Genomic DNA, 143251 nt, shown 5'->3' on the forward strand with positions numbered 1-143251 from the left:
CAAACAGCTCCCTCCTTTATCCCCCGCCAAGCAGCTCTTTGTCCTCAAGGACGGCCACTGGACTGACATCAGCCCAGCGTCAGTAAAAAGCAGCAGCAAAGACAGAGGAAGATGAAGGTGCTCTGAGTTGAAAGCAAGGCAGCATGCAGAGAGAGATACAAGAAAATGAAAGTCACAGTGAGAAGAGGAAAGCTGGCATCGAATAGATGGCAGACAGAGAAAGTGACAGTGTGGAGGAAAGAGGCAGAACAGGGTGGAGGTGGTGATGAAGGCCAAGGTAGCTCCTGTGTTTAGTGCTGTTTGAAGCAGTTTATTCAAACACTTTCATTCCTGTGATTCAGGGAGAAGTAAACAGGACGTATTAGTGGAGGTTGTTTCACAGTAACTGTGTTCCAAGTGGTTTATTTGAAATCTTAAGGATGTAGTCTTTAGGTCTTATTTATTAGGTCAAGTAATAAAACTTGAAATTTGATCACAACTTGCTCCAGACAACAGAACAAGTATCTGTCTTCCTCAATGTACACCCAAATCTCACCTCATCACCCAATACAAGCTAGATGCTTGTCCACTGATTGTGCCATAGATTTAAATCTGAATTCCAATAAGACAGATATGTTGCTTGTCGTTTTCCTAAATGTTTTAATCAATTTGAATGGCTGCACAATTTCACATTTTATTAACAGTCCAAAATTATCTTTAATAATGATAATAAGCTTTATTTGAATACCACCTTCCATACATGAAATGCTCAAGACAGACACACATTTCATACAAACAAACATTTAACATTAAAAAAAGTTTCCTTAAAATAGCAAGATTAAGGGTTTGTTTGGTTTTTTTTTTTACTTTAATCTTCCCTTGGATGGCAATTTACATGATTTAATAGCTTTTTAATTTCCAATGTGTGAATAGATTGTAACATAACTTTAAAAATGAGACCTTTCAAAACAGTTGCCTGTAACAACCTATGGACTGATTCTGTGTAAAGGACTCAGAACAAAGTTTCCAGGAAAATCCAAAGCATGTGATGTATACGGGGCTTTCTCATCAAGGACCTGGCTCTGGATCCAAGTATACCCCAAAGTCAGGTTTGTTTGATTAGTGTGAACACTGTACCGTTCCACTTACACGAATGTGACCAATGTTGGTGGAAAACCAGGGTCAATGTTGGCAGGGAATTTGATTCATGACAAGCTGATAATGATATCATACTTTATGTATCCTATTCCAGAAAAACATAACATTAGTCAAACTTTAGTGTTGCATAGCCAGACTCAGAAACAGGTGACAAATTGTGGAGTATGAGAATGATGAGAATCATATGCACAGTCACAGTCACTGGATCTCAACCCAGCTGAACACCAGAAGGAGATTTTGGTTTGACGTGTCAAACAGCACTCTCCACCACCATCATCAAAACACCAAATGAGGGAATATCTTTTGGAAGAATGGTCTTCATCCCTTCAGTTCAGTTCAGAGACTTGGAGAATCAATGCCAAGGAGAACTGAGGCAGTTCCAGAGGTTCACAGTGGAACAACACTGTGAAAAGTCTTCTCTTTTTCTTTATCTCTTGTTCTTTTTCAGTTTTATCATCAGGTTTTGTCTTTGTACTTGTCTGCTCTCTTGGTGTATTTACCCTCACTATATGGAGCCACAAAAGTGGCTCAAAACAGTGACTGTGCTACCTGCCGCTAGTGTCAAGCCCTAATAAAAATGTTCAAATGTAACAGACAAAAATTCAAGTGCAAAAGGCATGCTGCATTAAAGCTAACTACAAAGAAAATAATCATTAAGGTTGATCACACCTTAAATCACTGCCCATCAGGCCAGAGAGAGGGAAAGAGAAACAGGCGAGTGGGCAGATGTATCACATTCCATTCCCTTGTTGAAAGCTCTATTGAACAGGCTGGTCACATGGTGGAAAACCTCTAAAATTGTGCCAGGACCCCCTCATCCCCCTGAGATGAAGATGATGATGAGTGGGAGGAGGAAGAAGTCAGAGAGGCAAGGTGCCGGTGGCAATCCTTCAAGCTTCTAGTTTAAAGAAGAAAGACACTTCGATTTTCTGAGGAGTGGCGTCCTGACTGGTGGACTGAGTCACTCATGCACTGGAGAGAATAATAACACTTCTCCGAGAAGCAAGGTAACGATTCGCCACATGGTCTGGAGGGCCCTCAGAAACATGCAAGAATGAAGTGGGCGAGGAAAGTGTGTATGTGGAGCTCCATCTTTTCTCTGTGTTGATGGATTCTGATGGATCAAGTTAACAGAGGCAGGCTGTGTGGGCTACAGACATCAGAGGACCAGGGAGGGCTTCCACTCCACAGACAGCTGCTCTGCTCTGAGTTCCCTCAAAGCACTGCCAACCATCATGCTTGATTCCACTCAATAACCCACATTCATTTGTGATCTAAAGCAACAAAGACAAAAATATTTTTTCAAGCATTACATCCAGTTTTTGATTGAAGTTTTTTTTTAGTCCCCGTGGACTGACTGAAGTGATCACCTACAGTTCATCTAACAGCTACTATAGAAGAGCAGCAGAGCAGCAGAGCAGTCCAGCCTTCACTGCATTTCAACCACAGCAGTGACACACAGCATGTCCTGTAATACAGAGCTTATAAGGCATGTAACATGTAGCTACCAGTGATGCAAAAATGTGATCAAATAATGAATCAAAACATTATAGAGTTTGTTTTTTTTAGCAGTAAATCTATATTTATTACTTGTCTTACATACTTACTGTGCATATACACCATTCTGTTACAAAATTAAAACCAGTAATGGTTCGTGATCCGTGTTGACAGACAGACAGACAGATAGATAGATCACTCTACATATAGTTAATACATTTTCACACACATAATTCAGACACACTAAAGAAGAGAAACAGCGGATACTAAATGTGGTTGGTTTGGAGGTCTTTCTATGAAAGACAGAAACAGCCTCCACAGTACTGTGAAGGTCTGCTCCAAGATCATACGACTCCAGCAGAGAGACTTGTGCTCTCTCTGGGAGAAACACGTCGCCCAGAAAGCAAAAGGAATTATCAGACGATCTGATCACATCCTCTCTAGTGAATTCATCTTAATGCTCTCAAGGCAATGCTACATGGCACCCCTGAGAAAAACTAATTGCTACTTTCATTCTTTTATTCCTTCTGCTATCAGGCTGCTTAACATTGACTGTTCTCATTTTAAAGTGGGTCTTTATTTCTATTTATTTCTTATTTATTTCCTATTTTGTATTTCTTTCTTGTGCAACATATATTCTGAAATGTGCAATATATTACAATACAATACAATAATTTGTTACACCATTAAAATATAGAACCAGGCCAAACAGCTCTGAAGACTGGGAAGGACAATAGCAGTGAGGTGTTAATGTTCTTTTTAGTCTAAGCTTCTGGTAACAGCTACAGCTAGAAAAGTCAGGTTGTTGACTGGAAGGTAAAGAAAAGTTGATTCATTATAAAAAAAAAAATAAAAATGTTTTCTCAACACCTCTATTCACACACACTGTACAGACATTGGTCCTATGAGTAAAGGAGAATGTCAGAGTCAGAATCAGCTTTATTGTCATTATACAGAGTACAATGAAACTGTGTTGTTGTAAGTTCCAATAGATTCCTACATACAGCTTTATCATTCTAAAATTCAGCTTATTCAGTCGGTCAACCCAGCAACTAAAAGAAAGCTGCTGTTCCAGCTGGGTTCCATCTTAGGTTTTATTCTTGGAGCTCTGACCATTGGTCCAATCAGTGGTGATAAAACTGCCACAGAGGAGCAGTTACTGAGCGTTTGAGACACAGTAACATTGCTAATATAGCTACAATGTGGTGAGAAACCCATGCAATTAGATAATCACATCACTGAGGCAGTCATATTAGCAGCTCTGTGCAGGAAGCTCTAGATGTTCTGACCACTCAGATCAGATTCTCTCATTAGTTTACGTTCAGACAGATTAACATGAATAAACAAACACTCCAGTGACTGAATTCATGTAAATGACATGAGGGGAGCAAAGATTAGACATGATCACACAAAGCTTCACCATCTTATACACTTTCTGTCTGAGGTTAACTTGCAAGTTACAGAACTGATCTATATGAACTGATCTATACACACTTCACACAGTGGTGCTTTGAGCCTAATCCTAACTTGCTCACAATGACAATGCTAACATGCTGATGTTAGCAGGTATTTTATCTGCCATGTCCATCAACTTAGTTTAGTGTGTTAGCATGTTAACGACTTGCAAGCGTTATATGATTACAGAGTTGGTCTATTAAAATGTGCATGAATGAAGAACACCTTATCCACTACATCTGGGCTTGATTACACTGAATGATCATTTTCCCACTCGTAATCATGACATATATGTAACGTGAGCACTATTTACAAGTCAGGAAAAAAAAATCATTAGGATGACTCAGTTCCAACATAAACATTGCATGATGGGAACCATTGGTTTATTGGTTATTACAGTTCATCCAGAGAGGAACAACAATTTGTTTGGACTCAATTTAATCAGTTGGTAAGACCTACCTCATGTGAAAATGTCAATCTCATGATGATCAGCCAAGGCAGTAGATTGCATCCTCTTGGCTCCATCTGTGCAAAATGTCATGGCAGTCCTTCAAATGTTGATTATTTGCTGCACGTCTGTCTATTTAACAGACAGACAGAGACAGACAGGGCTGGTTGTTGCTGCCAGCAGCTGACTGTGCTGGTCTTTTTTTATGTTAAACATGTAAACACACCTAATTACCAGACACATCTGACAATCAGGTCTTGTGGAATTTGAATGTGCTTGTGACAGTTACGTGCAGTCTCCGTGCTTCTTATACTGCTTATCAGAATTCACAGGATATAATGTAGAAGACTGGTGGTTTGGAGCTTGAATTAAGTCTGCTGGTAGCAGCTGTACAGAACTTACAGCTTCTATTATGTGCAAAAAGGCTCCAATAATTTCCTTACATATATATTTAAATGGTAGTGTACAAGCCATTCTAAACACTGCCTGTATGAGTTCAGCACAGTCTAGTACAACAGCACCACTGAGGCCTACAAGATTACAGAAGAACCTCATCATCAGTGTCACCAAACACAAAGTTATGTCTGTGTAAAAGTGAGACCACAGAGCAGACTGACGCCCAGGAAGCTGTGATTCCACAGTACCAGCATGCTATCTAGAATCACACACTGGGGTGGCATTACATCGTTTGGTTCAGTGTAAACAAGGAAAGATGGTGTAATCAAAGTTCTTCTTAATGGCAATGTAGTGTGACCTCTGTGTATAAGACTAAACCTAAAAATAGCAGATAAAATTGACACTACATAATCTACAGTCTATTAAGCAATAATTAGGTAAATAAGTCAACCAATCCACAGCTGAACAACGGCTAAATATAACGTCGTAATGTGGTCAACAACAGCAAAAAGCCATCCTTTATCTGTTCACCTTTCAGTGTCTCCATATGCTGTTAAAAAGAGGAGTTTGTGTTGAATGAGCCCACTCAGCACACACCACACACCAACTGTGACTCCCTGTTTCAGGGGAATGTGTAGTTGTGTTTAAACTCCCAGTCCTGACTTTCCATTCCATTTAACTTGATCAGTTCATTAAGAAAATGAAGCGTGGGGCTTTAATGAGGTCTTGTTAACAAGGGAGACCAAATTGCCTCCATGAGCTCAGTGTTTAATAAAGAAGGGAGAGGAAACTGAGGAATAAAGAGGAATGAGGAGAGAGCAGGGAGATGAGGTTTGTTGTTCAAACACACGTCGCACACACATGCCATGGTTTGGATTTTTATAGATCAGTTCTGTAACTTGCAAGTTAACCTCAGACAGAAAGTGTATAAGATGGTGAAGCTTTGTGTGATCATGTCTAATCTTTGCTCCCCTCACGTCATTTACATGAATTCAGTCACTGGAGTGTTTGTTTATTCATGTTAATCTGTCTGAACGTAAACTAATGAGAGAATCTGATCTGAGTGGTCAGAACATCTAGAGCGAGACACTGCAGAGATCTGATTGGAATCACATTTCAAACTACCTGAGGGGCAGATTTCATCAGAGATGTTTAAGGAGACTTCTTGATAAATGTAGCAGATATATGGCAGAGTCCACCAGTTCTCTATGAAGGTACTTTATAAAAAACACTGGATCAAATACAACCTGCTCATGCTGCCAGAAAGACTAACAAAGAAAATGTAGGGCATATTTAGGCTTTTTGCTGTTCAGGCTTTCTTAAGCATCAGTCACAATCCAGATATAATCTGGATAAGCCATAAAGTGATTTGAGCTGGCAGTCTGAACAAGGCATAAGAAACAAAGCAATGTCTCAATCTTGATAAAGGTGTTCACAACAAATCATTTAGACAACACAGCCTTGCTGTGTGTTCAGGCTTAAAGGTATAAGGTGAATGGTTAGTGATAAATATCAAGTCGTGTACAACATTATAACAATTTCTCAGTCAGTCATGATTAAATGAATGCAGGTCCAGTTTTGGTTTGAAAATGCAGCATTGATTTTGTTCTCTGTAAGAATCACATTAGCAGTGTTGAGTGAAATGTCTGGAAAACTATTTGGATAGGGTTAGGTTGCAATTACAATTATTTTAAGGTTAGGGTTAGGGTTATTTTACAAAGGACTGATCATCTGTAGTTAATGTCTTTAACAATGGTTAAACCAACACAATGTAACTTTGTTGAGCTACAGCAGCCTCTGCAGTCTCGGGTGGTTTTTAATTCTGTTGAGCTTTACAGTGTATATTACCCATGATCCCTGGCTTCTGGAGCAGGAGGTGCTCAAACACACCAAACTGATTATAATTCTTGATATTTTCAAAGTTTCCTGTCTGGATGAACGTTTTTAATTTGAATTTTTCAGCATTACTCTTGAGCTCGCTGGGCCTGAGTCCAGCAGTTTAAGCTGCTGACTGGGAGATCATACCCACTCACAGAGTGGGAATGTCAGAGGCTCCATTCTCCCTATTACAAGTCAGCGAACCATCACAATGATCCTGAAGCTGTTATTATTGGGAGAGGAAAAGACAAAGTGTCTGCTGGAGGAGGATTTTCTACAATCTGCAACCTAACAATTGCTCTTATTATTCTATTATTCTTAGCTCATAACTGGTCTATGATGTATTAACCACTAATAAAGCCAATACAGCTCATGAACCCTAGTGACTTATAAGCAAGGGTATGGAATTGAGTTTGGACGGAGACAGGTCCCCACCAATATCCATGACTGAAAATGCTGTGCATTAGTGTGTAGTCAAGGTATTAGGTAAACAAAGTGTTAACAGCTCTTCTTCTCCACTACAAGTCCCTCCTCTTTAATCCAATATTGCTAATAGACTGGCTTTACTTGCTAAGGTGTGAGAGGCTGTAGGTTCACCTGACTGTAAGAAGCACCAAAGCTCCATCGACTGCAACAGCTGCATGTGGGCTGAGTGAGGAAGACTCCATCCTCCTCTCCTACTGAGAATTCTGTGCATGAAAATACAGGTTGTGTCTTGTGTTGACTCAGTAAGGAACAGTGCATTTTACTTTTCAATACAGGATGATCCCAAAGGGTGGCAGACCTAAACAATGGTGTGTGTGTGTGTGTGTGTGTGTGTGTGTGTGTGTGTGTGTGTGTGTGTGATATGTTCAGTCAGGATGGCAGCCAAAAAAAGAATAGGTCAAACTGTAAAAGGCAAAGCAACCACTGACATCTGAAGCAGAAATATTTTCTCAGTTGCTAATGTGAAGAGTCAACAATAAAGGTGATGAAAATACTCAAATAAGCCATGCTTTCTTCACTGGTTATATGGCTGCATCACTGTGTTATTTTGTCAGGTGACTATCATAATAATAATAATAATAATAATAATAATAATAATAATAATGACTTTGTGATGTGTGATGTGTGTTGTGACAAAAGCTCAGTGGTTCATAGCTCAAACATTTGCACATTTCTCTACTTTGCTTGCATGTTTAGAAAAAAAGATGTGAGCACTGCAGCATTCACACATTGCAGCACATACATTAATGATTTCAATTACTTTGATTTCTGAATATGTTATGTGTTATATATATGTTTTTTGTCAATGCTGTTCTGGGAAGATTTAGTCGCACCTTACAGTATATTAATGTTGTTTTATGAAGGTGTGATACATACATGGTGTTTTTATAGCCCCTGTAAACACCTTTAGATAACAAGTCATAACTCAGAAACATGGTAGAAGACAGGCTAATTTGCTGCTATTCAGTGTATTCACATGGCATCAGGGAGATCAAACAGGTAGTAGGCTCGAGGAGGAGTAGAAAGGACAGAGCACAAAAACACAGATGACTTCAGCCAAGGACAGATCTGTTTCTGAGTCTGAAGAGCAGAAAAACACAGGAAGAAAAAGCTGTCAGAGGGATCAACTAAAGGATAACTTTTCAACCTGAGCCTTCTTTTACTATGTTTTGGGTGTAACTGATTGGCAGGGAGAAAAAGCTTTAGAATGGGTGCAGTGTTGATCAAGAACAGTGTGCTCAGCCACCACCGTCAACTGCTGCAGTGTAATCCAACTGACAGTTGTCCATGTCAAAGTATGTCTGTACTATGCAAAGAGTCTGACATTACTTAACATATAGACAGATATTTTGTCTGATTAGAAGCATTGCTATATATTGTTACCAGACTCCATGGACAAGATAAATAAATAAAAATAAAGATTAGCTAGCACATCTGGTCATTAGCTAGCACATCTGGACCCATGGAGGAAAGGTCGCTGGCCCTGGGTACATCCCCACCTCTCTATACTGCAGGGCAAAGACAGTTCTGGGTGTGCAATGGCTGCCAATGACATATTGAAATAACCTGAAACGATAAATATCTTCTTAGCAAGCTAGGCTAACTAGCTTCCTCTTTCCAACCTGGAAACATGCTGTGCAGCACAATGGGTCCTCCCAAAGGCTGAACACTGTGACTTTTATGGTGAATGGCTGATAGCTAATGCTATGTGAAAAGGGAATAAATGCTAAAACATAAAGCACAGTCAGTAGTGCACCACACACAACTGTCTTGGTTGTTGGTCCCAGGTTCTGAATCTCATCTGACCTTTTCACATACAGTGCAAGGCAAACAAGAAGTGTGAAATACTTGACTGTGAATATCCAGGGGCTGAAGCTCCACCATGGCGGACATATGTCAGGTCATTGTCATTGTGGTGCATTTTAACGCAGTGTGAAAGCTCAGGAAAATCGACCTCCATCCAGAAAATTACGTTGCTTTTTCTGATGCGTGATAGTTGTGTTCTGTGTGAAAGTATGAACAACAGTTTGAAAAAAAAAAAAAAGGACAAAATGCAACTGAACATTAGTTTAACCACATGACCAAAGGACTGTACGTTTCAGAGCTGAGGCAACGTGCTTGGTGTGCGTTCTCTGTGTCTGCATATCACTACAGCTGTGGAGAGGATTCAGCTTGTTCTATTAGTGAGATTCACAGGAATAATTAAGTCGTGGGAGAACTTTGTGTTGTTCTTGTACAGTGCAATCCATCTTTCTTTCTTTATTTTTTATTTTTACTTCTTCCTGTTTTTTCCAACTGGCTGGTTTGATAAACAGCCTTTTATGCAAAGGCTGAGGAGAGAGGGAGGGGAGGAATGAAAAAGCAGAAGAAAACCACACACACGCATGAGCAGAAAGCGAGCGAGTTCGCATCTGTTAAACAAGAATAATTTTGAAGGCTCATATTTCATTAAGTCCTTATTATGAGGCTCTGTTGTCGGCCCTGCAACCTGCTATAATCTGTAAGCCATTACCAGCGTCTAAAAATAACCGAGTTATCTCGCACAGCTGCCGAGCCAACCGGCAAAATTTTAATAAACGTCATGTAACCGCCATAACAATCAAATTTAATGGGCCTGAACCACAGCAACAATGCTGTGCCCCACAGCACAGTTTGCATAAAGGAAATGACAAGCAAATCCAATAACAGCAGAATATTCTGTTTCTTTTACATATTTAATTCATAAGGTGGTGTTGTGTTTATTGTACTTTACATTTTGCTCAGTATCCCTGAATGTTCTGCTGGGAGGCATCAGGGAGCGAGCCTAACAGTGAGGGGTGAGGAAAGGTTGATGTTAGAAGAAAGAGGAGGAGAAGGTACAGGAAAGGTACAGAAGGCCAGAGTGGCCAAATCAAGCCCCCAGGAACAGTGGACTGTGTAGCATTGTGGTCACAGTCAGAAGTGCAGGTCACATGACGACCAGTGGTCAGCTACTTTTCTCACAGACAATAAGGAATACATTTTTCTGAACTTCACAATCAAACAGTATTTTCACCTCAGTTGTCTACAAGCCTCTGCACTGACCAGTCCTCTCAGCCTGACCCAGCTGTGACCACTCGACTTGCTCTTGGACACGCCTCCTCTGACAAGTGACTTTTAGATCATGAGCCTCTATGGAAAACTGTGTTCTTCAAAGGCTGTGAAAAAATACAAAATAAACAACAATATTAGATGCTTCAAAAACAAACCCATACTTATACCATCCTTATCTAAGCGTATGAAGCGAGACATGACGTGTCTCGACTTCATATTCTTACTAACATAATGGGTGAATGAAGATCTCTTGCCTCTCAAACAGATCCCAGACTTTACAGTTTCACTTTGGCTTTCTAAATTCCTCCTGGTGACATATACACAAGGAGCTCTGCATCCAGAGCTCTGTCTTAAATCGGCTGGACTGTGAAGGGTGACTGTTTCCCTCCGGTGTGAAAAAGACAGGGACCCTCTGTTTTTTTTATTTTTTTTTTATTTATTTTTTTTATTGGTGAAGGAAGATCATATACTACACAGATAAAAAGACATATACAGACAATACAAAACATCATATACATACAAACACGTGGACATACAGAGGACAGAACCAAGACAACCTTTTTTGTACCTTGTGGTTTTGTAAATAAGAGAGACAAAATGAAGGAGATATAAAGGAGAGAGAAACTTTGTTGGTTTTTTCTTTTTTTTTTCCTTTTCTTCTCTGTATTTCTGTACCTGACTTTACCTTGATCTGTACAGCTCTGAACCAGTGCTGTTCTGTTGCATAAGTACAATATTAGAGTGTTTTTTTTCCTGAATATGCACTGTGTGTGTGTGTGTGTGTGTGTGTTAGCGTGTGTCTATAGTAAGCATGTTTTGGCCTGCACTTGTAAAATAATCAGCAGCTACTTGTGAAGGCCAAACAGCTTGGGATGTTATTCTCAGGGGGAATCTAAGTGTTAAACAGCAACACAACCTTGGATGATTGCATTCACCTTCCTCAACCCCCCCCCCCACACCACACACACACACACATACAGGCTATTACTACCATCCCTTGACACTACCTGACAGCGCGCTGCCCCCACTTCTTCTCCAACACAAAGGAATCACTCATAGCGCCTTAAAAAGTATCTTCAAAGCTAATCCACTCCACACATTGATTAGAGCTGGTTTTGCTCTCGCCAGCCTTCATGGCCCTCTGCAGCAGAGGCCACGGGCGGCAGGAGAGGAGGAGGAAACAGAGGGAGAAAGCAACAGCACAGGAAATAAATCAGAAGATAAATCAAGAGATTTGAAGGGTTGTAAGGTGATGGGTTGAGTTCTGCCAGCACCAGCGTCACAGCGGAGTGAACAGCCCGTTGAACATGGAGGAAAACATGTGAATCTTACCAGGGGGGACGAGAGGAAAAAAAAAAAAAAAAGCTAGAGAGCAGCGACGCTCAAGTTCACCCCCCCCCCCCCCCCCTCGTGACTTCCATCCACTGCTTTTAATGGAGCTAAACCTTTAGCCTGTAGATGTCAAGCAGAAAACACCCAGCAATTATAAATGCTTATCAGGGGCTGAGAAAGCAGATCCATCACTGGGTTTGTCACAGGGAGACATGGAGTCACAACAGGTCTTCAGAAAAACATACAGGAGGCTACTGTACTCTTTCACAAGTCCACTGTAGTCACCAGCCTCCATCTGCAGAGGAGAGTGCAGTAGAGAGAAAGATCCCCTCCTGTACATTATCAGTAGGTTTCAATTAAACTCATTTAATTTCACATTTTAGAGGGACAGAGAGAGATCTTACAACACTGTTTTATTGTGGGTGGGTGACACTGACTGGCCAGTATCTGCTGTTTCATTGTTGTGACAATAAAGACCTGTTCTATCTGATTTTGATTTAATGGCCAATATCCTCAAACCGGCATGTTGCTGTAACACGGTGATCCAGGCTCACATTCTGTACAACATGTATTAAAAGAAGGGCAAAAACCTCAGTCTCGGGTCAGTTAGCTCCCTGAGGCAAACCTTCAGCAAAACCCAATCAGCTGCTTACACTTGTGCCCTTTTTGCTAAAAACAGAAGTTATTCTGTCAGTAAAAACCAGGTTACCTGGTCTAACCTCATTCTAGAGAAGAAACGACTGTATCCATCACTACCACCTGTCTCTTAAGCTTTTCCAACTCCTTTACCATCTGAATGGTGGAAAGGTAACAGACCCCAGACAGAGGAGACAGGGGGTCTGTTTAAATCCTCGTGCAGGTCAGGGCCACCTCACAGCTCCAGGCAGAGTCAGGAGAGCAGGCACCATTACTTTCTGCTTTCCTCTCTCTTTTTCACAGGTTTTCTGGCCTTTCCTTTTGCCCTACCCTTTTTTCTTCCTTTTTCACTTTTTTCCACTCCCTTAGGCAGCACCTTCAGTCCATCAACACCTCCTCTTCACAGAGAGAGGGAATCGATAGCACTCGGGTCTGAGCAGTGGAGGAGACATTGATTGCTTGGTCCCACTGACTGCCCTTTCTCTGTCTGTTCCCTAAGCTGGAGGGCAGGAAGTTTTAGGGCTGTTTCCATAAGAGGCATACATTTATGTAATTTTGGACCTGCAGAGATGCAGCTGAGGCAACGTTGCACACTCTTTTTTCAATGCTGAACCGAGGACCAATGACAGACACTGGCCTCAGAAAGCAGCAGTAATTCACCCTGGTGAAACTTATCTAAATAAGGAAACACTGGAAATGCCAATTCCCCAGAATCTCCTGCTGCTAGTAATCACCGGATTGTTCCTGTAATTACTGAGGTGCAGCTTCGGAATGAAAAAAATCACCAGGGATCATGAAAATGTGTAAAGCAGCAGGTTGGCTGTAATTTAAGGTAGCTGGAGAAATGAGTGATGCCATTAGGAAAACTGATGGAGGTCCTTTTGATTTAGGTAGATAAATACCATCATCACATGTACCCTGCAGACAAAAAATAAATAATAATAATAAATGTGGAAATGTAGCACATTAAAATGCAGATGTGAAGATTGGACAATGTAGATGGTTAAATATTCTTCAACACCATGAATAATAAACCGCTGTTTGCCCATGGCTTGTAAACAGAACTTTGCTTAACTTTGGTGTGATTCAAGAAAGTTCTCATGTTCTTAAATCAAATGTCTGCTGCTTATTGGTTTTGGTTAGTCAGTCAACCACTTTGGGACAGACTAAAATTCTGTATCTTAACAACTGATGGATGGATCCCATGAAGCTTTGTACTGACACTCATGGTCCCCAGATGTTGACACCTTGACTTTTCTTCTAATGCTAAATTTCAAACTGATATCCATGGTGCCCAGAGGATAAATCCAAAAGGTGGTGGTGACATTTACTCTAGCACCACCAATAATTTAAAGTGTTTTTCTTATCCATTGAAATAGCTCAATATCTACTGGTGAAACAGAGGCAAGCCTGGACGTAACATCCTGACTCCTCTCTGCAAGTGCTTTTCCCTTGTAGAGAAAAGCAGACCATCTTACACATAACTCATATGACAGTTACTGAATGGTAGACATGCTCATAAATCACTCTTATGCACCAATTAAGAATTAATCTGTTCTGTTCTGTTGTTCAGTCTGTTCTGAATCTGTTGTTCTATCATGTGGCCCATTGTCCATCTGTGCTCCTGTTGGCTCAAGGAAAAGGAATAAATTCTTCTTTCTTTCTGATATATCCCCAGAGACTTTATTCTTCCTTTCAGTATTTAAAAATCATACTGTACTGACTACTAAAAAGAATTACTGTGTCTATATTTACAGTACAATTCCAGATTATTACATCTTGGACCTTATTTTTGTCTATTTGGACTAAACTAACAAGTGGTTTGACAGGGCAGCAAACACAAGAACTCTGTTGCAGTCAGCTTTCTCCAGTGAGCTGATTCCTTATACGTCATTTAAACAAAAAAACTTATTGTCCATACTCAGTTTAGGGGCTTAAAGAAACCTGCTGCCTTGCCTTTGAGTTCTTACAAGAACATGTGTATAACAAAAGACTGCAGACAGGCAGAGACAAACTGCCTGTCTGGGTGATGTGCATGTCTCCACACCAGCAGCATGTCTGCTGTGGTGCTGCTACTGCCAGCCCTATTTTTCTACCCTGAGTTTGCCTTTGATAATGATCATCAATAACAGACTGTTTGATTTCATTTTATTATAAATTCAGTACCCATGTTCAGAGTGAGAAAGAGAGACAGACAAAAAGAGAGTCAGAGAGAGTCAGAGGAAGAGATACAACTACTGCCCCTCACCTTCAGTGACAGTGAGAGCTGTCTGTTTTCTGTAGTGTTCCTGGCATGATGTCAGTATTACCATCAACAGATCTTTTCCCTGTCTATTTTGCTGGGAACTACACATCTCAGGTGTGAAAAATTGGTAAGATGCCAAAACTCTAGATGATGTGCTACATGTCTCACACAGGCTGTGTGACCACTCTAACCTGTTAACATGTGAAATGAAAACCAAGATGTTCTGCAACCACCACAGACATGCCACACAGGCGATGGGGCCCTAACAGACGTCTCAACTCAGACCTTTTCATAACTGTGTCTGTATTTATTCATAGTAACAGAGCCAAACAGGAAAACACAACATTACCACATAACATTTAAAAAAATGTCATTCTTCCACACCTCTCTATAGACTTTTTGGAGAAGAACTTTAGAAAAACAATCCTTTTTATTATTGTAGGAGTGTTTATACTGGAACATTGTTTAAGACAAGTAGTTTGAGGAATACATGCATTAGGGTTAGTTTAATACAGTTGCAAGTTGCTAAAGAAATAAGGTATGTATCCAAGTGAAGAGTTAAAGGTGGGAGATTCTTGTATCAACAATAATTCATCCAAACTCAGAGTTAACTGAAACTAACACAAATTATCTTCTAGAGGTCTAAATAACTCTGTTTCTACCACTGAACATTTGGCTCCCAGTGTTAGGAAAAGCTTCACTCTGTCTGTTTGAAGCAGCATCTTCTATCACTAACACCATTATTAGAAGTAAGCCATGCTTACAAAATAAGGTGGGGGTGCAGGAAGAAATCAGATTACTGACTTGCTGCATGTATAAACAGATTTATAGTAGCCAGGTTACTAGAATACATGTAAACCCGTTCACTGATTATCTGTGTAACCTTGTTTCTCTGAGTGCATGTAAAGGCACTGATTGTAGAATTATTATATATTTTTTTTCAAAAATCCATTATTGGTGAGATCATTTTGAGTTTTCCATCCAGTTTAAGTTTATAACTTGTCTGATCATCTGACTGTGATTGTTGTGATTGTCAGACTTCAGCAGTTACTGTGATGAGTGAATCATCAGTGACTAAATAAAAAAGAAATAATGTGATGAAAAATGAGACCTAGGCATCTACCCACCCTCATCACATTCTACAGCAGGAGCATCCTGCCCACCTGCATCACTGTCTGATATGGGAACTAAACTAAACTGCTGACCATAAACCCTTACAGTGAACACTGAACACAGTCAAGAAGATCATCAATGCTTCTCTACCCTCCATTAAACAAATCCATGAAGCATGGGGCACCCACAAGGCCCTCAGCATTCTGAAAAGACCCCACCCACCTGGGCCACAGCCTCTTCAATCTTTTACCATTTGACCAGAAGGACCAAGGCTCCTCCCTCAGGCTGTAAGAACACTCAGTAGCTTAAGGAAGGAGACAAAAATACCACAAGCCACAATATTTAACAAAAAACTTGAAGTTGAAATTTGTTCTTCCTTCACAGAAAACAGCTGTTAGTTTGAATTCAGTTACAATAGATTCCAAAACATCCAGAGAAATTTCTCAAACCTCCAGCAGCATGAGTAGCTTATCTGCTGTCCTTCAGTGGGCTCAGTATGTTCATCTCCTGCACATAATTGTACCCAAAAAAAAAAGGCCTATACACTGCTTCTGCTTCCAGCTCACACTATGAGCTGCTGGTTATAAACAACTCACCCTGAATCTCATTCAGAGCAACATCTGGTGTTTCACACACTTACAGCATTCAACATCTGGATTATACCAGCGCTACATAACCATGGGTGGCTAAAGAAGCTTCTCTCCTAACAGAGATAGGAAGCCTCTTTAAGTTTCACTTGTTTTGCTGTTCTTCTGCATTACGCTGGGATGACATGACCCTGGGATTACTGCTGTCCTCAGGAGATTATAAACTGGCTGAATGGCTGAAATGACTCACTTGCATGGAAAAATTTTTAACATGGTATTGACATTTGTACCTAGAGCTCCACCAGCCTCTTGCAGCTTTGAATCTGAAGTTCAACATTCATGTGTCATCAAATAGCAAAAAATGCTAGAATATGATGGGGGAGACTGCATTTGTTGGAAAAAAGAACATCTCATAGCTTTAGTGTGAACAAAGTGATGCAGGCTGTGTAGTTTTAGTAGGCTCAGTATTGTCTCATGCGGTTTCAGCATGGAGCTTTGGTGTCACCTGGTGTCCACACAGAAGTAGGACACCTGAAACACACACTACTAATACTCAAGGCCAAAATATGCTCCCACCTCTTAAATCTTTACATAATAAGCAGGACTGGAGAGCATCATTACGGTATCAAAGTGATTTTCATTGCAGTTGCCTTTCAAAATAAAATTGAGTTTTTATACATGTGGGATTTTGTTTTGCTGTTATTCAGATGAGGGGCTAAATTCTCCTGTGTAATCCTTCTTAGCCAACATTAGAACACAAGTCCAAGCTCTAAGTGTATGCATGAAGAGACACAGCTTAGATCCCCACTTAAACTACATTAAGGAGGATAAAAGCCCTGCTCTGGGTAATAACCCAGAAATATTACTGAGACTGGACAAGTCAGTCCCTCACTGAAACTACACACACACACATACAGGGGGGTACACACATGCACAAACATTTAACACACTTGCTTTTGCTTTCTCAGCAAGACTTTGTCAAATGAGGTACAAAACTGCTGAGGAAATGGTGTGCTGTGTTTCAGGTCTTATCATGGCTCATACATTATATGTCGATGGAAGCACAAGTCATAACCTTTCCTTCTCACATCTCCATATACTGCGGTATCAGCACTGAGCAGCAACTTCTATTTCTGTTCTGCTTCACTGAGGGACTTTTGTGCAGCTCTCTGTAAAACCTCTGCATTTACACATTATCGACTCACAATGAAGATTAATTACACGACCCTGCTTTCCTTCCTATTCTCGGCGGACAAATTCAAGTTTAGTGTGGAGACAGGCTTTTCTCAGCTGCTGAAGAATGTTACATTTTTTCTCAATACACAGATTGAACCATATGCTCCTGGTTTATTCACTGTGAGACTGGACCAACAAATTAACAATTCCAAAGGCAGCAAGACATGTCAACAATGTATTCTAAAGGTGTCCTATTTTATGAAGATAACATATCTCTCAATCTGATCTTAAAGGAGCAGTGTGTAGGATTTAGTGGCATCTAGTGGTGAGAATGCTAATTACCTGTCCCCTGAACTCTCCCTCAACTCCTGCAAGTTTGTTTATTATTATCAACTATTATACAACCACGCCATAACAGTCACCGTATGGGAAACACTGTATATTTAGATATTTGTATGTAGTTGTTAATCTGTAAAACTGTGACAGGCTGTGGCATCAACGTAAAAACACAAACGGCCCCTGTAAAAAGCTACTGTTTGGTTCAGTTTGTCCGTTCATGTAGATATAAACTGCTCATTCTAAGTGAACAAAAACACATTGATGATTAGTTTTAAGTGATTATACACTAATGAAAACATATAATTGTATATTATATTCCATTTCTGACAATAGATCCCCATAAATGTTATACACTGGACCTTTAGCCTGCAAAGTATTACTACAGCTGTCAACAAGTGTAGTGGACTGAATGAAATGATAAAATGACTGAATAGCCAATTTGATTTCACTCAGTTGTCTGATGGTGTCATATCTTTCTAATTATTTTTACCTTGTATTAACCAATGATCAATACACTGTAAACCAGAAATAATAACAAAAAACTTATTGTGGCTTATCAAATACCCTCTACTAAATAACAAAAAAAAAACTCAAATAATGAACAACAAATAACATTTAGTTGGTTGATCAAGCTGAAGTCACCACTTTCACCTGCAGCACTCATGTCACTTCCCATATGTAGCTGATGTGTGTGTGTGTGTGTGTGTGTGTGTGTGACAATATTCACTGTTGGTTTGATATGAGACGCAGCTTCACACAACCGACAGATGTCACCTAACAATAAAACGTAACCATGAGTCGTAACATGCTGCCTGCACTAAGGAATCATGAGGTTGTTTTTGTATAAGGGGAAGGTCTTTAACAGGGACATGGATCACCCCTTGCTCTTTTTTTAAAAAATAGTTTAGCATGTTGAGAAACATGCTCACTCACCTTCTGGTGGAGAGTTAGATGAAAAGACTGAAAGCATTCTCATAATAAATATAATAAGTTTTATAATAAGTGTAAATATGAAGCTACAGCCAGCAGCTGGTTAGCTTAGCTTAGCACAAAGTCTGGAAACAGGAGAAACAGTTTCTCATCTATCTCTTGGCAGAACAGAGAGCAAATACCTCCGTCAGTCATCTTGGTTTTGAGAAATTAGAGTTAGACTTACATTGACTGGCCAATGGTTGGCAGTGTATGGAACAACACTCTAGTGTCCAATGTGGTGGCTGATGTGCAATTTTACCATCAAAATCCATGCATATACAAGGAAACAGCTTTTTAATAGCTGGTCACTGTAGTGACCACCATGTGTGAAAGGATTAAGTGCCATGTACCTTTTGCCACATCCCTCCCAAATTCACCATTAATACAGCTTCAACATCCTTTGCACAAAGTATTTGAAATCTTGAAGTCAAGAGATTCAAAGAAAATCAAAGAAACTGGTGGTAAAAGTAAAAGTAAAAAAAAGGCAAGGCAAAGGCAAGTACTGGTTAAAAGATCTTACAGCCCCAGTCAAAGACATATGTTGCAAGACCTTAAGGTTTGTTCTACATTACCTTTGATGTCTTCATATTTGCCTCTAGTGTATTATAAGTGACAAGATGATGTGCCTATTGATGTTTTTAAAAAAAACATAATTATTTTACTGAGGATTTGAAACTGGTGGATTTGTTCTGTAAGGTTTAGATTGTTCTTTTTTAAGAAACCTAACAATAGATGCCAGTCTTCAAAGTACAGAAATGCTTAAATGTAACTCTACACTCTAGACTGATATCAAAGTCAGAGTGCATATTTGTATGCTTTCTCTGGATAATTTCTGTGATTTATGAAATTTTGTCTGAAGAACTTCACGCTTACATCACAATGAAAAAATTCTAAAGTGATGACAAGATGGAATGTAATATATTAATTGAAAACTACTGCTGACAATCTCCTCGCTGATCCTTACCCTGAAACATCTAGTAGGTCCAGTAACATTGTTTTGCCTCAGTTAGATAGCAGGTTCGATTATAGGATCAGAGACTCCCTTTCCCTCTCAAGGCCTTCTCTGCTGGCCTAAACACTGTCACAATCACTGAATCATATTTTTACATTTTTACTTTTTTTCCACTAATACTATATATATTGTTCCCAATAGTCTATTCTCCAGCTTTCCTCTTGGTTCCTGCTTCCAGTACAGTCTGTTTATCTTGGAGCTTTTATCCAATCAGGTTTCAGCCCTGTGTTGCCAAGGTAATAGAAATCTGCCTTGAGGCCTTCAGAATGAACAGTGCAGGCCCCTGTAATTTAACATGAATGATGATGAAACTGTTGCCTGGTGGATCCTTTAACCAATCACATTTTGAGTTGGCGAGGCCAGGGCCATCTAGCTGGCCTACCATGACGTCATTTGATTGGATGGTCAGAGAGCGTACTGGTCAGAGCTAGCAAACCGCATCTATAGCTACTAGCACAAGCTAAAACATGTCAGTATAGATTTAATAGCTGTTTTTTCAACCTACGATGGCTGAAGGAGGAGGAAGGGTTCAGTCACTGAAGGGTTCTGTGAGTCTCAGGTCCAACAGTAAGTCCTATTCTATCACTATGGAGGCTAATGCTCAAAGTCGAGTCTGCCCAGTCGTATTTCTTGCAAAAGTTGTTGCTTTAGGGTAAAGAATGTCCACTTGACAGGAGCAGTTTTTTAATTTGTCTACAAATAACCAGCAGTTTCAGTAAAATGTGTTTTACCTTTTGTTGTTTACGTCTTTGTCATTTTATGACTTAATACTGATACTGCTGGAGATGATGTGTGTGGCGCAGCTGTGGCTGCAGTGTTTGGAGACCTGTTGAATTGTGTTAATTGGGTTTTTATAGCATTGCTTTAGCAATAGCACTTGTTCTGACCACATGACATGCCTGTCTGTGCAAAGTTCTGTTATACTGCTTTTCTGTATATTGTTGATGGTTTCTACAGCCGTGACATCATGACAGTACACAGTCATATGACATGGATTCTGACTTGTATATACACAAAATTCAGTGTATAGTCTTTAAGGACTGAGATACACAATTGTATTATAAATGGGCAAGATCAGTAAAAAAAAATGGCCTCCCTCAACCAAAGAGCTTTGCAAAGGGCAGGGCTTAGAAGGAAATTGATAGCTTAAATTGCCTTTGAACAATCCCAATTAAACTCAATGGGAAAATCTTGCACTATGTCCTGAATATACACACCAATACACTTAATAATGGAGTTGTTCACTTGAGAAAACAACAATAAATCAGCCACACAATGCAGCCTGAATCAGCTATAGCTGAAACAGGTATAGTATCATGATGGCACCTTCCCCTGCATTACCATTGCATTTTCCTTTTAATAAGCCTGTCATTAACTCCAGTCAAAGTAGTTTAAAGTTCTTTTTGGAGGAAAACATTAATAAACAGCACTGAAGTACTTTTTCTCATCACTGAGCTCCACAATTATTTAATTGAATCTAAAATGTCATTTTTCTCGTGTATACATTGTGATGATGAAACTAGTAAGTGTACTCTGATACCTGTTTGTTTCTGCTCACAGCTTTCACTTCAGCTGATTGAGCTGCCTCCTCCTGCTGAGTGCAGAAAGGTCAGAATCTGTTAATTGCCTCTTGCAGCTAAAAGTATTATCATCATTACAGGCTTATTAAGATGTGAGCAACAATTGACTTTTAACTTTAACATTATAATTGTAACTACATTATGTACTGCTGGGTAATTTTATCTGATGATACATGATGCATGATATTTCATCTAAAATCTGCGAGAGTAGAAACACAAACTAACAGAAGTAATTACCAAATGTAAGAAACATGAGAAATAAGTGAGGTACTTTCATGTCAGAGAAACACAGGAAACACCAGGTAACTGATTGCCTCCATGGCAACCATTAACCTCCTTAACTTCATTTTTAAAACTTATTTCACAAAAGCAGCAGTGACAGAAAAACAGCAGTGTTGTGTGTGTCAACAGAAGATAAAGGAATTTGGAGCAACAGATCAAAACACTGTTAACTCTTGCAGCAGAGGATCCAGCCCATGGATTTCCATCTAATAACCACCTGATGGCAGCAGAGAGACAGGAATAGAGGACAGTCAACCTACAACACAACTGTGAAATCCCTGATAGCTTCACACTAGAAGCTGCTGTGTGAACATTAGTAGCTCATTAGTATTATTATCAAAACACTGACACATATACTGTTTTAACAAACAGCTCCAAATGTGTTTTCCATGCTAAAATGTACATGTGACCATTAGATCGTGAAATACTTTGGCAGATATAATAGATCATACAGTGAAAAAATGTACATTGATGTGGAGAGAGTATCTTCACTGGCACACCAGTTAAAGCATTTAAGTTGAAGCATGAGCTGTTCAACAATTTATTATTTTTTTCCAAAACTTTCCACTTCTGTAGTTGTTTGACTGTTACAGGTGATTTAATAGCAGCCTCTAATAAATATAATCAAATGCCTGTTTTTACTACTGTCCAATTTTTTTCAATTCAGTTTTATTTATATAGCGCTATATCATTGAATAGTGAGAGAAGAACATAGCATAACACAGGTTCCATATAAAATGTAAGATGAGGCCAGTAATACAGCAGTAGTAATGATAGTAGTGATAATTAAAGTATTAACTGCTAACACAGCAATACAACTAATAGCAGTGTAAGTAATTTCTAATTCTAGCAGCAGGTGTTGAGTGGAGTTGTAGGAGCAGCAGGAAGCTTGTCATCACAGATCAGACTCTACAGCTCCAGAGGCAGAAATACCTGCAGAAAGAGACAGAAGAGGAGAGAGAGACAGAAGAGCACAATACTACAGGAGAGGTAAGATACTGAGTTAGTAACATGTATTTATGGGATATGAATCCATATTGAGTGGAGAGAGAGAGAGAGAGAGAGAGAGAGAGGGAGCGAGAGAGAGAGAGAGAGAAAGGAGCTCAGTGCATCATGGGAGATCTCCCAGCAGTCTAGGCCTATAGCAGCATAACTAAGGGATGGTCCAAGTCTGAGCCAAAACTATAAGCTTTATCAAAGAGGAAAGTTTTAAGCCGACTCTTAAAGGTACAGAGGGTGTCTGCCTCCCAGACCCAAACTGGGAGAAGGTTCCACAGTAGAGGAGCCTGATAACTGAAGGCTCTGCCTCCCATTCTACTCTTGGAAACTCTGGGAACCACCAGTAAACCAGCATTCTGGGAGCGCAGAGTCCTGGTGGGATTGTAGGGGACTATGAGATCTTTAAGATAAGACGGAGCCTGACCATTAAGGGCTTTGTAAGTGAGGAGGAGGATTTTGAGTTCTACTCTGAATTTGACTGGGAGCCAATGTAGAGAGGTTAACACAGGTGAAATATGGTCTCTTTTCCTAGTTCCTGTCAGTAGTCGTGCTGCAGCATTTTGAATCAGCTGCAGAGTCTTTAGAGACTTGTTGTGGCAGCCTGGTAATAATGAATTACAATAATCCAGCCTGGAAGTAACGAATGCATGGACTAGTTTTTCTGCATCTTTTTGAGACAGAAAACGTCTCATTTTGGTGATATTACGCAGGTGAAAGAAGGCAGTCCTAGAGGTTTGTTTTATGTGGGAGCTAAAGGACATATCCTGATCAAAGATGACTCCAAGGTTCTTTACTGTGGAGCTGGAGGCCAGGGCAATGCCATCTAATGTAACTACGTCATTAGAAAATGTATTTCCAATTATATCCAATTATAATGACTTCAGTTTTACCTGAGTTCAGTAGTAAAAAACTGCTTGTGATCCAAGTTTTAATGTCCCTAAGACAAGCTTGGAGTTTGGCTAGCTGATTGGTTTCGTTAGGCTCCATTGACAGATAAAGCTGTGTATCATCTGCATAACAATGGAAATTTATGGAGTGTTTCCTGATAATATTGCCCAAGGGAAGCTTGACTACTGAACAAAGAAACAGCAACTTAGCCTAGCAAGTAACTTACTCAAATAATGCACCTGATACAGTCAACATCAGGAGATATAACATCAGGCAATATCACGTTCAGATCAACATGATGCAGCAACAGAGGGAGAGACGGAGCAGGGTCTGATCCGGACAGCAGCTCAGGTGAGAGACTAAACCCTGCCTTCCTGGGACTGGACAGGACATAGTGTTTTCAACATACTTAAAACGATCTGTTTTCCAGTGTCATGACGCAGGCTATAGCAGTGACTTTGCATAAAACATATCATGTGACCTTTGAAGCACTGTTTTGTGCTGGAGCTGATGAATAATTAACAGAGAAATAGTCCTGGACCTGGACACTACTGACCCTTCATCTTGTTATGTAATGGCTCTTTTTTTTTTTTTTTGCAGGTACAGTGCAAAGATGTGCTTAATGGTATTTTTTGCAACCAACTGCTCTGAATTATTGGGTGTCACTCCCTTCCATTTTCTTTTTGATCTGTTTCAGTAGAGTTAGTTGAGGCCAAACTAATGCTCTATAGCATATAGAAACAGTTTTCTCTTCAGGTTTGATTTGGTAACTGTGATGAATGACTTTTTTCTCTGTATGATAATGATTCAAAAATGAAGAGCACAATGACAATCTATGACAAAAACGGACATCTACCAAAAACCAAATAAAACTTCTGTAATTAAAAAAAGAAAGAAAGAGAGAGAGAGAGAGGATGGTGAATTGATCCTGGACCGGTTGTCAGCTTATTGACTCATCTGGAGCAAGCTGTTTTCAACAAGGATGGTTTTCAGGATAAAGCTACAATCTGTGAAGATCACTGCGTAGATAGCATAAGAAACGTGACGTGGAGGAACGTGTTATTTACGTCATTCCCCCCAGGCCTGTCTAATGGACACATTGAACGGTGATTGGCTTATTTATGAAAAGTTAACGCCCTCTTCTCGCTAGTTCCCGCCTCTTCTGTACAAGTGTCGCTGCGGCTCGAACCACTAGTGACATTAGGGGGGACAGCTTTATGTCGCTTTTTTACATTTAGGCTTTTATCCGTTTGCGACGGAACGTAAAACAGTCACATACATTTGGCATGAACTATTAGCACTTTGTATATGTTATAGTTAATTATACCGTATTAGGTGCCCTCTTGAAAACGTCACGGACTAGTCCATCTATAACCAACCGCTCAGTAGCCGGTGTTCCGTGACTCACCAGAAAGCATGATGTAACTTTTGCCGGTATTCTCTTTCCTTCAAAAGTATAAAGAGAAAGGAAGCGTATCTAGGTAAACCGCGTGTTGGCGGAACATTCCCCAGTTCTTTGCTGAGTAAATGGCATAGTTTGGTTGGTGTAGGTGAAAGGACAGCGGAACACTCTCACAGTTCTCTCTCTTTGTTGGACTCAGTACCGTAAAGAATGAATCCAGCCCGTCGCTGTTCGGCGTTATTGAATCAGTTGTGCGTGTCTTCCCGGGGTGGACCGACAGCCCGGAGACCGTTTTCACCGGCGGAACGCTCTTCCTCGGCGGGACCACGGTACTCCGGTGTCGGAGGAAGAGGAGTGGGAGTCAAAGGGACCTGTCCCCAGGGGAAGCTGAGTGGAGCATCCATCGCTGGGGCAGCACTAGGTATTGTACACTCAATTACACCGTTCGTTATGATTTGGGGCCTTGAAATAGTAGTATGACTTCCTGTCAGTCTTAGTCAAATTCGTCTCGCGATACGGCCCAGGAAGCTGTTTTTATCTCTATAACATTTCACAACATTCCATTCCTTTTCATGATACAGCTTTAAAACTTCCGTAACTTGAGTTTATGATAAAACAGTGTACTCCTACCTCATCGCTTTTACCATACTGAAGCACTAATGATTCAGAAGAATTGAAGTTGAGTTTTTTTGACAGTGACATTGTTTTGATTAAGCTCAACATACAAATATTTTCATATTGAGAGAAACAGGTCTCATCCTCATACATGTATAATATGCCTTAAATGTAGTGCTCATGGCTGTATGTTGAACTTTCCACCATATGTACAAAATGTAAAAAAAAAAAAAGTCAGACACACGTGAAAACCATGTTCCATATCATGTGAAGCTGATTATATAACAGCCACAGCCCCTCAGGATTATTGCCCCTCCACAGAGAGCCCCACTGACCTCTGCCCCGTTCACACTGGTTTGACTGAAACAACCACCAGTCGGAGGAAATTAGCTCAAATGGCTTTAAACTGATGTGTTACAATCAAATACTGCCGATACAACCAGGAAATGTTACAAATGGCCAGTTCCAGGACATATTAGACAGTTATAACATGTTTCCTTAAATTACATTTCTCTGTCTACACAAAACGGCATCAATCAAACAAGGAAATAAGATGAAACACGTCGCTGTGATGTATGTATTTCTTTTTATGTTTGCATTCACTTAATTCTTAATTAAATGAGCACAAAGCACATGATAACAGACAGTTATATTTGTCTTTAATAACTGTAATTCTTTTTGAAGTGTTTTAAATCTGCCACATCAACCAACAGTACAAATCTCAAAGATATTTAATTTATTATCATGCAAGGAAGCTTTGGCATATTTGTGTGGGAAGTGTTTAAAAGGATTTCTCAGTTATATCCACTAATCATACCTCACATTAAACAACTGGGCTTTATATAACATTACCCTCTTGACCTGTCAACCAATCAGTGTATTTGTCTGAGCTTCTATAGGTGGCACTCTTTTCCATAGCTCATCAGCCACAGAGGCTAACACTGCTCCTGCTAAGTAACCAGTCCTCTTAATTCCCTCTCTAAAACTGCGATACAGGATGTTCTTGATGGCCTCTTTTGCGGGTCTTAGACAGATTCTCTTGTCAAGTAATCTGTTCAAGCAGCCTCTGGTTTCCTGCCACTGCAAACCATGACGCTGCACTTCTTTTCTCACAGCATTGGTGCTACACCTAACTAGCTGACAAACAGGCTCATAGGTCTGTGTGGAGAGCAAGAGCTCAGCCCGGCGCTGAGATGTTAATACACAAGATTCTCTTGGCATCTCTAAACGTAAGGACAGAATGCTGCAGATCAGATCAGACCAACATGCCTTATAAAGGCATTATTTCAAACAAGGAAAAGAGAATTTTGTTGTTTCTGAAACAGCAGCGTGAAATTATGTTTCTAAAGGAGTATCTGATTCAACATACAGTCAGACAATTATGAGGGTTAAACTTATATAATAGTTTGGCTTTATATTTTTCCAAGGATTTAGGTGTGGTTTAGTTTCATTCAAGCTAAATCCACCATCAGACCCACTTATCCAATACAGATCCTTTCGACTCCTTCATTGAATCTAATAATCAGGTAAAAGGCTGGTGTTTACTTTTACAGGTAACTGAAACCATTAAGATAAAACTCAGGTCTGTACTGGTTGATAAGACAGACAGACAGTGGTAACTCTAGCTGATGTTGATATTGTGATAATATATTTGACCACATCAGCCAGCCATAAGCATGACCTGTGGTTACAATGAACAGCAGAAGATATGAAATTCTGATTTAAGGTATCACATTGACACTGAAATAACAGATGTAGCCTATTTACATGCATGCATAGTTGAAGTGTAGTTTAAAATGTAGCTGTATAAAAGTTTACAACTCTTGAAATTTGTGTGAAACAGTCAGCAGAATCGTTTTTTCTAATAATGCCAGTATTTTCTTGACTAAATTCACATACACCGTCAGCCACTACTAAAGCTAAAACACCTCTGACCTGTCAGGGCCCTGTCAGGGCATGGAAACAGGACCTCTGAGGGTGTCCTGTGGTGTTGGGCATTGGGATATTGGCAGCGGATCCTTTTGGTCCTGTGGGTTGCAGGGTGGGGCCTCCAGCATCTAGCTTGTTCTGGTGCATCCCACAGATGTTCAGTCAGATTTGGATCTGGGGGATTTGGAGGCCAGGTCAACACCTTGGGCTCTTTGTCGTGTTCCTTCAAACATTCCTGAGCAGTTTTTGACCACTGTCCTGCTGGGGGGAGTGCGTTTGGCATGGGGAGGTGTGCTTGGTCTACAACAATGTTACATTGGCTGGCATGTATCAAAGTAACATCCAGATGAATGTCAGGCCCCAAGGTCTCCCAGCAGAACTTTGTTTTGTAAAGAGATGATTCATGTCATTACTTCACCTGTCAGTGGTTTTAATATTGTGGCTGATCTGTGTACAGTATTAACTGTAAAACTGATACATGGTATTATATGACTATCTGGAGGAAAGCCTGATCTTATAGAAAGACTAGCCTCATACTGGTTACGTGTGAGCCAGTCAGCAACCAGCATCTGGGTCAGAATGTTTAAGCCGTTCTCACCAGGTTTTAAAGTTTGTCTATTTTAGGTATTGCCACAAGGAAATGGGTTAGGTCTCTAGTTTCATGCCTGTGATCAGGTCACACCCCCACCCAAACACGCATCTACATACTCATGCACATTCCCTCATGGCCGGGGTCAGCTCTAAAACGGTGCCTTAAATTAGCTGCTTTAATGGTTTCTGTGTTTGAGTCCTCTGGAGGCTAACACTTAATCTGTCTCCATACAGATCTTTACTGGCCTCCATATGTAATGGGATTGTAACTGAGTTACATAACCATCCATTAAAGACAACATGGGTCAGGAGAGAGTGCACACTAGGGTTAAATGAGTCAGTCAGGCTCATATTAGCCTCCATTTAAGGAGTTAAATGTCTTGAGTTAGCTTAATATTATAGGATTCAGGTCAGTTATATGTGTTACACACAGATATTATTATCTTTGTAATCAGTAAAAAAGCAGCTTTCAACTCCTACAGTGGTTGTCAGTATCATCTTCTCTAAGTGTTGTTCTTTCAGTGGAATTCAGCAGTTTCAGACAGCTCAGTGTCTGATTAATGTCACATTTACACAGGACAAATCCTTCATTCATTTTTCACCCTGTACCCTTAATCTAATATGTGGCTCTGGTAGTTCAGTTGGTAGGTATGTGGCTCCACACAACAGAGGGAGAGATGTCCTGGAATTTGATCTCTGTCTGTGTAACCAGCACCACAGTCTGGCTTATTATTCAACAGCAGCTTCACCTGGTCCTGGACTCCTGCCACCACCAGCTCTTTTCTTTGGCACAGAAAAAAACAGTTTGAGTGAGGACATGGAGCAGGTGTTACTCACAGTGGCACTAGTCTGATTGGAGGGTTTTCAGCTCAATAAAGTCTGTATTTAGTATATTTTGTACTGGGTTGGAAACAACACAGTCTTTCTTTAGTCTTACTGTGGTGTGTGTGCCATTGGTGAGTTGTCTCTGAAACAGGGACATATGAGACAACAGGCCTCTCTCAGTCAGACACTGTCTCTCTGTACTTGTGTTCTCATTTAACCAAGTATGCTTCAGATAAGTGTTGTTGCTCCTGCCAGGTTATTCTGATGATCTGGACGCTGACTCTGACTGTTTGTCGGGCCGTGTGTGAAATTATACATTCTAACATCTTTTTGGACCATTCTCAAACAGTAGTCATGAAGACACAACACAGGTTGTTTCTCACAGTACACTCAGACATTATGAAGCAAAATGAAACAAATATGCTCAGTGATGAAGTGAACACACTGTCCTTGGCATTTAGGGAGTGATCACGCTGTTTGCCAAACAAAATAACACTGGTAAAATGAGACCTTTTGTGAACAGCCCAAACCAATGCAACACTCTGTACAATTTAGGTGTTGCACAAACACACTTAGACCCGTGCCTGACTCTTATAATGAAAGAAAAAAAACAAACTGCATTACAGTTTGTAAATCAGCTGTGTTGAGGTGTAATCGGCAGATCCCAGCTGAGCTGGTGATGAACGCTGTGTTCATAGTTGCAACTTAAGCATTCTGTCTCTGCATTCTACTGTTTCTGGACTCACTAACTAACTGGGAGGTTGGTGAGGTTTGGAGTTGGGGCCGTGTTATGCACAGGGCACTGACTGAATGGCAGTTTAGCTGTCTTCAGTTATTGCTGTCTGATCAGTTGGTGCTGAAAAAGCAACGTCAATTCTTAAATCATATTTGAGAACTAGACCTGAAAACCTTACTTGCCTTCTGACCCGGTGGTGTATGTTAACCATGGGACAATATGGAACACACATACACAATCAATCTGCCTGTCTAACAGTTCATTGTTCATTGACATTCCAGTTTACTGAGATTCCTCTCTGGATTGCCTACACTGCACAGCTCTGTGCACTGTGTGTGTGTGTGTGAGAGAGGGAGAGAGAGAGGGAGAGAGAAAGGGAGGCAGAGCATTCTTGAATGGGCCAGTCAGTCTCAGAGTCACTCCTCCATCTGACTGCCACAGCAGCATTCACTGGGACAGTCTCATGAGAGTCACACTCTCCCTCCATACCCACATCCAGCAGACTGCCTGCTCCCACTCAGTCCAGCTCAAAGGAGGAAGAGTGAGGGATCGCTGAGGCTCGAAAGAGAGAAGAATGTTAACTGGATAACCTTCACACAGCTAAAAAAACTGCGTGTTTATGTGTGTGTGCTTTGCTCATCGCTAAAGTTCTATGTAAGTATATATTGGTGTTCATGTATGCAGGAGGCTAAGAGTAGAGATCATGGTCCTTTTTTATTGAATTAACTCTGCTGACCAGACTTATCAGATGAACCTTTGGTAGCTCATATCACAGCTGTTTTGCATTGTGTTGTGTTGAGAGGTTTGTACCTGTGTCAGTGGTGTGGCAGTTTGGGATGACAGTGGGAGCTGATCAGCTGGTTGGTTGGACCATGTGATGGGCTTGGCATGGTTCATGGGATGTAAAATGAAAAACTGTGGTGTTCCCTTAACTTTTCATCTGGTGCTATCATCAGGTCAAAATCTCCTCCACTATGTTGTACGATAGTAGTCGTCCAGTACTTTGGATTTCAATAAAATACCTTCAGAACTAACGACATTCCCATCATCCTCAGCTGTACTGTGTGTGAAGTGCTAATTACCAAATGCTAACCAGTTAACACACTAAACTAAGAAGCTGCATGTGGTGAAGTGCTCATTATCTAAACGTTAATATTGTCATTGTCAACATTTTGTTGAGGGAACAAGGACAAGAAGAAATGTGATGGACAGCTAGTGAGTGGATCCTACTCCTACTTCCTGAGATCAGGCATGACATTCCATGACAGTGTGCAGGTGTAGCTAATAAACTGACCACACAGTGTGCTGTCAACAGCATAGATGCTGGGACTGGCAGGTAAGCTGTCATTTCATTGGATGGGTCACAACATGCTAACCGTGTTTACACATACCTGGTCAAACCTAAAAATATGAATAGAGGATAATAAGTTCATAGATGAGCAGTCGGGTATCATCATCTTGTTTGACCTGAAAATGTAAAAGTAGTCAGCACTGACCCAAAATCAGATTAGTGAACTAACCAGGTTAAGTCAGTGTCCATGTAAATCATGTAAATGTGCCACTGACAAAGAGAACAACCCACACTCTGTCCTTCTGCTCCCTCCTCTGTCCACAGTTAACTACAGAACACATGTCCTTTGTGTGTGTGTGTGTGTGTGTGCGCGTGCCCACAGTGGATAGTCCTGCCATCCCCACCTGTTGGACAACGTGCCCATTCTTATCAAGCCCCCACTTACTTCCTCCAGTTCTTTCTTTCTCCTCTTTTTCTCTCCCCCTTTTCTCTGTAAGACACTTCCTGTTCCTGTTCACAATCAGCATCTCTCATCACTATGGTGAAGAAATCTCCCAGCTCTCTGTCTCCCTCTCTTCCATGTCTGAGACAGGCTTACTATGTCTCCCCCTCTCTGTAGAGGTCATTCTGTCACCCGGTGAGGGTGAGAGGGGGAGGAGGGTGAGGTGGGAACTGATGACTCAGAGAGAGAGGGAGACGGATGTACTGGAGGATGAGACAGATAAAGGATGAGTCACAGCGTAGACAGTGTGTGAGAGAGAGAGAGAGAGAGAATAAACAGAGACAGAGAGGTGGACTGTGCTGGTCTTTAGACCGAGGAGGGACAGGGAGGGAAGCGTTTGAGCTGACATGGAGGCCATGGGTAAGACACTGCTACAGTCACACACTGATTCATGGCTCTGTGGGTTTGGTGTTTGTGCAGTGATGTACTTTGATTCATCAACTGTTTCATTTAGTGGAGCAAACACACACACACACACACATTCTGCTTATTCATGCTTATTCTCCCAAGTGAAGTTCATTCAGCATCGTTTCCATCCATGCTCTGATAGATTAAAAGCCAGTTTCTTTTCTGATGCAGAGGCCAGAGGTATAAACACAGGTCACATCATGTAAATATTAACTTTAGATGTTTTTTTTTAGCAAAGCTTGAGTATGGTTGTTTTTGTTTGTTTGTTTTTTTTTTTAGAAAAGCAGCAAAAGCAGGCTCATCAGTCTTGACGTTGACGTTGTCTGTCTCTTCCTGTATCTTCTCAGTCTGCATGGGCTTCATTCAGTCAGATTCTGGCCGCTGTGGGTTTGTCATGGTGTTTGAATTGACTTTAAATCCAGCTACAGGATCTGATAGCTGACACCCTGCAGTGGAGAGTGAGGGCTTTTGTCTGTGGAGATTCTCAGTCATCCAAATCAAATAGCAGTAATTAGCCAGTCCACTGCTTAATGAGTGAATATTTCAGTAGTAATGGAATCTACTGATGCTGTACAGTCTTTGAGTTTGGACAGTTTGAAGATTAAACTGTCAGTAAGCCATTGATGTGGGGGATCATGTGAGTTTGCTGAAAGCACACATGTAAGAATGATAACAGTCTAATAATGAGCTGAATGTCCAGTCTGTCTCTGCTCTGTGTGTGTGTGTGTGTGTGTGTGTGTGTGTGTGTGTGTGTGTGTGTGGACTGTTGGACTATATGTTCTTCCTATGATCAGCACTTCAGTGAGTGGTCTGAGTAAATGATTAGTTGATTAGTCAGTATGTTCTGAAACTTCTAAAGGCCTAAAGATCAACAGGAGCATTGTCCTGTCTGCAGGAGTGTTGCAGTGAGGCTGACAGTCTGTCAGTCCAGTGGTTTTCATGCTGCTCTTTGTCCTGCCTGTTGGCACAGCAGAGGAAAGCCACACTGCTTCCTTTTACTGACAAAGGTCATCCGTTACTCTTTACCAACTGGCTTTGCAAAAAAAAACAAAACTGGCATTGTCAGGAGTGACTCCAATCAAAAGTAGGGTCTCCACAAAGTCTGGAGTTATAGGAGGCCATGATTCAGACTCATACCTTATTTTAAGGAACAGAAGCTCTGGAGCTCAGAGCACTTGTTATAGAGTACTTTCTTGGCCTGATGACCAGGAGCTTATACTGGCTAATGTTAGCAAAAACTGCAAGGAACAAGGCAAGTGTAATGAAGATGATTAATGAACATGTTTCTCTCTTGTTTCCTCAATCAGTTTGTCCAATGGGTGGCAGCAGCAGCAGCAGCAGCAGCAGCAGCAGCAGCAGCAGCAGGTTGTTTGGTACCTTGTCCCAGTCACTGAACAGCTCCCCCCTGGCCCAGCCGGACCTGTACGCAGAGGAGAGCCCAGACCAGGACCTGGCCGAGGTAGACCCGGACCAGCTGCTCAGAGAGTGTGAGGATGTCCTGCAGAGGCGACCGGCCCGGCCGCACCGGGATCTGGTCTATCCCAGCGGCACGGCACCCTGCCACCACAAGCACAACCCATCCATACGGATCATGCAGTGGAACATACTGGCACAAGGTAGAGATCTGTGGATCTGTGGAGGACTACAGTGACTAATGTGGACTCCTGTGTTTTACAGGCTCACCGAGCCATTAGCATGTCTGTAAGCTCATGTCCACTCTTGAAAATCTTGCATGAAAATCAACCTGTGTGTCTCTGTTTGCAGCTCTGGGTGAAGGTAAAGACGGGTTTATCCGCTGTCCACTGGAAGCTCTCAACTGGCAGGAAAGGAAGTACTTGATCTTGGAGGAGATCCTCACCTACCGACCCGACATCCTGTGTCTACAGGAAGTGGACCACTACTATGACACTTTCCAGCCAATCATGGCCAGCCTGGGTTACCATGGCAGCTTCCTGGCAAAACCCTGGTCTCCTTGTCTGGATGTAGAGCAGAATAACGGTCCTGACGGCTGCGCTCTGTTTTTTCGCCGCTCACGCTTCTCCCTCCAGGCCACGGCTCACCTGCGGCTGTCGGCCATGATGCTGCCCACCAACCAGGTAGCCATTGTTCAGACACTACACTGCCGAGTAACCGGGCAGCGGCTGTGCGTGGCCGTCACCCACCTGAAAGCTCGCAGTGGGTGGGAGAGGCTGCGGAGCGCGCAGGGCGCCGACCTCCTGCAGAGTTTACGCAGCATCACATCCAGGGGCGGCGGCCAGAGCGAGGCGCCGTCAGCCGTCCTCCCTTTAGTCGTATGTGGGGACTTTAACGCAGAACCCTCAGAGGACGTTTACAGGCGCTTCAGCTCCTCCCCCCTCGGCCTGGACTCTGCGTACAAGCTGCTGAGCTCTGACAGACAGACGGAGCCAGCCTATACCACATGGAAGATCCGCCCCTCTGGGGAGAGCTGCAGCACGCTGGACTATATCTGGTACACCCATGATGCTTTGAGTGTGGACTGCCTGCTGGACATTCCCACTGAGGAGCAGATCGGCCCAGGCCGCCTCCCCTCCTACCACTACCCCTCTGACCATTTATCACTGCTCTGTGACGTCAGCTTCAGGGATGAACCCCATAGGCTGATGTAGGTTTCCAGGACCAACAAGACTGAGAGGAGACTGTTCATCCACAATCAATAATGATTTCATAGTGTAAGTCTGAGTGAAGAGTGTTTCGAATCTTGGAGTGGAGTCATGGTGAAGCAAGTGAAACCTGATCTGAGTGTGAATAATCTGCTGCCATGAAGCTCACACACAAACCCATGTAAGCATGTGTCACTTTCTGTTCTCTTGCTATTATTTTAAAGATAATCATGATTAGAGGTTAACCAGACAGTCTCGACAAGTTGGAGTTTGAGTCACAGCAGAGCAAGTCGAGTCTCTAGAGTTTCTGAGCCCTCGAACAAAATGTTGTGTTCCTTTAACTGAACTTCAACTGACACAGCAGGAGTTCACCTGCTGAAGTCTGAACACTGGACTGCAGTTATTTATTGTTTGCTACATGCACATAAGACAAATGTATAACTTGATTTTATTAAATTATTCTTTTTATTCTCTATCAGTTAGTTTTACTCTAATAAGCAGATATTCTAGTAGTTACTTTAAATTATTTTCTACTTAAGTAACCCTCAGTTCTTCAGTTTGACACTGGTGATCAGGATCATGGTGATCATGAGGAGAAATCTTCTATGTAAAATATAAATAAAGACATTTTTACTCATATTGTTGCCTGGACAATACAGTTTACTGCTGGTTTGTTGTGACATGTTCTTTTGTCTAAGCACACACGCACACACACACACACACACACACAAACACACACAGCCTCTCACTTTTAGCAACAAGCATTTGAAAATGTCAGCTGGGTTCTTCCTGTTTCATTTGCTCATTTTCTGTGTCAACAGACTGAAGTACTGTGCTGAAATACTCTGTCTGTTAAATGACTACTGTCTACAAGTTTGTGCTTTTGCAAAGCTAATACCTCTGTCACAGTAAGAATCATTACCCAGCACACAGCTGGACTCACACAGAGGGTCTGACACTTCACTACTGTCACACAGAAGTGAACTGAGGCCTGCAGCACAGCGCCTCTCTGTGGCCTGACTAGCACAGTTTACTGTGTTCACACCAGTCTAACATTTCATTTCTCAGACAGCTGAATAAAACAACTTCACACTTTTCATTCACATTTGTCTTTTTTATAATACATATTTCAGTAAAATCTACTTCAATACACTGATAGTACAAGAAAAAAATAGTATATCATACTTCAAATGTGGAGCACACCATTTATGTCATTTATCTCAACGCAGACGTCCTTTTACTCCCTTTTTATGAACAGTACAAAAAGACGGCGGGCGCTCGGAGAAGGTGACAGTGCTGTGGAGTAACAACTCGGCAGACAAACCATTAAAGACTGAAACAGAGGAAGAAACAAAGAGATGAATTCCAACTACGTCTGTACTGATACATACGGGCTGAGTATCAAAAAATGCTTTTTACATTTCTGTTTACAACAAAGTTTTGTCAGGCTTTTTATATTAGGTTTGATTACAAAAAGGAGTTTTTTAATGTACAATCTAAGGCTGCCCATGTCTTCTGAGCTCTGAAGGATCTGTGTGTGTGTGTGTGTGTGTGTGTGTGTGTGTGTGTTTGTGTGTGTGTGTCTGTGTGTGTACAACAGTCCCTTTAATCCTTTGTGGGGCTTCAGTCTCCCTGGAGAGAAACATTAGGCTGACAGTCTGAGCCAATAAGAGAGCACCTCTGCTCTGAGGCAGGGGAGGTGTGGGATGTGTCCTGCACTTCCTCAGCAGTGTCCACAGTCACTTCCTGTACCCCCTCCCACTCCCCCTCAGTGGCCCTGGCTCAGGGCAGGGTTCTCAGGATGACAGGGTCTCTGCTGATGCTGCTGGTGGGCTGGATGGGGGTGGAGCCTCTGCTGCTACTTCTGATTGTGCTGCCTCGGGCTGACAGTTGGAGGGCTTCGGGGGCTGGGTGGGGATTTTGGGCAGGGTGGGGTGAGGCTGGCTCACCTGGAGCTGAGGCAGTGGCTGAGCCACTGCCGCCGGTTTCGCCAGGATGAGCTGCGGCGCCGTCCGGCCTGTCGTTAGCTGAACCGTGGGCGCGGTCCCAGCCGCGGGTTTAGCGGCGGCCGGTGCCAGCTGCGTAGCGACGGGCTTGGCCTGGATGAGCTGCGTGACCTGGCCAGTCGAGTTGGCCTGCATGAGCGTGGCCAGCTGGTTGGCTGGGATGGTGATGATGGTGATCTTCTCTCCTGCTTTGGAGCCGGCAGGCAGCACGGTGGGCAGAGCCTGGATCACCAGTTTGGGGGGAGCGCCGGCGGAGGCGTTCGCTACCGTTACAGGGACTCCTGTGGTGGTGGTGAGAATGGACGAGGAGTTTAACGTCACCTGACCTAGTGAGTTGGTCATGACCACCGGCATGGCTCGGATGGGCCTGCAGGAAAAGGCAGAGAGGATGTTAGACAGCATTCCAGTATGAGAAATAGATTAACTGTCTGCAGGGTGAGGTCAGCTGCTCCCTCTGAACTAAGCTAAATGTCCTCTGGCTCTTCCTTTGTATTTGGCCTGGAAATTATGAGAATGGTACAGTGATAGAAACACAGGTCCAACCTGAAGCAGAAGAGGCTCAGGCACTTTATTCTGACATTTACATAACGAGGTTAGTCAGAGGGACTGAGACTGTTCAGGGTGAACCCAGGACATCAGTTCTTTTATGGTACAAAATACTGATGTTGTTTTCATTTTTGATGACAACATGAGTTATGGAGAAATTGTTATGTGATGGTTTGATGAAATTATCACAACTTAATTGTTGTTAATTGTTAATTAAATATATACACATGATGAATCAGGGTATTAAAACATCTCTTTGGTGTGTCCCTGTAACATCCACAACAGAATTCAAAGTCTTCTCCTCACACACAAATACTTTTTCTTCTGTGTGGATGAAAATTACAGTTTATTAAGAATAATTGTTATTCCTCCTCTGCTTCTAAACTGAAGTGGTTTTTAATCACCATATTACACAACATTTGGTTAAAAGAACCATATTTGACAAGTATTTCTTCTCTGACAGCCACAATGGGGAAAAGCCTGTCCTATGCTAACAGCTAGCAGCAGGAGAGCTGCTTCCTGCCATCAACACTGACATTTTGATGGGACTTCCAGACGTCTGTCTGGTTTAGAGGGATTTATAACACTTGTTGGAGCTTTTACTGCAGTTTACATAACCAGCTGTCAACCTGTTTCTTCTGTCCTCCACACACACACACACACACACACACACAGAGAGAGAGAGAGAAACAGAAAGCAGGGGAGAGCACGACCGGAAACAACTGCAACACACAGCAGAGACTCACACTGAGCTGAAATGAAACAAGTGCAATAAATGAGGTAAATGACATGAATAAAAAATGTTGGGTTTTTTTAGTTTAAACAAGATTTTTTCATTGGTGTCGAGTTATGTTCAGAGACTTGACACTGTTTTTATACCAGATTTCACTCAGTGACCAAACAGCTTGTCCTTTTCCTTTATTACAGCAGATTAAACTAATCTTCAGTTAGATAATTACACCCGTCCCATCAGTTTCATCATTATGGGCATTAGTTATTAACATAAGGCATTAGGTTTATACCCCGACTGCCTCTCTGGTCTTTGTCTCAGCCCTGGACAATCTCACTGCAGGTCACAGACTACTAAGAAACAGCATCTCCTCCATCAGCACAGGCCTGCAGACTGGTTCCACCTGACTAACTCTCTGAACAGTCTGTGTGGCCATTTTATTCATTTAGACAGTTAATATTCCTTTTGACTGCTAAGCAGTTTTTATTTTCCTCTGTTTAAAGAACACACATGAAATGTTAAATGAGACTCAGACCTGGTGGCGGCATTGCTGGGGATGACGGTGACATAGGTCTGCTGAGGCTGGGTGGCGGCGGGGGAGTTGGTGCCAAGGCTGGCAGGGCCCTGCTGGTGAGCCGGGTGCTGGCCGGACACCATGCCCTCTGCGTCTTCCACATCCTCGCCCTCCTCCTCCTCCTCGATCACACGAATGTTCTTGGGCATGTCTTTGAACTGGTAGGCCAGACGCTGACCCTCCACCTTGGCCAGGATGCCACGCTGGTAGTAATACCTGTACACACAGGGACCATCAGAGCTGTGTTATTTTGAGTGACAGAGACAGACACTGTTCAGGACTGTCAGGCAAAGAAGACTGGGTGACCTCAGGGCTCGGCCCATGGTCTCGTAGTTCATGTCGGGCTTGTTCTTGTGTTTCCCCCACAGTTTGGACACGGCCTTGGAGTCGACAAGTTTGAAGATGCCTTTCTCTCTCTGCATCCACTTGATGTAGCGGGGACAGGTGTTCTTATCCTGCAGCAGCTCCAGCAAGAACTCCCACAGATAGGTGGTGTTGCCTGGAGGACACACAGTACAACAGCATGAAATCCTCAAGCTCCATATCACCATTTTACAATGATGGATCGACACACTGGCTGCTGGGGGAAAACACTGCACATAGGACAGTTAGGGTGAGTGTATCATAAAACCCCAAACTATAAAAGACTATCTGCTGCAATTGATTCTCACTGAGACCATCAGTCAAAGGCAAACCCATGGTCATGGGGAAGGTGGAGCTGATCCCAGCTGACACTGGGTGAGCGGTGGTGGAATATTTTCCCAAATGTTAATTCATCCGTTACTGATATCCAGATTTTCTCACATATTCTTTTATTTCTTACTCCATTTTTAGAAAGCAGACCTCTGTAGATAGAACTGAAGTGATAGAATCTAGCTGATACAAACCTTTGCCCTCCCTCTGTCTCTTCTTGATCCCCAAGTCAAAGGAACCATTGGAGGCAGGTTGGTGTGACTTTGGCTTCCGTCCACCTGCACTCAAACACACAAACACAAACACAAACACACACACAACAGGTGACGATCATTCAGAAAGACACATGAATTTTTAAGGTCAAGAGGGCCTTGTCACATCCCGTGAAGAACTGCAACACTAAACAGGTTTGACTGCAGTCACATACTCTGCACAGTGTCTGCATCATTCTCAAACATGTTCAGTATTTTAGTTGTTAGTCTCAATGTATATTTTCCTATTTCCTGGACTCATCTTTTGCACCATCAAGACGTGTTTATGGGAAACTGACCTCCTCTCTTCTTCTTGGCAGCAGGTTCACATTCAGGAGGGATAGGGAAGGACTCCTCCTCTATGGGTCCACACTCTGTAGACACCTCCACCACTGTCTCCATCATCACATCCTCTGCTGAGGTCAAACAAAGCACAACATTCAGACTATCTTGAGCTGAAACAGACATTTGTTTCTAATCTTTGATTAATAATTTGATTCGATAACTAATTAATAAAATAACAGACAAATTCAATCTAAATCTTGTGGAGTACAGCTGTTAGCCTTAAATGTGTTGTTTCAGGAAGCACGGAGTCCAACACCCAGCAGTGATGGAAGGACAGCTGAGAAGCGGACATTTCCCTGGCTGTGAGTGTGGTGTTGGCCATTTATTACATTTACAATGTTGCTGGAGAAAACAGGGCTAGCTTTTATACGTTGAGTGTACATGACAGTCAAGTAAACAAAGATGTTGGATTCTATTATAACATCACTGTGAGGATCTGAGACCTCTGGGATTCTTCTGTCCTGTCAGTCTGTGAAGTTAATGCTAGCTTAAGCAACTACAGTGTGTTGAACAAGATAACTGTATGATTAAGATTAGTATAGAACTGTTTTGTTAAATATTATGTAAACACCAAAAAAGGTCTGGAGTTTTAATTATAGAAAATAAAATCTATTTAAAGCACAATCATGATATCAGTAAGAAAACTCTGATCCTTTAAATGTTCGGCCCTGCCCCTCCAAAGTCCCAACACAGTAACACTTTTACCTCTCACATTATATTTATGGGTATTTGCAGAAGTAACCCAATTAAAATGTCCTCAGGACGAGGTGAGCAGAGTTGTTTTTCTACAGTAAATATGTTCAGGTTTCCAACAGTTTAAAAGCTGCTGACATGAAAAATATCTTTAGAAAGCGAAACATTAACCTTCAGGGTAAAGGGGGAATAATGTACCATTCCACACAGTAAGTGAAACATATTATAATGAGAATAGCTATTGTTTATGACATCACCTACTAAGTGAATACACCAGGATCGGAGGAGAATATCATCTTGCCAAACAATGTGTTGTCCCAAACCCTGATGTATTCAAACTGAGTCATCAGTGTACAACAAAGCCTGAACCAGATCTGAGTTCATCTACCTGTCCAATCCTCATTCTCCAAAAGCATCTCCAGCCAGTATGATAAAAACAGCCACTGACTGCTGTACCCACTACCTTACATGCACAGATAGCAGATATTGATGGTGAGCTATCTAACAAAGAAGGACGTATTAGCAGTGTGTTTACCTGTGTTGCGTTCACTGTGCAGTCCTCCAGGAGACTCCATGTGGAGAAGAGCTTCGGCTGCTTCAAATGTTTTGTCAAAACACACCATGTCGTGACCCGACATTTCCACTAAGAAGAGGAACAGACAAAACTCTTGTCAGTACACAGACCTCTGCAAACAAAGCATGCTCACTGAGGAGACAGTAAGACCAGACCTGCAACATCAAATAACAAGACAAAGAACCTGTTTCTGGTGAGAAAAGGTTACATTCACAGCAGTGCAGCACTGCAACCTCAGCTATTTTGAAATGTTAACTTCCTTGTTTGAGGTTTATAGTGGCAGGCTGTTACTCCCTTCCTGTTTCCGGTAATCTGGTTTAAGCAGTTAGACACTGTTCCTGCCAGCAGAGGGCAGTCTACTGCTGTCATACATCAGCAACAACAACTACAGCTCAAGCATAAGGACATAACTTCTCCATAATGAGAAGGTACCAGTAAGTGTGAAAGAAATTGTAGACCACTGTGAGAGACACTAAGCTTGTGCAGATTTCAGAAAGTCATATGCAATTTATTTTTAGACCGCCTGGTCAGTTTAACAACTAAAATGAATGAAACCAGGCTGATTCCAGACCTTCAGGCTAACGCAGTGTGCCACTTACACTTCTATGATCTGGATTTTACCATCTGGATTCATAAAAACCTTGATTATTGGCAACATATCATATGGTGACAAGTCTATACAAGATCCTCCAAGAACTGAATTTAAAGTTGGTGTTTTCCACACACTGCCACAGCCAAACACAAAATCAGAAATAATTCAAATCCAATATGAACGTTTTTCACCTGTGTATTCTCCAACATAATTATTAAATAAATATGTCTGACTCCTCAGACGTCCACCTGACTGTCTTATAATCAGACATTGTGTTTGTTGTGTTGTATTTTTTTTTTTAAATTGACTTACTTTATGTTGTATTCACTCCAAACGGTCTCTACCAGCATCAGATATGTGTCAGAGAAAATACAAACACTCAATAACAGTTCTTACAGTGCCCACGTGGCATCTGCACAGCTGCTGGGGCTGTGATCAATGACTGGAGAGGGAGGGAAAATTAAATATGCACTGGAAGTAGAATTACTGAATAGTATCTGTAATATGAAAATCACCTTCACCTCAAGTTATATAGAGAAGTTAAGAACCCCACAGCAGACCAGACCTTTTTCAAAATAACCACAATTATCCACCATTTAGAAGACAAATTTCACGTTCAGAGAATTCAGCCTCACCAGTCTCAGCCACTTCAGTGACCACCTCCTGCTCCTCAGCCACGTCCTGCATTAGATATGTCTCATCATCGTAGACCAGGACCTGGGCAGAATAACACTCCTCCACCTGAGCGCTGGGCACCTCCTCCACAATTACAGCTGGACAGCCCTCCTCCTGCAGTACCACGCCCTCCTCCTCTTCCACATCTTCCTCCACCTCTTCGCCGCCCTCAATGACCACTGCCTCTACCTCCTGCTGGACCACCTCCTCTTCCTCCTCCTCCTCCTCAGCAGGATGCTGCTCACACTGCACAGTTTGGTAACATTAGAAAAAGTGAGATTTACAGTGATGTCACTGCATCCCCAATGTGAGGTCTCCCTGATATGAAACATACACACAAAACTAGAATTACTGCTTCACTGTTGTATGCTATGCTAACAGTCCACTTGCAGATAAATAGTGTGTGAATTCTTGCATTATGGTGAAAAGCGTGCTTTGTGAGGTCACAGTAATCTTAACCTTTGATCATAATATTGAATCAGTTCATCTTTGTGCCAAATTTGAAGAAATCTTTTTCAAACAATCTTGAGATACTGTTTTTGTGAGAATGGGACAGACAGACAACCCAATCACAGAAAGCCTCTGACCATGGCTCTTGCTGGCATGAAGGCATGACAGCATGTGCACTGTATACAGGCAGCTGAATGCTGTATTAGTGCCACTAAGATCTTATTCTTGCTCTGTCCCGGCAGCTGGACTTGCAGACTTTCGATCTTATCCATCTCTACTGTTTCTGCTGATTTCATGCTTATTGTATTTTTGTGGTCACGGGGGCTTGTGTGGGTTCAGTGCTTCCTTCCACTCTTGGCTGCTTTGGGTCAACATTTTCTACTGCATCAACCAAGACTCCCTTAAACCACCTCTGTTGAAAAAAGCTACATGAAGGGAAACTTCCCTTTCATTTTGAATTCCACAGGTAATTTATGAGATTTAAAGACAGAGTCTAACATTAACATCTGTGTCACCTTCTGTATCCATCAGTAATTATTCTAAGGCCTATTCAGGGTAAACATGTGGCTCTTGGTCTAACTCTGGGTCCCATTAAATTCTGACAGTGCTGTGTGTGTTGTGTGTACTGCCTGAGTGTTACTATATCTAAAAGGACTTGAAAAAATTCTCATCAAATCCATCTGTAAGTGTGATAGAAAAGAACAGAATCCTGCTTGACACCAGAAGGCTTTTCCTCAGATATACATCATTAAAAGTATCTATAATCAACGACCAGAAAAAGATCAGAATGTTTTCCATGGTTACTGTGTTAGAGATATTGAGCTTTTTGTTTTGCAATACTGCTATATGTCTAGTTTATACTAGGTCCTGATTTAATAGTAAAATCAAAAAATAAGTGTCAGATGAATCTGTTAGTTGCAGCCCTACACAAAATCTAAAAAGCTTACAGTATATTATATACAAATACCAGGTTTTCTGTGCTACATTTCAGGGAAACATTTTTAGGGAAAGCACTGGCAATTAAACTTCACTTCACTACTTTATTAAAGGGCTAGAAGGCTATTCTGTTGAATATAGCCTACTGTGTATATCTACAGCCTATAAGAGGCTTAATATTGACAAGACCCAACAGTGGACTACATATTTTGAAAAGTTTACCTGAAAAACAGTAAGCTGAATGATACGTTGTGTACCCTTTGTTTTAGTGCATTAGACAAACACCTGAACAGTAGTACGTCAATGAACAAAGCTGAACCAACTGGACTATCATCTCCTGATGCTGGCCTTTACCATTAGCACAACCTCTCAAATCATTTTTTACCTTTTCTCTCACTGACTCTCCTGTCAGCAGCTGTAGGGACATACAGGCTTACCTGCTGGGGTTCCTCCACCACAGTGACATACTCCACAATGTTCCCTCCACCGTCTGACACTACCACAGAAGTCATCACTCATTCCTACCAAAACAAAAGCACAGCAGGTCAGGCGATGGCAGTGCTAAGAAAACACAGCTGACAGATTAACAGTATAAGTGTGATTTTGTAATCTCATTTATACACAAGTTTGGAGCGTGTTTGTGTGTTTTATTGTTGTGCAGGGGCTTGGCTGGGGTCATGTGAAAGGCCCATGGGCGCTGCTGTCCTCATGACTTCCCAATGAGTCCCAGTAATGTTGTGGTCTTCGTTGCGAAGAAAGAACACTGTGCAACATTCAGTCAAAAAATTATCTGGCAACTAACAGCAACAGTCTTTTGCTGCATTTAGCATATAAGTCATCTAACAAAAGGCAACACTGTCACTAAATGTATTGAGAATGCAACTTATTGGTGACAGGCCTTCAACAAGCATCAAACTCAAAGACAATAAGACCATCAATAATTGACTCAAACAACAACAACAAAAACTATAATAATAATAATAATAATAATAACAATAATAATAATAATCTCTTGTATACAGCTAACAGTGTGTGAGAATTCCTTACGCACTTTTGAATGGCTGCAGATTTGCCTAACCCTAATATTCCAATAACATTAAACCTTATACATTGCTTCACAGTGTTTGTAATTGCCTTTGTGATGTACTATGTTGGGCTAAGACTGGGCATGATAGTTCATAATGTCAGCTCATCAGTATATGATATGAAAGACTACTGTTAAACAGTGGCTCATAGGTTTGCTGTGCAGTATAATATTATATTTATATCCACAAGTTCAATTCAGCTGATATTTTGGAAGGGAGTGTCCTGACAGCTCAGCCTTTACCGTTAACAAGCAGAGTATCTTGAAAACAAACAGCTCAGGATGCACAGAAGTAAACTGTACCGCTGGCTAAATGCCAGCACGACTTCCCAAAAACGGGAAGAGTGACTGGAGACACTGTCATACCAAACATGAATGGTTTGCTGAGAGATGAAGAGATGACAGGCGCTGACCCCGCTCATCACACAGGCTAATGTTTACTTTCTGAACGTCTGTGCTCACCGAATCTGCAGCTCCAAACTACAGCTAACTAGTTAGCTACCGCTTCTGCTAAACACTCAGATTTAAGCAACTTACTTACTGCATTATGCACTCTGTTAAGTAACGTCACATAATCAGTATGATAAAAAAAATAATGGATAAGTCTTAGCCTTTAAAGAAGAGATTCTCCACATCTCAATAACTTAGCAATAGCTGTCGTTAAGGTTAGTTACTGAGCTTGAAACAGTTAGCAGGCAGCTAGCGAACATACACACCGTATTTTATTAAGTACATCATGACTGACTAGCCAAATGAGCAAATTACGGTATCTGTATTGACAGCTGAGGTCTATCGGAGCCTGCTGGTATGTTAATGCAGCGAGTTTCCTCCCCTTACCTTGTTTTGCTTTTGCTAGCGAAAAGTAAGCTCCAAGGCTAGCACTAGCTGGGCCTAACGTAGGCTAATGTTAGCCAAGTTGACGAGGCCAAAACGCTTACTTCGCTCGCATAAACAAGTGTTTGCACGTCCTCCGTCCCTCGGGAGTCACCTTGCAGACACTTATGGACGTCCTGCGTTGGATTCTAAAGGGTGAAGGCGTTACAGGCCCTGAAGCTGTGTTTTGATCACTGCTAGTTTAATGCTATCCTGTAGCTTTCCGGCGCGCCGCCTCTTCGCTACAACCGATCCAGCGGGTCACAGCACAGACCGCCGTGACGTCACGAGGACAAACCCCAACGATAATAAGCAGCGTCGTATGAGGCTCAGGCTGTTTGAAGGCTGCTTATCCCGCTCTGTCAGTGTTTGTCCCAGACTCAACATCCGGGAAAATCAACAACATACTTTCTGATTTGGTTTGGGAAAACAGAAATCCACCCCAAAAAATGAAATACTGTCAGGGTCCAGAAAATAAAGTGGATTTGAATTATTACATTTTATTGATTTTAATAATACATCAAAAGTACAGTGGATTAAGGAAAGCTCTTGATTTTATTTGATATTTAATTCCAAACATTGTTTTCAAAACATGTTGTCTTTAAACTTAGTTACTTGGAATGTTAACATTACTTACTAATTAATTATTATTATATATGTAAATGATGTCTTTAACGTCACTGGCTTATTAATGATTCTTTTTTGTTAAATCCTTTCCGGTAACAAGCAGAGGATTTAATGCTGTAATGAAAGCTGTTGCTTATGATCCTTCCCATTTAATGAAAAGTCAACTTTTATATCAAAAAGCACTGAGGATGTCTCTAGGGGTGCACATCTCTGAGGACCACATCACTGTGTGATATGGAGGCTGCACGGCCGAAAGACTCTGCAACACATTGTGAAAACAGCCAGCAAGATCATTGCACACCCTCCACAGCTGCCTCACCTGCAGAGCCATCAGCATTGCTGGTGACACCTCCCACCCCGCACACTCTCTCTTCAGTCTTCTACCCTCAGGGAAAAGGTACTGGAGTCTCTGGGCCTGCTCCACCAGGCTGCCTGGATACTGAACTCTACCTCCCTCTGCCCCCTGCCCCTGGACTGTAACACACCCATTCCACAAGGACTCTACCTCAGCTGTTTCTTTCTGCACATTTAATACTCAGACTCTCATTGTCTGCTCCATAACGTTACAATCCACAATCTGTCTTGCACTTTACTGCACCATTTGCACAACTATCCAACAAGGCTGCTACTATATTGCACTACCGCCACTGTTGTACATAGGTTGAGTTATATATTGAGTTCTCTTTATTCTACTTTATATATGTTATATATTTTGTTAGGTTTTTACTAAGGAGAGAAACATTTTTTTGGTTCTTCTGTATGATTATATATATAATCTTGAATCTTGAAATCTTGAAGATGGAACACCTCTTGTTGATAAATGGTATTGACCTTATATAATAAATGCTAAATACAACACCAAGCATGTATACATTCAGTGAAAGAAGGAAAATTCCTCTTAGAGGAAAAACTTCTTGGGACAACATTTCTATAGGTATGGACTGGCAGAGAGCTGGGCTATTACCATATAAACTCTGTATTATCAATTAGATTAGAGTTGTACACTAAAATTACACACACAAAATTTTTACACTATATAATTCCAAAAAATGCATACTTCTCCAAAGTTTGAGATATTGGTTGGTTGGTCACTTACCTTTGCTTCTGATCTTACTCTTCTGCCCAAAGGCCTGAAGCCTGGGAAAGATGGTCTTTGTCATTGAGTGGAATGGCATCCCTGATCTGAACCTGAGTGCAGCTTTGTCATTCGACTTCTGTGTTAGTCACATATTGGCTATAACAAGCACCATGTGTGAGCATAAGGTGGTTCATAAGTGTACTTGGTACCAGAACACCTTAGGCCAAAGATTGATGATCAACTTTGTGGTTGTATCATCAGATCTACGGCCTTACATCTTGGACACTGGGGTGAAGAGAGGAGCAGAGCTGTCATCAGATCAACACCTGGTGGTGAGTTGGATCAGATGTCGGGGAAGACCCCTGTCCAGGAGGTCTTCAACTCCCACCAAAGGAAGAATTTCTTGTGCATCCTGAGGGAGATTGGGGACATGGAGTCTGAGTGGGCCATGTTCAACGCCATCACAACAATGTCTAATGGTTAAACCACAAATTCTTTTCTTACTTGTGTTCATGTGGGATTCTATCAACCAGGAGCTAACTGAAAAAAACACATGCCACTGGTCAAACTACTGGTAGCTGACTGTGCTGAACTGAGCAAGGCTGTGTTTTAACATTTTTCAATTATGCTTATTTGAGAAGTTACATAGGGGTTTACTTTAGTTTAGTTTTTGTGACAGCTGTGTCAGAGGTGATACACTGTACTAAGTCGAAAAGTGTTCCTGGGAAAAAATGACAATGGACAAAATCATATATTTAATCCCTCTTTATTTTTAACAGGAAAACAGTGATGTTTCACAGTCACAGTTGCTTCCCCTTCACTCAATCAAAGGTATCCACTCACTACCTTTCATAGAAACCTGCCGGCGAGCACTGAGGACAGACCAAGTGTACTTTTCTGAATCTAATTTCCATTTTTAAAAATATATACTAATTTCACTTCTTCCTTCAGTGATCCCAGATCTGTTTCAAATGCAGTATGGCAAGCTAAGAAAGCAAGAAACTCAATAGTTGAGATGAGAAAATCCAAGAAGAGAGAACTACAACAGAGCTGTCAAAGCATTTCACATTGGAGACTTTTCTTCAGACATACTGCAACACATCCTACACACACAAATGTCATGTCACATCAGTATCATGACTGTTCATACTTGCTGGAAGACCTTAAATTACACATCCACACAGGTCGGACTGCTACAAACAAAAAGCTCTTAGAAAGGACAGAAAAGAGAGGACTGACAGAACATGATGCTGTCCATTAATTCCCTTACCAAACATCCTGACAAACTTCCTCACCGAACCATGGCGCTGAGCTAAACTTAAACGTACATTAAAAAAATATTCAGTACACTGATTATCAATCTATGTAAAAGCCAGTATCCCTTATCGAGATTCTGAAATCTACATCAATAGCTGAGCTGAAAGTGTATGTGGGTAAAGCGGACATGAGAAGAACTTTTTGACATGAGTGAATATGGATAACAACAGGAGGATGTCCTCAACATGTTGAATATTCACTGTATACTCAAATTATATACGAAAAATAATTAGGAACAAACTCTCCCTTAAAGGTAACCCACTGCTGAATGTAAAGAAAAATCACCTGCTGTGTCTCTATGGGTTGAAATTTTCAACATTTGTTTCATTTCTGGGTACACCCCAATTACTGATGTCCAAAATACCTGCTGTGACAACACCAACTGGGGTGCAGCCATAAGTGAATCATGCTTGAGAGTTTCAATCCAACAAGAGCCGTGCAGCAGTTTCTGTGTGTTTCAGTATTAAATTACACTTTCAAAAGGAGGAGGATGTGCTTATTGAAGACAGTGGCTTTGGAACTGTTAACACTGTGATAGCATCAAAAAGAGGTCTGAAGTGTCATCTCAAAGACTGAAAACTTGAGGAAAACTGAGGTAGCAAAGTAGCCCCTGCACACATGTTCAGTGTTTCTTTGTACATTAACTACAGCAAGTGTTTCCAACTGTTCATGTTCACACAAAGAGAAGTGTAAAGAATGCTGGTGAATCAAAACACCCCTTGCTTGAAGAGATAACACTGTAGGTATAGGTAGGTGGCTGGGCAGTGATTAGGCTAACAGGAAGTGGCAGTGAGTATTAAGGTGACCATGGAGTGGTTTTTGAGGCAGTAAACTGTAACAGTAAGAAGAAAGGGTGACTGAATGGCTCAGTTTTGTCCACATCTGTAAACAGATTGCAATTCACAGAAGTTACAAGAAAAGTTATTGAAACTACTAAAAGATAAACTTCAGAGGTTTATCTGGGACTATAAAGTCTGCATTGAGAGCATTGATCTTAACACTGTATGCGTGTGTGAGTGTGTCTGTGTGCCTTCACAGTGAAACTACATATTAGTCCAATGTGTTTTGGGGTAAAAGAAGGAAGGGAAAGTGGTGGAGAAAGGCACATCCTCTTCTTCCGCAGGACAGAAAGTCATCATTCAGGAGCTGTTTACTGTGATGGAGGACAGAAAAACAAAAGTCAATAGTACTGTACAATGTGCCTATATTAATACATCCCAATGTGTTTTCTGCATCCCTAGTGTGTATTTAAACCTGAAGCATAGCAATGTGGACGTGAAGGGTAGGAATGTTAAATTGATTAAATTTTAATCATTGTGGCCACAGCATACTCTTCCATGGTAGAAATAGTCAAAGGCTCAGTACCTTAGTTGGAACTACTGCATTTGCATCCTAAGAAGACGTCGTTTACCCTGAGTAGCAAAATTTTAAAAATCCATGTTAGAGTGATTTTTTTTCAGACCAGGGGAAACAATTTTTATTACATATCTAGTTGTACTGAAGCATCCTGATAATTAAAATTGTTTCTTCAACTGTTATGTTGTACAAGTAAGGCTGTGAAATGTAAGAATTGTGCCACTTATATACTAATAAACATCTGGACGGATTCTTTAAATCAGCCTCAGTGATGAGTCTAATAACAAAGTTATCTGGTACCTCAGAAACTGGGACATCATCATCATCTGGAGCTGGGATGATTCTGCCAGTCATGGGCCCCACTCCTAGCACCTTCGGCCTCTTTTCTGCTTTAGCTGTTCCCTCCAAAACAACTACAATGTACTCTTTGTTGGGATCTTCTGCCAAGGATTCCACAGGAGCTGCAGCTGCTGCCTCCACCACAGGGCTGGCTACTTCTGCTGTAAGGGCTGCTGTAACTTCTTCCACAGCTGTGGTGGTGGTTGGTTCCTCAGCTAGAGCTGTGGTGACTACCGGGGTGAGTGGCTCTTGTGTCACTGGTGTAGGGGTTTCTTCAACCACAGGGGAAGCCTCTACTGGCGCAGTGGCCTCTTCAACCACTGGTGCAACCTCCACTGGCGCAGTGGCCTCTTCAACCACTGGTGCAACCTCCACTGGCGCGGGAGCCTCTTCAACCACTGGTGCAACCTCCACTGGTGCGGGAGCCTCTTCAACCACTGGTGCAACCTCCACTGGTGCGGGAGCCTCTTCAACCACTGGTGCAACCTCCACTGGTGCAGGGGTCGCCTCAACCACTGGCGTAACCTCCACTGGCGCAGTGGCCTCTTCAACCACTGGCACGGAGGCCTCTTCAACCACTGGTGCAACCTCCACTGGCGCAGCGGCCTCTTCAACCACTGGTGCAACCTCCACTGGCGCAGCGGCCTCTTCAACCACTGGTGCAACCTCCACTGGCACAGCAGCCTCTTCAACCACTGGCGCAACCTCCACTGGCGCAGCGGGCTCTTCAACCAGTGGTGCAACCTCAACTGGTGCAGGGGTCTCCTCAACCAGTGGTGCAACCTCCACTGGCACAGAGGCCTCTTCAAAAACTGGTGCAACCTCCACTGGTGCGGGGGCCTCTTCAACCAGTGGTGCAACCTCAACTGGTGCAGGGGTCTCCTCAACCACTGGTGCAACCTCCACTGGTGCGGGGGCCTCTTCAACCACTGGTGCAACCTCCACTGGTGCAGGAGTTTCTTCTAGAGGTGCAGGGGCCTCAACTGTAGCAATTTCTTCAACAGGCTTTGATTCTACTGGTGCTAGGGTCTCTCCCTCTGGTGCAACCTTAACGTCACCAGGTGTCAAGTCTTCCTTTACTTCAGCTGTCTTCGGTATCTCTAGAGTAGAGGCAGCTGCCAGCAGCACTGCAACACAAAATCCAGCCATCCAAACATCACTGATGCTCACTTTATATTTTTCCACATTTAGCTCATAAAACTTGAGGTGATTAGCCAAAATAACTTGTTGGGCATTTGCAAAACCCTTCTAGTGCTAGAGGATTTAGAGCCATCAAGTATATCTTGGGGATTGTGAATACATGCAGGTGCAAGATCAACCTACAGAAGTGGAAGAGGCTGATCAAAAACAAAACTGGTACCAGGAAAGTCACCAGGGCCACAGACACCGTGCCACAAGCCAAATAGTGTTATTGTCATACAAGTGTAGAAAAAATATAAAGCTTCCCACAGAAAAGAGCAGACAGGACAGACTGCAAACCTATTAATAATAGGTACTTTAAAGTGGTGTTTGGATATATTGCTGTGAACTCTTTGAAACTGAATAAATTAGTAAATCTGAGGAGAATCTTGTTGTAAGGATACAGCATGTACTGGTTTGGACATTTTATAGTTGAAAGAAAAAAAATGGTAAAAAAAAAAAAATAATAATCTCTGATTAGTGTTCTCTGGTGGAACTAAACTATGCAATAACTACAGAGTTTCTAGGTTACATCGCACATCTTTGGCATTTCAGAACTGCAAATTGACACTAGCAAATTCAGATGCAGAAAGTGGTGGGAAGGAAATGCAATAGAGTCTCATTAAAATGCTCGCTTAATAAATACATGAATAGAGCAAGACTGTAACTATGTTAACTTATGACTTAAATACATGTGGTATGAGAGGGTAAAGCAAGTCATTTTGGTCATGTGAGGAAAATGAGAAAAAAAAGGGAGCTGAAAATGAAATTGTTAAATTGGAATGAACAAATAGAAAGACCATGACTCAAAAGCCCAAATAAAAATTACTTTAAAAAGACCAAGTCAGACAAATTGAAGACGGCAGTAAACCTTTCCAGTTTGATAAAAGCTTTATTGTATGGCTCGATGTATTACTGTAAACTGTTCACAGTGCTCATTATCCAGTTATAAGCAAAATAAAAATATGATCACATATGGTCTGAATCACTTGATAATCTAATGAGTTGTGTCAACAGTTTCTCTGACCTTATGACTTCTGACAGTTTCACATTACACTTAAGGAACAGAACACACTGCAGCACTTACAAAAAATTGCACAGACTCAGAGCCATCTCATCTTGCTGTGAGATATAAGCAACTGTATGTCAGCTTAAGGATAAACAGGTGTGTACCTGCTCTGTGATACCTGGCAAAGCAGTACAACATTACAGAGGTTTATGTTAAAGAAATACAATGTTTTGTCAAATCTCATTAAATAGCATTAGGAGCTTCGTAACAAAGATACCGCTGAGATCACATCTGAATGGTGTTCCTGCTTGTTATTTAGTTGTATGTGGTTGGTGTAACCTGATATAAAGCTTGTGGTAGGGTAAGGTAAACCTGAGCCAATTTGCATGTATGTTCACAGAGTGATCACATTTATTTCACCCATAACTGCAAATGAGCGTCGCATAAAGACCTCACTACCACTTTGGAATAGTCTTACTGTGGTGTGCAGCTGTAAATCACAGGACCTGCTGCAAAGATGGCCTTGCTGGTTTTTAGCATCTCTAGGCCACATGATAATATAGACATATATAGTGATCTACGCTGCACACCAGAAAAATCTCAAGGTATCCTTCTGTGAAGAAACGCTTTGTTTGCACACAGTGCTGCCTTTTACACACACTCCAATAAATACAAGAGGAAATATACATTTTCAGGAAGACAACAGAGAACGGTCAATGAGAGGTGAACCCAAGCACCTGAGGAGAAGCAGCTAACCTCTAGTGGTTCTAAAGCCAGTGACTGTAAGTTACAGTTTTTTTTGTTCCCAGTGTTGTGAGAGAGGAAAAAGACCTGCTGTCAGGGACTCTTTGATTAAAGTGGTTTAGATATAGTCAAGTGTGTGTCTGGTAGAGAGTGTCTCCCCCTGTAGTGAATGTGCTGAACCTCAGGCCTCAGAGGCAGCTGCCTCCTCCTCAGATGAAGAAGTCGTACCGTTGCTTTCGGAGTCCTCTGCGTCAGTGGTGGCTAGCTCTGCGACAGCCTGGGCAGCTTCCTCGACAGTTTCGGCCACTTGGGCTACTTCCTCTGCAACCTTCTCCACTTCCTGCGCAGCCTCCGCGACACCCTCAGCCACCTCTGCGACGGCTTCAGCGGCCTCTGCGACTACCTCGGCCACTTCCTCCACAACGGCCTCTGGCTCGCTGTCAGCAGCAGCTGCCTCCTCCTCCCCGGCCTCTGCCTCTCCACTGGCAGCCTCCTCCTCTTCACCTGGAATACAAGGACCAGAGGAAGACACAGCATTGGTTTGATTCACAGACCTGACACATTCTGTTATCTACTACTAACCAACAGTCTTGACGTCCACTCTACAGCCCTGCAGCCACTCACCCTCAGCAGTATCTATCAGTGGTGCAGCCAGTCTACAGACTCATGCAGTTTGAAATGCTGCATATATAAACGATACACCAAGCAAAACATCACTCTTTTCATATGTGAGATATCTTGATTAATATCTAAAAAGCCACACTGGGCAGGATAATTCATTATCAGCAGCTGGGTTTCCATCCAGGGTGTGTTGCAACTACACAACAGAAACAAATTGATTAATTTGTTTTCTTAATGCAGACTCAAATGTAGCAGGGCTGTGGTGTTTTATTCAAAATTCAAACCATTACAACCTGAGAAAACTTATTTAATATTTGACTGTTAATCTAACTCAATTGACAATTCAATGCATTAAAATAGAATTCAGCACAGACTCACACTTGTTTGACCTGGTGAAGGTTTACTGACCAAAATGAAACTGTTCCCATCATACACCATCATTTGACATATCAAAGTCTCTGGTGTGACCCTGAACTTGGAAGGTCAGACTCAAGTTTATGTGAGAAACAGATGGACAGTTGGATGGAAACACAGCTACTAACAGCCAATTATGTTTTCCAGAGTTTTTTTTTTTTTTTGGCATGCCACTCAAAACCTTACCACTGCCTTAGTAAATACTTCATCTGAAAATACTCAGAGGCGACACAGTCACGACACAAACTGCATGCAAACTGAAAGACAGGGAGGAGCACGACAAAGATGAGAGGGAGGGGAGAGGAAGGGGTGGGGGGGTAAGGAGAGGGGTGGGGGTTCAGGTGCAGGGGAGAGGGGGTGAAGTTGAATCTTGGTTCTTACCATCCAATTAACAAGCTATGACTTATCTGGAGCTCTGAAAGTGAGTCTGACAGTGAGACAGACACTCAAACAGCCTGGGTAGATTATGCATCTTTAATCTTAAACCGAGAGATCCCATCACCATTTGTTCCACATTTAACCACTAACACACACGCTGAGCTGTGAGGCGCTGGCACAAGAATCAACTTTGACTCTGGTGCACTCGAGCACTGACTGCTGTGAGTGATATCAATCTCCATGTTGGTGCATTGGTATTTTAGAAGAGGCTGAGTGAAAACACTTATTGCAGATGCTATGACTCTGTTGAATTCCAATGCTTTTCAACATGAAAACACAGGAGTGCCCTGGATAAAGTAACAACGCTGTCTATAGGTTTAAGTTATGTCCATCAATTTGAATTATTCCTGATGTAGATCAAAAAAAAAAAAAAAAAAAAAACTGCCAGGCTTATTTCTACTTTCCCCATGCACAGATGAACACTGTAGTTAGTAAAGTACATCAGAAATCATGTTTCAAAAGGAGGCAGCTTTCTGCCATTTAATCTGCCGTCTGATAATCTTGTCATCTAGCTTGATGCCATTTTATCTACATCTTCACACTCAAACGGCACTGCTCTGAAAACTTAGCTAATATTCAAAGTCTCAGTGAACACTGATGTGTTGAAAAGCCTCTTAGGCTCCACAGTAGATGTATATCACAGACCACTGGATAAATATGGACATTCATTTTGGATAATGCTAATGAAGTGCTATCACTCACAACAGTGCATTCCTGTGTGTTAGCCTGGATGGCCTTGCTCAACAGCTAAGTGATTAACTGGCTAATGTCCCACAAAGACAAAGTGATTTTTTTAACATTCAGAAGCAGAGTAGTGTTAACAATGATTTAGTCCATTTACAAACAAAAAAAAACCTGTCCAAACTGGTTTGTGGATACTTCTGTCAAGTCATTTATTTTCTTCACAGATCTACACATTAACATTTAGCAACACAAGGTAAAACAAGGAAGAAAGAGCGCAGCATGAATATCCTTCACTGTACTGTCCAGAGGTTTTAGGCCGAGCAGAGGATTCTTAGTAGTACAGGAGAAGAGGAAAGGAGGAGAGGGGGGTATGTTTTCTTGTTCAGATCCAAAGAGTCCAGTTCTAGGACGAAAATCCATGCGGCCACAGAGGACCTTAGCTTTACCATTACACTGAAAAGAGTAAAGACACAAAGAGTTAGAGGAATAGAAGAAGAAATTTTGCCTTTTAAAAAGCCAAATTCAATGTACACAACGTCACCATCAATCTCAAATCAGCCACAGAGACTCTGCATGTGAATTTGTGGAAAATGGATACAAGCTGCTAGCACAGTGATCTATGAGAAGAAGCCTTTAGGCCAAATTCATTGTTTCTTGCTGTCAGGAGATCCTCATCATATTTTCTAGTGTACATGCGTGGAGCATATCTGCATATGTATACACCCTATTGTAGAATGAACAGCAGCGTGTCTGTTGGTCTGAGGGCAAGCAGAACCACCAACCATCCTTTAGAGATCAGGCAGTCAGGCTTGTCTCCATTGGAGCACAAAGTTCTTCATATGACTTCAGTTTGGAAGAAAATGCCAGAGTTTGTTTTTACTTGAAGTTAAAGCACTAATCTACTTCTAACGAGTTTTGAGGAACACAGTGGAGTGAGAGGGACAGAAAACAGGGATTGAGTGGGATCAGAGGAGGGATCTGGTTCAGTGACCAGGCCTTTAGGCCAGTAGGATAAAATCAGGAGAGGTGAGGACAGATTTGTTGAAACCACAAAATGCTGCATGTATTTGTATAATCAAGCTCTATGAAGATTAACATGCATAATATGTGTATACACATATTCCTAAACCAGCATTGCTGCAGATTCACTTACAGAGGAGAAGGATGAATTGCCTCTATGGAAATGTAACTAAAGGCAAATCTTAGCTGGTCACACAGGGTTAGGAATCAAAATTATTTATAACATTCTCCCAATTTATTAGTCAGAAGTAAACATTTACATGTGCATGATTGATCTTTAAATCTATGCATTCTGATCATTCTTTATCTTTAAATTTGAAAGAAAAGCTTTGATTTTTTTCAGAGAACCCAATCATTTCAAGCTCACAGTTGAGGTTTTGACATTCAGGACAACTCAGTAGATTTTTCTCCTTTTCAATGTTTATTTATTTATTTATTTTGACTTTTTTAACTATTAAATGCTGAGGACATCTTGTAACCAGGAGAGGATCCCCAGGAATTATTATGGTGTAAGCACATTTCTAAACATAGAAAATGTCTCCTGTCCTCTGCATGGCCCTTCATTAGTCTGCTTCTATATTACATTTTTAGCCAGCATATGAGAAAAGCTAACTACCAAAGTCAAATACTAACCATTCAGTGTGCATCACTAAGGGAAGTCAAAACAGGCCAATGACCATGATTACCATTACAGTAAACAGGGATTTTGAGTATTCATAGATGCTCCCTGTTGATTCTGAACAGTGCTCTACCCTACCCTACCCTCATCAGGACTGAGGAAAGACAGATCCCTTACCCCTGTCCTGGTCTTTTCATCAAAATGAGTTCCCTCTTAATCAACAGACCTGGAGACAAGCCAGAGAAAACTGCTTACACTGTCCAGGACTGCTTATACGGCTCAAACATTTCTTCATCCACACCTGCTTCTGGTATACTTCTGTGGATTTCTCCATCATGAATTTTCAATCTGTACTCCTGCTCCATTTGTTCAGTTTCATCTTTCACTTTTATACATTTGAGTGTGTCCTAGCATGCATCAACAGGTGTTACACCACGATTTTTAAGCTTTCTTCAGTGACACTGAAGGCTTCACTATCATTTGTTTAAGGGTTAAGATCTGGTTTAATGGCTCAGGTTAGAGTCCGTTTGACATTCAGCTGTGATGGTTGAGGTAAAAGGAATACATTATGTCAATGCGTGTTCTCACAAAGAAAGAAGTACAGGTGTGTGTGTGTGTGTTCTTTTTTTCTCCTGCTGACTGTGAGGTTGTGAAACTATGGCTGATAAAAACAGTGATTACTGTGATCATGAGCTCTCATTGTAACAAACGTCAGAATCAGGATAGTGAAGTTAGAGGAACAGTCGAGCCCATGCTGTCATTTCCTTAAACCCACATCAACACTTCAGTGAGCATTCAGAGTTCTCAGGCAGTGATAGTGAATGAAAGCAAAAATATCTGACGTCATAACTTACCCTCTTCTTCATCTTTGCCTGCAAGCAAACACAAACACCACTGTTAGTTTCACATAGAGAGAATGGCTTCGTTTCCTCAGATTCCTAAAGTACATTTTGTATTTACTATTATTACATGGCACATACGATTTACTTACAGTTAAAAAGGATCAGGTAAAGTTGTGGCATGTTATGTTATATATACACACGCACTGCTAAACTATCAGTAACAGTCTAACACAGAAACTTCATTTCCCAGTTCATTTATGGTCTGCCAAATCATCATTTGATTACTCTCAAAGATTATCATCAGGAAAATTGAGATTTCATTTGAAAATCCAACAATATCTGCTTCAAACACACCAGGTCTAAGTTCAGCTCTGCCTATTTGATTGTTACGATGTAAAAATGAAACACATGGCCTGATGGTGGTCAAAGAATTCCTCCAAAACAAAACATACCACAGAAAAACCCAGTAGATTTAATCCTCAGCCTACATGTGACTGGTGATGAAAACTACTTCAATGGCTCACCTTGATAACAGCAGTGAGCATGTGAGCATGACTCTGTAGAAGTCAAACAGTTTACAGTGGATTTATTTATCTTCATGCATTGGTGAGTGTACACAGTGATTGTGCTGCTGTCTGTGGTGTAAGTACAGTGTTGACTGCTCTATTCATACTCAAATAAACTATCTACAGTAGGAAGGCAGTTAAGTATACGGTGGAGACTGATGGAGCAGTTTGACATAACCAGTCCATTCACTGGTTTGGATCCAAGATGGAGATGAAAACAAACTTTGCTGTAGCTTTACCAGAGCTCTCAGCCACATCTCTGCTCATTCAGTTATCACACAGCTGGTTTCTTTGTCACCATCATCATGAACCCAATTATGTTTTCTGGACTGTAGCCAAAAAATTATTTTAATTACAGATTCATCTGTTGATTATTTTGTGATTTTATATAAATCACAAAATAACCAATTAATCATTTGGTTGACACAATGTCAGAAAGATGCCATCAGTTTCCCACAGCCCAGGCTGACGTGTTTAATCTACTTATTTTGGCCAATTCAATAATATTCAGTTTAAGAGCAACAGCAAACATTCACAGCTGTGAGGATTACTTTGTGCTCATTTTTGCACACCAATGTATTTTAGAACAGAATCTATTCCATTCTAAAAAAACATGCAGTCAAATGGCAACACAAAAACACTCTACCCCACTGTATTACTTTTGATTAAAATATGTGGTCTACAGCTGTGCCTATGACAGTGCATCAGAATATACCAGTAGGGCAGCAGGTACTGAGGAGCTGTATGTGTTTAATACTCCGTTCAGGCTCAGGGTCTTTTTTATGAATCAATGAGCATCAGCCGACCCTCTGCTTCACCAGGGTTGGAAACGCGTTGGACATAGCCTGGCTGTGGTGATCTGACTTTCCCACCAAGAATGGAAATTTAACTGAATGATAGTGGTATGAGCCACTGAGGCAACAGTATGGCCTACAGCAACAGAGTGGTCAGCCTGAGCATTCTGAGAACACTGCAATAAGCAGGGGATAATCTCAGATTGTCTCATAATCCTTTGCTTGAGGTGAATGCAGTCGTTTTGCTCCTGGTGAGGCAGAGCAGCTCACAAACAAACATCTGACTAAATGGGAAAAGAAAAAGAAAGAAAACTACATTTTTGATCCATGCTCTGCTGGGCAACTTGGCCCTTAAATGATTCAAGGGCAGGAATGAAAAGCATGCATGTCCTCCCTGTGTCTATAGCTTTATTCAGTATATACCATCTACTGCTAAGTCAGGTGTCAGCTATTGGGATCATTTCAAACACTGTTCACTGGGAGTGCTGAGGCCAGAAGTGCCTTCTATCATTTGGACCAATGCTCATTTCTCTTATAACAACAATACAATCTTGTCATAGTTACAGGTTTGTGACTCTGTTAAATAATACTGATGATTTGCATAAATCTGCTGTCTAAGTCAAAGAGATGTTAGATGTCATTTTACTTGGCTGTAGATGTACAATCTCAGTGCTAGATGGTTTAGTAACAGCAGTTCTGCATCAGACTAACCATCACCTGGCAGTCCAATGGGCTACTAATGAGTGAAGACACACGGTTGATATTGAGGAATGGTCACAATTAATTAGCACAGGTCTCTTAATTCAAAGCAACCCTTCTCATCTGACATCCTGATAGGTTTGTCACTGTATCTCCATTCTCCACATGCCAGCTACCACTGCTCACTCTAGCCAAGGCTGGATTACCAACCAGGCAAAGAGGTCAACTGACCATGGGTTCCTGTCCAGGGGCCCCAAAAGCCCCGGGTGATGATTTGATATATTGCAAGTTTGTCTTGAATCACTGCTAGTTTTACAGTGCAGCAGCAGAAAAATACAAGTGAGAAATACTTACTCTTAGGTGGCCATGGTTTAGGTACCCACTCTGTCTTGGGTCTGGCTCTGATTTCTGAGAGACGTTCATTGTACCTGGCATTGTCGGAGGTCACAGTGATGTACGCCTGTGGAGACAGAAAGTCTTTATCAGATATTTCTCACATTAAGAGTGAATCTGTTGGCCTTGGGTAGCTGAAATGATAAAATTATCAAAACAATACAACTTACATAGGACACACCACCAACGAAGGCTCCACCACACAGCAAGGCGTAGACTATGTTCTCACCAGAACCACCAGGAAGTGAGGACATCGGCCGTCGCTGCACAACTGGAACAGGTTAAAGGTCACATGTTAGATCCTTCTGAAACCAGTTACTGATTATTTGATGGCTCAGATATGATTTTACATCATGGAGCCTATATGTGTTCTCACTTTGATCCCCAAAAGTATCAGGAGGTTTTCTAAGAATATGATGATTGTAGAGGATTCATAAATCCACAACAACTGTGTCCCCACCATTGATGACCCTGGACAGATCTTAATTGCTTTGAAGAGTTCCTACAGGATAGGAGGAAAGTGCTGCAGAAGGCCATAACTTCAGCTCTCAGTGTAAAAGGGATTGGCGACACAGCACCCTGAGGCGTGCTGCTGGCTCATGATGCCTCCCACTCTGATTGGATTTAACGCAATAGATTTAGATTGCCAAAAATATGCCTGTCAACACTTGTTTGATGCCTGCATGCTGATGCTCACTTCTCCACACCCTTGGAGAGAAAGGGTACAGTTCAGGTTTGGCCTAATATTCTGTTTGTTTTAAACATGTATTGCGCAGAGGAAACTAGTGCTGGAGCAGACATCAAACTCACGGTTCCACTTGACTAAGCAAAACATGTGTTATACATTCTGATGGAACATTTAGTGATCCAAAAAAAAATAAAGAAACAAAAATGTGGGCAAGCAGGGTTTGTTAATTATAAAAAAAAATCTGGTTGGATCAGAGCCAACAGCTCTTACCAATACTTATAAATCATGCAGAACTTGTTTGGAAACAAAAGCAGTGCATGTACACTGCATATAACCCTAGAAACTAAAAAGACATGGAGCAAACCTGAATGCTGCAGTGCATAAACCAAATACAATGGGAGGAAAAACAAACAGAATACACGACAGTTTTACATTGAACATTACAACAAATGTGTATGTGAATTAATTCTACATGCAGAAACTCCTACAGCACCCAAATGAATTCATTTGCTGAAACTAAAAGGACAGAATAAACAAACGCCTTACAACAGTTTTAATGGACTTACTGTCCTCTATGAGGCCAACACTGTCAATTATTAAACATGTGTTCTTGTGGGACTGAATTCCACTCTGACTGTTGTCACCCAGAAAGTATTAAACTCTTCATATTCACAGGAACTAATTCAGTTTCCAGGTGTCTGACTAAACTTCTAACAAGATATTTATACTGGCTAATCAGCTCAAGACTAAAAAGGTATAAGTTGGGGGGATGAAGTGGTGAAAATCCAGGATCACTGAAGGGAGAGCATGTGAAGAAGTCAGAGGATTAGACCATGATACCCTCCTCTGGTTAAGTGGAGAGGAGAGGGGCTACAATCTCTGGGTCTGCTGTCCACCACATTTCATCTCTCCCCTGAATGAATGTGGACATTACTGTAATGTAATCTGCTACAGGTGTCCAGTGGTGCCTGGCAGCAAGACAACAGGAAAGCCCTTGAGGGCAGACATGTCATCTTATTGTAGACTCTGGCTTTTAGTCAGAGAACAGAAGCCACGGGGGGTCAGCCCGGAGGTTACACAGGGAGGTCAGCGTCAGCACCTACACCCAGATTTAGTTATGGCTACTTAAAGGGAGCACTTAAGGTTCTTATCTAGCTAACACACCTTCGACCAACCATGACTTTCTGAGCACAGAACTCAAGGTCCACTTCCAGAAAAAAGTTTGTAAGTGGACCTTTTGTTTGTTTCCGTCCTGTCCGTTTCATATTTCGCGCTAAACGCTGTCCGCTCGGACGGAAACTCAAGGTGCGAATATCAGAACCCGGCCGCCGACAGAGCAGGACAAGTGATTTTTTGGGGTCCAAAGGCCAGACGGACTGGTCCTCCTCACCGTTCTGTTCCGACGCTTTCCAACGTTTCCTTCTCCTCTCCTCGGTTGTGTAACGTTAAAAGAGGAGGAGGAGAGAGCAGCTGCGGACACCGACCGGCTCGTGGCGCACGCCTACAACAACTGTGGAGGTATAGCTCGTGCCTCTGCTCTACCACCGTCACACGCGAACACCACGTGACAACAGCGGCAACCATGTTTCCACGCTACCTACAGACCAATGAAGGTCACATAGAATATACTGTATACGCAATACATTCCGGTTAAAACCAGTAAGGACATTTATGAGCAGAGCCCCACAAAAGATGAAACTGTGTCCTTCACTGGTGTTAATGGTTGGGCCCTGGTTACACTGGTTTGTTTGAACACATACAATATAAAAAGCAGAGAAACAGACAGGCAAACAGCGGGTAACAGATCTGATGTGACAGGCTGCTGCTCGGCCTAATACCCCGGCAGAGGATACACAAGTGTTTGTTTAGTGACATTGTGAAATGCTCCAACAAGAGCTCAAAAATTAACCAAATTCTCTGGAAGAAACACTTGTGTGCGGAATAACAAACCACACAACCTAAACATGAAGGACACAAACGCAACACAAAAACCTTTGAGCAAAACAGCAGCCAAAATCCACATTGACCTTCATGTACCGTGGACAGGCACTGACTGGCATTCTCCATTTCGGGGATGCAGCTATGGAGAGAAATTCACACGAGGACAAGGTGTACTCTTCCACCGGTCACAGTCAGCGGAGGACGTGGGACAGACAGCAGAGAGAAAGCGGTACGTTCAAGTACAGGAATTACGTTAAAACCCAAACTATTCACTTCGTGTTCCGTTTTAATGTCTTTTGGCTGGCTGATGAAACTCACCATCCCGGGGCAACCTGTAAGCTGCTCTCCGTGCCAAAGGCCCACACCTTTGCCAGGCCGCTCTACAGGAAAACATTGCTGCACTCCAAAGGATACGGAGGGAATGCTGCAGCTTCAGCAAACGCTAAATGAATGGCTGGTCCAGTCTGGTCAGAGAAACGTGTGAGGAGGAGGCGGAGGACGGACCTGCCCTCTCTTGCGCAATTTAGGTAGTGCTACGGCTCTGTATGAGGTGTAGTTAGTGCCACGAGGCAGCCATGGATGATGACATGGATAATGACGTGTATGAGGAGTGGTCAACACCCCGGAAGAGAAAGAGGTAGACATATGTGGGTAGAAGTTAATTTAGATTTGATTTAGATCTTTCAAGGGTTGCAACACAGAGACACGCAAACAGGTAGAGAATAAGAGTTGTTGTGCTCTGAATCCCTGACATACAAAGCAATCATCAACCTTACAGAAGTCCCTGCATATTATACTGTAACTTACAGAGAGACTAAAATACCCTCTTGTGTCCGTGTGACATTATTTGTTAAAGGCAGAGGCAGACTCGAGCTGGTAAGGTGAAGTGATGCTACACGTTAAACACTGTGTTTGTGCATGGTGAGCAGAGGCTTACACAACAGCCAGAACCTTTGTGTTTGCAAGGTGACATTAAGAAGGAGTTCAGTGAGCATCCAGTGTGTTGTGGAGCTGAGGAGAGAAACACTGAGGGGAGAGAATGAACTTTCTTTTAGTTTTTGAAGACATTACAATAATGTTTTTTACAAATACAGGGGGAGGACACAAATTTCTATTTCTCATTTCATTTCCTGCTCCCTCTGTCTATTACTCACTTGTATTTGTGTTTGCAGGTAAATGTGACCATCTGCTCTTCACACGATAGAGTGTGGTTTAAAATAAAGCCATTTGACTGGCTGTATGGAAACAAGTTCTCCATTTAGGAAGACAGTAAACTCATGATATTGTGATGTGTGTTACTGCAAAGATATGGTGTATGTATGCTGCAACATCTCCCTCTCTCACACACACACTTTCCTGTTCAATAACTAGTAAAATACTATTATAACTATCTGAAAATAATATGCTTTTACACCAAAAGTAGTGTGTATATGCAGGTTTTTTTAAATGTGGTTATAAACTGTGCCCATAAACTGTAAAATAACAATAAATATTCCTAAGTTCCGTGTTCTAAAGGGGCAAAAATGAGCATGTCAAAGCTGGAGCCATTAAATACTGATGACTACTGCTGACTTATCTGATGCAAGAATAAATGCTCTTCATACTGTTTCCCACTGGCGACAAAAGCCAGATGCTAGTGGGTCTTTGTCCAGTGTGAAGGAAGCTTTAGAAACACCTAAATGCATTTTACAAACTTACACCTGCTGTGTCCGAGTTTTATTCACTGCGTACTTGTCTGGTTAAACGCATGCCATTTCATGACACTCTCTCTCCTGGCTCTCCTCTGCAGTGGCACTGATCACCCTCCATATTGGACCATTGGAAAGGGTGACTTTCAGCGCCACCATCACTCCACCCATTTCACTGGAAGAGTCATGTTTAGCAGAATGTCAAAGACAACATGTGGCCAAAATGTCACCTTCCTTCATTTAAACTTTTTTTATTTTCACATTTTAATCCCCCTGAAAACTCTTAACTACAGCTCACTATACTGTCTTTAGTTAAAACCCTTTGTCCTTGGACGTTTATAAACTAACTAGAGCGGTTTGCCTCCATCAACCAGTCAAATGGCAGGAAATACAGTCACAGCGTCCTCTTGTGTTTCTGAGTTATGGTGCTGAATAATTTTTGCAGAACATTGTGATGATGAGTGAAGTTGACCTTTTGAATATAAAATGACTTATCATTTTATTACATCATCATTTTATCCTATTGGACATTTGTGTGAAATGTTTGTCCTAATTGTTCTCAAGTTATGGTCATCTTTGGCCAACAAACTGTAATCTCTAATCTCTCTGAATCCAAGTGAATTTTGTGCTGCATTTGAAGAAATTCCCTCAAGATGTTCCTGAGTTATCGCATTTACAAGAATGGGACGTATGGATGGATGTAAAGATAACGCCTCCGCCCATGGCTGTCACCGGTGCAGAGGCAGATAAATGCACAGCTGAAACGGCACAGAGGACAGTTTGGAGATACAGGGCAGTAGTTTTTTCTCTCCATCAGAGAGCTTTCTATGAGCAAAAATATTGTAACAAAAACATCATCTACCCTGAGAAAATTAACAACTCATCCAGCTTGACACCTTTTAATTCTCAGGTTGGGACCCTTTTGCTCTATGTAAGCACTGGCTTACATGAAGTGGATTGAAGACTGTAAATTGGCCTTTGGTGTGAACATGTTTGTGTATTCCACAGTGTCTGTCCAAAATTAACACAGTATACACAATAAAAATGGCCAGTAAGCTGTGTAGATTTTACCTTGTACCAGGAGACCAGTGACAGTGATGTCATCTGAAGTCTACACTGACAGCAAGTGATCCTCCTGCTAAAAATGTGATCTAACCCATATTCATATATATACTGATATGTATCTAACACATTTGGTTCATTAATAAAGAAGTATAAATCAAACATCTATAATATTATCATCTGTGAATTTATGTGAACAAAATGATCATGACTCATGTCTATTTCACATGATATATTTTTATTTTACACAGAATACAGAGGAATCAGGAACAGTGGAAATAGAAACAAATGGAGAAACAGGTGCATCCCATAGAAAGAACCAGATGACCCCCTGAAAAGGACAAGAATGACAGAGTACCATGTTTTATTTGTTCATCCAGTCATACATTTTAGGCTGTGTCTTCACAATGGATGACAGAATACCAATAATAACTACATGGCAATATAGGTATCAGATCACAGAATAATGAAATACTTCCATTCTACACAGTGTATTTTTAGAAGGTGCTCACATACCAGTGTGGTGGGTCACTCCAGGCCATTCCTCACTTTGTACTCCTGTACATCTGCACTGTGCTGTCTGAAGAGCTGCAGGTGGAAGACAAACAACACCACAAGTCATTTAAATGTACCAGCTGGTTTTATCAGAGCATTCTCCACCCTGAATCTGAGAGCTTGTCTTAAATGTAGCTGCAGACTTCTAAAGGATTCCATGCTTTTCATTGCTTCCTGGAATTAAATAAAGTTTTATAACAAAACAAGTAAACCAAGATGGAATGTATGACTTCTCCCTAAAACAAAATTAATTGGGAAAAACCCAAGGAACTCTCAGTTTACAATGAGAATACCACAGCAGAGAGGCAAAGCCTGTTAAGTGGGGAGATTTGTGAATGGCTGACAAATCTCCCCACTTAACAGGCTTTGCCTCTCAAACATGTATATATTGTGTACTATAGTTTAAGACCAATTTCACTGTTGTGTTTATTCATTCTTTTGTCCTGATGCACCCCCAGTACATTTCTAAAATCATGAGCGCTTGCTGCTCATTGCTGCCCTCTCCTGAGTGACACAATCCCCACTACAGTGTGCACTGCTGCATGCTCATCAGATACTGTGTGCTACAACCACAGATGTATTCATTATTGTCTTATATATTATAATACACCCATGGCTCAAATATCTACAGAATATTACATGATTGACATGTGTGGACAGAGAAACCCTGGAATACATAAGGTGTAGTGTTCAAACAAATGATCAAATTTCTGGATTATATGATATTACAGTTATCTGCATGAAATGATGTGCTTATTTACCAGGCCCCATAGGAAAACAGATGTTCCAAAAGCAAGGCCAACTCTCAGCCAGTTGGGGTTGGCAGTGTCAGGCTTGGAGCTTGTGAATACAGACCTGGACCCAACTGAAACAACACCAGAACAGCATGACCAACAACACATATATTTAATAGGAGAATACTTTGAGAAGATGACTTGAACACGTTAAAAAACAAAACCATGGGATTGTCCTGGCTTTCATTCTAATAATACTGTACTTTTCTGAGTGTTAGGAATGATCCAGAGCGCTGTTTTGGTGGAAAAAGACAATGGAGGTAACCGTGGACTGACCAGTTAATGGAACTGCAGAAGGTCTCTCTTCACACAAACTATTTATAAGTAATTAATGCATTAATTCAAATGTGGGGTTTCCAGTAAACAGAGTGGCGTTAATCTGCCCAAATTCTGAATGGAATTTGGCGTGGATACCTCTCCGTGCTCAGGAGTGGTTAACGAGTGGTTTAATTACAACCCTTAACCAAATAAATTCCATTCCAATGTATTAGCAACGGGTAAAACAACGGTGGCTTAACAGTCACAGCTTATTGAGGAGAGAATCGTCTGTGTGACTGCGCTGCGATGAGAATGCTAAGCTAAGGTCAGGCTTCAACATAAACACGGCGTCCACGATGTGAATAGCGATATAAAACACACACTATTGAACAAAAAAAAAAACAATGAATTCAGTGCCATTATGTCCTCTTACCTCTGCTGTCGAGAACAGCTCTTAATAGAAACCGGTTGAAAATCATTTTAGCTCAAGAGCAATTCTCTATGTCCGATTTTCGATCTAGCCGCACTGCGATCGATTAAACGTCCTGACAGGACTAAGAGGTTTGAAAGATCACCGATAAGTCGAGCGACCACTCAGGACTTCGTGTGTGCTGTTATTAAATGACATTTCTAAAATTAAACTATCGGATTTTCCTATTTTGAAGCGAATGTATATTCATAACCCAGTTTAGCATCATTTGTGTCTCAAAATGAAATCTAAGAATTAAGGAGTTTGGATGATGAACACACATTAGCACATGTATAAAGAACATTTTAAAATCTCTATGACAAATTCTTAAATTTGGTTTATATTAAACAATCAAAAAGTCTATTGTTTGCGGGGATAAACTCTCCTAATAATCCTAAATCCTAAATAATCGCACATCCCCAGAATGACGGCTGACTGTCAGTTCCCACCAAAGTCAGTTCTTGGAATGATATTAAGAATTAATCCTCTAAATCACAAGATCTTATAAATAAAGTGCTACTTGTGGTGTTGTCTGTGCACTTCCTTTTAATAACGAAAAACAATTAGAAAAATGTTTTATACTTCACTAAGTGTGATAATTTGCCGAGAGGCTAGACAGTGTTAAATTGTAAGAAATTTCAATGGGCTTTGGTTAGAAACGTTCGAGACCAACATTAAGCAGTGGACACAGGCGTGTACTGGAGATACTTTGTTATTCTGTGGTATTTTATTCAATGTGTCGTTGAATGTATTAGCATGACATGTCATTTGTGTCAAAATACCATGTAGTCACTGACACATCTGCTTGCTCTGACACGCAGACTCAGTGCAGCCTGATCCGGTGTGGAAGCACGTCGGCCATTTTGCTCGGAAGGGGGCCTTGGCTTCAACACGTGAGAGAGAGGAGCCTGAAGAGACCGAAACAGTCCAGGATCTCTGACTCCCAGAGGATATTATTCATGTGTGAACCGACAGAGGCATAGGAAGCCAGCACAATGCCCACAATCACTCTACCGCCGAAGGAGAATGCTCTCTTCAAGAGAATTTTGGTAGGCTAAATGCCTGAGATAACGTTAGCTCGCTAGCTAACGCTAGTTTGCCAAGTCGCCGTCAGTTCTGGCAGTCAGAGCAAGTAGCTAGGGAGTTGCTAGTAATTTGAGATATGCAGTACACAAAACGCATTGTAATTACCATGTCTCTGTTACTGACCTGTCGTTGTAGCGATGCTGTTTAGAAAACAGAACAACTGGCTAACCAACTGTCATGTGGTGTCCTGGTTATGCTTTGGCCTTGCAACACATTCAAAGTATATCAGTGACAAAGCTGCTTGACACATGACAGCCACACGCAACTTAGTCGCGTTAGCTCTCCAGTTAATACTTTCAGTTTGGAAACTTGTTCGTCTGCAGTGTCACTCAAGTTTATTAACATTTGTCTCGTGTATGCCACTAAAATAGTTGTCGTTAATTCGAGTAACTCACTTGAGTACCCGGCTGGAAAAGTAACTGATAGGAACCGGTAACTTGCCAAGCTACATGCAATTCACTGCATTGGAAACTGAACGGTTAACTTTTCCCTGCTTCTTTACAATACAACATAAGCGGGAAAGCGCAAGTCGTTTATTAAATCTGGTAAATATCAAACACTCAAAAGGCTGTGAAAGTCAAACACTAAATAATTAACGGTAACGGTAACGGTTGTGTCCTATATATCACTATTAATGTACTGTTATTAGTGATATCAGTCCAGAGGACCGGCGCTGTCTGTCAGTGGGAGTTGGCGCTGGGCGGGCTCTGAGCTCCCGGTGTGTGCTGTGAACCAGGCGCATCCATCTGGACGTTTGTCTGATTACATTTCACCAACAGCCCTCCATCATCTAGGCTGCTCTCTCAAGAGCTGTGTCCTTCATTTATCTCAGTGCCTCAGTCTCCCCCTGACTGTGTCTGTGTGTGATGCTTTGCTTGCTAACAGTAGGAAGGAGCACTTATTTCTGCAGCTTAATGGAACACAGCATGTGCATTCAGCAAAGTTCTTTTTCTGCGTGTTACCTGCATGTTGCTCTCTGAAGATCCGGCAGACTGTTGGCACCTCGGATGTAAAATGTGCTCTGTCTTTTGTTGCAGAGATGTTACGAGCACAAGCAGTACAGAAACGGCCTGAAGTTCTGCAAACAGATCCTGAGCAACCCAAAGTTTGCGGAGCATGGAGGTAAGAGGAGAGCTGCTTCACTTGCTTCATAGCGCATAGTGCTCAACTGTCACGTTGTTCCTGCTGTTTCTGAGGGGTGCTCCTGTTACAAAGGTGTGTGAAGTGGATCACAGTGTACTTTTTGATTAGGTTCAAATATTCACATAGTCTTACATTCATTTGAATGGCAGTGGTGAAAAAGCAGATTTAAGAAAATAAAATGTTAATATTGTTGAGGTAACTGACTGTGAATCAGTTGGCAGTGAACATGGACAGTGGAGGAAGTTTGTAGGAATGAAGAGAAAAGAAACTGAGTTGGATTGCCTGAAGTTGTGCTCACTTTCACACCTGTGCACATCCGTGTGTATTTTTGCTTTGAAGAAGTAGCAGTCCTTACAGCAGGGTTTTCCATTAAAGCTCAAGAAGAATTCTTGAGCTGTAGCCTTTCTGACCATGACCTCTGACCTCTCTCATCAGCTGCCACTCAGTGGATGTTTTTTTGGCTCCATTCTGAGTGAAATTGTTGTGTGTGACAGTCCCAGGAGATCAGCAGTTTCAGAGACACTCAGACCAGCCTGTCTGACACCAACAATCATGTCACAGACTGAGCTCCTGATCTGTTTCTACAGGACTTTACAGTATTGCACTGCAGGTGTGCAGATGTTGCTAATAAAGAAAGAAAATTGCTATGGTGAAAAGTTCATTATTTACTATAATGTCTCTCAAGTTTGGCCAAATGGTTCGTAATTATCTAAAGGTCAAAGCCCACAGAACTTGGGAAAAACTTCCTAGAATGCACTTAAGGATAGTGCCCTCTGTCCAGTATTTCTGCCTCCAAGATGTCAAAATGAAGTGTCCAACAGGGTTCTATAATTCACTCCATCAGATCATCTGTATAAACTGTAGTCAGTGGCATTCTCAATAACTCATATCAACTTTGATCCCCCTGAACGTCTCACTCCTCTCTCCTCTCCCCCTGCTCTGTGCTTCAGAGACGCTGGCCATGAAGGGTCTGACCCTCAACTGTCTGGGTAAGAAGGAGGAGGCGTACGAGCTGGTGAGACGAGGCCTTCGCAACGACCTCAAGAGCCACGTCTGTATCCTTTCATGCTCCGCTTACATTACTCTCTGCAGCTGGTGAATTCACTCTGTAACACCTCTGAGAACTTGCTCTTTAACTTGATTTCTGCTTGGTTAGCTCTTTCTTTCTTACATTTTTAAGCACATATAAACACCTGGATAGTGTGTGTGTGTGTGTGTGTGTGTGTGTGGTGTGTGTGTGTGTCTAGCAGTGTGTTTTTTTTTCCTGAACTGGCTCACCCTCCCAGGCTGGCATGTGTACGGCCTGCTACAGCGATCGGACAAAAAGTATGACGAGGCCATCAAGTGTTACCGGAATGCTCTGAAGTGGGACAAGGACAACCTACAGATCCTCCGAGACCTGTCCCTGCTGCAGATCCAGATGAGAGACCTGGAGGGATACAGAGTGAGGGTCAAGAGTGAGAGATGAGATGGGTTTAAAAATAGGAGGATTAAGATTAAAAAAGGGCCACAGGATGAGAATGGATGACGGGGACTGGGTGTGTAACTGTGCAGGTTCAGGCACTTACTCGTCCTGCTGCACAAGATGGAAAGTTAGTTAAATGATGATGGGCTGGGTAATGAAACATAAATAACTGCTCACAGTTGTGTGTGTTTTGATGCTCGTCTCTCTCCAGGAGACTCGGTACCAGCTGCTGCAGCTCCGTCCGGCCCAGCGGGCCTCGTGGATCGGATATGCTGTGGCCTATCACCTGTTGGAGGACTTTGAGATGGCTGCCAAGATCGTTGAGGAATTCCGCAAAACGCAGCAGGTAGGCCAAAGCTGCAGACTACTCAGCACTACCCAGATGTGTCACACTGCTGTGCTCACTGTAAGTCCTAGTATTCAGAATTTCCTCTCATTATAGTGCCCACAAGAATTCCAGTAATGGAAGTAAAAAGTAGTATCCATAGCACACTACTGTGTACTGTGCTCTGAATCCTACAGTACGCAGTGAGACCTCACACCTGTTAGTGATGACACAGGTGTTTTCTACATTAGAAAGGTTTATCATGTGGGAAGCATGAGGTGAAGAGGTGTGTAGCAGTGTTGCATATTTTGTATGAGGATGTGCAGTCAAACAGTCCATGTATAAAACCACACGTATGATTTGCTGATGTCTTAAAACGTAGTGTTGACTGTGCTAACGTACAGTAACAATGAGCTGCAGAGAGACAAAGTGGCACATTTCAATGAATTCCATTCAAAGTGATGCTGTATTAGAGGTGTTGTATATTTCACACTGCAGTTGTATTATAGATGGCTGAAGCTACCAAAATAAGACCCAAGTCATAATAAACAGGAATTATCATTTTAATGGAGTAATAAAATACACAGGAATGGTCGGCTGCTGTTTGTAAACACATATTCAAAGTTGGCTTCTCCTCCCCTGCTCAATGAGGGAGCACGAGAGAGAGCGAGCAGCAGTGGTTGAGCGAGGTAGGGAGTGAATGAAGAGAGAGAGCGGCAGTGGCAAGAACAAAGCAGTGAATCAGAGAAATAAACAGTTATTCTCTCACTGTTTCACAGGTGGTTACGTCCTTAAGCACAAATAAACACACTCACACCTCCACACAACCTCCACACAACCTCCACACAACTCTGCAGGAAGGTGCCACACTGCCAGATTTTGAAGGAACACAGCCCAAGTTCAGACACAGCTCTTTCTACATCCATGCAGACAGAGTGAGGAGAGAGAGGGAGACACTGGTGTAACGTGGCCGTTATGTTTCTTACAGTCCCTCACACTCTGTTTGCCAGTGGAAATATTCCACCTGATGATGGTTCTGAACACATTAGGGTGTCTCAGCAGTGGAGATAGAATGACTTCCCTGAGTTCCAACATTGATAATCTTCAGTGTAACAGGTGTCAGAAATTAGTCATCCAGCTTCAGTTGTTGTTCATTCCAGTTCTCTACAGTTTGCGTTATCCTTTTCTGTTTGTGTGTGTGTGTGTGTGCGTGCGTGTGTGTCCAGACTTCCCCAGACAAGGTGGACTATGAGTACAGTGAACTGCTGCTGTATCAGAACCAGGTTCTGAGGGAGGCCAGTCTGCACAAGGAGGCCCTCGATCACCTCAACAACTATGAAAAACAGATCTGTGACAAACTGGCTGTGGAGGAGACGAGAGGTGGGCAGATGCTGTCAGTCAAACCACGACCCTGCTGATTAACTGTGTGATCAGAAAGAGGACCTGACCTCAGCCTTCTCTGAGCAGAACCTCCACCTGCTGCTGTTTACTAAAACACTTCAGTCTTTTTGTTTAGTGACTTCTGACTGACTTCCCTCTCATGTGTATGTGTGTGTAGGAGAGCTGCTGCTGAGGCTGGAGAGGCCAGAGGAAGCATCAGAGGTCTACAGGAGACTCCAGGAGAGGAACCCTGAGAACTGGGCCTACTACCAGGGCCTGGAAAATGCCTTAAAGCCAGGTGAACACTATCCTCAGGCTCACAGCTGCATCCCTAAAATATTTTTAGGGGCCTGTGGTTCATTTTTTAATCTCTTTCTAATTTTTGTTTTTATAAACAGTTAGCATCATTATTATTATTGATGTTTTCTTTAATACACCTTACCTACACTTAACAGCCTCCACCCAAGTTTTTCCTGTAACACATTGTTCATCACCTGTGGTGTAAAAACATGAGAAATTGGTTTGAGTGTAACTGGCCAAAAACCTGCTGCGAGGCTTTGACTTAGTCCAACAAACTACAACCACAATGTTCAAGTCTGTGTAAAGCAAATTGAGAGATTTGTCTCTAAACACATGATTTATGTCAGAAAGTGGTTCCTGAAGACTGGATGTCAGAGTTTACAGAGTTTTTCAAAGGCATTAAGACGAGGTGGATTAAGTGACCATTTCACTCTGGTTAGTTTTACAAACTTTCATCGGAGACAATGGGAATTTACCAGTAATCCACTGTCACTTTTGAATGAGGCCGAAACCCCCCAGCCACCCCCTCCCCCCAGTCCTGCCGACATTGCTCACTGTCTGTGTGTGTCTACTGTGTGTATCCTCTGGTGGCTCAAACATGAAGGTCTGTACAACTCCAGGGCTGCCAGTATCTGTTTTACAGGTTGTGGTGCTAGCAGGATGCTAACAGGGTGCTAACAGTCACTGTGCTACAGCGTTAGTGGGTGTGGTTCCAGCGTCTCAGAGCAGAGAGCTCCTGATTTTGTCATGATTTTGAAACCTGATTTTAAGTATTTGCTGATTATTTTGAATCATTCATATTTGGTGATTAATAGCACATTTCTCTGTGGTGTGACAAACTCAGAACACATAAGTATTACTGCTTTACACAGACTTTAACAGGTTATTATCCCTGTTTTAACACGACAGTAACAACGTGCATCGCTGTAGGGTTGTTCAGGCTGTGTGGGCATCTCCAAGCTCATCTCCACTTGTCATTGTGCTTCTACACAAATAGGGCCCTGTAAGTTCCATACTGAGGGATGATGTGTTTGCTGTTTCAGTCCTTACACTGTGTCCTTATGTTTCCTCAGGCAGTATAGAGGAGCGTCAGAAAATATATGAGGAATCCTGGGTGAAGTTTCCTAAAGGCCTGGTTCCCCGAAGGCTGCCACTTAATTTCCTCACAGGTAAACACAGCAGCAGCTCACTGTGACAGCAGTGATATGTTTGCTCCATCAAAACTTTTCCACTCTGGTCAAAATGAGTTGTGATATAAACTGCGTCTCATGGTCTTCATCAGCAGATGGAGCCTGTGATAACCCTGTTTACTACAGCAGAAAGTGGCTGACGTGAACATGGTGACTCCGTGTGCTGGTGAAGGCAGTGAGATGCAGTTGCACTGTGTTGTCGTAAAATCTTGAAAAATGCTCATCACAATATCCAAGGGCCCAAAGTGACATCATTCAGTATCTTCTTCTGTCTGACCAAGTTTCCAAAGGACTACATCAAACCTACGTATCACTGTCATTCAAATGTCATACAAATCTCACTTTACTTTACCCTTACTGTGTGTTGTGCTGGCCAGGGGAGAAGTTTCGTGAATGTCTGGACAGCTACCTGAGGATGAACTTCAGCAAAGGCTGCCCACCCGTCTTCACTACCCTCAAATCCCTCTACACTGACAAAGAAAAGGTAAGCACAGTGACATTTAAATATACTTTCAAATATATGAATAAAAATATTAAAATAAAACAACAGTTTCACTTGTTCTTTTTCTCATGCAGGTTACAATTATTGAGGAATTAGTAGTTGGCTATGAAACCTGTTTAAAAAGCTGTCGAATGTTTAGTAAAAATGGTGAGTGTTGCTTGGTTTTTCAATTGACTTTTTTAGTTTCAGTTTATTTAACTGATGTTTGAGTTACAGTATTTATACCTCCAAACCATCTCAATCACATGTAAAGGAAGACATTTCTGTAGGTGTGCTGTGAATCCACACACTCAGTGTGATTTACATTAAATGTGTGTGTGTAGATAATGGGAAGGAGGAGCCCCCTACCACCCTGTTGTGGGTACAGTATTTCCTGGCACAGCACTTTGACTTCATAGGACAGCCCACCCTTGCTCTGGAGTACATCAATACTGCCATTGACAGCACGCCCACACTCATCGAGCTCTTCCTCATCAAGGCCAAGATCTACAAGGTTTACTGTCTGCTCTACACGTGCATTAAGTACACACATTTGCTTACTGTTTACGGTGTTTACCTTCTTCACTAACCCTGTGTCCTTGTCTCTGCAGCATGCAGGCAACATAAAAGAAGCTGCTCGATGGATGGATGAGGCTCAGGCCCTGGACACCGCAGACCGCTTCATCAACTCCAAGTGTGCCAAGTACATGCTGAAAGCTGGCCTCATCAAGGAAGCAGAGGAGATGTGCTCCAAGTTCACACGGGTAAGACACAGAAAGAGGGTGTGCTTGAAGTGAAAATTGTTACTCAAACTCCTCTACTTCTATCACTCAGTACTGTCTAACTGTCCTATCAGTATGTGTGCTACACACAAAAAAATCTCACACGCAAAACTCCTGGATTAGATGAAATGGAGAGTGATAATATTATGGTTGAACATAAAACATAATTATAAAATACCACAATATGATATGATGAATGTCCTCCACAATAGAGCATTAGCATTTATTAGTGCATCAGACTGGTGAGTTGTGTTGCAGCGTCAGTGTAGGCAGGATTCTGTTTCACTGGTCAGTAATGATAATAGTCATGTTGTTTGTGTTTGTGCCTGAGCTCCTCTGACATGTTGTTTAATCTGCATTCTGGTGTAATCTCAGATTGTTTTTAACCTGTAACACACAGTAGCCACTAAGTGGATACCACCACTCAACAGCACAGCTTCTAATTAAAGAGCATAGTTTATATTTAAGGTAGGGTCAATGTGCCTCATGCAAGATCCACTGAAATGAACAGATTCTTTTATAAAGGGGAACTCCACTGATGGCTCCAGAGGGACTTGTGTGAAGTCTGATAATATCTTTAATAGGGATTTTCTGATCAATTGTGATTGTTCATTTAATAATTCAGTATTGATTCTTAAAACCAGAGACCATCTTTGCATTTCTGCTTTACTCAGTAAACATGTACACGTGTGATACATCTACATGTGTATGCAGAGAGAGAGAGTGTGAAGTGTGTGTCTTTCCAAATCATGTCCAATCAGCTGAATTTACCTCAGGTGTATAAACAAGGTGGGAGGTGTAGAAACATGTCGGAGATGATGGAGAGAAATGGGAGGGACATGAGCTCAGTTTCAATTGTCATACGTCTGTGACATTTCAGTTCACTGTATGCTGCAGACCAGATCTTCATTAGTACACCCCAATCTGCAACCAAGCTGTTGGATGTTGAATTGTTGGTCATGCAGGCACCATGTTTTGTGGGGAAAAAAGACGTATCTCTGGTTCAGCTGCATCAATTATCTTCCATATTTTTTTTACTATCCATCCTGAGTATAATTTTAAAAAGTGCAAGGTTAAATCAGTAGGGTACTCTTAAGGTCCCGTGTATCAGAATGCATGAAACTGACTGACTACAGTTTCTGTTTGACTGCCCAACATGATAATGTGTGTGTGTGTGTGTGTGTGTGTGTGTGTGTGTGTGTGTGTGTGTGTGTGTGTGTGTGTGTGTGTGTGTGTGTTTGTTTTAGGAGGGGACCTCTGCAGTAGAGAACCTGAATGAGATGCAGTGCATGTGGTTCCAGACAGAGTGTGCCTTGGCCTACAAGTCCATGAACAAGTTTGGAGAAGCCCTGAAGAAGTGCCACGAGATAGAGAGGGTGAGTTTCTACAGTCATCATCACCTCCATCACCCCCCAACATCCAGCCACATACATGCATCTCTGACTCCAGATAAACAGCACAACTCTGTAAACCTTCTGCATGATCATATATGGTAGAATTATTGGAAACATTTTCCTCCTGTCATTTTAATGAGACAGAGAAAACAGTGATTAGTTTCACTGTGACCTAAGCTGCTTTTGTCACAGAGGACAGACCCTGTAGAAGCTTCTCAAACCTTCGTTGCCTAATCTTAATGATGTATAGATGTCATGGATTCATGATTGATGCTGAGGTATAAAGTAAAAATGGAGTTTAAAGGACCCACCCCCTACGTGTTTGGTGTTAAGTTATAGTTATGGTAGGACTGTAGCTGACTCAGAATTTCATCAGTCTACTCAGGTTTGGCTGTTCAATATGAAGATTCAACTATTCGTTCCTTTTTTCACGTAGACATAAAGGTGGTGTGTGTCATAGCTCCGTTATGAATTCCCACCGCACCACAGAGTGTCTCTCCTGCTGGGCTGCTGACAGCGTTGTCAGCCAGTTTAAACCCAACATAACAACAGTAGTGTCAGTTTGAGCTGTGTGCTTTCCTGTGACGGCCATCAGCTCTCAGCAGGTGACATAACACCTGACACCAAAGCTGGAGTGGCGCCCTGCCTCGTGGTACCTGATGTAGCTCTTTAGACTCGGTTGTAAAATGTCTAGCCTGCAGCACTGTTGCTCCTGCACTGCTTTGTGTGTGAACTGTGAGCCAACTAAAAAAAAACATAGTGTCAAATCAGGTACTCCTCAATCCATCAACTGACTTTTAGAGGGCAGCCTTAGGTTACAGTTAGGTGTAGCAGAGATAACTGGGTGTGGTTAAGGGTGGTCTGAATACTGAAGCCACTGCACATGTGTGCAAAGTCCTGAGCACTAAGGTGTTTTTAATTGAGACGTTAATCAGATACATTTAAAAAAACACTGATTCTTCCATCATCAGCAGATCTAAAGACGGAGTAACTCCTCTCTCCCCTGCTCCCTCTTTCTAACAGCATTTTGTGGAGATCACAGATGATCAGTTTGACTTCCACACCTACTGCATGAGGAAGATGACATTGCGATCCTATGTGGACCTGTTGAAGCTGGAGGACGTCCTGCGGCAGCATCCATTCTACTACAAAGCCGCTCGAACAGCCATCCAGATCTACCTGGCCCTGCATGACAAACCTCTGACTGATGACAGCAAGGAAAGCCACACAGACACCGGTCAGTGTGGTCATCATTTTCTAGTGTTTTCATTAACCTAATCTTTGCGGTTCCTCAGAACTGGAATACTCAAAAGGGACGTTTTAGTTCCTGCCTTATTTTCTGTGGTTCCATAGTTCCAAGAACAGTTTAGAATGTGTAAAACAAGACTGGTTTGGTGACAGCAACATCTTAAAAATAGCACTACTGTTAAGGTGCTTTTATCTTTTTGCCCTCTGTAGAGAATCTGACAGACAAGGAGCTGAAGAAACTGCGCAACAAACAGAGGAGAGCCCAGAAGAAGGCTCAGCTAGAAGAGGAGAAGAAGAATGCAGAGAAGGAGAAACAGCTAAAGAACCAGAAGAAGAAGAAGGAGGATGATGACGAGGAGATAGGCGGGCCCAAAGAGGAGCTAATACCAGACAAACTAGCCAAGGTGGGCTCACAGTTATCAGTTCTTTTAGGATGACAGAAGGTTTTGCAGCTGTGCTGCGTGAAAACAGCTGGTCTGATTGGCAGATTTATTACAGATTATTAATGAGACATGATGAACTTCTTTTACCAGCCGGAGAATCCTCTGGAGGAGGCGGTGAAGTTCCTGATCCCTCTGAAGAACCTGGTGCGCAACAAGATTGAGACTCACCTCCTGGCCTTCGAGATCTACTTCAGGAAAGGTCCGACAGATACTGGGAGCAGTAAAACACCCTCACAGTGACAGCTCAGTAGATGGAGACATGATGTTTGCACCCTTACTCATTCAAACTAAGGTCATATTTGTTTCTTTTCCTCCAGAGAAGTACCTGCTGATGCTGCAGTCAATAAAGAGAGCTGTAACCATAGAGCCTTCCAACCCATGGCTGCACCAGTGTCTTGTTTGTTTCTTCAAAGGAGGTGAACATAACCCACACTAAGCTGATGTTTCCCTATTGACACCTGCTGCATATCACTGGGGAGAAGCTCCAAAGTTCTATGAAGGGCAGGTGTTCTACATGGAACTTTGAATCATCAGAGAACGATGTACTTGTGTGATCTAAGTGTTAAACTGCTGTGAGACTGGATGCTGGTAGCATAGGTTAATCCATCATTAAGAAGTCTGTAGGTGTTCCTCAGCAGATTGACGTGCCTCTGTTTGAGTTAAGGTTTTTAAAGCATTGTGTTTCTGTGTGTGCAGTAAATGAGAGTGCAGACTTGCCGGAGGCGGTGAGGACAGTGTTGAAACAGGAGATCTCCAGATTGTTTGGGGAGAGCAACCCTCAGAGCTTCAACAAGAACTACCTGAGCCAACACTCCAACTCCATCCCACACAGACTGGCTGGTACATAGCACACACACACACACACACACACACACACACACACACACACACACACACACACACACACAGTTCATCATCCATCTGTTCAGTTCTCCTTCCTCTCCAAACCCTGTTTTGTTCATTGTTCCTTCACTTGTTTGTGTTTTTTTTTTTTCCCAACTGACCGTCGTGACTCTGACAGTACTGTAGGAGCTCAGTGCTACGTTGTACGGTGTATGTTTTTATCCACACAGGCACTGTGTGTTTTTAACCATGTGCTGCTGCAGCATTAATGTTACTATGACTGCATTCATTGCAGCTTTGTGCTGTGTTAACACTGGTATGGAAATGTTACCTGGTCCTACGAAAGTAAAATGACCCTCATGAGTCTTACGTATAAGTGACTGGGACACAACGTGTAAACTTGCCATCAGATTTCTGCAGTGAGGTTCACGTCTGAAAATGTGTTTTGTTTTGAAGTAACTTGTAATAATAAAACTGAGTGTGGTTCTCTTTGTTCCTAGCTGCTAAGATGATGGTCTACCTGGAGCCTTCCTCTGATAAGATGGCCTGTGAGATCGCTACAGCCCTGGATGAGTCTTTGTCTGGAGGAAGCATCCAGGTTCGCGATCATTTACCTACAACTACAGCAGCATCACAACATCACACACCTGTATCATGAAGCTGGTTAACAACTGGCTCAGTTAACTCTCAACTTTTTGTCTGATGAACAAAAATGTGATACAGTGCATTCAGTGTCCAGCTGGGTGACAGAAGTAGTCGGCCTGATCGCATTGTTAAACAACTCATTGATTTTCATTTGTTGGTTAAGCCTCCTTCAGTGTTCATGGTTCAGGAGGTTTTTACTGGGAGGTCCTCTCCAAAACAAACAGACCAAGTGATTAAAATCTGTAAAATCACTGAATAAACAGTTTCTCATTGAAAATCAGAGTTTCTCTGTCACACTCTGGGGTGGACACAGGATGCAGAGGGCTGTTTGCTCAGCTTGTTTCTCTGGTTACTTAAGGTCCAGACGTCTGACGACAAAAATCCTTCATCCGGTTTAATATTATAGTGATAACCTTAGTAAAAGTGACGGACCAGTGAGAAACATGTCCCTGTAGGAACGATGACGCCATGTTTTCCACTGTTCTGATCTGACTCTTCTGATCCTCTGAATTTAAGCTGCTCTGGAGCATGTTTACTGTGCACCATAGGTTACCATGGTGATCTACAGGCCCCTGATGTCTCTAGTTGACAACGTGACCACAGTAATGCAGATAAACTAACTGTGTGTGTGTGTTGCAGATCTGTACCGAGGTACTGGAGGCTTTGCATGAGGGGCACCTGGGCGAGGGTCAGCAGAAGGCTGCCGAGGCTTACAGAGCCGCCTGCCATAAGATCTACCCCTACAGCCTAGCCTTCATGCCACCCGGTTACCAAGACAACAGCACCACAATCAGCGCCAACGGCGACCTGTCGGCAGGAGAGCACGACGACATGGCAAACGAAATGTGAGCTCGAACAAGAAGAGAGGAGGCGAACACACCGCCAGACGCCTTAGTCCGCCAAACACACCCATTTCCCCACCCTCACCCCCTTCAGTTTCTGGGCCATGGCTGCTGTGAGTCGCCCCCCCACACTGCACTGATCTGGATGGACTGAGCGCCACAGGAGAGACAGGAAAGGGAGCCGGCACATGGAAGAAGACAATGCCCATTTAACTTTTTTAAACAATGAAAAAAGGCCCTGTCCACAGTTGTTCTGTAACTGAAAAAAAAACCAGATAAATATGGTATAGGGAGGTAAAAGAGGATTCTGGGAAAAGTGGACATTGGCTGGCTAAGATGGCTTCTGTAAACACAGTTTAGGTTTTCTATAACTCCTGTGTTTTCACGCCATGTCTTTCTTGTAGGTGCATCTGCTTCTCACGTTTTTAAAAGTAATTTATATATTACAAACTGACGATGGATTAATAAAACAATGTTTGCAAAACCAAACAGAACCGTTGTGGTAGTGGTGGTGATCTGGGGGAATGTTGCTGTTCAGAATGTGAGCTGCTGTTCGATCAGGCAGGGAGGGGGTTGTATTAACCAGCTGTGGTTCTCTGCTCTGCCACTTGAGGGCGCTGCCTGCTCCCAAATGGATTAGGGGACATGCAGCGTAGAACTTCATGCATTTGCAGATTTAAGATTTGTGCTCCATGTGACGCACAAATGTCCAGGACTTGATACTGAACCTCTTCCCTGTGTGCACCTCCTCAGTCTGATCCTGATGAGAAACCAGCATTTTACCATCCTGCTCCTGTTTATCAGCCTTCAAGGAGCTGTGAGTAAAACTGCTTTTCTGAAGAGAGTTCTTTCAGTTTGACTGCACCGGGCTTCACAGAGAGAGCTAGATAATTCACCCTGACAGTATATTCAGATCGATTCTACACCATGCTGCTTGTTTAAGAGTGAGTGAGCTCACTGCTCTGTCATCTACAGAGAACATGAAGCTGTCCTCCAATTGGACCCTCACAGTTTTGGGTTGCCATGACTTGGGTGGACAAAATAATAGAGTTTTACTACATCTGTTTCTCACATCAGTGTTCGTACAGCCTGTTCCATTCTCTACCACGTGGACAGCTGTGGAGAATGCTGTACAGGTGCAGTCATCAGAGACATTATCCAGTAGTAACAGTCAAAGATGATTTAGTTTTTCCATCACATCATTTTCACATGATACCTCTTCATTTTGATTCAGTATATCATACCTCTGACTTCATATCACATCATTTTGACTTTCCCAGTTTTATCAAGTCAAAGTCTGAAAGCCATCATTACTTTGACTCTGAAGGTCAATTGTGTGTCAGTGTTGATTCATTTTGAGTTGGACTGTACACAAGTATCTCAGAAATCTGACTTCAGCCCTGTTTGAACTGGGTGGGGGGTTATTTTATCATTACCTGCTCACCACAGCCTCAGTTACTGACTGTTTCCCCCAGAGCCTCATCCCTGTATTTTAAGATACAGTTGGATGAAGAAGAAGAAAACACCTTGGGCTCTTTGTCGTGTTCCTCGAGACATTTCTGAGCAGTTTTTATGATGTGGTGGGAGCAGGGGGGGGTGTGTGTTAGTACAATGATTAGTAAAATCTGGATGAATGAAGGAGCCATGGCTTCCCAGCAGGACATTGGATTGTAACCAGATGATCAGTGATATTCACTTCACCTGTCAGAGGTTTTAATGTTGTGGATTTGCAGGAACCCAACCAGGATCACATGTATTCATCTCTTTCAGCATAAAGCAAGCCATCAGTCCAGAGTAGTGTGTTTAGAGTCTGTCATTATGTATAGAAAGTGTAGAGCAGAGAACGTGGAGCTGTCCTCCAGCTGGACCGTCACAGTTTGGATTGGTGTGTGTGTCTGTGCTGAGCCTCCACCTGTGCACTGCTCTGGGAGCTGAGAAAGGTGTGGTCCTGATTCAAGTAGGTGGTGATGAACTCTGGGAAATCTCTCTTCAGGACCACCTCCAGGAACATGTCTGCTGCTGTGTGTAGCCCCTGTTTAGCCCTGAAGAAGACGGACACACAGAGACGAGAATTCATACACAGACAAATACTGACTGTATACCCATGGAATTCTCTCGATGTTACTTTGACACATACCACCATCTAAATATTGTTACAGACCAAGCACACCCCCCCCCATGGCAAAAGCACTCCCCAGTGGCAGGGGCCTCCCCCAGCAGTACAATGCTCCAGCAATGTTTAGGTGGATGGTACATGTCAAATTACCATCTAGATGAAAACCAGAATCCAGCAGAACATTCTGTTATAACAAGATGATCAATATTATTCACTTCACCTGTCCATGGTTTTAAAGTTATGGCTGATCAGTGTGTATGCTCAGAACTCTTGTCTGTACTGCCTATTGACCTCTCAGCTCCATATTCAATACACATGAGGGTGGCGTAAAGCGTTTCGTGACAGTGTGATGGGGAGGCAGCAGAATGAAGAAGCTGGTAATGAGGACCAGCCCTGTGGTCAGACTACAGCTGGCCAGTGTGGAGGCAGTGACAGAGAGGAGGATGAATTACAGCATGGACAGCATCCTGAAGAAGCCCTCTCACCCTGTTCATCCCTCAGCCACGAGCTCAGGTGTTGGTCTGTGCTCACTGCCACTGGTCAAACAGTTCTGTAAGTTATTACTGTGTACCAGTCGTATCATATACCACTCAATCATTCATACACATATACTGTACCTCAGTTTGTTTTCTACTGTTTACTTTTTGTATCTGTATAGAGATTTAATTTAATTTCGATTTATTGGTAGTCCACTCTGTCCTCTTTGTACCTGCTGCACGTGTCCTGTAGACCTTAGATGAGAGGATAACAAAAGGTAAAACAGTGACGTCTGTATTTCCCAGCTAATTTCCTTGTAGTATGAGGTAGGTTTGTGGCGACCACCAGCGATCAAAAACCTGCCTCTGCCCCTTTTTTTTGCCTTTTCACCATGTCCTCAGAGGTGTCCTGAGGAGTGTCTGCTTACCCAACATTATGACCCAGAGCACTGAGCTCCACCATCACCTCCCTGCTGAGGTCAGTGACCAGCCGCCTGCTCACCACCCTGCTGTCGTCCTCCAGCTGAGTCTGATGACGGATCCATTGCCACACCTGACACACACACACACACACACACACACATATCATGTTATGGAGGGAGGGGTTCATTCTAAAGCTGTATGAAGCAGGATTGTGAGGGTGTTTATGTGACTGGATTCAAGGTATCTGTCAGTCAGGGACATCCATGGCACCCTCAGTATGAACTGTGATCCCCTGACTTTTCATATAGCTCCAGCAGCAGCTTGATTTAGAGGCAGAATAAAATGTTGAAACCTTTAGGTTTCGAGTGTTGAGGAAATAGACGCTCTTTCGGTTGTGTTTGCAGTAAGTTACGTCCACAGGGACGCTGCTGGGAACAATCTAGGTACATTCATAAAGTAATAATCTGTTGCGTACTCGTGGTAGATGGTATATTTTATACTGAACCCACCTGTGATCTGGAAATCTCTGCTGTGGCTGAGTCTTCGACCTGGCCTCTGAAGAAGAAGTGGCCTTTACCTTGGAAACAGAGTGTGGTGATATCAGTCAGTCGGTCTACACAGTGGGACTTAGTTCCTGTTGTCTGCTACAGATGAGGAGAACAAGACTATGTGTGTGTGTACGCACCTGAGAGCCAAGCATTCATAAAGAGGACACCAACTGCAATGTTGTACTTCAAACCATAAAGGGTGACTCCTCCCTGAGGGAAAACAAAGTACATCAAATTATTCTTCATTATTAGAGACCAGTATGGTGTATCCTGTTGTTTTACATGAAGCTAACACGGTCAGTGTGACGTTTTCATCCTGTCGTGCTCTGTGCGATGGATGAAAACTTTTTTCATTGACAGTCCAGCTGTGGGAGAAACGGCTGACTGACCGAGGGCATGGACAGCAGGTCCTCAGGAGTCACAGAGACATCATTTCGAAGCTGGTGAAGCTGATTATCACCGTCAGTGTGGAGTCTGAAGAGCTGGAAGAGGTGAAGAACGACCATGAACAGAAACCAAAGTCATTACTGGTCACTCTGTATATATGGCTCATTATCCTGTGCTTACTGTCTGCATGGGCTCAATCAAGTTCAGGTCATAAACCATGAAACCATCCACACCTGCCTTAATCTCCAGCAACTTCAGCCTGAGACGTGGGAGAAAAGAGAGTGAGACAGGATGACATCTGTCAGCTCAGCACAGAATACACACAACACCAGTGTAAATGTACACTCATGATACCTGTATATACAGTGAGGTTAATTACCATGACGTAGCAATAACTAAGTAAGTAAGAACTCCATTACTAGTCTAAGTCTTGCCATCAAAATCCCACTTAAATAAAAAATATTGCTGTTTGTATGATGTTTTTGGACCTCAGTTATCTCAACTAAACCATTTATGAAGTATAAAGAGAAAATGTTGTTTATTTAACAACTCATACGTAAAACCTGATGAGGGTTCTGACTAGAGTCTGCTTTTTAAAATGACCATTCAGTCATTGTCAGGAAATTCCCCTTTCATCCAAGTGAGAACATTTTCTAGTAATTTGCTGATGACCTCGACTTTGAGTTGAACTTTACGCTGGACCAACACTTTGATTCATCACAAGTTTAAGACCAAATGTCATCCTTAGTCCTTTATTATTAGGAACTTGCTAATACTAGCTGACCTGTTCTGCTCTGGCTGGAAGACAGTACGGGTGAGGCCAGGAAATAATGGGAGTAGAGCGTATGAGCTGAATACTGTCTCTATTTTCTCTACACGTCTGCACCATCTACTTACATCACCATCCCTGCACACGAGGCGTTCTCAGTCCAGGCTGTTCTGGTTTGTGGTTCCCTCATGGTGGAACCAGCTCTCAGATCAGGAGCGTCCCTCTCTGAATCTCACATACTCAGCTAACACTGACTGTCATCTTCTTTAGCTGATCATCCTTGCACTTTACACCTACTATATGATTAAGTGTCTGCTGAATGAGTAAATGTTTGTGTGTGTGTTTCTCCACTGCAATGCTTTTAACAGTTTGATGAACATGTGTGTGTGTGTGTGTGTGGACTTTTCCTGCCTGGTGACAGTAGCCAGCACTCTCCTGTAGGGTTCACTGAGTGGGTCCTGAGGCAGCAGCAGAGCAGCCATGCCTCCTGTGGCCAGCGCCCCCCGCCGGTGACACGTCTGAACCAGCAGCTCCATGTAGCTGCGTAGGAAGCGTTTCTCCATGTTGACATATTTACTGCGGTCAGGCAGCAGGAAGGCCCGTCGGTGTCCTGAAGGAGAACAACATGACCTCTTTAATCACACAGAGAATGTCTGATTCATTATGTCACTGTCAAAAGTTACCACTACTAATAATAATGAACATCATACCTTATATGAGCCTAATTCTGACAGTACATATGACTTTGTCTACAGTAGTGATTAGGCTCAGAGGCTCAGTGGAGAACAGAATGTTTAGCTCACCAAACTTATTGACAAAGGAGGCTGAATAATCCCAGATGCCACAGTTGAGTCCTGCTGAATGGTCTCGCAGCTCATAGAGAATCTCCTCCATCTCAAAGGCTGCTAATATATTTTCAATTAGCACTGTCGCCTTAATGCTGCCCAGTGGAAGGCCGAGCTACACACACACACACACAGACATACAAATTCATTTACATACAACAACATATGAGGAGTTCACACATATTTAGGTTCCTGCTAACAGGAGAGTTAGTCATAGAATGAAAAACAGAATGATGTGTTGAGATAGAGGAATACTCTGAGCTGTCCTCACACCTACAGGACAGTGTTTACTGTCAGCTGAGCTGAACAGCAGGTAACACATGAACATGTTTTCAGACTGAAACTGAGAAGACACTGATATTTGACATTGTCAGAGAAATAGGTGAGTGATATATGACCATATTTCATCTGTGTTAACCTCTCTACATTGGCTCCCAGTCAAATCCAGAGTAGAATTCAAAATCCTCCTCCTCACTTACAAAGCCCTTAATGGTCAGGCTCCATCTTACATTAAAGATCTCATAGTCCCCTACAATCCCACCAGGACTCTGCGCTCCCAGAATGCTGGTTTACTGGTGGTTCCCAGAGTTTCCAGGAGTAGAATGGGAGGCAGAGCCTTCAGTTATCAGGCTCCTCTACTGTGGAACCTTCTCCCAGTTTTGGTCCAGGAGGCAGACACCCTCTGTACCTTTAAGAGTCGGCTTAAAACTTTCCTCTTTGATAAAGCTTATAGTTAGGGTTGGCTCAGGCTTGAACCATCCCTTAGTTATGCTGCTATAGGCCTAGACTGCTGGGAGATCTCCCATGATGCACTGAGCTCCTCTCTCTCTCTCTCTCTCTCTCTCTCTCTCTCTCTCTCCCTGCTGCTAGAATTAGAAAGGACTTACACTGCTATTAGTTGTATTGCTGTGTTAGCAGTTAATACTTTAATTATCACTACTATCATTACTACTGCTGTATTACTGGCATCACCTTACATTTTATATGGAACCTGTGTTATGCTATGGTCTTCTCTCGCTATTCTCTCTCTCTCTCTCCTTCTTAACCCAACCGGTCGAGGCAGATGGCTGCCCACCCTGAGTCTGGTTCTGCTCGAGGTTTCTGCCTCTTAAAGGAAGTTTTTCCTTGCCACTGTCTCCTAGTGCTGCTCATGGTGGATCTGTTGGGTCTCTCTCTGTAAATACCTATTTTAAAGAGTACGGTCTAGACCTGCTCTATATGAAAAGTGCCTTGAGATGACCGTTGTTGTGATATGGCGCTATATAAATAACATTGAATTGAATTGAATATATGCACAGACAGACAGGTGTTCAGACCTTCTGTTGTGTCCACACAAAGATCTTGTTCCATAGTCTGGCCTCCATGAAGCTCTCCACCTGAAAAACAGGAAACGGCAGAGCTTCACGTGGACCACATTACACGAATCATCTGTGTAGTTAAGCGTGTGTGTGTGTGTGTGTGTGTGTGTGTTACTTTTGACAGGTAGAAATAGGGTCCACTCTTGTTTTCAAACAGTGTCTTTCCACAGTGAAACATGAGAAGTCCAAAGTCAAAGAGCGGACCAGGAGCCTCCTTCCCCTCCACCTGACAAACAGCACACAACAACACAACAACACAACAACACAACAACACAACAGCGTTTTCTTTAATTATTAGTCATATACACTGTTAGCCTATAATACCTTAAACATACAGACAAATGACCACAGCACTGAAATACAGGAAAACTGTATTCATATATGTATCATTTATATTCATATGAAAAGTAACAAAGCAGTGAATCCTCACATTTCAGCAGCTGGTAGTTTGGTGGTTTAAAAACAAATGATGAATTAGCCAGTTCAAACCATCAAATTAGAAATAATGAGGTTATGAGTCTCCCCAGCAAACTGCCATCACCCTCAGAAAATGACCAAGACAGCAAGAAAACAAGTGTTTCAAAAATATTTTTGGAATGATTTGGATTTTTCATATTTCATTAATTGAGTCAACTGTTAAGTTGTATTTCCTTTATTATTCTTCATAATTTATTTCATTTTTTAGTAGTTGGGGAGCTCTCAAGCTATTACAAAATCAAGCCAGTGATGAAGGCCACTTCAGCACACAGATGTGTGTCCAAACCTGCACTGAATCAGTAGATGAACTGAGTGAAGTGAACACTACCATCATGTTGTGCTCCACCATGTTCCAAGCACGAGGACGCAGCATCAGCACCGGTGCCTGAGAGACGTGTGGAACATCTGTGAACACATGAAGGGAAATGGACAGAGACGTTCATGCTGTGACTGTGACTCTGAGCCACATCTGGAATATTCACACACACATTCATACAGTGCTTGTCTTGTATACACAGACACACACATTCACACACTGATGCTACGTCGTGGTGTAATCTAGGGTTCAGTATCTTGCCCAAAGACACTTTGGCCTGAGGACCAGAGGAGCCACTAATCAACCCACTAAGCTTCTGAATAGTGGGTGACCTGCTCTACCTACATCCACACAAATACTCATGTCCATTAACATAGCTGTCCCAGTATCAGTATTCATTTCAAGTAAACCACTTACTGGGAAACTGGTTGTGCACTGCCTTTAAAACATTGTGCATGCCTTTGATCTGGTTGTAATATGTAGGGCAGTTCCCATCATCAAAGTCAACCTGCAGAAACCAAAGAGAGGATGTTTCATTTTGTCTGACAGACTGACTCCAAATAAGTCACAGCATTATCATTGTTCTGCATTATTATTTAACAGTGCAGCACACAGTATACAACGTATGGCTATTAAATAATGAGACTGCACTTATGAAGATAAAACCACGTGGTTCACAGTCACACTGAGTGTTATAGATTAAAGCACAGCTGCTATAAGTTTCCAATAAGTGGCGTCTTTAGTTCACTGCAGCTACTGACTGAAGTGCATGTGTTTCTGCTGAGGCGTCAGAAAATGATTAGCTTCAAAGTTGAGCATTAACTTGAATATTTTGGTGAAATTGAACAGAACAGCAGCTGAATGTTTTGGTACATTGTACGGGGAACACTGCATGTCACGAGCACGTGTGTTTGAATGAAATGAAAGACTTCGTGAAGGCAGAGAGGACGTCCAAGACGATGAACGCTCTGGGCGTCCATGCACATCAAAAACTTGTGAAAACATTAAACAGACTGAACAAATCATTTGAAATGATCGACGACTCAGCATAAGAATGAGAGCAGTAATCGTCTCCATTGATAAAGAGAGAAAAAGCCTGAAGAACGAGACCAGAACTGTGGTTTCATTCTTCATCAAGACAACGTGCCAGCTCACACTGCGCTCTCAGTAAAGCAGTTTCTGTCCCAAAAACAAGTCCCAGTGCTTGATCACCCTCCTTGTTCACCTGATCTAGCACCATGTGACTTTTTCCTTTTGTGTGCTGATGATGAAGGGGAGGATGTTGAAGGAGGTCACAGGTAAATGATGTCAGTGCTACCTGTATGCCTTGTGCTGGTGACTGAAGAGCTTCAACAAAGCGCTGGGTATCGCTGGGGGCCAGATCCCCAATGTCCACATGTCTCCTCTGGAGCCTCAGGGGCACAGGGAGCACCCTCCAGGCTGGGTCTCTCCTGATATCTGAGGTGTGCTCCAGGAAGCTCGGCAGATCACCTGAAAGATCCAAGTGGACCTTTCTGGACACCCGCAACCTCAGCACCTGAGGAGAAAAGAGAAGAGCAGACACCTCATCCTGAGTTAAACAAGTTCAACATTCACTGAGTGAAAGGGCTTTTTCAGCTGCCTCACCTGATCCACCTGCTCATCAAATGTGGAGATCAGCTCATGGAGGAAGAGGAGGGAGTCAGTGGTGAAAAGTGTCTCATACTCTGCTTCTAGGCCTGAGGGAGGGGGAGACACCTCCATCCTGACTGAGCCCTGTGGACAAAAAGTTTTGATCCATGTATCAGAGTCTGTGTGATGTAGATTTATCAGTCCTGATCTCCATAGTAACAGGATGGTGAAGCAGGCCTTCAGATAGAGAGGAGTCATCAAATACTTATCAAAAACACAAATGGACTCAGATGCACTGGTGCTGGATGCCAAGACTAAAAGACTCAGCAGTGCACAGTGGAGCAGCTGAGAAAGTTATAACACAATGCAAAAGTGTAACCCAGGAGCAGTGGTTTCTGCCTCCCCAAGAAACAGAGGCACAGGGTTGTTGTATAGTCCACTCCGCTATATGCAGGCAGTTTAAACCTGCATTGATTAATTTGGCCACAAGGGAGCAGCAAAACAAGCTGAAGACATAACATTCACTGTATTATCCCCTTGCCTTCACCTTTGACTTCCTAATTTACTTTTAAGAGCTACCAGGACTTGAAAAAGAAAATGATTTGGGGAAACAGATAGCTTGGGAAATTACCTTCTTCACTGTGCACCAGCATAGAGGCTAGAGTGGAATAGAAATGTCCATTTGAAGTGCAGTCTGTAAATTATGTGCGCAAAAGCTAAGTTCATGAAAAGCAAGAGCCTGTCTGCTACCTTTGAATCTAGCAGCCAAAGCAATATTCTCTGAGGAGGCTGACATTTCCCAGCCATGCCCCTTGATTCAAGCAGCTAAAACCTTTGTACCCCTGCTCAGCGTTTTATTTTGACCACTTTCACGAACAAGAAACTCCAGATGCTTGTTAAATCAAATACATTTCTATCACAGGACACTGCAGCTAATCAAACTGCTGTGAAGTTCAAGGTCCATGAAGCAACCTACTGTTAACACTGCCTCACATGGTCATTTTCTTTCCCATCAACCATTATGTTCTATTCATTTCAGTCCACTATGTGTATCTGACTACAGAGTAGAGTAATATGGTGATACTCACAGACATGCTGCTGGCAGGTCCCTGCTCACTCACTATAGTGGACTTTGGTTGAGGTCTTACTTTGGCCACTGTTTGAACAGGAAGATGTTTGTTTGTATGTGGTGCTGAGTATAAAGTCCTGCATGTGTAGACACTGTACGTTAACTTTTGAAGTTATTTAAGCACCATATGCTATATAATAGCAATTTGGTATCTCTTTGAATATCTAATACAATATATATATTTCAGTTTCTACCATGAATGGCTTCAGTTAATCACAACACCTACAAATACTTTACATATTTGTTTTGGCAAGTTCATACTATGACATGTATGTCTTTTGTTCTGAAGCAACTGTGACCATTCACCACAGGTTATTGTGTGGTCAGAGGTTGTTAGGACTGATTTGTTCTCAGATCAAAGTTTGAGAAATGTAAAAATAATAATGTCTTAGTAATGTCTTGGTTGAGTTTGATTTCAAAGTCCAATAGTCCAATTAGTATCCTTTGAATTTTTAGTATTAATACTTAATAGGTAATAATTAATAATGCTACTTAAAAATAGGTAGTTTGACTTTTGACAGTGTCAGTAAATGTTTGGTAAGGATACACTGTGTACAAGCAGAGTTTTATCCAGTGACTTTGAAAATATCTCTACATACCTTCACCAGGAAGTCTTTTACTTAGAAAATATGGAACGGAAATTTGACGTATTTCCGTTTCCGCTTGATTCCACCATACCCATGACAGCGGCATTTCTCCTCCGTCCAGCAGTGCCACCCAGTTGATGGAAGTGTGAATATTGGCAGAAACACGTAAATGAAAAGCAATGGCGGACAAGGCACGGGTACAAGAAGCGATTAAAATCCAAGGGGAAGTCGTCCGGAAGTTAAAGTCAGAGAAGGCGAGCAAAGAGCAGGTCAGTACTCTGAGTTAGCGCTGATATTCAGTGGTGCTGTCAAGACAGGTCCTGAACATGCGGTGAGTCGGTTTGACGTTTAACAGAGGGGGTGCTAGTCTGTCAGCCCCGGTACAGGTAGAAGATTTTCAGTCATACCGCATAGCTAAGCTAACTGGACAACCCAAGACCCAGCGCCGTTACCTGCGTGTCAGATTATTTACGGCCCTTAGTGCGTCGTGCTTTCTGCAACTGTCTCATTAACGGTGGTGTCTGATTCATTACGAGTCACCCCTTTATTTGGCTTACATCATGTCCACTAACGGTTTTGTTTTTCAATGAAACACTCATTAGAAAAGCCACTGTTCTCTGTCAAATGAGAACGGTGCATATATGTTCAGTGATAAGTGAGTCAACATTAAAGTGCTTTAGACTTGAGCAGTGTTTTTTGGAGTCGGTCCAAAAGCGGTGTAACAATGAGCTCCATGTGCTGAGGCTACCGGCTAATTGTCCTGTTATCGCATCAAATGCTCACTGTCTCTAAAGGTAGAAGGAGCTGCTTGTCATTTTGTCTCTGCCGGTGTTTTCATTTCACGGGCCAGCTGCTAGCTTTAAGTTGCTTCAAAGGAGCGGCTAACCGGCCTCCTCCATTCAGTCGACTAGCTAGCTAGTGCTAATGGTACGGAACTGACAGAATCTCAGCCACCACCTCCTCAGAGGCCACACACAATTCAATTCATTTGCTAAAGTGAAGTTTTTAGACAACTCTGACACGATGCGTTTGAACGTTTACTTTAAGCCTGTCAGTTCAGAGTGTGAAAAGGTAGCTGATGCAATAACTTCCTCGGTTAAGACAGGCGGATGTTAGGCAGAAATGTGGATAATGTAGTTAATTCGATGCCACCCTAATATTAGATAAGATCTGTGGGACTGAATGGCACACCAACTGCTACATATAGCAGCAAACACAAGTTTTAGGTGCTGATCCTTTCCCCAGTTGCTGTGAAATACAGTAACATCATTTATGTAAGGTTTCAGATTAGTTAGTTGTTCCTCTGTGGTGTTCAAGATCTTCTTGCACCCTATTAAAATTAAGATTGAAGTTTTTTGTGTGAGACAGATACTATATAATAGCAGTTAAAAACTTATTTTGCTACATTTCTCTCAGAGAATGCATCACAGCTGAATAGTCCACAGACAGCAGCCTCACTGTGTCTTGTTTCTCATTTTGTTCTCTAAGTTTTGCCTGTGTCCTCCTTTATTTGTTTGTGTATGGTTTGGTCTGAATGATCTGTTATGTCAGGGTCTGAGTGTCTTTGAGACCTGTTAGGGCCTTTACCATTGGGTCTAACTTCAAGTGAGAGTGTAACTTCAGTAGACCATTTTGACTTGTCAGGAAAGCACAGGTATTACCAATAACATCAATGATGGCTCTGTTTGAAGATAAATGGATTCAGCCATCATTCATTTTAATTTTTACACCTGTGCTTTTCCTGGGCTTAAAGGTCCAAATGTTTTCTGTGAAGAAGGCTGATTGGACTAAAGTGGGCATTAGTGAGTTGTTTAAAGAACACTCCTTACCAGCAGTGCTTAACATGGTGAAGCTTGTGTGACAGAGAGCCTTTATCTCTTTTCTCTTTTTTTCAGCAGTAAGGAGCCGTTAAAATGCTACACACAGTAGATACACTGAATACACAAGACACATCAGGGCCCTGTCTGTCTGTCTGTCTGTCTGTCTGTCTGTCTGTGGGGGCTGTGTTGGGCTGGCTGCTTTGATTGACTTGGTACATCTCATGTTCTATCCTCCACGCTGTGATGATGATGATGATGATGCGTCATGCCCCGCCCTCGGCTAGTGCTAAGGTTGCTTACCACTTTTCTCCTGTTCTTCCTGCCTGACCCTGGATGACCTCGGCCTCCAACCCTCCTGGACCTCGCTGCACATTCGTCTGCACCGTTGTGATTGGCTGCTCTGACTGGCTCTGGACAATACCACTGGATAATGCTGTACCCATGATGCATTCCTGAACTTTTGCTTGTCCAATTTCTGGACTTTTTTTCAACCCAATCTTTATTTTTTGTATCCCCTGTGCTGTGGGATGAACGTGCTGGGCATATTTTGTGTTCGTGCTTGCTCTGGTCTGGTGGGCTTTCGGACTGCAACACGTGTCCGATGTCTGCATTCTTTTCCTGGGATCACTGTGGCTCAGGTAGGCCACTGATGAAAATTTCCTCTAATGAAATGTCATCTGTAGTTTTTTCAAGTTTCTCACTAATGGTGACCAGTGCACTGCTTCTACAGCAAGTGTTCACAGTCAAGTCCTTATCTTCTGGTGTGTGTGTGTGTGTGTGTGTGTGTGTGGTGTGTGTGTGTGTGTGTGTGTGTGTGTGTGTATTGCAGATTGATGAAGAGGTGGCCAAACTGCTGGAGCTGAAGGCTCAGTTAGGAGGAGATGATGGCAAACATCAGTTTGTCCTCAAGACAGCAAAGGTAAGGCTGCTGTATTCAAACACATACGTACTTACTGTAAATACAGAGCACTGTTTGACGAGACAGTAAAAAAGGAATATGTGTTATCAAATTTCTGCCTGGTATTAAAATGAGATCTGTATCTGAATATCTAATCTGGATAAGGACAGTATGTTAATGCAGGTATACAGCAGCCAACTAGCTAACTTAGCTAGTTAAACCTTCTCTTTCTTGTCTCTTTCAGTTTCCCTTCTATTCTCTCTCTCTCTCCTCCTTCACCTCAACCAGGTGTTACACTGACTCCACTTCCTCTAACAGTAGTTTCAAATAAAAGCTCTCCACTTTAAGACACCACAGCAGCAGCAATAATTGATTTGACCAGCTGCTATAAAATCTTCCTGCACCATGAGTGTCTGTCCTGCTGGCTGCAGACTGTGTTTTCAGATGTCTTAAGTCACTCCAGTACTTTCTGCTTTAGCTGTGTGGGTTTCCATGATGGGCATGCAGCCAGGCAGACAGGACATACCTGACACCAGGGCTGAGAGAGTCTGAGCTGCTAACAGAAACAAGTCACACTGCCCTGCTGCTCTGCTTCCATCACAGTTAGTTTTGTGGTTCAGTCATTTTAAGACAAGACTCAGTTGTAAAGTTTACACATGCCTGACACACTGCTGATCCTGTAACGCTGTGAGTGTAAACTGTGAGCCCGCTAAAAAAATATGTGTAACGAATCATTTTGTGAGTGGAACCAGGGTCCCCAACTGATGCATTGAATCATTGACTTTTAGGGGGCAGCCCAACTAATTTCACTTCTTCCTGCTACCCCCTGCCTGTCAAACAGCTGCTAGATGCAGGATCACAAATGCTTTGTGGTGAAGTCTCATACCACGAATGACAACATGCATGTGATACCCCCCTTGCCCCATTGTACACTCACCTGTACAGACTACCTTGAAAAAAAAAGTTTAACTCTAAAAGTTTAACTCAAGTTAACTAGGTTACTTGAACCCTAACCTTCATATTAGCTTTAGCTGAAGTTGATAATGTCTCTTTATACAGAGTGTAGCTTTGTCCCCCATCTCTTCCACTGTAATCACAGTAGGAGGGGATCTCTTCACAGCCAGCACGGAGACGAGGACCATCATAGCAACTAAAAACTCTTTCAGTGTACATTTTACCATTTGTTTTCAGACAGACTTGAAAAACACAAACAAATTTGGGTAAAATTCACTTGACAAACGGATGGAAACACCAAGTGTTTTTCTTTCTTTCTTTAGGGAACGAGGGACTACAACCCCAAGCAGATGGCCATCAGAGAGAAAGTCTTCAACACCATCATCGGCTGCTTCAAACGCCACGGAGCTGAGACCATCGACACACCTGTTTTTGAACTGAAGGTAGATTTTCAACACGTTTCATCATGCTTGCCACTTATTACATGTGGAAAACTTTAAATTCATTTGACATACAAACATTAAAGTTAATCATCTTCCTGTCTGGGCGTAGGAAACATTGACAGGGAAATATGGAGAAGATTCCAAGCTCATCTATGACCTCAAAGACCAAGGAGGAGAGCTGCTGTCCCTCAGATATGACCTCACTGTATCCTTCACTTACATTATTAATACATATGTTTAGCCATTTTTTTTCACAAAAACCTAGATGTCATATTATTTTGTCTTTAGCTTGTGGTTCATTGGTTTATGGTTTTTGTATATATATATATATATATATATATATATATATATATATTTTAATAACATTATAACATCAATTGATGTCTTTTGATATACTGATGTCTTTTCTCTAAGACACTCTCACAACCTCAAACTCCTGTTTCAGCCTCATCTCATATTTTAGAAGCAGTTTAACTAATCAGCAGCTACAGTGTGTGATTCTGCAGATACTGCAGGTTGTTCAATAAGACTTTTCATTAAAAAATAATTAGTTCATTTGTCCTTTCATATTATTAGTTTTTAATCATTGATGAAAAATATAATACATTTCATCATAGTTCTTGTTATCAGAGTTTAGTTTTTATTGACTTTTAGTTTGATGAAAAAAAGGTTGTTAATGAATATTTCCTTCATAGTTTTCATTGCGAACTGAAAACATTTCAGTGCCTTCCAAAGCAGAGAGTGGTGTGTTGTCCTTGACCCACCTAATTCAGGTGCCATTTGCCCGTTACCTGGCGATGAACAAGATAACCAACATCAAGCGCTACCACATCGCTAAGGTCTATCGCCGTGACAACCCAGCCATGACCCGTGGCCGCTACCGAGAGTTTTACCAGTGTGTGAGTCATCCTCTCATGTTTTCACTCCTGTCAGGGACCACAGATCGAGCTGCTCAGTGATTTGTTTAATACACTTCACAATCTGGCAGGGACACTGTCTGCACTGCTTTAATGAATCTGTGTGTGTGTGTCAGGATTTTGATATAGCAGGGCAGTATGACGCCATGATTCCAGATGCTGAATGTCTGAAGATCGTCCATGAAATCCTCAGTGAGCTGGACCTTGGAGACTTCCGTATCAAGGTTTGTCTCATCATCCATCCATCCATTATCTATACTGCTTATCTGTTAAGGGCTGCAGGGGGGCTGGAGCTTATCCCAGCTGACACCAGGCAAGAGGCAGGGTACAGTCCAGGGGGTCTGTCACATCAGTTGAGTTAAATTAAGTACAGGCTATGATTGGTACGTCTCAGCTCTGTAACCACGTCTTCCATCTCCAGGTCAACGACAGGCGCATTCTCGATGGGATGTTTGCTGTGTGTGGTGTTCCAGATGAAAAGTTCCGGACCATCTGTTCAACAGTGGATAAACTGGACAAGGTACATTCATTTACAGAAACGAGTTTAGATAGATATGTAGATGGTCCGAGGGCCAGCCTTTGAGACTTTGGTTGTAGTTAGTCTGCTGTTGACCCTTTGATCTTGACTTTCTCTCTACATTTATTGCTGTCTGGCTCTGACACAACCCCTCCTGCTGCTGCTCCTCTAGATGGCCTGGGAGGACGTAAAGAAGGAGATGGTGAATGAGAAGGGCTTGTCAGAGGAGGCTGCCGACCAGATTGGGGAGTACGTCAGTATGCAGGGTGAGACTTTCACATGAGATACGAGATACATCATTCGGTGCTGGTAAAACATTCATCTGCTTAATCCATACTAACTGCAGTGTATGTTTTCCTCAGTACCTACTTTTTACACTTCAATTCCTCTACAGTTCACACATGGACTTGACAGCTATAGTTACTAGTTCCTTTGCTGATTTAAGATTTTACATACAAAACATATGATCAGTTTAAGAATAAGTACAACACATTGCTACAAATGAAAATACACAGCGCTATATAAAGTAGTTACAGTGACCTCAGTGGCCACTTCATCTGTTACCATATGTTGCAATTCAGTAGAACAGCTTTGCCATATTGTATATCATCCACCATATCACCTTTATAAAGCTCATGGTGTTTATGTTGACATCGTCGTAAATGTATGAATTCAGTTCTGTGTCTATTACTGAGCTCATAGTTAAAGGTGGTGCTGTACTGGATTACATTATGAGGGGTCAGAATATTAGGGACACCTCTGAATATAATGCAATATAGTAGTAACACTACTGACTGTGAGCTCAGTCCTTAAACATGATTGAATTAACTGAAGAATGATGATATGGTTCGTGGTCAATGACTTAACTCCTCCACCCAGGTGGTTTTGTTAAGGCCTCTCTGACCAGAGGCCAGATGCATAACACTGTGTAGTTTCATGACTAACACTGTGTTTGCACAGTGTTAGTGAGAAATATGCAGATGTGTTTTGTTTGCATTTTGATACTTGCTCATCAGACCTGCCAGTGAGGAGACTGGCAAAAGAGAAGAGCATTTTTACCAGTTCTCAGAGCTCCTGTCATTACTCATGACCATGATGCATAGGTGTGGTTATTTAAGAAGGGTGTACGCACCCTTTATACATCTGCTCCCTGAACGATCGGCACAACAAACAACTCATTGTGGGCTTTTCATTTATCAGTATTTTCTGATATTTAAGATAAGATCAATAGACTAAATATAATAAGCAGATTGATCATGAAAATAATAGTGATAGTTTCAGCATTATCCCAGCAATGAATCAAGTGACTACATGTAAAAAAGGAGTCACTCACTGTGATGAGAATTATCACCATCTCTGTTGCTCTGCAGAGCTTTGGAGCCTCTGTTAGTGCAGTTTTTTGGTTCTACTGCCCACCACTTCCACACTCAGCAGCAGCAGCTGTTTCCAATGAAAACTTGTCCACTGCCTGCTCAGCAACAAAAAAGACCCAGAGACAGATAGAGGTTTCCTTCAGGGGGTGGTAGAGACCAAAAACAGAGTTAAACAAGAGTATTAGACTAAACACAAACACAACTCCAGATAATGACCCACATTGCTCTGCTGTATGTGTCAAAAGGCAACTGTTTGTGTTGTAGGTGGAAGGGACCTGGCAGAGCGCCTCCTTCAGGACCCGAAAATGTCTCAGAGTAAGCAGGCCTGTGCTGGCCTCTCAGATATCAAACTGCTCTTCAGCTACCTGGAGCTCTTCCAGGTCACAGACAAGGTGAGACGGCATTATTTATTCTTCCTATAACATTTTTTATAGTAATAGTTAAATATCATTGTTATACACTTTGACAGCAGCCGTGGCTGAGGGCAGTATGTTTTCTGTCCATCCCATTCTCTTCAATACGATATCTCACCAACACTTTGAGGGAATTTCTTCTAATTTGGTACAAACATTCACCTGGACTCTGGGATGAACTGATTAGTTTTGGTGGTCAAAGATCAAGGTCACTGTGACCTCAGGGCCTTACAACCAGATGAAGCTAAAGACACTGAAATGTTAGCAAGAAACAGCTTTTGTTTTTTCCTTCTGTCATTACCTTGGTACTGCTGACTCACCATTCTACTCTGGTACCTTTTCTATCTTTATTTTTCATTCTCTGTCATCTCCAGGTGGTGTTCGACCTCAGTCTGGCCCGTGGTCTGGACTATTACACAGGAATCATTTATGAGGCAGTGCTGACACAGGCAGGTGTTGCCCCGGTCTCCAATGAAACCCAGCAGGGTGCACCCGCAGAGGAGAGTGTCAGCGTGGGCAGCGTGGCCGGAGGGGGTCGCTACGACGGCCTGGTCGGCATGTTCGACCCTAAGGGCAGGAAAGTGCCATGTGTGGGCGTCAGCATCGGCATCGAGAGGATATTCTCCATCATGGAGCAGAAAGCTGAGGTGACATAAAATTACATGACTAAACTGTATCTTCATGTTCTGCCAGTGAGTCATTTATTTTTTTAAATCTGACCTGTTTCCAATGTTGTTCAGGCCTCAGCAGAGAAGGTTCGTACCACAGAGGTCCAGGTCATGGTGGCGTCTGCTCAGAAGAACCTGCTGGAAGAGCGACTCAAACTCGTCACTGAGCTCTGGAACGCTGGCATTAAGGTGTGTGTGAGCCTTTTGTATGTTCTGTGCTAACCTTATGTGGCCCGCCAGTTCTTCTGTTTGTTCCATGTCCAGTTTTGTGTCAACTTCTGGTCGACTCATGTCAGAAGTCGTGGTCCTGATCAATTTAAATTTCTTGAAGTTCTGAGGTCATATGTCCTGACAACACATCCACTGCACATATCAGATAAACCTTTAAATGCACAGGTGTTTGTGCTATTAAGGGTCCAAAGTGAGTCAAGAAAACATTCCTCACACCATCACACCACCAGCCTGGACAGGCTGGCTCCATGGATTCATGCTGTTGAGGCCAAATTCTGAGCCCACTATCTGCTGCCTCAGCAGAAATCCAGATCCATCAGACCACGCCTGGGAATTCTGGAATTTCATTTTCACTGGAAAAGATTAAAAAAAATACAAATAAAAATGATGCTGTGATTTTTACTGGGGTCTGTACCTAACAAGCATATGCTTCATTTATAATGGTATGTAGTGGCACATCTTACCTTTTATAAAAAAAAAAATGCAGCTTCCTCTGCAGCTACTGATGCTGCTCTTTTCCTTTGTTCCTGTCTCATACAATTTATCATTACTTTTTCATCTGATTTCTGTTCTTATTCTGTAACAACTGTAACTTTAAATGTAGCAAATGTACTTGAGATAAAAACGACCAAAGTTAAAGAAAATATCAGAATTTTAAAAGTACACACAAAAAATGAATTTGTTACAGTAACCAGAGTAAATGTAATCTGTTACTCCCAAACCTGGCAGCATGTATCTCAATGTCATCTGGATTTAGAGGAAAATGGAGAAAGATTTGTTACAGACAGGACAGCACACACTGTGTAAAATCAGTGTATTGTGTTCAGTCTTAAGTTTCTATCATCTGAAATAACAGGATTGAAATACTGTGTTGAGGTTAAAGCTCATTGTTGGAGGAGGACAGTTTTGTTGGCCTTGCTCTTGATTCAGTCTCTGGACTCTTGCCTTAGATTGTGTTCAGTGTCTGACTGAGCTGGTTTCGACAGCCTTGTCTGTATTTATGTGCATTTTGGGCAGTGATATTGTGTTGCATGTTGCTTTATCATTTTAAGCATTTCTGTTGTCTTAATTGAGGATTTCAAGCAAATTGGTTATGAAAGGTTTTGTGTTAGAGGGGTTGAGGTGTGAAGGGTTCTTATATCTTCTCATGATCAATGAGATTTTGCTAATGGTTTTTTTTTGTTGTTATGTAGAGATTCATATTAATACTGGGACAACATCCAATTTTATATTTATCAAATCATTGATTTAAGATTGCTCTGTTCTTCTGTGGAAAAAGTGTTAACTTTTCTTTTAGCTCTTAAAAATGACTTAAAAACTATTAGCTTTGATTTAAAAAATTGTGTGATACCTTGCTGATATTCTTTCAGTGTAGGATTTGTTTGCAGTAGACAGGAGGTGATCTGGGAGGAAGTTAATTGGAAAGATTTTTTTGACAGCAGTACCTGTTTAAAAAGACAGCAGAATTCTGAAAGTAGAGGTACAGGCAATTGAATGCTGTGTGTGTGTGTGTGTGTGTGTGTGTGTGTGTGTGTGTGTGTGTGTGTGTGTGTGTGTGTGTGTGTGTGTGTGCAGGCAGAGGTGATGTACAAGAAAAACCCCAAACTGCTGAGTCAGCTGCAGCACTGTGAGGAGTCTGGGATCCCCCTGGTGGCCATTCTGGGAGAGCAGGAGCTGAAGGATGGAGTGGTTAAACTACGTGTCGTGGCCACCAGAGAGGAGGTACGATCGATACACAGTGCACACATTATGTTTGTGCTGTCACACACAGACACACAGATATGTCTGGACAGTAATGAGACACTAAAAGTCTGCATGTAAGACAGAAAAAGGCGTCCTGGAGAAAGACTGTTGATATTCAGCAGCAAAACAAACACACCCCTCCCTTCAGTGCTCCTTTGGAGGCTCCACCCCCACAAACTCAGGCATGAATCACCATGCAAACATTGTATGGACAAATCACAATACCTAGCACTTAGGTTGTTAGCTGTAGCTTAGCTTCACTACAGAGTTAGCTGTAGCAGACAGGACAGTCTCTCGTAGCTAGCACAGCAGCTGCAGACAGAGATACTCACAACTGTCCTCCTTACTCTAACATTACACCAAGAACAAACAGGACAAAACATTACTGACCTACTGGCTCTGTCATAGTCTTTTCTTTTAAATTCATATTCCTCCTTCTGTTTCCTCTTATGCTGTTTATCTGCCATTACCCCGTCTCTGCTCTGCAAATTTCTGTCTCTCTCACTCCCACTGCCTGCTTTATACCCTCCCACCTCCTGCATGAGCAGGAATAGAATGGATCACACCGACCCACTTCAGTTATATTCTAAGTCTAGAACCAGGGCTGTGTAGAAACACCAGATTTCTGGTGGCACACACACAGAAGGGCCAGCTAGCTGACTATGAGGAGATATTTCCTGACTTTGAATAGAAGTGAATTCGATTCTAATCACAAACCCCGGCTTTAAACACTACTTGTCAGGGTGAGACAGATCTCATCGAGGAACAGATTCCACGAGCAGCTTCCTGTTTCAGCCCTGTCTTGCAGTGACACATGTCCAACATCTACAGGCAGTAATGTGCTGTACAGGTAGCAATGAGCCAGCCTTCTCTCACAGGGAGAGAGAGAGAGAGAGAGAGAGAAAATTATTAACTTCAAACTTCAAAACAATGAAGTCAGGAAATCACCAATATACAGAATAAGAATATACAAGCTAAAAATATTAATTTTAAAAAATACAATGAAATACACATCAAATAGCCACTGTCACCTGAACTACCCACAATGCAAAGTGGTTAAAGAGGATGGTGTAATATGATGACAATACCTTGAGACTATAAATTTGTCAGTTCTGAGATTATGCTGTACAGATGTAATTTTTTTTTAACTCAGTGAAAGTCATTTCCTGTTATTATAGCCATTGCTAGATTCTCAGTCAGGTAACAGAAGAGTCTAACATCAGAGGTCCACTTACTTGCTTCTCAATTATTTGTCCAGAACATATGCTGTACCACGATATACATCAATATTCCCATTTAAAATGACATATACCAGAAAAGAGGATTTCATCCAAACCACCCTTTCCTAGCCTGGGGCTAGGCTTCCAAAGTTGTATAAAGTTCTGTGGTTGAGTTCTGACGGTTCTGGTGCGGTTGCAGGGCTAACCTCTCCCTCTTTGTCCCATGCTGTCTCTCCACAGTTTGATATTTCCCGAGCTGATTTACTGGCTGAGATCAGGAGGAGGACCTCTGAGGCCTAGCCATTCCTTTCTGTTCAGCTACAACCCCAACTGTAACACGGGTCAAACACAGACGCTCTGCAGAATCTTATACAGAATTTCTTGTCTAGTCCTCTATAGAGCATGTTGGACAGCCCTGAAAACACACATCCAATCTGTTTCACAGCAGCTACACAGACTGGTTTCAACTAGAGCAGGTGGTACTTGTGTTACACACTGTAACAGCAGGAAGCTAAAAGCAGTGAAGCTACTGGAGGCGTTTTTACGATGCTGCTTAAAAGGAACAGTCATTAGAGAACACCCTCCAGAACATATGATCCAGTTTACAGGAACTGTAATATGTTTTTGAGTTCTGTGTCTGAAAGGTATGTACCTGCTTTCATTGTCATCACTGTATAGTAGTGTGCTCTGAGGAACAGATCATTGATGCTAATCAACACATGTCTGAGCAAAGTTTCTTGGACTCCACCAAGCTGATGGAGATCAGTTTGGTCTTAATCAGATTAATCAGAGCAGGATTCCTGCTCACGTATTTGATCTGCTCAGGACCAACGAAGAGAAACTCTGTCAGAGACATTTCCTTTCTACCTGAAGCCATCAGATGAGCTGCTGCAGTTCAACTTCTTACTTCAACTCATTTCTACCTGTATGAAACATGCCTGATCTGTTTAGTGTCTGAAATAAACACACTCACATCATCACTGAGCTCAGTACTATAACATGGTTCATTGATTGTGATTTAAAGCTGTAAATGTGTGCATGTTTATTTTAGTTTTAGATATTTGTTACAGTGTAGGGTGTCCAGCTGACCACTTCAAGGATTTATTGGCAGAAATGTGTTTTCATTTACTTAGAATGAGCTATTTATATCACATCAGCTATTACGTATAGTTTGACACATTAACAAATAAATCCAATAAATATACAGTGTTTCCCCTAGAGTGTTATGGGATGGCAGCTGTGGCTCAGGAGGTAGAGTGGTACAGCCTTGTCCCCTCATTACAAACAGTACAGAGTGGGTAGTGGATAGAAGATGCTTTCTAACAGACGCATGCAGTGGTTTCAGTGAATCCTTCATTTATATAAACATTTTCTTTTCAAATCTCATTTATTTAAAATGAGGAACTGATCCAACAGTAACACACAAATAAAGCATGCATAAACAAACCACAGAAGTTCAAACAAACTAGTCTACTAAACCTCTAATAAAAACATGCAGAAATCAACAAACTACATATAAGATGAAACAAACAGAGCCTGACACAGAGCTTTTGTCTGAGGAGCTGATCAGGGGGTGAGCTGCTGACTGCAGACCCTCTGCAGGATCTGCTGGGCCGCAGCCTGCTGAGCTTCCTCTAGCATGGCGGTGGAAGTTGGTCCCGGCAAAATCATGACCAGCCCTTTGAAGGGCATGGTTATCCCCGGGATGGATACTGTATAGGTAAAGTAGAGGAATCCATCTGGCCCAGTGTGGCTGTAGTACATCTCATAGAGCGGCTGGCCAACCCCCGTCGCCTCACAAACCTTGTGCAGGAGTGTCATTGGGGACGCTGCGGACACCGGATGCCCCTCAGAGGAGGAGAAGGTGGAGGAGCAGGGAGGGAAAGGGTGTGGGGGGGCAGTAAGGCCCTCCCACTGCTCTGCAGAAACCCGGGGGGATGGATGGAAGGCGGGCCAGACGAGGAGGCAGGACTGAGGGCTGTGGAGAAGTCAGGATGTGGTGTGGCGGCTTCAGGGGTTTCTGAGGAGGCAGCAGCTCGTCTGGACCGGGCTTCACCGTCAACTGCCACTTGATAGAGACGTTCAGCGCAAACTGCTTCTTGAATGCTGGACACGAAAAGAAGACGAAGAACAGCAATGAGGACCACAGCTGTTTTGTACAGAGGCTGAGAATGTTTCAGGAAGTTACAGAAATGGTCATCTCTCAGAAAGATTTCACCCCCTGATCACCTGCTGTGTGTATGTACGAGGTATGACTGTTGAATAACAATTCTAATGTTGTAATACACTTTTATTGAAAGGTGATCAAGCACTGGGATTTGTTTTAGGGCCAGAAACTGCTTTTCCTTTTGATCAGGAGTCAGAAGTTCTGGGACGACTTTGGCACACACTTTTGTGATCTTCAAATTTTCATGCAACATTTGCTGAACTGTCTCTTTATCAATGGAGACGATTACTGCTCTCATTCTTATGCTGAGTCGTCGATCATTTCAAATGATTTGTTCAGTCTGTTTAATGTTTTCACAAGTTTTTGATGTGCATGGACGCCCAGAGCGTTCATCGTCTTGGACGTCCTCTCTGCCTTCACGAAGTCTTTCATTTCATTCAAACACACGTGCTCGTGACATGCAGTGTTCCCCGTACAATGTACCAAAACATTCAGCTGCTGTTCTGTTCAATTTCACCAAAAAATTCAAGTTAATGCTCAACTTTGAAGCTAATCATTTTCTGACGCCTCAGCAGAAACACATGCACTTCAGTCAGTAGCTGCAGTGAACTAAAGACGCCACTTACTGGAAACTTATAGCAGCTGTGCTTTAATCTATAACACTCAGTGTGACTGTGAACCACGTGGTTTTATCTTCATAAGTGCAGTCTCATTATTTAGTAGCCATACCTCATATTTAATAACAGTAATAATCATAATAATAATAATAATGAAACTGCAGCATTTGGACATCAGTTTCCATGGCAACAGTAGGAGCTTCGAGGCATTCGGGGCAGTCCTGTTGTTCAAGCCCACTGAACTGCTGCCTGCATATCGGAGTTTTCAATGAGTGAAAATGGCAGCTGTTGTGCTCACTGACATTTTCTTTGTTGGAAACACAACTTTGTCTCCTTCTCTCCGTCCATGAAAAAATCAACAGAAAAACTGCCACACTAATAGTATCAAGTGTGAGACTGAGGAAGCTGTGTCCCCTCACAGAATCACACCTCTGAAACTTAAGAGCTGTCTTATATTTGATCACTGTGAAAAATGTCAAATGAATTCCTCATTATAGAGGAGAGGTTTGGATTATATTGACAGCAATTCTCTGATCCCATGTATCAGTCCACCAGCATCAACATGAAGCTCACCTACCTTCCACCAGCATCTTCTTGGCCATAGAAGCGGTGTGGTGGGATGAGAAAGCCACGATGGCTGACACCCCGTCTATCCCAGGCCCTGCCTTCAGAGACACCCCCTCCACCCCCTCTGCCAGCACACGCAGCACCTGCAAACAAAGGTTCGTTACAGAGACTTTGACATCAGTTGTCCACAAAGCAGCGACAGATGTTCTCATACGACTGCTGTTCAGATTCAGAAGTTCAGATTGAAAGTTTCTGTTTTAAGTGTCCTTTAACTGGCTTGGTTAAATGTCATCAGCTCAACAGAGGAGGCCAGTGGAGCAGGTCACAGCTGGTCCAAAGCAGGACGGAGAAGGCTGAGCAGTGGACGTGTTTTTAGATAGTTCAGATTACAGATAAAAAGAGGACGACATCTTTTTGGGGAATTACAAAGCTCAACTAAGCTTTTCTTATATTTAGTGGTCAAGCTGAACGGCCAGTGTACTGCTCCTATAAACTGAGCTGAATGGATTGTGTTTATAATGGATTTTATGATGACTCTGCAAACAGAATTTGTAAAGTTAGGTAAAGATATACATACAAACCAATATGCATACACACAAGAGTCCAAAAAAAGAAAAGGAGACTTTGACTTCAAAAAAACTATATTATACTATACCCTTATGGAGAGACTATAGATCATCCACGCTTCATATATTGTTCATAAGATGAAAATAAAGTGATATGTATAAGAGTACAGGATAATAGTCAACAGAGGGAACATATGTAAGTGATTTCTAATTTTCATATTAATCCTTTCCATTTTATATATTTCATTCACCAGGTTATTGCAACTCTTATTACTAAGAACAGATGAGAGTCTTTCTTCACAATTTCCTCTGGTATTTTCCCTAAGAGAAGGTACAGTGGGTTTTTACTAAGAGAGATTCCAAATATTATTCATTTCTTTGGCAGAGTTTTCCCACAAGCCATTGATAACTCTGCATAAGCCAGAATATATGATGTGATATATATGATTCACTCTGTCCTCGCCACAATTTCTCCAACATTTAGAGTTTGATTTATCTTTATATTTACGTTGAATTTGTGGTGTTTTAAAATATCAAACTAAAATTTGCCATGAATTCGCTCTCCAGTAGTTTGAACTTGTTCTATCATGTATATTTTTACACATTTGTTCCCACTCTGTTGGTAAAATATTACATAATACTTTCTCAATCAGCTGTTTATCCTGGTTATTACACTGTATTATTTTGACCACTTTGGCATGTCTGTAGTTATTCTGATGAGGTGGAGATATCGTTGCTGTCAGAAATTCCCAAAAACTTCCAGTATAGAGTTTCCATGGTGACACCATGGACATCTATTAACCAGTGGCACCAAATGAGAGAGAGGAAAGCATGGCTCAGGATTAGTGATTTGTTCAAACTACTGTGGAGCGAGTAATGAGAGGGGAGTTTTTAGAGAGCGCAGTGACCTGAGGCTATCGTCAGCTGTTTTTATATGACCGATAAAACCTTTTTATTGTTAGACTCTTTACTCAATTTTCACATTAAAATGTCCTTGGAACATTTTCAGCTGGAGTGAACAGAGCTGAGCAGTCTGACGTGGTTACTCAGCCACTGTTTAAAAAAAGAACCTGACCCCAGCCAGAGCCATTCTAAACTTCATGAAGGGAGGACTTATTGCATTCATTACACTGGATTAGTTTTATCTAACCTCTGAGTCTATGTTCCTGTTAGGCTGTCACAAAGACCAGCCACTGTACCTTCAGTAGGTCCTCTTGCTCGGTGGTGGCCGGCAGGTCTCCGATACAGAGGTGTCTCTTCTCCGTGCTCCGGCGGACACTGAGGTGGAAGCCAGGCTCCAGCATGTGGCCGTGCAGCAGGCGGACTGCGTTGGCGGCTACACTCGAGGAGCTGTATTTGGCGTACGCAAAGCCCCGGTTCTGCCCGCTGAAGTTCATCATGAGCCTGAACTCCCAGAGCGGGCCCACCGATCTGAACAGGGGGATCAGCAGGTCCTCGTAGGTGTCCCGTGGGATCTGGCTGATGAAGACCTCGCAGCGGGCTCCGGGGGTCGGGCCATCCCACACTGACAGCAGAACGGACAGGAGATGGGAGTGGGTCAAGTGAAAAATGAAACCATTTTACTTGCTACTTTGTCAGCTACCATTTCCATTCAAGGATAAGGCTGGGCTGATCTGATGAGTTTATCCCTGTGAAGAGAAAACACTGACAGTGAACTGGTTTTACTGACAAACACCATCTGTGTAGAGCTTTCACCCGTTCTTGAGTCCAAGTGAATGTTTGTGTCAAAATTGAACAAATTCATTCAAAGAATGGAAGAGACAGAAAACCTCATAGTAACACCTCCACCCACCCACAGCTGTCACCAGAGGGGACGTAGAAAAATATGTTTGGTTATTTACTTTTACCTGAACAGAATGCTATACTGCTTCACACAGCACACAAAATGGAAACAGCTGTACTCAATTCTGCAATTCATGCAGTGAGTTTATGGAAGCATCACAACAGGTTCTCAGGTTCTGTTAATCATTGTAGCATTGATTTATTATTGATGAAGTCAAATTCTCATTAAAAAGTTTGCAATACAAAGCTGTATATAAAATTCAAATAGAATAAAAACTCTCACAAGTGTTATGAATCCTTCTAAGACCAGAGATGAACAGATGTTGACCCCAAACGTCTGAACGTCTGTCATCAGTGTTTTCACACACACAGAGTCTGGTGACAGTGGTGAGGATGCTGCCAGCTCTGCTGCTGACATCAGTTCAAGTTTAATCATCTAAAGTTCAGTAAGCTTCATTAACACTGTAATGCTGACAGAACACATGAAAAGACACTTCAAAGTTTCTTTTTACCTTCTCGTCCCATCACTACCATACAAGTATAATGCAGTGATGGTGGAGTAATTAATAATGATGTTGGCTCTCAAAATCAGAAGAGATGTTTACATACATTACAAACTAATCTGTACACTGTGTCCTAACCACTAATACCCCTGTTAATTAACAGGAAATTTACATTTAGACTGGCCACCTACTGGCAACACTACAAGTGTGATCCACTGAGATGCTGACACTTCAAATGCTCTGCTCATAGAAAACTCCAGCAACAATGACAAGGAACTGATAGTGGAAGCAGAGGAAGTGCCACCCACTCAGGATCAACAGAGCCCTAGGTACAGAAGGTAAGCTGATTCAAATATCTCATCATGTCTCCACATGTTCCTCCACATCAACACCTGGGTGAAGACAGCATCTCTACCACCTCAGACCCCTGAGACACTTCCCTCAGGGTGATCAGGACCTCTCACACCTGCACCGTACGGAGGATCCTGTCTGGGAGAATCTCCACCCTAACCTGCAGGACAGGTACTGTTCTCTGTGCTGCCCTGAGGGAGGCGCTGTCACTGCCTGAAGGCTAACACAGAGAGGCCGAGGAGGAGCTTCCTCCCTCACGTTATCTGACTGCTAAAAAGGAAGTGTGGATCCTTTGGTGAATCTGACACTGCACCAAAAGAGAGAGCAACGACTGAAGAACAGTTTCCTTATGATTTAGGTGACTACAGATGCATCCTTTCTCCCCTTACTGTCATCATAGCACAAGATCTCACTCCAGTGTCGTCAGCACCATCATGTTTACAGACTCTGTCTTGATAAACTGCTGATAAACTTTTTTTTAAATTACACTACAAAAGCTTTGGCTCTCTTAAGGAGTCACAGTTGTCTGCCATTGATAGACTCAACATTAATATAAAATACTCAGTAAAACTGATCTGTAGTTGCAGTAATAATGTCTACATATTTGTATCTTTTCATTTGTCCAGGGATCTAGCTTCAGTGTGTTGGAGCTGAGAGCAGCAGCCTCTCTCACCCTCAGGTGGTCCTCCATACTTCCTCTGGCCGTTTACTTGAGTCAGTTTTGTGTTGGTTACTTTCAGCCAGGTTTCCAGCGCCTGCACCCGCTCGAGGTTCAGCACCTGACGGAAAAACACAGTGGGAACAAATCCTCAGAGACAGAAAGCTTCGCAACTAACAGACAGATGATCAGAATAAAACCAGTGTTTGGACCCCTGTTTTAGCCCTTTATTCCAAATCATATATACTTCAGTGGTTGTACTGACAACAGCTGGGTTATATATTATATTAATAATGGTCTGGGTCTTCAGGGCTGAAAAGTGAGGTGTTATTCTCACTTACTGACCATAAACAGAAATCATTGGAAATTGTACAGATCATTGCGTTCAGTCATTCTCAGGAAAACACTGATACCACTACAGTGAATAAGAACCAGAACCCACAGCAACAACAACATGATACTGTAGTTCATTATCTGAAGTGGAACAGAGTCACAGACTCCATCCACAGTCAAACTGGTAAGAATGTTTTCAGTGTCTGTCCCACAGCTGCAGTCTTCAGCACTACATCCAACAACACTGTTAAACACAAGGATCAAATCAGCACAGCCAGATATAGCATCTGTTTTATTCCACACATTCTTCTCCCAAGTTAAAGTTGTTCAGTTCAGTTGGAGATTAGGGTGTCTTATGCTAATAGAGGCTAATGTAGCCTGTAGCCTGCAGGAGAGATGAGAGGTCTGCTAAGTTCACCTCGGTCTAACTCCACAGCCCCAGATATTGTTTTGAACATTTCACATTTGTCTTGAGACCCAGCTGACACTGACTCAGGTGACAACACACAGCTTCCTCTGGAGGCACAAAAAGCTTTCTACAACTCTCTCCACAGCACTACTCCCCAACACCTGGAAACACACACAGATTTGTAAAATCAGTGGAGTTCCCCCTTAAGATACGTATGTGACTTAGATTTTCAAAGACTTCCCCTTCAAGAGTGTCATTCACATGCTAAGTGGACAAGTGTGTCCCATATTGGAAAAATCATACAGTACAGTGAAACCACACCTGCATACGTCTCACATCAAAGTAAAAGTTTTTTACCTATTTTAAAAAAAATCCAAACTAGTAACTACGTCTATCAAATATCAATCAAACATTTCCCTTTGGTATATAATGAGGGATCAGTAGAAAGTAGCATGAAATGGAAATACCCAAATACAAATACCTCAAAACTGTAAAGTATAGTGCTTAAGTAAGTAGACTTAGTTACTTCCCAACACTGATATTTCTTCTAATATCACTCTGAAGCCATATTTAAGAGCTAAGTGTAGCACAGTTTGCCCCATCTACATCTACACAGCAGTCCAGTTGGTGGCAGTAGTGAGTCTGTAAGCTAGTTTTAGGGCCAACAATAATCAATAGACACCAGGAAGTTAAAGTTAGCTGCAGACAAAGAACATGCTAAATCTAACGACATGAACATTAAATGTCTAAACAGTGATGCAGAGCAATAACAATATTATATATCTAACATCTTCAATATATATATAAATAATTTTGAGAAATATATTCTAAAAATGCATCTGACAGAAACTATTCAAATGCTGTCATGTTGTTTCATGATGTATCTAATGGTCAGCAGGCCTTATGTCCATCTACATGTGTCAGTTGAACAGGCCTATTGGCTGGTCAGAGCAGGGAAAGTGAAATAAATGATGGCTGAATTGGACTGAGGTACTTCAGTTTCAGGATCCTGGTTTTCTTCCTGTTAGTCACAGTTTAGTGGGACACTTGAACAGAACAGAGCCACGATCGTTAATGTCATCAGTAACACCTGAGCTTTTCCTGCTGTGACCAGTCACAGTGTCTTGGTTACTGTTTCTCTCTGCAGACAAAAGTAAACAAGTGTAATGGAAACCTCCAAATCAAACTCAGCCTTGATTTTACATGATGGTCTCATTAAGGAACTTTGTCCCTGTGAGTTTGGATAATCCCTGGTATCCCTGGTGACAGGTACCAGGAATACTTTTAACATCTACAGGAAAACACTCCTCTTTACATGTACAGTCTACCAGTTTGATGTGATGCAGCATTTAAATACTGACTATTAATTGAACACTAAATTGTTTATTAATAAACATATTGCTTGTATCTGTCTTTTCCACACTGAGATAACTTCTGTTGTGATTTGGCGCTGTACAAATAAAACTGAATTGAACAGATGTAATGACAACTGTACTGCAGCACAAAAATGAGCACTGAGTTGTAGCACTGTGGTGCATGTTCCACTGTAGAACTAATGTCAGTGTATTGGACTGCTTTGTATTTTAAGGGACTTCTAACATTTAGCTACATCCATGTATTTAATATAGACAAAATATTAAAAACACCTATAAATATCATGCAAACCAACAATGCAAATGTTGAGTTACAGGTTCATTCCCTGCAGCAACAACTGCAAGGTACCATTCTGCATTGGACTGTATCAACACATGACCCAACGTTTCACTTCTTTTGTCTCATTGTATCAATGATATAATGTCTTGCTGTTTTCTTTTGGTAACTGTCTTCTGAAAACCAAAGTCATTCCCCGAGCGTCAGTATTGCTGGGAGATAAAGAAAATTCTAAATCTGACAAGGTCACTGTAACAAAACTAACTAAAGTTTGAAATAAACACCGTGAGCATCTGAAAAGAAACCTGGCAGACAGGGAAACACACGTATATGCACACTGACATTTCCTGTGGTCACGAGAAACGTTACATTGTATCTGTGACATTTCTAGAAAAAGCGAGCAAGACTGAAAAGCAGCGGCGGGGTTTTATTAATGTAACGAGCGGCAGGTGAGGCTCGGTCAGGCCTGATGCTCAGACTGACTGAAAAATAACTACAAAACAACGTCTAACAGCACGCGACAAACAAAGTAACTCTGTAGAGCACAAGACGTCGCGAGGACTTTTTATACAATGTAGCAAACTGAGCGCGTGTGTTTACTAACAGCTCGTGAAGCGCGATACAAACGATGTAGTTAGTCGCCGTCACCGCTGCAGGTGCTCACGGGGCCCTCAACAAGTTTTTACTGTCTTTGACCCGGTTTAGTCATAAACAAGCGAGTTAAAGAAGAACGCAGTCTAACATTAGAACGGTTACCTGTCTCTGCTCGCGCTCCATCATCTCCACCGTCTTTCTGTTGGCGCTGATAGTGACGCTACTCTGTAGCCCCCGGGGCCGCACCTGGACCCGCCCGCTATTGGTCAGCAAGGTCCACCGACACCGCGCGCCCTTCACTGAGCGGAGGCGTTCACCTCAAAATTGAAAACAAACTGACGAGCGCGTCGTTACAGAGTCAGCGTGAGGTTCAGACCTGATCCTCCGGAGCCTGGCCTCACCCTGACCCGCCATCTCTGCACGGCAGAGCAAACATTCTGTCACAGACTCCCGCAATTCTATAGATTTTTTGATGTATTTATTTATATTTATTGTATTTATTTGTGCTGCCTGCTAAGGCTAATTAAACCGACCTTAGCTAGCTATCTTCAACCAGGTGAAAGTTGATGAGTAGAACTGTCTGCATTTTCCTCCGTATAAATAACTTTTGTCACTGGACAGCTTCTTGATGTCTCACAGATCAGTTTAAGCAGCCGTATGTGTAGATTCTGTTTTTGTAAGGCAGTGCATGAGCAATGAATGTAACAGCTATCTGCTGCATCGCTTCATCACAGATGAAACTTTAAAAAGTGTTTAATATGAGACAAACATCTGGTGTGAATATAAGGCAACATCACACAGAACAGAACATGACGGGCACTGCAACATCAGGACAAGTGTCTTTTGTAAATGTTATACACATGTTCAGAACTATCATTTTCAGCTGATATAACTTTGGAGATCCCTGAAACACAAGATGCAGATACAGGCTTTGAGTCAATGAGAAGCACAGTATACACTGTGGAACTGTAGAGTTAATGGGATAAACAGCATGTCTGACATAACAACAACTAGGACTGGATGATATACCACTGAAGCTAGACTCCAGAACTGCATTAAAATGTACACGGAAGTCAATGGTGGACAAAACAGATTTTTTTAAGAATTATTATTATGTATAAATATAAGCAACTATTCATTTGGAAAAAGTATTGTGATAAATACTCCAACAGATCATAGTGATTTAGAAAATGAACCATGTATTTGAAAATGAAATCATGTACATGTTTGACTGTAAAAAGTCTTGGTCATGATCCAGCTAACTGACACACACACACACATGGTCATATGTGGTCTGCAACAATGTTTAAGTAGGTATACGTGTTAAAGTAACATCCATATGAATGCCAGGAGTTTCCCAGAAGCCTCTGCCGGCTCAGCTTCTTCCCCTGGTGTTATCTCTTCCCCAGGTAGAAGATGCGCACGCACCTGGCCGTCCTCTGACACTGACCCTGTCACTTCTTCACCCTGTTGTCCTTCCCTGGACCATTCTTTTTAGGTCCTGACCACTGCAGACTGGGAACATCACACACGAGCTGCAGTTTTGGAGATGCCTGGACCAGGTCATCTAGTCATCACAGTTTGGCCCTTATCAGAGTCACTCAGATCCTCCAACACATCAACTTCAAGGACTGACTGTTCCCCTGCTGCATAATATATCCAACCCCTCGACAGGTGCCGCTGTAATGAGGTGATCAGTGTTATTCACTTCACCTGTCAGTGGCTGATCAGTGTATTTCAGCACTATGAAAGCTAGGCACACGCACTAATGTTGTCAGTGACTGTTGCTGTCTGCTGTACAGAGGAGGATACAGGACCTCACAGGAAACATCAGCTTAGCACTTGAAAATGACTCACTGCTGTCACTCACTCACTCACTCACTCACTCACTCACTCACTCATTCACTCACTCAGCATACCCAACACAAGATGTGATCATGAAGGGGTGACACAGATTCCACAGCCTGAGGTTTTGTTCCAGACAGTGTGGCTAACTTCTCTTTGGTGTCTCTGGTAGATTTTGGATGGGATGGATCTTATGCATGGCTTTTAAGAGTTAATCCTGACAGCTGTAGTAAACCTATGGTGAGAGCTGGAAACACAGAGACCACAGAGAGTTTTATTTACACAATAATCCACTAAGTGAGTATAGATAATGCCACCAGCTCTTCTCTCTCTCTCAAACACTCGCTCAGTATAGTCTCTCTTGTGCATTGAAAAAATATTTTCAGTGCTTTAATTAAATTAGCATATTTCAGTAGAATGGCAGAGAAAGCCAGAGCCAGAATATACAAAGTGACAAAGATGAGAACACACAGAACACAGATCAGGGTGAATATTACCCAGAAATGATGAAGGTGTCACATGTTGGAGCTTTGTGTTTAAATGTGTTTGTGTAATGTAAATGTTGCTCCTGTACAAACCTATTTGACCCTGTCACTCTTGCTGTCACCATTACGTCTGCTGAAATACTCTGCACGGCCAGAGTGTGACATGGTGTTTACACTCTACACAAAAGGCCCCAGTATTCACTCATATTTTTAATGAAGCAGAGCGGCACAGTGGTGCAGTGGTTAGCACTGTCACCTCACTGCAAGAAGGTTGGAGTTTCTATGTTCTCCTTGTGCCTCGGTAGGTTCTCTCCAGTTAACTGCTAACTCTAAGGTGTGAATGTGAGTGTGAATGGTTGTTTGTCTCTGTATATCAGGCCTGTGATGGACTGGTGATCTGTCCAGGGTGTACCCTGCCTCTTACCCAGTGTCAGCTGGGATAGGCTCCAGCCCTCCTGCGACCCTTTGGGATGGATGGATGCACTTTTAGTAAAAACAAACAAACAAACAATTGTTATTCATACAAAATGAAAAAGTCTTTACATGATAAAAACACAAAAAAGAAAACTGAGACACTTGAGGGTTTGCTGCACACAGAACATTCAACCCTCGAGTCACTTTATTCCATTTAGCAGTGACTGTGCATCACATGTAATGTGTGTAGAATTCCACAAGGTGTCACTGTTGATTCATGTCTTTACCCTGCAGCGAGAACTCAGCTGAGAGACTGGCAAAAAGACTTCTCAGTTTCTCTCATTACAGTATGATGACATACTGTATGTGAAATCACCTTTTGTAACAGTAGTCTCCAAGATAACTGTAAGCACCTCATGTCACCACACACACTGAACCAGAGTTTATATAGCATAAGAAATGATCCCACCAGGCTTTCCAACAATATAACTCTGGATGGTATTTTAAAAACTGTCTAAATGCAACACTGGTGATTGACATCAACCAATGGTGTCTCATGTTCTGTGCGTTTAATCTAGTTGTAGAGTTTGAACCACCATCTTCCTGACTGTGAAGATGGATGGAGTTTGGTCTGTCTGTAGATGATGATCATAAGATTTGAGTGAACGCTCCAGAAAAAGCTAGTAAGTAGATCCTGAGTTGAGATTATTTTGTCAAGTCAAGTCACTTTTATTTATACAGCACCAAACTCACAACAGAAGTTATCTCAGGGCACTTTTATTATTTACAGAGACAGCTCTCACTGTGAGTGACAGTGGAGAGGAAGTACACTGAACAAAGTATTGTAATGTAAAATACACTGCCCTCATATCAGGCATTCAAGCATCACATTCATGTTCATGTTTAATGGGGCATGTAACTGATTTAAATGGTCAGGTTTGATCTCTTGTGTCTCTCAGCTCCTGTTTGGTTGTGTTTTGTGTGATTGGTGTAAATTAATGACGAGTGCTCTGAGTATGTTATACCTGTCTTGTGCTGCTATTTTGGTTGTATCTTTTAAAAGAACTGTATCTAAAGTGAACTCCTGGTTAAATAAAGGTTAAAGAAATAAATGAAACAAACACACATGCCATGGACCCGCCTCTCGAGGGCATTAAACAGTGGATAGGTTTACACATTTAGAATTCACACATTAAAATAAAACACTGAACAGAAAATGTAGCACACTATACAGTAAAGTCACGGAGTCACCATGTCTACAGGAGCCCACCCTGGACAAAAATACTGCATCTGCATCAAAGTCACAGAGCTGACTGGCTGTAAAACAGAGTCTCTAACAGACAGCAGGTACGTATGTGTTTCTGGTTGCATCAGTAATGAATAGTAGTATTTTCTCTTCATAAACAGTATAGATATAACAAGTAACTCTATATTCCAATTATCACTTTCCCTCTCAGAGGACACAAGTCCTGCTGTGGTAATCCATTACTCGCTCATTGTACAGTACGTAACATGTTGAAAAATTAACTATAAAATGATGTCACTCTGATGTCACAGTTTTTCATATTTAATCACTACACAATTTTCTCTTTCATTTGCTGCTTTATTATCATTGGTTTTAATGTACTTAGATGACATTTTTAGTGATTAAATCTTTTCTGCTGCAAAGAAAATGTTTGTCTCATTAAATATACTGCTCAGGATCAAAATGACCTGCAATAAACAATTGTTACAACTTCATGGTCATGTTGCATATTTTCTCTGTACCTATCCATATGATTATTTATTTCATATTGTCTTGTCTATTCTGTATGGAAGGTTTTGGTTTTTGAGAGTTATCACAGCCCCTTGGTGACCACTTTACAAGCCCACTTATCCAGGATCAGTGTTAGGTTTACTGACTGACTTAACAGTGAACTAAATACTAATTAAAAAACTTTCATTTTCACTGAACAGTGAGGTCAAACAGCAGAGCGTGAAGGTTGAGGATATCTGTTTTCACCACAAAGACGAGTTTTCTGTCAGTGTGCTGTGCAGCCTGCTGCAGGGTAAAGTACAGGTGTCTGGCATGGATGGAGGACTGTTGCTTTGTCAGCGACACAAACATTATTTTTAAGCAAAATGCTGCATTATACAGCAGCTGATAGGAGAAGAAATGCAGCCACACCACTGACTTTGATTTTCAGCTGAGCTGTTTGTTTTAGTTAAACAGGCTGTCTCTGTGGCTAAACACACACACACACACACACACACACACACACACACACACACAATTACACAGCAAGGACAAAGCATTGCCTTCCATTCATTGTGGACACCCTAACATTTCAGGATTTCTTTTTATGAATTATGTGTGGTGTGTTGCACTTCTTTTTACCTTTAATTTATCTGGGATGTTTTGGCCACATGGTGTTTATAGTTGCTATTAAATTTGATTTGCAATTACTTTAAACCTTCAACTTTTAAATTCCCTTTTTAAAAATCTTAATTTATATAATGATATTTATTATTTAAATGGTTACAATTTTATTTGTATAAATGCTCATAATGATACTCCTTCTTATTGTTATTCTCATCTGAATTAATCAATAGTGTGGAGACCATGCTAGGTCATGGATCCTATAATAACATTTTATTTTATTTGTTATTTTTTATTCTTGATGGGCTAGCAATAAACCAACTTCTGTTTTTTTTTTTAAATGAGAAACCTGTGTGCCAGTACCCCCCCTCCCGCCCGTAGCAGGAAGGTGAAGAGAATAACATTGATTATTTGGTTACAGTACAGTAATCTCCTGAGAAACCTTGGGTTGTAGCATTTCTCTCGATGTTACTTTGACACATACCACCATCTAAATATTGTTACAGACCAAGCACACACCCCCCATGGCAAAAGCACTCCCCAGTGGCAGGGGCCTCCCCCAGCAGTACAATGCTCCAGCAATGTTTAGGTGGATGGTACATGTCAAATTACCATCTAGATGAAAACCAGAATCCAGCAGAACATTCTGTTATAACAAGATGATCAATATTATTCACTTCACCTGTCCATGGTTTTAATGTTGATCAGTGTATGACTACACTGTAGATACTTGAGGATGAGTCAGACATTTTGGGACATCTCTGTGCTGTATTGGCCTCAGTCAGATGAGAGAAGCTGGATGAAGCACAGCGTTAGCTCAGGCTGAGGCAGCACTGAGGATGTGCTTGTATTGGCTGATTGACTGCAGCTGTTTGCAGCCTGCTTTACCATAACTGTCTCATCCACAGCTGTGATGCTGGTAACATCAAATCATTATCATTCAGACAGGTATATATAGAGGGCAAAAGTATCAGTTTCATCAGAACATAGTCTTATTTTATATATTGTTCCTTTAAATTTTTTTGTAAACCTTAAGTGACTGAAATATGCATGAGTAAGTACCATATGTATATGTACCATGAGTAGGAGACTCATGCATCCAGGACCATGTTAGGTAGCATGATGCCCCTGGATCAGAGCTGGGTTGGTCCAGGATGTGTTTAATCTGGTTTAGCTCAAATTCTGAAAACTAAGTCAATGGTGAAGAAGTACACCATCTAAATAACACTAAAGGTATCTTTTATTTCTTATAATCAATATACAAAAACAGTGGTAGGTAAATATATCTGCTGGAGGACCAGATTCACTCCCTGATGAAAGTTTGAGTTTTCATTTACATAGTTTATTTAAATCTGTTTTTTGTTGTGTCAAATTTATTATTGCACTCTTGAACTTTAAGTGTACCTCTTATTTAAGTGAGACATATGTGTTTTGCCACAGATGTTTTGTTTAGTTCTGTCTGTGTCTGCTTTCAGTTCCTTCAATGTCTTGATTTAGTTCCTGTTGAGGAGTGGAGAAGCAAAAGGGAGGAGCTGCTGACTGTCTCCCTAACCACAAAGTTTCACCTGCCTCCGTTTGGGGTTGAGACATCCTGGATGAATCTCAAACATGGATAAATGTATCACTCTGTATGTTTGGGGTCAGACCTGTAGATTAAACTTTGGTTGTAAGAACTCTGTCCTTTCAGCTGAAACAGTTTCTCTCTGCAACCCTTTCACCTTTGTTGTCTTCTCTTAATGAAAAGTACAAATATCCTGCATTTTCAAACAAGGCCCAGGTTCAAAAATACCAGAGTCCAGCTATCAACATCACAAAACCTTGTCTCCTGCCTTTGTAATGAGGTTATCAGATTTGAACAGTCCTGGTGAGGACTCTTGGTGAGGCTGGTAGTGTTTTCACCTTGTGAGTCTATGTGTGTTATCATCATACATTGTGGTCCTGGAGACACTTACTGTGGTGGGAACTACATCAGAGGCAGTTGACAGATGCCTTTATGTCTGTCTGTGGTCATTTTTTTTTTGTACATTTGAATGGAGCCAGGCCATCTCTCCCATCCCCAGTCTTTATGATAAACTAAGCTAAGTAGCTGCTGGCTGAAGCTCCATCTTTACCGGACAGACATGAGAATGACACGAATCTGATCATCCAACTCTCTGCCACAAAGCTAATAAATATATTATTGAAATGTTAAACTATTTTTTAAGGTGATGTGTTGTATGCATTACATTTTACAGCATGATATTAATACTTTTTCTCAAGTAAAGAATCAGAATACTTCTTACACTGGTGGTTTACTGTATTATGTTTTTCCCATATTAAGGCTGAAAAGTGAAAGTGAAGAGAAAAAGGCCTCTAGATTTCCTGTATATACTTTTGTTTAATCCATATTTTCTAATCATGGGTATAAAGCGCTAAAAGTTCTCCACATGCACACACACTAAATAAAAAGTGTGACTTGACCAGCACATGGGCTGGGCTGCCTGTCTATGAGACTGCTGTCTCACAGTGACCGTGTGTGGTGAGAGAGGCAGTGCTATCTGAGTGGCTGCACTGAGAGAAGACGGTCCCCTGCTGTTCATTCAGCTCCCTGTCACATCTGCACATCAAGGCTTACACTGCTCCTGTAGCCAGGCTTCAGCTGGTAAAAAAAGTCAGTTTACTTGTGTCTCAAATGTTTTATTCAGTAACAGCCGTCTGTGCTCGACAGTTTGTGTACGTGTGCGCTCTTGTTTTTCCATCCTTGTGAGAACCAGTTGGAAAACATTTTGGACACTTTTGAATTCTTAAAGGGTTTAATTCAGGATTAGGACTGCGATTAGGGAATAAAACTGAAATTAGTTTAGGATCAGGATTTGAGTTTAGGGTTAGGTAAGAATGAAGAAGTATGGGCTAAAATTTGCATTTCTTTTTTTAAAGTGGTTAAAATCAAAGCTGACACACAGAGAAAGCCACTCATTAAAATACTCTTCAAAAAAAAAAAAAAAAAAAAGATCTGATAAACATACTCTTTGATTACACATATTTAATTTGCACAGTTAAAACATCACAGCAAAAAGCATATAATAATTAGAAAGTGGCTGAGGGGGTGTATACAAGACTCTTCTCAGTAAGTGAGAATTTCAAATTCAATCAAGTGTAATGATTCTGTTATTGTGTCCAATACAGCCTCAAGAGCCTACATTTTTCTCTTAGCTCTTTGTTGATTTTCTGAAACTTTGCACAGTTCACTGGCTGCCTAGGAGGTTGGAAATCAATCTACAAACATATGATATGGTTTGTAGTTTATGGTCAAAAAATACAGAGAGCACCTGCATGGTTGTCTAACACCACTGCAGACTGTGGTGTGCCCAGTAAGGGCAAATGTTTGAAACAGGGAAACCAACAGGGGAAAGAGGACACCTGACTTTTGGTTCCAAAACTCTGGGGACTTTAGGAATTTCAATCTTACTGTCTGTCAACATATTTCAAAATCTTTATGGTAAATTTATTTAGGAGTAGGCAACACTAAACAACAACAACATATATATGACAAGATCACATATCTCATATGTTTATCTTTCACATACAACATGTTATCATATGACTTAAGTTCTATATGTCGATCAGCTGATGATCCAGTGATGAAGACCATGAGATGCAGTGGAGAGCTCAAGAAAAACACCAGTACCTGAACACTGAGTTAGGATTATTTTGTCTCTGTAACAAAAGATATACTGTAAAAAAAAAAGGGAAAAAAAAGAAAGATAAAAACAGTGAAAATCTAGCAATGTGGGTGCCAGAAAAATATGTTAAAATACAGTAGAATACCCTTATGTTAGAAAAAAGTAATGTAAAGTAATGGTTATTGGTTGTACCACAAATACAGTATATAGTTAGTTAATAAATGTAAAAAAAAAACAAAAAGTAACCACCTTTAAATGACAGACATATAAAGTTAAGTGACAGATTATCACCTCGAGAATACTGCAAAAATATCATAAATGCATTATGAAATGTATGCTAAAAAAGGCACAAAATGCCAGTAAAACCTGAATAAAAATCCTTTGTAAAACAGGCAAACCACTATTTTTAAATACCCACCTCATTCCCTTATATACTACAACACATACAGAGAGACCAGTACTAGGGGGTTATTGCACATAACTTCTGCAGGTATCTGAGCAATCATATAGTGAAGCTTGCAGTTGACACAGCTGTGGTTGGACTGACAACGAGTCTATGCACAGGCAGGAAGTGGAAGAACTTGTAGACTGGTGCAGAGCAAACAATCTCTGCATCAATGTGGAGCAGACTAAGGAGATAGCTGTGGACTTTAGGAGGAGAGGCCACACACCTCCGACCCACTTAAGGCCTCATCCCACATAATCTGATTCAGGTAGCGGTGAACCACAACTACATCCTGACGGAGGAACACAGTGGCTGAGAATGAGCAGAGTCCTGTATGATTGAGTTGTAGACAGTAGATGGGAGGTGGATGGTGCAGAGCCACAAGTCTCTCTGTTCTAGCATTAGTGACTGGAATTTGATTCGGGTGGCCATGGGGTAGCCAGTGGAGGTTAATAAGCAGTAAAGTGACATGTGACATTTTATTCTGATCAGAGACAAGATACACTGCCACATTCTGGACCATCTGTAAGGGTTTCACTGTCCATGAAGAGAAGTGCTCAGACAGGTAAAGCCTGATTTTTCCTATGTCGCACAGTACAAAGCGGCACAACCATGAGAGAGACGCAACATCTTTGGAGAAGGACAGCTGGTCATCAAACATGACACCCAGCTTTCTCACAACCTTGGTTGGGGCAAGAGGTGAAGAGATTGATTGGCTGGGATGATTAAGAGTTCAGTCTTAGAGAGGTTTAGTTGAAGGTGGTGTTCCCTCATCCATCCGGATATGTCCATGGGGGTCATCTGGTGGGAATGACAGGAATTGCTGGGTGCTGTTTGCGGAGCAGTGATATATTGTAGAGAGAAAGGGCCCCTTAAATGACCCTTGGGGCACAGCTGTGGGGAGGTAAGGATGTTTGTCCTTGCCATGACACACTGAAGGAGCACCTAGGGAGACAGGAATCAAACCAAGAAAGTGCTTTGCCTTAGATTCCCATATCAGACAGAACAGATAGTAGGATGTGGTGGTTCTCTGTGTCTGCTGATAGGTCCAGCAGGATAAGAACTGAGGACTGATCTATAGCCATGCCACTGGCAGTGGAGTGGCCACTCTTAAAGCCAAACTGATTTGGATCAAGGTGGGCATTCTGTGAGAGGAATTCTAAGACCTGTTTGAGAACCACCTTTCAATAGTCTTAGATTAAAATGGAAGTAATGAAATTGGGGTGAGTTAAGTGTTGAAATGTTCCAAAAACCAGTGAAGTATTTATCTTGTGTGATTGGCACAGTGGTGTGAGATATGGATGAGAGGAGGTTGGGTAGGAGTTGTGATACATTGTTCTCACTGAAGGGAGGAAACAAGTGAAATGATGTGCTATTGACCTGGGGAGATAGAGAATGACATGTAGTACATCTGCATGTTAAACTTCTGCAGCCTTCCACTCTGCTAAAGGGCTGAGTGAGGCAGGTGGTGAGCTATTGACCAGAGGAGGTAGAGAAGAGCATGAGAGCAGAGAAGATGGGTTGTCTCTGTGCTATTCAGAGAATTGACTACTGTTGGCTGCCACCTTTTTAGTTAAGAAAGAGGCAAAGATATCAGCTGAAAGGTTTGCAGTTGATGGAGGAAATGAGTAATATTTTGAAGGTGGAAAATAATTTCTGAGTGTCTCTGGTGCTGCTGATCTTGTTATTGTAAAAAGCAGTTTTGGTAGCACTGATGATAGATGAAAAAGAAGCTAGGAGTGAGTGATAGCTCTTGAAAGCAATGGGATCACTGGTTTTATGCCATTTTCTCTCAGCAGCTCTGAGATTGTTGCATAGCTTTCAGATGGTGTCAGTCAGCCATGGGTGAGGTGGGTTAGATGATGTTAGTGTAGAACAGAGAAACTCCATGACATCAGTGACCTCTAGTGAGGACAGGAGGAGGTAGAGCCGATCATTGAGACAAATTACAGAGGTTGCGTTGGAATGAAACCAGAAGTAGCAGGGATGAATTGCAGTTCCAAGAGGCGTACACTGAAGTGAATGACATAATGGTCAGAAAGGTGCAGAAAAGGTCGGAAAATGGTGGCATGTTCCCTCTGGGTGTGGGGGAGAGTTGCTGCCCCAAGTGAAAGAATTTTAAGTTTCTTGAAAGCTTGAAATTGACAGGTGCATTGGTGCAGCGTCAGCAGTAAAGCGGACGTTGTTTTGGACCATTGTGGTGAAGAGGGGAAGCTAAGCCGGAAAGCAAAGCTCTCGACTTATGAGTCGATCTACATTCCAAACCTCACCAGTGGTCATTAGTAGTAGTGTCCGAAAGAACAAGATCGTGGATACAGACAACCAAAATGAGTTTCCTCCGCAGGGTGTATGAGCTCAGCCTTAGAGATAAAGTGAGGGAGCTCAGAGTAGAGCCACTGCTCTTTCATATTAAAAGGGGTGGGGTGGCTTCCTTTAGAGGTTTTCCGGGCACGCTCAACTGGGAGGAGACCTTGAGGTAGACCCAGAACTCGCTGGAGAGATTATATATCTCATCTGGCCTGGGACAAGCTTTTCAGCATCTTTCAGATTGCTTCACCTTTGCACTGTTGCACAAAGGGTTTATTACTGAAAAATAAAACACAGACATAAAAAAAATGACATTACATTATTACATTATGATGTGTTTTTCAGTGACGACCTGCACATTTTTTCATCATGCCTGTCTGCTTTCAGTGGTTTTTGGTTTCAACTGTGTCACTGCTTTAGCATGGAGAGGGGGGATGGAGGGGAGGGGCAAGGAGCGCTGGTGGGTGGGGTAGAACACTCTCTAGAAATACGCTAGACACATGCACACACACACACACACACATACAGAGTAAGAGAGACACGATGCACTTAAAAACCACCTTGGAAGGGTGTAAGTTTTATGTAATGTTGCTCATATTATGTTAATATGACCATCAACACATCTCTTCCTGGTCTATTTTTGCGAATGAAAAACAGGGGAGACCTGGGACTGTAGCCAGGTTTGACCAGTGCATTGCTCGGCTGTGGCTCTAACCTGGTAACATGGGTGCCGAAATGAAGACCAAGTTTTTCCCATTGACTGTATAATATAAAGTCTACGGGAACGTCTATATATTTATACATACAGTCTATGGTCGTTCCATGACCTCCACACACATGCAATGCAACTCTGGCATGTTGTCGCCGACAGCAGTATGCAGATAATCTGCAGCTTATATGTAGATCTTGCGCTTTTTGCCTCTCCACGCTAAAACAGTGACATGAAGTTGAAAATGAAAACCAGTGACATCACAGAAAAAGCTGACATCAAAAAAAAAACAAACAGTAAAACGCTTTTCAATGCCTTTTTTTTTTTTTTTGGTTACAAATATTTAAATGCCAATGTTTCCTTTTTCAATACCAAATGTTATTTTCAGTGTCAACATTTTCATGTCACTGTTCTAGCTCCATATTTCCTCTGCCCAAAAAACTGCGCCCATTTAGTTTCTTAGATGTATATTGTTTTTGAGCTGAAGATGAATTAAGCTTCTAAAATTGTGAGACATTTAAAAAAAAAAAAAACTTTATTTGCAGACTGACATATTGTTTAGGTGAAGTGAAGCAGATATAGACTCATGTTTTAAATAGTGCTTTCACACCCTGATAGTTGCCTCTCCACATTGTTTGGCATTTTTCACAGTTGAGCCTTTTTTTTTTCGTCAGCAGTCGCAGCAGATATTTTTCTGCACAGAAGAGGAAATAAGTGTCTTTTGTTTTTATGAAGTGCATGAACACATTCATGTGGCCTTGAGGAGCCCTTGGAGAGTGGAAATCCTGTGACCAAACAGCCCCAGAGGACCACTTCTGTGCAGCGTGTAGCTCCTCAGGTAATCACTGTTAGTGTGTAAGTGTGATACTCTTGAAATCACAAATGGGCATGTACATGCAGTGATATACTGAACCCCAGTTTGCCCAAGGCTTTTCTGTGTTCTGCCTGTGACTGCTTGGGTTTCCTCTGGTCCAAAGACATGCAGGTTTATTGGTGACTCTAAAATGTCTGTAGGTGTGACTGTGAGTGTGAATGGTTGTTTGTCTCTATATGTCAGCCCTGTGATAGACTGGTGATCTGTACAGGGTGTACCCCGCCTCTCACCCAATGTCAGCTGGTTGGCTCCAGCCCCCCCCGTGACCCTTAAGGATAAGCAGTATAGATAATAGATGATTGGAATTTAATGAAGATTAAAACAGTGGTTCCCAACTTAGCTTGTGACTCCTCATGCGGCGCCTGGTTGGGGCCTAATATCATGTTTTTCTGTGAGTTTTAGCAGTTCCACCGATGACACATTTTCCTTTCTGAACTTTTCAGATGGTTTCATTTAAATAACTGGTCTAACTGGGGCCCATAGTGGTCAAATAATCCAGGATTTCATATAAAAAGCAAAAATTAGAGAAAAGTCCAAAACAAATATTCATTTATAATAGAACCTTGTTTCTTCTTCCCCATTAATAATCTCACAACCACTCAGATTTGGCAACCGTTTGGGGTTCTCCTAGGTTGGGAACCTGTACTAAAGAACAGAATAGTATGCTGGACAGGGTTTGAAAAGTCTGTAATTCTTTTTGCCATGAGTCCAGTACTATAGATTTGGTGGCTTATAGGCCCTCTCTCAGTAGGTTAATACTGCTGGTAGATGTGTGACGTGGCCAGTTAATGAGAGATGTGTGAGGCAGCTCAGAGCTCCACACAAGTGCAGGAAATTCAAAGTAAAACAAAGAAGTGTTTTTCCCAGTGTACCCCACAGCTACATCAGATGGGCTCATTTACCCCTTTATTGGAACTGACCAGTTATGTTCCAAATGTGTTAGTACAAACTGGGTTTTTGTAAAACATCATTGTGTAAAAGTGAATATTCTTACTTAGCTCCCTCTCCCTCTGATGACAGTGTTTTGACAGTTCTGGAGGCAGTGTAGCCACACTTGTCATCAACCTTTTCTCCACATTAAGTGTATATCTCTACTTGGTTTTGTTTTGGGTCAAAGCTGAGAAATTCACTTTATACAAGCAGGTAGATCCAAATTGGGAAAGCTCCTTCAGTGTATAATTAAGTGCAGAGCTATATCATTGTCTTTTCTGCATGTGTCATCTTCAGCCCACGATCTGAGAACAAATCCATCGGTTGTTCTTGCCTTGTCAGTCACACACAACGGCTTCAAGCCTTGGTCGCAATGTCGCTGAAAATCCAGTGTGTTTGCAGAGACCTTAAATAATCTGTGATTCAATGGTCTGGACTGGATGACATTCATATCAGTTTAATTGTGTTGTTCTAAACAGCACTTAACTCCACACTCATTCTCTTACTAAAAAGGTCTTTGCAGTGAATAGTGCAGATGATGTTGGAGTATACCTTTTTCACATGTCTGTGCATCTCCCTAATGAGGAATTAGCAACATTTGAATCAGAATATGATGACAGTCAGTGGATCTGCAGAATGAGTTTACTGAGGATTGATTTTACTTAGAAACTAATTCACTTCTATTCAAAGTCAGGAAATATCTCCTCATAGTCAGCTAGCTGGCCCTTCTGTGTGTGTGCTGAAAAGAAACTGGTGTTTCTACACAGCCCTGGTTCTAGAATTGGGATATAACTGAAGTGGGTCGGTGCGATCTATTTCATTTGTGCTTGTTTACAGGAGGTGGGAGGGTATAAAGCAGGCAGTGGGAGTGAGAGAGATGGAAATTTGCCACAGAGCAGAGACGGGGTAATGGCAGATAAACGGCATATAAGAGGAAATGGACAAAGGAATACAAATTTAAAAAGAAAAATAATGTAATGTTAGTTAGACTAAAAGGAGAGCTGTGAGTATCTCTGTCTGCAGTTAATGTGCTAGGTCTGTCTTCTCTGCTCTGCATGTTAGCTTGACAGTTATTGTAACACTCAACCTAAGTGCTCTGTTGTTCACTCTGTATTGTGATATTTGTCCTTACAATATCTGCGGAGGCTTTTATAGACATGGAGACCTGGAAACTAAAGTTAGCAAACACAGTGGGATTGATGCATAATTTGAAATGCTATGCTAGGTGAAGTTACCTTCCTTGTTAGCTAAACTACAAATGTACAGGCCTGTCCTCCATCACTGTAGCTCTATAAAAACAATCTCAACCACTAACTCTGGTAGTTTTTACTCTGTTATGTTGTGGATGTTGTCTTTGTGTGCATGTTGTTCCCTCAGCTATGAAAAAGCTACGCACTGATTCCACCATTTTCCATCTCAGCTAGTTGTTAGTGTCAGGTTCCATGGTGATGCATGTCCACAATTTTTTTTGGGGGGGGGGGCTTCTGGGGGAGGTAGGGTTGTGTTTTGCTGCTGTGTTTAGATATCAACAGTCTTTCTCTGGGATACCTTACTGTCTTTAAATAAAGGGTCTTAACACTAATTCAACCACTGAAGTCCTCACAAACGTAGTGAGTGAAATGTGTGCTGAACAGCATACCCAAACTGCTGTTAATCAGTGTTTTTCTTTTTTTTTTTTTTTTTTGGTAAGGACAGAATGAAAAACAAGCTGCAAGAGACCTGAGCCACTAACTGTACTCAGATCCAAGAGCTGACTGCCAGCCGTCAGTGTGCGTGTGTGCGTGTGTGTGTGTGTGTGAGGACGTAGCACTGGCATCGCTCTAAAGGTTTACTACCACTCCCCCTCCCATCCCACCCCCCCAACGCTTTCATTGGGAGGAGGGGTTGGGTGGGGGATAGTGGGGTGGAGGGCGCTGAAGCAGCGGGTTCAGAAATGAAAAACAACAAAAACACTGATGACTTTTATGGATTTTTTTTAGATAATGCCTTTGCTGCAGGATGTGGTCCGCTTGGTTCATTCTGCCAAAAAAAAACAGAGAGAGAGATGCAAAGTTGCAGATGAGAAGAAAGAGGAGTGGGAAGGAAAGAGAGCGAGGGAGTTCATCCATGAGACAGGGGACACTATTTTAGAAAGGCGATGGAGAGGAACTTAGATAGAAAGATAGACGAGAAGAAGAAGGGGAGGAGGGGGGGAGAGGACGAGGTTTGTGGGGGAGGATATTGAGCTGGGAATACAGTGTTTCCTCCTGCCACGTCTGTCTTGTTGTTGTTGTTGTTCCCAGCAGAGGAGTTTATCTGAAGTATCTGGGATCTAAGTGAATTACTGTAGCCTATCTCCATGCAGCAGATAAGCAGCCCAGGCTGCTTTTAGGACAATCAGATCTGCATCAAGGTCTCAGGGCATTTTTATTGACCATCCGAGGCTCCCCATGGAGTTAATATAGAGGTTAGATTTATGTGGCTGTGTGTGTGTATGTGTGTGTGTGTGTGTGTGTGTGTGTGTGTGTGTGGCATTTAATTCCTGCCCTTTTCATGTTGTTGCTAAGTTACTCTGCCACAGGTTCACATCAACACTTTTTTTATTGCAAACAGAAATCACTCTCTCTCTCTCTCTCTCACACATCTCTCCACTCTCTCACACACACACACACCACACACACACACACACACACACACACACAAACACATGAGACCATTGTGTGTCAGCCTTGTAATTCCCCACAAGAGCAGGGTGAGTGTTGGAGAGTTGATGAGTGGACGTGGCATCCTTGTGTGGATGGCCCAGTGAATGTGTGTCTGGCCTTTTGATTAGACTCTCTCCACTGGCCTTGGTGCCTCACAAAGCAGTGAGGGCTGAAACTTATAGCTGCTTTGCAAAGTGATACAAATGGGTTTGACTGTTGAGTGTTTCTTTCTGAGTTGGAGTTAAAGTGGTGATCTTTCTTGTGTGTGTCATCTTTAATGTGACCCGCCCGTAGCTGTGCTGTTTTTCTAACACCCTGCACAGACATCATAAGATATCAGCACATTATTTCATTCATGTGTTCAGTTATACACATGGAGGTTATTCCATAACCTAAAGGCACAGTACATATAGTTCTGGTTCTATTTACCCAGGTTTTGCAATATCCTCTGAAACTCCTTCCTCCACCTCAGTACAATGGGATAATAATAAATAATAAAATGTGTGCTGCTGAAAGCACTGAAAATTATATGTTTAAAAAAAGATGAAAACTCAACAGTACCTTCTCTTCCTGTAAACTGTCCCCCCTCCAGTTTTCACTTAAACTACTCTCTACCAAAGAAATAGGCCCTCTGAAACCATTTACAGTGTGTATTGTTGCTTATCTACACCAACAGGAGTGCTGTTTCTGGCAAGAAGTATCTCTTTTACATCTCTTAAAGCTTTGAGCACCACATGTTAGGGTAAGTGTTCCACTCACCTCCAGGAGACAGAAATCACAAACACAAATGTCTCATAACCTGAGCAAATAAAAGCAGTCTATACACCTGTGCCTGTATAAGATAAAAAATAAAAGTTATAAAAAACAAAGAAATAATAAATTGTAAATAGTAAATACATTTTCTCTTTTATGGAATATGTACAGTCATTTACAGAATCTATACAGTCATTTACAGATGTCAGAAAATGTGTTTTTTTAATGCAGCTGATGAAAGAATGGCATATTTCATGTCTATACTGTACTACCTTACATATAGGCCACTGTAACCTCTTATAGACTGACACCTACCAAATCCAAATTAGTCAGCACAGGAATCACTAATCACAGCCACTTGCTTGTGTGTATTGTAACATGGTTGTGTGCACTCTCACTGTCCCGCAGTAGAGTGCAGACATTTCTGTGTCATGGCACCTCTGTCCTTTTCTCCAGCCAGAAACTCCTCTGGCTTCATAGATTGGAGATTTAGTCTGGTAAACTTCATGTGTGTTTATAGCTGCAGGATCAAGGCATTTATATGAGATTCCTTCATCAGTCCTAACTATTTTTAAGACTGCTACTTGGACAGTATCTTGACCATTTTCAGAGCTCATATTGTCAGTTTTGTTATTCTCACACTCCAATTCTGCTTCTAAATGATCTGGTTCTTAGATTGAAAAAACAAAAACAAAAACAAAAACCGTGTAAAAAACCCTTGTTGGCTTTTTGGTGAGTTTGTTTCCCCCCAGGAATCACTAAAATCACTACATCAGAACTGACATCCAGTTTGTTGTAACCGACCTTTTTCCAACCCCTGTGGGTCACTGGTATTGTGTGTAGTGAAATGTAATGTGAAAGAGATGACTCCAAACACACTAAATTTTCAGTGTTGAGAATGCAGAGAACGTTTTTCAGCTCGTTGTTTTGGTTCAGTCTCACAGCTCTCATCGGCCTTGTTTCCAGCAGCAGCAGCTGTTTTTAGTGGAGAAGCTCTGATAATCCCACTGTCCTCTACCTGCTGAGCAGCAAACAGCAGACAGACTCAGTCAGTGGAGCTAAAGAGCCAGATGTTTCCCTCAGGAGGAGGAGACCAAATGAGAGCTTAAAGTTTAAAGCAGACTGAATATTGCACTTGGTGTTAGCTTCTTAAGGTTTCCACACACGTGAATCTGATGCTAATATTGGCCAGTGTTGCTCTGTGTCTGCTGGAGAGTCAACAGCAGTTTGTTAACACATTACAGAAAAACAATTAGGCTGATTGAAGCAGTAAGAAATGATGTTGTAGTCACAAGTCAAAAGTCTCAGTCCTAATGGGTCCACACAGTCAGGAACAAATGTCCATATTTTTGAGGAGGTCATGTGACCTGACACCATCACATCCATCACAGATATTAAGGGTAATTTTTGTTGCAAATTTCAAATACCTCACAGCTAGCATGCTGTGTGGTGCAGTAACTTTTCCTTCCTTCCAAAATATCTGACATTTAATTAATCAGTGTGGTGATGTAGGTTATTAAGTTCCTGACATTATTAGCATTCTTCACAAATAATCACTAAACCAACTGATTTTTGATTTGCTGAATAAAAAAGAGCAATAAAATCTGATTAATAATAGTTTGATCTGAATAATGAGTTTATTACACAGTAATAAGTCATAGTAAACTGTGTTTCAGTCCTTCTTGCTGAAACACATAAACTAAGGATATTGCTTTCTTTTTTCTTTTCTTTTCTTTTTTTTTTTTTACAGTTTTCAGACCAGAGGCAAACAGGTTTGTTTGAAACCAGCTGGTTAGGTCAGGTGTGAAAGAACCTTTGGAAAACCTGTCTCACACCCCATTCAAAGAGCTAGGACCCTTGTCTTGTTAGTGACAAACTTACTGCCTTAGGGCATCACCCGTATGGCACTTAAATAAACCAATGTTAATAATATCTGCTAAACTGTGATGGAAGGTCCTGATCAGGTTGTTAGTGACAGAGCTGTCATGTCTGCAGGTGATCTAACCCTCTGTCATCCTCTGTTAACAAGATGCTCTATCTAACATCTTTCCTTAACTCCTACACTATCATTCTCTTCCCTGGTGTGTCCGTGTGTGTATGTGTGTGTATGTGTGTGTGTGTGTGTGTCAGGTTTTTGGGGTTAGTTCCTCATCATCATCATCAAGAGCACTGCGGTGCATTTTCCACTGACAGGATGTGAAAAGTTTCATGAGTGTCTCGTGTCGCCTTCCTCAGAGTCAAATTAGTTTGTGAAAATCTGTCAGTCTGTCGCTAAGAAGTGTCAGCTGCTTAGCGACAGCAGATCCTGAGCCGCAGGGTCTAGTTTGACACACACACACACACACACACACACACACACACACACACCCTTGTGCAAACAGACACACACACACACACACACACAGGCCAAAACTGCCAGAAACACACAATCTCCCATGTACGCACTTAAGCGTATGTATGTGCACATGCTTATACTGTACGCTCATTCTCTATGGCTCTCTCTCTGTCTGTGTGTGCACCCCCCCCCCCCCCACACACACACAAACACAGCTGTGCTCTCCGCCTTCCTTGCCTAAACATCAGCGGGGGTGATCTGTCTTCTCCAGTCTCACCTGAGGGTGAGCTGCGAGCATCTGCAATCTGTCGGCTGTCACTCTCCATCACTTTTCAATCCCCATTCCCCTCCAATACACACAAGCCAGAGCCCGGCTGCGACAACTCTTTAAAGACTTTGAAATCAACTTGAGTCATCTGACTGCAGTTCAACAGCTGCTCAGTAATGAAGGGACCTTGATGTTGGGAAGCCCAGCCCTACATGCTCTCCATCTTTCCCCCTATTTGTAATAATCTCTTCCCTCTCTAAAAGACAAAACAAACAGTAATAACAGTAATTGGCGGTAAAAGTAAAAACCTTTTCTCATACAACTGAACAATGGTGGTCGCAGGTGTGAGTCCTGTGTGTCAAATGAAGGACTTCCTCTTCAAACTGAGAAAATATAAAAAGAGGCAAAAGTGACTGATGTTTTTCTGCATGACTGAATAAAAATTCAACTTAATAAATTTATTGACCTAATTTTCTTAAGTTCAGTCAAGTCAGCTAGTTTTACATTTTCAGAAAGATGACAGGCTAATTATTCAAACTTTTTTAAGGTGGCAGGGGAGCTTAGTTTTGAAGGTTAATTATTTAAAATGTGTTACAGTGTAAGAAGAATGCCTATTAGCAGGTTAGTTTGTAGGCAAAATCAAATTTAATTAGATGAAGTTAAGTAGACACCTGTAAATACAGAATCAGGCATCAGTTTATTATTCAGCAGGAAGAGGACAGGATTTTGGTGTGTAAATAATTGAATCAATAAACCTGAATAAATGAGTGAAAACATAACAAGTGAGATGTCTCCATACAGGGAACAAGGCTTAAAGAGTATGAATATTAGATATATCAGCTGTGTGTTGAGATGGGATCTTTCTTGTTGTCTCCAGTATGAAAATATTTACACTGTAAATGCAAACATTGTCCTGACTAAAGATGAAACAGTGCATTTAACTGAATTCATACAAGTTTACTTGCTCACTGAGTTTTCTGTACTTTTCATCCACATACTTATTTCATGTAATTCTATGCACTTGGTTTAATTGAGTGTGTAGCTTGGTATGAGACCTAAGTGACAGAACTGTGTGCTCCCTTGCGCATGCCCATTTCTGGTTAGTGCGCATCTACTACTTTAAGCACGAGGTTGATTGAAGTTGATTTTGGTAAGTGTAAAGCTTTTGTTTATAATCTATAATCAATATAATTTATTTTTTGGAATGAGAGTTGTTCAAAGAAACCAGCCTGCAACTCCGGCTCTTCAACTTTCTGCCTGGAACGAGCCCCAGTGTGTTGTAAATCTGCAGCATATCTCCACCTGTTGCGAGCCCTACCCTTAGCTGTTAGCTGCTGGATTAGCTGCTAATTTAGCTGTTTTCCTTAACCAGTTAATGTAACGGCTGTGGAGGGAGCGGCTCCGTGCTTCACTTACAGGCACAGAAGTCAGTGTCAGGTGCACTCATGCTCGTGCTGGGGTGTAAACCTTGGCTAAAGTCAGTCCAGAAGCTGTGTGTGATGTTAGTTAAGTTAAAGTGTGTTTGTTGCAGTTTGTAGACACAACATTCAAACTGAGATCCTCTTCTCTGGCTCAGTTGTACATGCCCCTGCCCCTTACAGCAGTCAGACCTGACCCAGTAAAGAAAAGGGAGTACAGTCCAGTACAGTACAGGTATGAGAACCTGGTAAATGAAAAACGAACACAGAAGAAAGTCCAGGTGGGTACCGCTTTCATTCAGAAATTTGAAAATGCTGGTTATAGTGATGTAATACATTTTGTCTGCATAAGGAGATTTTCATAGACACAATAATAGTAATAGTAATATTTGCGACGCAAAGAAATTGTGGAAGAACAGCCTGCAGTCAAAAGGATAATGGAAGGTTGGCCTGTGCTGTTCACAGAAAGTCAGGTATGGTCCACCTGCACTTGCACTATACTGAACCACACCATAAGTAATCATCATTTTCATTGTAGATCACTCTTTTGTTTCATTAGATCATTTTAATGATTAATTGATCGTCTAGTAGACCTAACACAGCATCATTTTCTGCAATCTGGTCGTTACTTCTTAAGAAATGTATCGTACAGTCAGACCATTGGCATTGAATGACTACCATGGTGGAGGAAACAATTCCTTGGATGTGTTTATTTTTTGTTGTTTCTTAAGGTGTTTGCTGAGTTCTACAGAGTTGCCAGTAAAAACCTCAAGAAAAACTTCTATGAATCGCTGGACCACCACACCACCCGTCTCACTGACCTCTTTAAATCCAGAAAAGGAGTCCTAGGCCAATCACTCGATCGCCTCCTCCAGCCAATCTATACACAAGTAAGTGTTGTTTCAGATTCTTCATCATTATCACCTTATAGTAGTGTGCTTACTTGTGCTTGAGGTAGTCAAAGGGATAGTTCTACATTCTGGCAAATTCACCTATTGTCATAATAATAATAATAATCCACATAGTCATATGAGTGGGTACATTACCTTTAATTATGAGTGCCTGTTGTTTTGAGATCTGTGGGGTAGAGACGCTGATGCTCAGTGAACACTGCGGAGGTGACGGTACAGGTCCCTCAAAACTCATCAAATACACGATCCAACAACTCCAAAACGCTCTCATGGACATTATGTGACTTGCACGTTCACCACGCTATGAAATAATAATCATTACGAGACAGAGTTGTTTTCAAGGCAAATGCATAGGCGGAACTGGAGAAGCTGCACCAAACGTGCACCCCACCCATCTGGAAAGTAGTTTCAGCTATGCATTTGCCTTGAAAACAACTCATAACATTACATTACATTAACGTTTCATTATTATTTCACGGATCTCAAATAACAGGTACTGATAATTAAAGTTAATGTACCTAATGTACCTTTAAATAATAACTTGTACTGTTGTAGTAGAAGTAGTAGTAGCAGCTGTAAGAATAATAATAATAATAATATATGTAATATTATTCTACTACTTACACTACTACAGTACAAGTAATTATTTAACTACCTCAAACACTTGGAATTCAGTGTTGTAACCTGAGCACACTGCCTGTCGTAGTCTTATTGTTTTTTTGTCATTTTTTCCATGAGACATCACCACAACACGCACTGCTGTCCTACAGTGTCTTCCCCTGTATCTTGGAGATAATTCCAGCGAATTCTTCCTCAGCTGCTCAGTAAGTACATTTATAATAATGATCATAATACCATCACACAGCGCTTATTTTATGACATCATCAGACCTCAGGTTTAGTTCTCAGATTTTTCTCAGAACTTTCCAGCCTCACAAGTCTTTAGTTGCTTCAAGTCCTGCAATGGGCATAACAGCATGACACAACACAATCAAAAGATCCTTATGTAGGTCACATGATCCCGCCATCAGTGCAGGTGTTAAGTAATGTCCAGAGAGTAAAAACTGTTGAAAATGAACATAAAGTATGTTAAGTATTAAAATGTAGCGTACATCTGCAACACAGGTTGAATATATGTCAGAGTTGTTAAATTGCTAAGCGCTGATTTGCTGCTGCTTGGAAGATATATGTACAAGTTCAGTGGAGGTTTTATTCAGGTTTTAAACTTTTACAGACTAAATGTTGCCAGGTCTGTTTGTTGCTGTGAGACATTCAGGAAAGTGTCGAGTGTGAATCGAGAGCCTTCTGTTAGCTTACACCCAGACCAATCAGCACACCTCACACACACTCATTCTCACTCTCAAGTCTCACTCATTCTGTTGTTTACAAATGCAGACAAAATACATTTTGGTGTTCATAATGCCATTTTGTGAGTCTTATTTTTTAAGTTAGATAAACTAAGGTATGTTAAGTGAATTTATCTAAAATTAAGTGCTACTCACTTACTTTGACACAGTATATTGAATTCCTGTCAACCTTATTGAAGTGGATTACACTAAGATACCCTGAGTGTAGTGTATTACAAATTTCAAGTAATGCCCACTTGTTTTGGCAGAAAATATTAAGTTAATTTGACTCAAAGTATTTGAGTTTTAACAACTTGATTTAAATTTTACTGAGATACATTAAGTGCTCACAACTTCAAAAAAAAGTACAGCTTACTTAATTGTAATAATTTCACAGTATTTCACACAATTAAGTTTGTTTACTTACTTTTCCCAAGGTAATCGGTTTCCAGTTTTTTTTAGTAAACTCAACTTGTTAGAATTTACAGTGTAAATTTGAACTGTTCAGGGTAAAGTTATGCGGTGACAGTGTGTGTAGTGGTATTTCTACATGTCCCAAGTGAACATTTTGTTAAAGAACTAGATGATACCCTGTCACCAGTCATGACTGCTGCACCCACTGAGCTGAGGATGAAAACTGTGGCCAGACTAAACACAGTCAACCCCCCAATGCAATGTCCCCACCTCACTGACAAAGTCCATTGGAAGAGATAAATGCAGATGTTAACACAGCTCTGCTTCAGTTCTTGGTAATTTTGGGTTGGTGTGGTTGAGTTTGATTAGAAAAAAGAACTACTTTACTTGTGTACTGTCATAGTACATACTTGTACTACATAGTACATACATGCATTGTTAGAGGTACTTGTTTCCTTTCATGCCACTTTCTACATCTCCACTACATTTCAGTAGGAAATATTGTACTTTTTACTTCAATACATTTATCCAGCAGCTTTGGTTACTTTAGTTACCACTAGTTACTGAACAAATTAGAACTTATATTATATGATGTTTTGTTATAAATGTAATTACCCAGCAGTTTTTAGTAATTATGTGACTGATGGAAATGAATTGCAACTATTTTGATAATCATTTGAGGTAGTACTTTTATTTTATAATGCAAAAGTGCTTCAGCTCCTCTACAAATGGAGCTCAGTGCCCTTAGACAGTTTACTGAAAACAGGTCAGTGAGCCACTTTTCAACCACTGAACCCATATTGGAGCACATCATTCACTTTAGTTATTCATTTCAGTCAATGAGGAGGAGTCTATTGAACTCAATCAGAAAATCTAAAATAGTTGTGAATACCATGTCACTTTCCTCAGTCATTCTTGTTTACTAGTTTCTTGTATACTCCAGTGTTTGCTTCCAGGCAGGTAGTGCAGTGGGTTTATCAGAGTTGTCTCACTGAAAGTAACTGCCTGCTGCTGCTGGAAATAAAGTGAGTGAACCAAAGTAGACAAAGGTCCTTATCCTTTTTAATTATCTCCCTTTTTTAATGTTTGGAACTCAAAGTTCAGAGTTAACCTGAGTTCTGGTCTACTAAAAAGAAATGATAAAAAAATTCATCATGTCTTTCCTTTCATTTGATTATTGTTCTAAAACATCTTTAAGTATTATTCAAAATATGGTGCATTCGTCATTATCTATACACTTATCATAAGGTCGTGCTGGAACTATCCAGATGACACTGGTGAGAGGTGGAGTACACCTGTACAGATCACCAGCAATCACAGCAACACTAGAGACAAAAACATTCATATGGTCATGTATTGTGAATATTTTACTCACTATTAGGTAAGTTGGAACATATGGTCATTTTTATATTTTGAAAATATTTCTCTACCTTATCAGGTTTAATTGCTTTGGTCATTTTTAAATAATCTTAGAGGAGAGATGATTGTCAATTTCTGATACTTTTTCCAACATGATGTGAAGCAGATGGTCATTGAGCAATCTAAAAATTGGTTATGTTACCAGGTAACTGAAAAGAGTGGCTCATTCAGCTCACAAAGCAAAGGTTACAGATGCTGCCCAGTTTTGCTATTTTCAAATAGCAAGTTTCAAATTCTGCTGCTGCTGATACACAGCACTGTCTTGTGCACAGTATGATTTTGTGAGATTAAGTTTGAAACAAGCTCTTATTTCCAGCTAGTTTAGAACTGTTGCCCTTTTGTCTGTACAGTGTTCTACATAATCACCCTCTGTGGCTCAGGAGGTAGAGTGGGTCGCCTACTGATCAGAGGGTTCGTGGTTCAGTCCGCCAGTCTGTGTGCTGAAGTATCCTTGGGCAAGATGCTGAGCCCCACAGTGCACCGATGGCAAACCATTGGTGTGTGAATGTGTGTGTATATGCGCTCTATACACTGACATTAAAATCATTCACAGGTGAGGTGAATGCCATTAATGAAACAAACACACCTGCTCATGGCATTGACACTCCCCAATGGCAGGGGCCTCCCCCAGTGGGATAATGTTCCACCACACCACAAAAACTGCTCAGAAATGTCTCAAGGAACACGACAAAGAGCCCAAATTTTTGACCTGATCTCCAAACTCCCCAACTGAGCATCTGTGGGAAACGCTGGAATAAGCCAGATCCATGGAGATCCCACCTGAAACTCAGAGGACCCAAAGGATCTGTTCCCAATGTCTAACACCACAGGATATTGCCAGAAATCTGGATCTGAGATTGGTGTATACGCTCAGAACAAGTGCTCTATGAGTGTGTGTGTGTGTTGTGTGTGTGTGTGTTGGGGGGATGTGACCTGAAGTATAAAGCGCTTTGAGTGGTTGACATGACTAGAATAGTGCTATATAAATGCAGTCTGTTTACCATTTGCTTTAAATACATATAACAGAGGCATTCCAATGAAATCTTGGTTTTCACTGATGTAATTAGGAACCCTCCAGTTAGTCTCGGGAAAAGGTAAATTGGCTTTTGTTTCCTTTGTAATGTAATTAGTTAAATCTTTTAAAATACAATTAGGCTCCAGCAGCAGTTATAAGGCTGTGCACACTAATGCAGCCTAGGTGTTGTTTCCCCTTAATTATTGATGTCAGAAATAAGTGGCCTATACATAAATCAAAGGAAATTTTTTATTTTTCTCATAGGCCAGCAAATATCCTCTTTTGTTCTACTTTATCTTACCAATCAACGTAAGGACAGTATGGTATGTAGTAATTGTGATATTCATATATCTTAGGTTACTCTTCTCTCTATGGTAGAGTGACATTTCAACAAAACATGTTTTTATTTATATACACAGTTTTTTTTTTTTTTTATCTCTGCAGTTCTTTCCTTGTTTGTCTCTGTATCAGGACATATTTTTCTGAAACAGCTATGTTCAATTAGCTCTGACAATAAGCTCCACCAAAGAGACTTGTTGTGTATAGGCACACTAAGCCTGCAGTGTGCCTCGATTCCCCTTTCCCTTGTTTCCAGCTTCTTCTTGTTCCTCTCAGGTCTTGTTTGTCCTCAGACTGGTCTTCCTCCTTCTGCCCACAAGACACACCTGGGTTTTCAGCTCCACATTCACCTGCTCACCTGTGTCTTGTCTCCTGTCACCTGGACTTCCCCACTCGCACACCTGATTCCAATTCCTCATCACCTCAGCCAATACTTACACCAGCTATTTCTCCTTTCCTTTTGCAAAGGAAGGTCCCGTGTATCCTATGCTAAAGGAGATAAGACAGGAAGCACTGAAGCTCCTTTCCTTAACAGTTTAGAGAATTTGACCAGCTCTTATTATGGCTGCTGCTGTGATACTTCAGGCTCATTTCACTCATTTAGGAACCTTTCCTAAGCAAAAAGGACAGTTCAACCGCAGCCTATGTTTGGGTCTGCCCTGTCTGCGTTACTACCAATGCATCAATTCTTTCTTTCTTTCTTTTTTTTTTTTTAAAACCACTGCACTATACAGGTTCATTTTATTTATTTTTTTGTTTTGTTTTTAGCTGATCTAAAAATATCACAACATGATGTAAGAAGCAGCTATGGTTATTTTCTAGTATACTGTTGTCCTACCTGAATTTCCTGAAGGGAATCCCCCCAAAGGATCAATAAAGTTCTTATTGATCTATGTTATGATGAGCTGGAGGACATCAGAGCAACAACAGTCCTTGTACTGGTTCTTTCTGGTCCTTGTTTCCTCAGTTATATACACTTAAGCTGAGACCCTGCTTCTGAGCTCTTAGGCACCACCTTCGATCCTTTCCTGGATTTAGGGTGCACCTTCCTGCCCTGGACCACAGACACCTCCTCTGGTTTTCTGTAGGTAGGTGAGAGTACATACCCCTCTGTTTCATTTTTCTTTTCTTTTCTTTCTTTCTTTTCTTTCTTTCTTTCTTTCTTTCTTTTGTCATGCTCATGGTAACTCCACACCTATGAGAAAAATGGTTGATTCAAATTATTAATAAATGTATAGCTGGTCTGTCCACTGCAGTAATGTGACAGCTAATACTTAAAATGACATGAGGAAAAGAAAGAAATCACTAACTATACTCAATAATACACCATTAGTAAAGAAAACACATCACCTGTCCACTTGATATAGTCTGAAAATATTCATACCACCCTTTAAATCATCCATCTATCTATTATCGATACCACTTATCTGTTTAGCCAAGGGACCTCTGTGATCAGGGAGTGATAAGGTGTACTTTATCAGCAACACTAACAGTCAATCCCATCATTATCAGCTGATATCTTATTTTTGGATAATTCTATGATGTGCCTAATTTCAACTTCACTCACCTCTCCAAGAAACACACACTGCAACACCTTCCCTCCCCCATTCCAACTAGCCTCTATTTCCCCATCATTATGTTTTTTAATAGATTTAGCAAGATTAGGTCCAACATTTACAAAAATGATTGAATAATCTGGCCAAGAGGCAGCATGTATAGAAACAAGAAAGGGGCCAAGAACAGAACCTTGAGGGGCACCACATCTCAGCTGAGCTGTCGAGGATGTAGAGTCCTCCCAGAGTGCCAGAACACATTCTGCTGGAGAGGTATGAACTTAGTAAGCTAAGAGCCATGCCCTTTATTCCTCTTTAAGCAATGTAAAAGGATACTATGATTGACTGTATCAGTGGTGGCGCTTAGATCAAAAAGAACTAAGAATGAGCACTCACCTCTGTCTGCCTACTTTGAACACACTGAAACACATTGCAGACACATTCATGACAGTAGGAGAAGCAATTTCCATCCTGTCTCATGATTTTGTGCTGCCTGCCTCTCCTGTTCTGTAAATGTCCCTCCTGCATCTTGTTGCACTCTGCCTGGACATCTACACCTTCCTGCACCCTTTCCTGGCTGAAGAAGTACAAGCATTATTCCCTCAAACTGAAAGTAAACATATCAAATGTGCAGTATAGAAGAAAAATAACTTCTACGGACAACTTAAAAAAAATTAACCATTCACTGACAATGACACACTCTAGTGACCCTGCAGGATCCTGTATTTTTGTGCCTCAGTGTGCTGTCTCTGTTGACCAAGGTGATAACTGATTTGAGATGATTAATTACAGTATAATTTGCTCATTCCCTTGCTGCTGTTGCTACGCTTAACAGTACAAGACTGTGATTAAGTAATTTTCTAATATGCAAAGACAGTTTCCTCACACATCAACTCGACAAGCACACGTCTCTGTAGCCAGCAATAGTTAGTCACCAGTCAAAGATCCCAGGATTATTCACAATGCACATGTGCAAATGTCATCCAACAAAAATGACAGAAATGATGAAGAGCTGGTAGTCAGCCCACCCTCCAGAGAAAATGGCCTACTGTGGCCACAAGAGGGCAGGAAATTACA

At 41.8% G+C, this 143251-nt stretch overlaps 8 protein-coding genes across 62 annotated transcripts; 3 read left to right on the forward strand and 5 right to left on the reverse strand.

The window, feature by feature from the left end:
• The first annotated feature begins 24710 nt into the window (after window positions 1–24710).
• Window positions 24711–35089, forward strand: nocta (nocturnin a). 3 transcript variants are annotated; one of them, XM_018694370.2, is made up of 3 exons: window positions 24711–25353; window positions 33137–33445; window positions 33594–35089. In XM_018694370.2, exons 1-3 carry the CDS (start codon window positions 25143–25145, stop codon window positions 34454–34456), a joined length of 1383 nt encoding a protein of 460 aa, XP_018549886.1. In that variant the 5' UTR covers window positions 24711–25142; the 3' UTR covers window positions 34457–35089. The 3 variants fall into 3 exon arrangements, with proteins under 3 accessions (XP_018549886.1, XP_018549887.1, XP_050928050.1); XM_018694371.2 differs by lacking the exon at window positions 24711–25353 and adding an exon at window positions 29697–30282; XM_051072093.1 differs by lacking the exon at window positions 24711–25353 and adding an exon at window positions 30349–31781.
• Window positions 35090–35543: 454 nt separating this feature from the next.
• elf2a (E74-like factor 2a (ets domain transcription factor)) lies at window positions 35544–45790 on the reverse strand. 3 transcript variants are annotated; one of them, XM_018694368.2, is made up of 9 exons: window positions 45538–45790; window positions 43953–44036; window positions 42090–42375; window positions 40824–40931; window positions 39550–39666; window positions 39194–39277; window positions 38613–38805; window positions 38268–38522; window positions 35544–36823 (listed from the first exon to the last, which is right to left on the reverse strand). In XM_018694368.2, the coding sequence occupies exons 2-9, from the start codon at window positions 44025–44027 to the stop codon at window positions 36247–36249; spliced, it is 1695 nt and encodes a 564-aa protein (XP_018549884.1). In that variant the 5' UTR covers window positions 44028–44036; window positions 45538–45790; the 3' UTR covers window positions 35544–36246. The 3 variants fall into 3 exon arrangements, with proteins under 3 accessions (XP_018549884.1, XP_018549885.1, XP_018549883.1); XM_018694369.2 differs by having other exon boundaries at window positions 39550–39663; window positions 45437–45790; XM_018694367.2 differs by having other exon boundaries at window positions 45437–45789.
• Window positions 45791–47927: 2137 nt separating this feature from the next.
• mgarpa (mitochondria localized glutamic acid rich protein a) lies at window positions 47928–63380 on the reverse strand. 50 transcript variants are annotated; one of them, XM_051072138.1, is made up of 11 exons: window positions 63159–63372; window positions 60382–60482; window positions 60173–60278; window positions 57772–57789; window positions 53350–53625; window positions 51090–51316; window positions 51012–51050; window positions 50778–50816; window positions 50151–50480; window positions 49860–49906; window positions 47928–49647 (listed from the first exon to the last, which is right to left on the reverse strand). In XM_051072138.1, exons 1-10 carry the CDS (start codon window positions 63232–63234, stop codon window positions 49871–49873), a joined length of 1248 nt encoding a protein of 415 aa, XP_050928095.1. In that variant the 5' UTR covers window positions 63235–63372; the 3' UTR covers window positions 47928–49647; window positions 49860–49870. The 50 variants fall into 50 exon arrangements, with proteins under 50 accessions (XP_050928095.1, XP_050928059.1, XP_050928070.1 ...); XM_051072102.1 differs by lacking the exon at window positions 51012–51050 and adding an exon at window positions 51051–51089 and having other exon boundaries at window positions 50151–50972; window positions 51129–51316; window positions 63159–63378; XM_051072113.1 differs by having other exon boundaries at window positions 50151–50855; window positions 51012–51089; window positions 51129–51316; window positions 63159–63377.
• Window positions 63381–65809: 2429 nt separating this feature from the next.
• Window positions 65810–67791, reverse strand: ndufc1 (NADH:ubiquinone oxidoreductase subunit C1). Its single transcript, XM_018694391.2, has 4 exons — window positions 67631–67791; window positions 66907–67010; window positions 66107–66178; window positions 65810–65921 (listed from the first exon to the last, which is right to left on the reverse strand). Exons 1-3 carry the CDS (start codon window positions 67674–67676, stop codon window positions 66119–66121), a joined length of 210 nt encoding a protein of 69 aa, XP_018549907.1. The 5' UTR covers window positions 67677–67791; the 3' UTR covers window positions 65810–65921; window positions 66107–66118.
• Window positions 67792–68501: 710 nt separating this feature from the next.
• Window positions 68502–81727, forward strand: LOC108895517 (N-alpha-acetyltransferase 15, NatA auxiliary subunit). The gene is made up of 20 exons (XM_018694372.2): window positions 68502–68715; window positions 69790–69874; window positions 70846–70950; window positions 71182–71339; window positions 71572–71706; window positions 72912–73065; window positions 73244–73363; window positions 74439–74534; window positions 74933–75039; window positions 75132–75204; window positions 75381–75550; window positions 75648–75800; window positions 77066–77194; window positions 78236–78449; window positions 78671–78864; window positions 78994–79102; window positions 79221–79319; window positions 79600–79743; window positions 80247–80344; window positions 81031–81727. The coding sequence occupies exons 1-20, from the start codon at window positions 68662–68664 to the stop codon at window positions 81238–81240; spliced, it is 2607 nt and encodes an 868-aa protein (XP_018549888.1). The 5' UTR covers window positions 68502–68661; the 3' UTR covers window positions 81241–81727.
• Window positions 81728–82896: 1169 nt separating this feature from the next.
• ugl (ureidoglycolate lyase) lies at window positions 82897–92418 on the reverse strand. Its single transcript, XM_018694373.2, has 16 exons — window positions 92288–92418; window positions 91648–91715; window positions 90575–90703; window positions 90267–90485; window positions 89366–89456; window positions 88961–89037; window positions 88271–88381; window positions 88114–88173; window positions 86756–86912; window positions 86364–86562; window positions 85364–85442; window positions 85186–85278; window positions 84934–85006; window positions 84758–84825; window positions 84254–84378; window positions 82897–83275 (listed from the first exon to the last, which is right to left on the reverse strand). Exons 1-16 carry the CDS (start codon window positions 92379–92381, stop codon window positions 83104–83106), a joined length of 1815 nt encoding a protein of 604 aa, XP_018549889.1. The 5' UTR covers window positions 92382–92418; the 3' UTR covers window positions 82897–83103.
• hars (histidyl-tRNA synthetase) lies at window positions 92343–104456 on the forward strand. Of its 2 annotated transcripts, XM_018694388.2 has the most exons (14): window positions 92395–92544; window positions 94380–94733; window positions 94925–95014; window positions 96271–96390; window positions 96500–96595; window positions 97164–97289; window positions 97424–97531; window positions 97729–97827; window positions 97997–98090; window positions 99462–99589; window positions 99985–100257; window positions 100351–100467; window positions 102085–102231; window positions 103713–104456. In XM_018694388.2, the coding sequence occupies exons 2-14, from the start codon at window positions 94623–94625 to the stop codon at window positions 103770–103772; spliced, it is 1569 nt and encodes a 522-aa protein (XP_018549904.1). In that variant the 5' UTR covers window positions 92395–92544; window positions 94380–94622; the 3' UTR covers window positions 103773–104456. The 2 variants fall into 2 exon arrangements, with proteins under 2 accessions (XP_018549905.1, XP_018549904.1); XM_018694389.2 differs by lacking the exon at window positions 94380–94733 and having other exon boundaries at window positions 92343–92544.
• Window positions 104457–104840: 384 nt separating this feature from the next.
• Window positions 104841–114125, reverse strand: dnd1 (DND microRNA-mediated repression inhibitor 1). The gene is given in 6 exon segments (XM_018694390.2): window positions 104841–105371; window positions 105373–105578; window positions 106834–106966; window positions 108589–108914; window positions 110720–110825; window positions 113853–114125. Coding segments are annotated over 6 exon segments (1128 nt in total). The 5' UTR covers window positions 113877–114125; the 3' UTR covers window positions 104841–105038.
• Between the last annotated feature and the right edge of the window lie 29126 nt (window positions 114126–143251).

The sequence above is a fragment of the Lates calcarifer genome, linkage group LG8, assembly GCF_001640805.2.
Source record: "Lates calcarifer isolate ASB-BC8 linkage group LG8, TLL_Latcal_v3, whole genome shotgun sequence".
NCBI lineage: Eukaryota > Metazoa > Chordata > Actinopteri > Centropomidae > Lates > Lates calcarifer.

Coding starts and splice junctions, on each gene's coding strand:
- nocta (XM_018694370.2), top strand. CDS start 25,143: ATGAATCCAGCCCGTCGCTGTTCGGCGTTATTGAATCAGTTGTGCGTG. Junction 25,354..33,136: donor CATCGCTGGGGCAGCACTAG/GTATTGTACACT, acceptor TTCCTCAATCAG/TTTGTCCAATGGGTGGCAGC. Junction 33,446..33,593: donor GTGGAACATACTGGCACAAG/GTAGAGATCTGT, acceptor CTCTGTTTGCAG/CTCTGGGTGAAGGTAAAGAC.
- elf2a (XM_018694368.2), bottom strand. CDS start 44,027: ATGACTTCTGTGGTAGTGTCAGACGGTGGAGGGAACATTGTGGAGTAT. Junction 38,806..39,193: donor GAGACAGAGGGAGGGCAAAG/GTTTGTATCAGC, acceptor TGTGTCCTCCAG/GCAACACCACCTATCTGTGG. Junction 38,523..38,612: donor ACCATGGGCCGAGCCCTGAG/GTCACCCAGTCT, acceptor CTGTGTGTACAG/GTATTACTACCAGCGTGGCA.
- mgarpa (XM_018694374.2), bottom strand. CDS start 63,234: ATGTTTTCCTGTAGAGCGGCCTGGCAAAGGTGTGGGCCTTTGGCACGG. Junction 60,279..60,381: donor TCGTTGGTGGTGTGTCCTAT/GTAAGTTGTATT, acceptor CTGTCTCCACAG/GCGTACATCACTGTGACCTC. Junction 49,907..50,150: donor ATGATGTCCCAGTTTCTGAG/GTACCAGATAAC, acceptor TTTGCTACTCAG/GGTAAACGACGTCTTCTTAG.
- ndufc1 (XM_018694391.2), bottom strand. CDS start 67,676: ATGATTTTCAACCGGTTTCTATTAAGAGCTGTTCTCGACAGCAGAG. Junction 67,011..67,630: donor AGCTGTTCTCGACAGCAGAG/GTAAGAGGACAT, acceptor GTGTTGTTTCAG/TTGGGTCCAGGTCTGTATTC. Junction 66,179..66,906: donor CTGTTTTCCTATGGGGCCTG/GTAAATAAGCAC, acceptor TTCCACCTGCAG/CTCTTCAGACAGCACAGTGC.
- LOC108895517 (XM_018694372.2), top strand. CDS start 68,662: ATGCCCACAATCACTCTACCGCCGAAGGAGAATGCTCTCTTCAAGAGA. Junction 75,205..75,380: donor TCGAATGTTTAGTAAAAATG/GTGAGTGTTGCT, acceptor GTGTGTGTGTAG/ATAATGGGAAGGAGGAGCCC. Junction 79,103..79,220: donor CGAGATCTACTTCAGGAAAG/GTCCGACAGATA, acceptor CTTTTCCTCCAG/AGAAGTACCTGCTGATGCTG.
- ugl (XM_018694373.2), bottom strand. CDS start 92,381: ATGCCGCTGTCATGGGTATGGTGGAATCAAGCGGAAACGGAAATACGT. Junction 89,038..89,365: donor AGTGCACAACCAGTTTCCCA/GTAAGTGGTTTA, acceptor ATGTGTTCACAG/ATGTTCCACACGTCTCTCAG. Junction 85,443..86,363: donor GTGCTGGCTACTGTCACCAG/GCAGGAAAAGTC, acceptor CCCACGTCTCAG/GCTGAAGTTGCTGGAGATTA.
- hars (XM_018694388.2), top strand. CDS start 94,623: ATGAACGTGCTGGGCATATTTTGTGTTCGTGCTTGCTCTGGTCTGGTG. Junction 96,596..97,163: donor CCCTCAGATATGACCTCACT/GTATCCTTCACT, acceptor CACCTAATTCAG/GTGCCATTTGCCCGTTACCT. Junction 100,468..102,084: donor TCTGGAACGCTGGCATTAAG/GTGTGTGTGAGC, acceptor GTGTGTGTGCAG/GCAGAGGTGATGTACAAGAA.